Source organism: Delphinapterus leucas, chromosome 8 (assembly GCF_059928025.1).
Source record: "Delphinapterus leucas isolate spDelLeu-1000000601 "Yukka" chromosome 8, BTC_Dleu_Yukka2, whole genome shotgun sequence".
NCBI lineage: Eukaryota > Metazoa > Chordata > Mammalia > Artiodactyla > Monodontidae > Delphinapterus > Delphinapterus leucas.
In genome coordinates this window covers 90,988,140-91,132,318 of record NC_143136.1, presented here as the reverse complement: position 1 = coordinate 91,132,318, position 144,179 = coordinate 90,988,140, and the positions used below count along the sequence as shown (strand labels likewise).

The 144,179-nt window shown below is 38.1% G+C and overlaps 1 protein-coding gene across 5 annotated transcripts; it reads left to right on the top strand.

The window, feature by feature from the left end:
• The first annotated feature begins 66,355 nt into the window (after positions 1 to 66,355).
• Positions 66,356 to 128,724, top strand: SPOPL (speckle type BTB/POZ protein like). 5 transcript variants are annotated; one of them, XM_022569636.3, is made up of 12 exons: positions 66,356 to 66,579; positions 107,099 to 107,238; positions 107,424 to 107,545; positions 107,931 to 108,082; positions 109,992 to 110,119; positions 111,835 to 111,930; positions 115,300 to 115,390; positions 115,558 to 115,613; positions 116,995 to 117,117; positions 120,353 to 120,495; positions 120,585 to 120,638; positions 124,385 to 128,724. In XM_022569636.3, the coding sequence occupies exons 2-12, from the start codon at positions 107,161 to 107,163 to the stop codon at positions 124,527 to 124,529; spliced, it is 1,188 nt and encodes a 395-aa protein (XP_022425344.1). In that variant the 5' UTR covers positions 66,356 to 66,579; positions 107,099 to 107,160; the 3' UTR covers positions 124,530 to 128,724. The 5 variants fall into 5 exon arrangements, with proteins under 5 accessions (XP_022425344.1, XP_022425343.1, XP_022425342.1 ...); XM_022569635.3 differs by having other exon boundaries at positions 66,357 to 66,579; positions 107,141 to 107,238; positions 115,300 to 115,477; XM_022569634.3 differs by having other exon boundaries at positions 66,357 to 66,579; positions 115,300 to 115,477.
• Positions 128,725 to 144,179: the final 15,455 nt, after the last annotated feature.

The window sequence follows — 144,179 nt, the reverse complement described above, 5'->3', positions numbered from 1 at the left end:
AAATTAGAAAAAGCAAAGGAAAGAAAAAAGTCTGCTGAATATGGAATTTTTCTCACAGAGAAAAGGCTAGAAATAATAAATGCAAACAGAAGGTGAAGGAGAAAGAGGAGAAGGAGAAAGAAAGAAAGGTCTAAGAGATTAGAGAGAAGCTAATAGATAATAAAGATAGATAAAAACTATCTACCATAAAAATATTGGGTTGTAAGGAACTAAACAAATAAAGCAGAAATGAAAAAACAAATTTAAAAATATAGAACAAGAAAAGTTTCCCAGAAATGAAGAAAATAAATGCTGCAGACTAAAGGAATATGCTGTGCTTGAAGTAAACTTGATGCAAAGCAGTCAACACCAATTTATATTCTAAGTATACTATTCTTTATATGCTAGTTAGGCTATTATCAAGGATAAAGAAAAACTATTCAAGCATAACACAGAAAAAAACAATCACTATCACAAGGGAAGAAATCATGCTGCCCTCATACTCCTTTACAACAGAGATTGGTTCTACAAAGTTCTCAGGGAAGGAGAATCATTGTTATAGTACATTATGTATTTCTGTATGTTAAAAAAGAATTAAGAAAACCTGGAAGATGGATACCATGAGATGAGAGAAGATATGTGATATGTGCTAATGTCTTCATCATACATACCAGGTAATCACGCTATTTTATTTGTTATGGTGATCTGTGACCAACTGAGGCCATGTGTCTGGGGTCTTGGTTCTGATCCTCCTCTGGGCACCTCCATTCTCCTCCACATGGTCTGTTTGGGTAGTCTCAGGGTTCCAAGAGGAAGCACTGCCAAGAAGACGAGCCCCCAAAGGACAAGCACTTGTTATTAAGCCTCTGCTTATGTCACGCTTGCTAATATCCCATTGGCCAAAGCAAGCACATGGTCAAGCCAGGCTCTGTTTGGAAATGTATACACAGGGAATTTGAATCTCAACTACCATTTTTGGCAAGTAATTTAACTTCTCCATGTCTCAGTTTCCTCCTCTGTAAAATAAAGATAACATCTGGTTCACATTATTTGGGGGATTAAATGAGACAATAAAAATATAGCTAACAAAGAACCTAAGAAATAGTAGGTGGTTGACAGATATTAATTCCCACTTGTTATACACCTGCAAAAGGTGTCTCTTGTTAAAAAGAAAATTGGTTGCTTATACCTCATCAAATTGGCTTTTGAATAAGCCTCACATTTTCATACAGTTGTGATTAGCATTGTTTTAAATCTGCTTTTCAATGGTTTTATTTATCTTGGGTCCATTATGCAAATCATGTAATTCCTTCCATACAGTGATCTCATTATTTTCTATTTCTTTTGTTTGTCATTTTATCTTTTATTTTTACAGGCTTCTAATTTAAAGAATATTTCCCTTGAACTACCTGAAGGGCATCTCATTTTTTTCCAACTTTATTGAGATATAATGATATATAGGCGCACCTCATTTTATTGTGCTTCACTTTGTTTTGATTCACAGATACGGAGTTTTTTACAAATTGAAGGTTTGTGAGAACTCTGTGTTTAGCAAGCCTATTGGCATGATTATTCCAACAGCATTTGCTCACTTTCTGCCTCTGTGTCACATTATGGTGATTCTTGCCACAATATTCCCTTAAGCCAAAGCCTAATTCAGAGCAAAGCCGTAACTCTCTTTAATCTATGAAGGCTGAGAGAGGTGAGGAAGCTGCACAAAGTATGAAGCGAGCAGAGAGGTTGGTTCCTGAAGTTTAAAGAAGCCATCTCCATAACATAAAAGTGCAAGGTGAAGCAGCAAGTAATCCAGAATATCTAGCTAAGAAAATTAATGAAGGTGGCTACACTAAACAAACAACAGATTTTCAGTGTAGATGAAACAGCCTTCTATTGGAAGAAGATGTCATCTAGGACTTCCATAGCTAGAGAGGAGAAGTCAGTTCCTGGCTTCAAAACTTCAAAGGACAGGCTGACTCTCTTGTTAGGGGCTAATGCTCACTTACCATTCTGAAAATCCTAGGGCCCTTAGGAATTATGCTAAATCTACTCTGCCTGTGCTCTACAAATGGAACAGCAAAGCCTGGGGGGCAGCACATCTGTTTACAACATGGTTTATTGTTTTAAGCCCACTATTGAGACCTACTGCTCAGAGAAAAAAGACTCCTTTTAAAATATTACTGCTTATTGACAATGTACCTGGTCACCCAAGAGCTCTGATGGGGATGTATGAGATTCATGTTGTTTTCATACCTGCTAACACAACATCCACTCTACAGCCCAGGGATCAAGGAGTAATTTCAACCTTCAAGTTTTATTACCCATGATATACATTTTGTAAGGCTATAGCTGCCACAGGCAGTGATTCCTCTAATGGATCTGGGCAAAGTAAATTGAAAACCTTCTGGAAAGGACTCACCGTTCTAGGTGCCATGAAGAACATTCATGATTCATGGGAAGAGGTGAAAATACCAACATTAACAGGAATTTGGAAGAAGTTGATTCCAACCCTCATGGATGAATTTGAGGGGTTCAAGATTTCAGTGGAGGAAGGCACTGCAGATGTGGTGGAAATAACAAGAGAACTAGAAGTGGAAACTGAAAATGTAACTGAACTGCTGCCATCTCATGATAATAATTGAGCAGATGGGGAGTTGCTTCTTATGGATGAGCAAAGAAAGTGGTTTCTTAAGATGGAAACTACTCTTGGTGAAGCTGCTGTGAAGACTGTTGAAATGACAACAAAGGATTTAGAACATTACGTAAACTTAGTTGTCTCCAATTTGAAAGAACTTCTACTGTGGGTAAAATGTTATCAAACAGCATTGCATGCTACAGAGAAATTGTTCAGGAAAAAAAGAGTCAATCAAAGCAGCAAACTTCACTGTTGTCTTATTTTAATAAATGGCCCCAGCCACCACAACTTTCAGCAACCACCATACTGATCAGCCAGTAGCCATCAACATCAAGGCAAAACCCTGTATCAGCAGAAAGATTACGACTTGCTGAAGGCTCAGATGATGGTTAACACTTTTAACAATAGAATATTTCTTTTTTTATTTTTTTTCAGTACACGGGCCTCTCACTGTAGTGGCCTCTCCCGTTGCAGAGCACAGGCTCCAGACGCGCAGGCTCAACGGCCATGGCTCACGGGCCCAGCCACTCTGGGACACAAACCCATGTCCCCTGAATCCCCCTCAACCACTGCGCCACCAGGGAAGCCCTAGAATATTTTTTAACTAAGGTATGTACATTGCTTTTTTAGACAATGCTATTGCACACTTAATAAACTACAGTATGGTGTAAACTTAACTTTTATATGCACTGAGAAACCAAAAAATTGGTGTGACTCACCTTATTGCAATGTCCACTTTATTGTGGTGGAATGGAATCAAACATTAAAGCTCTGCTCTTACAGCAACTTTTAATTGTATAATAGAGTGTTGATAACTATAGTTACCATGCTGTATATTAGATCCTCAGAATTTTATTCATCTTGTAAGTGAAAGTTTGTACCCTTTGATCAACATCTCTCAATTTCCCCTACACCTCGACATTGGGCAAACACCATTTTACTACCTGTATGAGTTCACTGCTTTCATTTTTTTTATTTTCATTTTTTAATATATTGGAGTATAATTGCTTTACATTGTTGTGTTAGTTGCTGCCGTATAACAAAGTGAATCAGCTATACGTATACATATATCCCCATATCCCTTCCTTCTTACATCTCCCTCCCACCCTCCCTATACCACCTCTCTAGGTGGTCACAAAGCACTGACCTGATCTCTGTGTGCTATGCAGCTGCTTCACACTAGCTGTCTATTTGACGTTTGGTAGTGTATATAAGTCCATGTCACTCTCTCACTTTGACCCAGCTTACCCTTCCCCCTTCCTGTGTCCTCAATTCCATTTTCCACGTCTATTTTATTCCTGTCGTGTTGCTAGGCTCTTCATAACCTTTTATTTTTTTCGATTCCATGTATATGTGTTAGCATACAGTACTTGTTTTTCTCTTTCTGACGAAACTTCACTCTGTATGACAGACTCTAGGTCCATCCACCTCACTACAAATAACTAAATTTCGTTTCTTTTTATGGCTGAGTAATATTCCATTGTATATATGTTCCACATCTTCATTATCCATTCATCTGTCGATGGACACTTAGTTGCTTCCATGTCCTGGCTATTGTAAATAGTGCTGCAGTGAACATTGTGGTACATGACTCTTTTTGAATTATGGTTTTCTCAGGGTATATCCCAGTACTGGTATTGCTGGGACAGGTCTATTTTTAGTTTCTAAGGAACCTCAATACTGTTCTCCATAGTGGCTGAATCAATTTATATTCCCACCAACAGTGCAAGAGAGTTCCCTTTTCTCCACACCTTTTCCAGCATTTATTGTTTGTAGATTTTTGATGATGGCCATTCTGACTGGTGTGATATGATATCTCATTGTAGTTTTGATTTGCATTTCTCTAATGGTTAGTGATGTTGAGCATCCTTTCATGAGTTTGTTGGCAATCTGTATATCTTCTTTGGAGGAATGTCTATTTAGGTCTTCTGCTCATTTTTGGATTGGGTTGTTTGTTTTTTGATATTGAGCTGCATCAGTTGCTTGTATATTTGTGAGATTAATCCTTTGTCAGTTGCTTTGCTTGCAAATATTTTCTCCCATTCCGAGGGATGTCTACTTGTATTGTTTATGGTTTCCTTTGTTGTGCAAAAGCTTTTAAGTTTCATTAGGTCCCATTTGTTTATTTTTGTTTTTATTTCCATTTCTCTAAGAGGTGGGGCAAAAAGGATCTTTCTGTGATTTATGTCATAGAGTGTTCTGCCTATGTTTTCCTCTAAGAGTTTGATAGTGTCTGGCCTTACTTTAGGTCTTTAATCCATGTTGAGTTTATTTTTGTGTACAGTGTTAGGGAGTACTCTAATTTCATTCTTTTACATGTAGCTGTCCAGTTTTCCCAGCACCACTTATTGAAGAGGCTGTCTTTTCTCCATTGTATATTCTTGGCTCTTTTATCAAAGATAAGGTGGCCGTATGTGTGTGGGTTTACCTCTGGGCTTTCTATCCTGTTGTATTGATCTATATTTCTGTTTTTGTGCCAGTACCATATTGTCTTGATTACTGTAGCTTTGTACTATAGTCTGAAGTCAGGGAGCCTGATTCCTCCAGCTCCATTTTTCATTCTCAAGATTGCTTTGGCCACTCGGGGTCTTTTGTGTTTCCATACAAATTGTGACATTTTTTGTTCTAGTTTTGTGAAAAATGCCAGTGGTAGTTTGACAGGGATTGCATTGAATCTGTAGATTGCTTTGGGTAGTAGAGTCATTTTCACAATGTTGATTCTTCCAATCCAAGAACATGGTATATCTCTCCATCTATTTGTATCATCTTTAATTTCTTTCATCAGTGTCTTATAATTTTCTGCATACAGGTCTTTTGTCTCCTTAGGTAGGTTTATTCCTAGATATTTTCTTTTTGTTGCAATGGTAAATAGGAGTGTTTTCTTAATTTCACTTTCAGATTTTTCATCACTAGTGTATAGGAATGCCAGATATTTTTGTACATTAATTTTTTATCCTGCTACTTTACCAAATTCATTGATAAGCTCCAGTAGTTTTCTGGTAGCATCTTTAGGATTTCCTATGTATAGTATCATGTCATCTGCAAACAGTGATATTTCAACTTCTTTTCTGATTTGGATTCCTTTTATTCCTTTTTCGTCTGTGATTGCTGTGGATAAAACTTCCAAAACTATGTTGAATAAGAGTGGTGTGAGTGGGCAACCTTGTCTTGCTTCCTGATCTTAGTGGAAATCGTTTCAGTTTTGCACCACTAAGAATGATGTTGGCTGTGGGTTTATCATATATGGCCTTTATTATGTTGAAGTAAGTTCCCTCTATGCCTACTTTCTGGAGAGGTTTTATCATAAATGGGTGTGGAATTTTGTCAAAAGCTCTCTGTGCATATATTGAGATTGTCATATGGTTTTTCTCCTTCTATTTGTTAATATAGTGTATCACATTGATTGATTTGCGTATATTGAAGAATCCTTGCATTCCTGGGATAAACCCCACTTGATCATGGTGTATGATCTTTTTAATGTGCTGTTGGATTCTGTTTGCTAGTATTTTGATGTGGATATTTGCATCTACGTTCATCAGTGATATTGGTCTGTAGTTTTCTATTATTGTGACATCTTTGTCTGGTTTGGGTATCAGGGTGATGGTGGCCTCGTAGAATGAGTGTGGGAGTGCTCCTCCCTCTGCTATATTTTGGAAGAGTTTGAGAAGGATAGGTGTTAGTCTTCTCTAAATGTTTGACAATTCGCATATGAAGCCATCTGATCCTGGGCTTTTGTTTTTTGGAAGATTTTTGATCACAGCTTCAATTTCAGTGCTTGTGATTGGTCTGTTTATATTTTCTATTTCTTCCTGGTTCAGTCTCAGAAGGTTGTGCTTTTCTAAGAATTTGTCCATTTCTTCCAGGTTGTCCATTTTATTGGCATATAGTTGCTTGTAGTAATCTCTCAGGATCCTTTGTATTTCTGCAGTGTTAGCTGTTACTTCTCCTTTTTCATTTCTAATTCTGTTGATTTGCAACTTCTCCCTTTTGTTCTTGATGAGTCTGGCTAATGGTTTATCAATTTTGTTTATCTTCTCAAAGAACCAGCTTTTAGTTTTACTGATCTTGGCTATTGTTTCCTTCATTTCTTTTTCATTTATTTCCAATCTGATCTTTATGATTTCTTTCCTTCTGCTAAATTTGGGTTTTTTTGGTTCTTCTTTCTCTAACTGCTTTAGGTGTAAGATTAGGTTGTTTATTTGAGATGTTTCTTGTTTCTTAAGGTAGGATTGTATTGCTATAAACTTTCCTCTTAGAAATGCTTTTGCTGCATCCCATAGGTTTTGGGCTATCGTGTTTTGTCATTTGTTTCTATGTATTTTTTGATTTCCTCTTTGATTTCTTCAGTGATCTCTTACTTATTTAGTAGCGTAGTGTCTAGCCTCCATGTGTTAGCATTTTTTACAGTTTTTTTCCTCTAATTGATATCTAGTCTCATAGCATTGTGGTCAGAAAAGAAACCTGATACGATTTCAATTTTCTTAAACCTACCAAGGCTTGATTTGTGACCCAGGATAAGATCTATCCTGGAGAATGTTCCATGAACACTTGACATGAAAGTGTATTCTGTTGCTTTTGGATGGAATGTCCTATAAATATCAGTTGTTTAATGTATAATTTAAAGTTCGTGTTTCCTTATTTATTTTCTTTTTGGTTGATCTGTCCATTGGTGTAAGTGGGTTGTTAAAGTCCCCTACTATTATTGTGTTACTGTCAATTTCCCCTTTTATGGCTGTTAGCATTTGCCTTATGTATTGAGGTGCTCCTATGTTGGGTGCATAAATATTTACAATTGTTATATCTTCTTCTTCGATTCATCTCTTGATCATTATATAGTGTCCTTCTTTGTCTCTCTTGTAATAGTCTCTATTTAAAGTCTATTTTGTCTGATATGAGAATTGCTACTCCAGCTTTCTTTTGGTTTCCATTTGCATGAAATATCTTTTTCCATCCCCTAACTTTCAGTCTGTATGTGTCCCTAGGTCTGAAGTGGGTCTCTTGTAGACAGCATATATACGGGTCTTGTTTTTGTATCCATTCAGCCAGTCTATGTCTTTTGGTTGGAGCATTTATCCCATTTACATTTAAGTTTTTGTTTCTTTTTTTTTTTTTTTTCAGTACGCGGGCCTCTCACTGTTGTGGCCTCTCCCATTGCGGAGCACAGGCTCTGGATGCGCAGGCTCAGCAGCCATGGGTCACGGGCCCAGCTGCTCCGCAGCATGTGGGATCCTCCTGGACCGGGTCACGAACCCATGTCACCTGCATCGGCAGGCAGACTCTCAACCACTGCGCCACCATGGAAACCAAAGATAATTATTGATATGTATGTTCCTATTACCATATTCTTAATTGTTTTGGATTTGTTTTTGTAGGTCTTTTCCTTCTCTTGTGTTTCCTGCCTAGAAAAGTTCCTTTAGCATTTGTTGTAAAGCTGGTTTGGTAGTGCTGAATTCTCTTAACTTTTGTTTGTCTGTAAAGGTTTTAATTTCTCCGTCAAATCTCAATGAGATCCTTGTTGGGTAGAGTAATCTTGGTTGTAGGTTTTTCCCTTTCATCGCTTTCAATATGTCCTCCCACTCCCTTTTGACAGAGTTTCTGCTGAAAGAGCAGCTGTTGAGAATCTTATGGGGATTCCCTTGCATGTTATTTTTTGCTTTTCCCTTGCTGCTTTTAATATTTCTTTGTATTTAATTTTTGTTAGTTTGATTAATATGTGTCTTGGCATGTTTCTCCTTGGATTTATCCTGTATGGGACTCTCTGTGCTTCCTGGACTTGATTAACTATTTCCTTTCCCATATTAGGGAAGTTTTCAACTATAACCTCTTCAAATATTTTCTCAGTCCCTTTCTTTTTCTCTTCTTCTTCTGGGACCCCTATAATTCGAATGTTGGTGCATTTAATGTTGTCCCAGAGGTCTCTGAGACTGTTGTCAATTCTTTTCATTCTTTTTTCTTTATTCTGCTCGGCAGTAGCTATTTCCACTATTTTATCTTCCAGGTCACTTATCCATTCTTCTGCCTCAGTTATTCTGCTATTGTTCCCTTCTGGAGAATTTTCAATTTCATTTATTGTGTTGTTCATCATTTGTTGTTTGCTCTTTCGTTCTTCTAGGTCCTTGTTAAACATTTCTTGTATTTTCACCATTCTATTTCCGAGATTTTGGATCATCTTTACTATCATTATTCTGAATTCTTTTTCAGGTAGACTGCCTATTTCCTCTTCATTTGTTTGGTCTGGTGGGTTTGTACCTTGATCCTTCACCTGCTGCGTATTTCTCTGTCTTCTCATTTTGCTTAACTTACTGTGTTTGGGGTCTCCTTTTCACAGCCTGCAGGTTCATAGTTCCCGTTGTTTTTGGTGTCTGCCCCCAGTGGGTAAGTTTGGTTCAGTGGATTGAGTAGGCTTCCTGGTGCAGGGGACTGGTGCCTGTTTTCTTGCAGACAAGGCTAGATCTTGTCTTTCTGGTGGGCAGGACCACATCCAGTGTTGTGTTTTGGGGTGTCTGTGAACTTAGTATGATTTTAGGCAGCCTCTCTGCTCATGGGTGTGGTTGTGTTCCTGTCTTGATAGTTGTTTGGCATGGGGTGTCCAGCACTGTAGCTTGCTGGTCATTGAGTGGAGCTAGGTCTTAGTGTTGAGATGGAGATCTCTGGGACAGCTTTCTCCATTTGATATTACATGGGGCCGGGAAGTGTCTGGTGGACCAATGTCCTGAATTCGGCTCTCCCAACTCAGAGGCTCAGGCCTGATAACCGGCCGGAGCACCAAGACCCTGTCAGCCACATGGCAGTGAATGTGGCAGTCTCCATTGTGAAGTCAGATTATGAGGATCTACAATAGCCGTTCAGCTAGAACAGGCTGACTTGGTAGTAATATGTCTACGAGGCTATCTCCAGCAACCCATGGCTGAAATAGGTCTCTGCATGAGCAGCCAGAATCTTAAACGTTTATATAGCAGTCTTCACTGGGTTCAGTCACAGATTCAGTACAGATGGTCTCAAGAACACCTTACTCTCTCAAGGTTGTGTGCTTGAAACACCTCCTGAGCCTGAGGGTCTACAAGCTGCAGGAAGACGAGAACACTCCGGGGCGGCCTGCACGCCGTGATTCTTGCCATGAACCCTGCTGCTGTCATCATGGAATCCGGCTTCCCCCGCTGCTCTGCAGTGAGTTTTCAGTGAAGCTATCTCTCTGTGCTGATGAGATTCATGCTACCTGAGTTGCCCAAAGCCATAGAGTGCTTTAATGTTGGGGGTGAGGTACAAACTCAGCAAATCTGGCTCCACGGTCTGTGTTACCTCACCCTAAATGCCTCCTTCCCGCGAGCCGCCTCCTCAAGCCCACACCACCGCAGGAAGAGTCGCCCATGCCAGCGCTCCTGCACAGCCGCACAAACCCCTCTCAGCCTTAGAGTCTCGTGTTTTCAGTCTAGCACAGGGTTCCAGTCCCACCAGCTCCCGTGAACAAACCAGTTCAGTGTTTTTAGATTCCACATAAAAGTGAGGTCATACAGTATTTGTCTTTCTCTGTCTGACTTATTCCACTTAGAATAATGGGAGGGCATCTTATTTGATCTTCATAAAACCTTCTGAGGCAGATAAAGAAATTTTCATCTTCCCTCCACTGCCGGGAAAATTACAACCACGAAAGGTGAAATAAACATCAAACGTCATCCAGTGAAAGCGGCAAGACAAAGTCCAAAATCTCAGTCCTCCCTGGCCTTAGATCTTTAGACTGTAACATCTTTTTCTACATTCTCTTCAGCCTTTTAAAGAATCTATGTTGACATTCCAGAAATGTTGTCATTGCTAAGCTTGTACAATCTTTTTCACATTCCCTTGAAGGAAATTCATGGTAGTTAATAAAATTTAACTAGTTAAGCTCTTTCTCCAGATATTAAGCACAAACCTGTTATGACATTAGTATGTGTATAGCATCGTGTAACAGCTTTAAAAGAACATTTCTCTTTTCATTTGACTAAAATAAGGCTTACAAATTCACTAATGAACTGGAGAAAGTGTTAAAGGAGACTCCTTAGAATACACCTGTGTTCTGCTTTGAGTCCAGCAATTTCCCTTAATTAGAAAAGATCAAGTTCTCATAAAGATGTTGATGGAATCTTGGTATTTCCATATGTGTCACATACCAAAACACATTCATACAAGCATGCACACAAACACACACATCCATGGAAAGAAATAAATATTCCACATATATATACTGATAAGTGTTAAATTCTGTATAATCGTTCAGAAAGATAACACAGATTGAGGAGGAGTGCAAGTTCTTGTGCATCAATCAGTGATCTTTAGTTGCAACAACAAAGTCCAGCTCTGGAAGACTTGAATAATAAAAAAAGGACTTATTAGAAGGCTACGGGGTGACTCACAGACCAAAGGAGTAAGTGCAAAATTGTCTCGGCAAAGAGCTCCAGGGATACAGGTAGCAAGAACCAGTCTGGGGTTTTGCCAAGTTCCCTTGGGGATGAATGGGCTCTAGTTTTTCTATCTTTCTATCACTCCTTTCCAGAGTCAAACCTTGGGAAGAAACATCTGATTGGGTCATGGACTCACACTTCAGCCAGCTGAGGGTGGGCATTTTGGTTGACAATTAACAAGACTGCAAAGAGTGAGTAAGAAGTAATTCCCCAAAGGAAACCATGGTGCTATAATCAAAAGGAAGGAAAGAATGCTGGAATGTGAACAATAAAATGAAATAAAATACCAAATGTCTTATTTAGATTTACTGTATTCTATAGGGAAAAATTTGCTGCAGGTAAATCCAATAAATTAAGCTGATTTAAGATTATCCCATTTAACCATTACAGAGGCTTATTCTAGGAAGTTCTCAGTACCTCCAGTTAGATGTAGTTGTATATTATTCTCTTAGTTTATTACTTATAGTTACCTGTTTTATTGTTATTAAGCCTGTCATTTAAAAATATAAGCAGCACAATATATTCCATTCTAAACTCCACTTTCTTTCATCACATAATTATGTTAGAAAACACTAAGCCTTCTGCTACAATGAGATAATACAATCCCTAGTTGTTCAAAGACACATGGCAAACAATGCCTAAAAGGGGAATGTTATCTTACAGTAAAATATGCCTACCTCTGAGGGCTTTGTTTTACCTCTGCTAATGTGCTTTTGGAATTCTGACAGAGATGTACCTATAGGAATGCCATTGACTGACAAATCATTACATACAGAAGAGCCAGAGGGGGAAAAAATGACACTAAGAATTCAAAACAAGACAGTGAGTGCATTTTGAAATGAATTTTGGAAGGCATATTACACGTAAATTTAAACCTTCTTTCTTGAAAACTGCCATAACTGTTTTCCTTGATTGTAATAAGGCATTTGGTAGAATTAAGTATTTGATATCTATAAATCATTTAAAAGATGGAACAAAGAGCTAGGGTTATTGGTGTGTGATGTGTTGCCCCTGAATTTACTCAGGGAATGAGGTATAAAGATGTGATTCTGTGAGTGCTCCAGCAAACAGGACACGGTTTTTCACAGGGGTAGATAAGGACTATGTGTGAACTCAGAGTTTTAGAACTCAGAGAACTTAGAATTAGACAGAGAGGTCAGAAATCACCCAGTACAGATCCTTCATGTAACAGCTTCTCCTGTCATTCTTTTGGCTTATACGTCTTGTTCAAAGTTAGTAGCAATCCCAGTCATATCAACTCTGATTCATTCTTGTTTTACCCACAGAAAGAAGGAAACTTTTACTAGAATATCTGGAAAGGGTTTCAAATTGCTCTACCCCACCAGGAAGTCCCTGGGTTGAAGAAAGTAGGGAACAATCATGATGAAAATGTGGGCCAGTCCTCTGTCCTTCGAGTATATTAAAAACACTCAAAGAATCTGTGAGTGGTTAGGGACCTAAGAAGTTACCTCTTTTTCATTTTTTGCTTTGTTTTTAAAAATAATGTATGGTCAGGAATTCTCTGGCAGTCCAGTGGTTAGGACTTTGAGCTTCCACTGCAGGGGCCCAGGTTCGATCCCTGGTCTGGGAACTAAGATCCCACAAGCCGCACTACTACTACTACTACTAATGTATGGTGACTTTAGACAGCAACTAGCAAAATCTTATTTCCCGGAGAAAAAGTCTGCACCATCTCAAACTGTTTTCGTTTTCATTTCAATGACAAGACTCACACTTATTCACATGCCACTTTCCCATGACTTAATAAAGTTAGTTATTAGAAAAACCTCCCTTGTACGGACTCACATTCTCTTTTCTATAATATACACTTTGTTTGACTTAATATAATACAATGCACTTTGAGGATTTCTTTCAAGATCATAATCTGTCCATAAACTTCCCATGAACGATACAAATTTTTCTTTCTGAATCAAAGACGCTGTCTAATAGATTCATTCATCCATATCGAAAGTAAGTGTCTCTTCTGATCCTGAATCAGTGTCAGAATCACTGGCTGTGCAAAGTCATAGGCTCCACTCCAAACTGAATGAATGTGAATCTCTGAAGATAAGACCAGAGAATCTACATTTTAAATAAGCTCCTTCTGATTCTTATATACACTTAAATCTGAGATCCAATGCCTAAGGGATAGGGATCAAAGGCTGATGTGGATTCAGCCACCTTTAAACTTACTCTCAGAATATCTTCTCATTCCACAAGAAAAAAAAAATATCTGAAAGCTCTTTAGTCCCACAGAGCACTAGGTTTACACAGGTGTAGGAATCCAGTACTTAGTACTTACCCAGTCTGTTGGGGGTAATTGTCCAAAGGGGGGTAGTCTGCATGGAGAACGCACTAAAATAATGAGGGGCAGGCTAGCATCAAACCCAAGAAGTTGAGGGTGGAGACAGCCCTGTGAAATATTGCCCTCATCTTCTCTCATGAATATGAACAAGACTCCATATACCTGAAATTTAAGGCAAGCTTGTTTTATATCAAACTTGGATCCCTGAGATGCCTTTATATGAGACAGTGTTATAAAATGTTGGCTTTGGTAGTCCACATTAGAATTAAACCAGTTATACAAGCCTTGAACCAATGTTCCAGTGTGTACGTTGGTAGGGACATCAGGAGACTGAGTTCTAGACTGAAATACTGAATGTATCCGAGACCTTAATCCTTGGAGCTCTCTTCTTTCTCTATCTACATTCACTCTCTTGGCATTCTCGTGGCTTTAAATATCAGCAATACTCTGATGACCACTCAATTATCTAGTCCAATTCTCTTATCTAAATTCTCGATTCATATTCACCTGCCTATTTGACAACACTGCTTGGATATCTAAAGACATCTCAAAGGAAACATTTCTAAAACTGAACTGTTCATCTCCCTCCAAACCTGCTCCTCTTGCAGCCTTGGCCATCCTTAGGTAAGTGCAACACTATCTTTCCAATTGCTCAGGCTAAAAGTCTTGGAGTCGCCTTTAATTTTTCTCTTTTTCACCCCAAATCCAATCCTTCAGTAAATCCTCTTGGCTCCACCTTCAAAATTTAGAATTCAACCTCTTGGACCATTTCTACCACTCCCACCTGGTCTGAGCCACCATCTTCTCTTGCCTGAATTATTACAACAGCCTCCTAATAACTTGTTTCCCGGTTCTACCCTGGCCTCACTCTAATCCATTCTCAACATAAAGTTGTTGAGTAATCCACTTAAAACTAAACACAAATATATCACTTCACTGCTCAGGATTCTTCAATATCTCATTTCACTCATTTGGAGTAAAAACCAAAGTCCTTGCCAAGGCCCACAAGGCTCCACATAGATCTGGTTCTCCAGGACCTCTGAGACTTCATTTCCAGTACTCCCTCCCACTACCTTGCTCATTCAGCCCCAGCCCCTGGCCCGGGCCTCCCAAAGATGTCATCACACCCCTGCCTCAGGGCTTTGCACAGGCTTTCCCCAGGTCCTCTCAATACTTACTCCTTCACCTACTTTATGTTGCTACTCAAAAATGTCACCTTGTCAGTGAATACCTCCTTGACCTCCCTATTTAAAATTTGCCCAGTACCCCCAGAACACCTTACCCTCCTTTCCTGCTGCTATGGTTTGAATGTTTGTGTCCTTTCCTCTCCCCCAAACCCCCTAATTTAAATGTTGAAATCTTAATGCCCAAAGTGATGGTATTAGGAGAAGCCTTCAGGAGGTGCTTAGGTCATGAGGGTGGAGCCCTCATGAATGGAATTAGAGCGCTGTTATAAAAAAGATCCCACAGAGCTCTCCTAGCTCCTTCTAGCAATATGAGGACACAATGAAAAGGTGTTGACTGAATGAGGAAGAGGGCCTTCACCAGAATGTGACCATGCTTTGAACTTGAACTTCCAGCCTCTAGAACTCTAAGAAATAAATTTCTGTTATTTTTAAGCCACCCAGTCTGTGGTATTTTGTTATAGCAACCCAAACAGACTAAGACACCTATTTTTTTTTCATGTGTTGCTGCATTTAATATATCCTATAATTTAATTTTTTGTTTTTATTTATTATTTGCCTTCTTCCACTAGGATAGAAACTCTATTGAAGCAGTGATTTTTGTCTTTTTTTTTTTCCACTGCTGTATTTCCAGTACCCAGAATAATTCCTAGAACAAAATATGTTTTCAAATAAGTGTTTTCTAAGTGAATCAGTTAATGAATAAAGAAGGCTGCCCAGCCCCATGGCCCTGATAGAACAGGTCACTTAAGTTCACGTCCTCTATCCTCATTTGTAAAGTGTGATTCATGATCCTTATTAAGATCCCTTCCATGCTCTAAAATTAAAGTCATGATCATAGATCCATAGATATGGCAGGAAGACCAATGACGCTCTGGGACAGAGTCTCACTATTTGAACACTTGTAAAACCAAGCTGAAGTGGCTGTGAGAAAGGCACCCAGTGGTCCCCATGATAAAGACTGAGTTTCAACATAACTTGGTGTCAAGGTGGATCTGACGTTGCACTATCCTGTCTCAAAGAGTCATAAAGAAAATCTGTCTGATGGCTTTGTCTTTATACCTTTTAGCTACTTTTGGCAACCCAGACAGTGTTCACTGCCTCCACCCAGCATGGTTTTGTAAATGTTAGACACCCTATAGAGTTTTAAGAGATGAAATATCTAATTAAAATGAGATTTCTGGTGGGAATAGCTTTCAGAGAGTAATGATGTGATGAGACAACATTTAACCAGAAATGTCTGAGACCAGAAGTCGGGAGAACTTAATCCTAAACCTAGTACTGTCACCATCTGTGACTTCAGCCCTTTATGTCTCAGTTTCCTCATTTGTCAAAGAGATTTGCCATCGCTCACAGGGTAATTGTGGAAATTGCAGAAGATAATCGATGTAGAAGGGTTTTTTGTCTTTTTTTTTTTTGGCTGCGTTGGGTCCTTCATTGCTGCATACGGGGTTTCTCTAATTGTGGCAAGCGGGGGGCTGTTCTTCCTTGTGGTGCGCAGGCTTCTCATTGCGGTGGGCTCTCTTGTAGAGCACGGGCTTAGTTGCTCCGCAGCATGTGGGATCTTCCCTGACCAGGGTTCAAACCCATGCCCCCTGCATTGGCAGGCAGATTCTTGACCATTGTGCCACCGGGGAAGTCTGATGTAGAAGTATTTTTTAAATTTATAAACACCCTACACCTACATAGTCAAGGAATTGTTTCATCCTTTTAAAGCACTAACAATGTGCTAAGTGCTAAAAATGACAGAGAATTAAGTGGGATCTTTGCTCATAAAGCTATGAGATGCATTCCTATAGGCTCAAAATCTACCTAACAGGATATGACATGCACACTGGGAGATACTCCAGGGAACAGGCTGTTGACAGAGTGGAAAAGTCAGGCATATGCAATTACAATGTTGAATCCAATCATCGTCATGAGATCAGGATAGATATTTATGGATCATCATGGGGATCGGGAGGAACTTGACATTCTGGATGGGTAGTAGGAGACGATTTTCTTGAGGAAGGAGAAGTTATCAAAGACAAAGTCACTTCCAAGTCAAGAATTGGATACTTTACAAGTTGTACAGCTCATCTATTTAACAGGCCCTCACATTTGCTGCATGCAGAAGCTGAGTTTGGTTGCCATGAGACCACAGTAGACATTCTGAGTGCCACACTTGGTAGCAGCACAGCTGTAATCAGGACAGACTGCAATCAGGACCCTTTTCTCTGGCTCCATAGATAGTGACAAAATCCATGTTTTCTTTTTCCAGGGCCCAGTTCAGAAATCAGTGCTGATCAAACAAAGCACACATTCTCTCTGGCACTGAATTTGACTCGGCAGAGTCTGTACAGAGATCCTGGCAAGCAAGAGATTCATTTTTCGAAGCCATGGACAGTCCCTGGAAGCAAATCTAATCCTAGTGCAGTGTTCCAAGAAGAAAAGTGAGAAATTTTTAGAGATGGGCAGAAGGGAAGATACAAGAATAACCACAACAAGATCCTTAGAGGGGAGAGCCGTATTGGATTAAACTTTATATGCCCTATAACAGCTATACAGTGCCTAAGTAAGTGCCTATAAAAAACTACATATGTTAATTAATGGAAGGAAGGAAGCCTAGTCAGGACAGGCTAAGCATCTATGACTGTATTCATTTGGTTGCAGAATCAAAACCTTCAGCCTTTAAAATCACCAGGACCGGCTCATTACTCTACGGACATACAACTCTTATTTCTGAATGCCATCCATGTGGCACAGCCACCGAACTGAGGCAGCAATCAGAAGAAGCAGATGGGTGCTCTGTGCTTTACCCAGTCTGATTTGGCCAAGGCCACACAGATAGGTTCTACAAAAGAAGCATTATTGCCATTGTCACTGAAACACAAATCTACTTCTGGAAGACAAATGCCTTATAAATATACCAGTTGAAAAACAAAGTGAATATAAGCCTATATGAGCAAGAGAAGATTCTTCCTTTTTTAATTTAATTTTTACTTTTTTCAGCTTTATTGAGATATAATTGACAAATAACTTTGTGTAAATTCCAGGTGTGCAATGTGATGATTTGATATACATATATATTGTGAGAAGATTACCACAATAAGTTAGACACATCCTTCACATCACATAGTTACCATCCTGTGTGTGTATGTGGTGAGAACATTTAAGACACACTCTTTTAGCAAATGTTAAGTATACAATACAGTATTGTTAACTACAGTCACCATGCTGTACATTAGATCCCCAGAACTTATTCATCTTGTAATTAATGTCCGCTTCTTCTTTTCTCTGACAAACCTTTCAACCTTTAAGGTCCTCAAAACATTCCTGTTTCATATATTTGTTTCTGGTCCCCTCAATGACTTTAGCTGTTTTCAGCACTTGTACATAGGAACTCCTCTTACATGACATAGTCAACTAACGCAATACCCAGGCCTTACAGATAGGCTGGTTGCTGGAAAGTTAGCTTCTGACATGCCATGTAAGTTTTCCAACAGATATCCAGCAATAATACATAATTACATTATATATTTATTATTATAATACATTATACTATATCATAATCATATAATTCTACCTCTGCTGGATGTAGTGTAATCTTCTCTCAGTGACTCATAAAGCACTTTAGGATCCTGGTGTGTCTCAGTTATACCTGGGCTCTCAGCAAGCAAAACAACTGTGCCAAAGTGCTGGTGAGCAGAACATTATGTTTAGTAGATTCCTGGTAAGCGCAACTACATCTTTACTCCGGAACTATTTGGTATGTAGCTAGCTCTTAGGAACCTAAGCATTTTCTATCTACTTACTTACCAAGATTAGTTCTATTTAGTTTTCTGGATCAAACAAGATCAGGTGGGCTCTATTTAGCATGTTTTAAAATATTTGCTTATGGTTATACTCAGTTGTGTTCCAAGTGTTTTTCCTTCTTATGTTTTTAAGTCAGATTCTCTCCAGGCTCAAATATTTTATTTTCCATGGCAATTTCTTCCCCTGGATGTTTATTTTAAGGCTATGTACAATGAGTCCTTCAAAAAGTTGGCTCACTGACTGGTGCTTACTGGCTACATCTTACACAGCAAAAATAAGCAATATATTATTCAGCAAATAACCAAAATATTCTTGGAAATAATATAGATTTAAGGTTCTCCTAGCACGATCTGCAGAGCTCTGGGTTTTTACAGATGTGCTTTGCTGGTCACTGTGATATGAAGAGAAAGCTAAACTCACTTCTCTCTGTGCATCTCATATTCCTCACCTTGAGCTGTTCTTTCCTTAACTGTTTTATATATTGGAATTCTGAATAAGGTTGTTTGTAAAATGGATTTCATAGCATAAAAATAGTTTGACAATAAGCAATATTGCCTCACCCACTGACTGACTGTGAATATTTCATTTTGATTGATCTAGTTGCCTGTTGACAAAACTACTATTGGGAAGTAGCAGTGATGCTGAGAAGTCCTTTTCTGGTGTAGAAATATTTTTAAATCCTTACCAAGGGTTCACTGCTTAATAAAGCCCATATACTCCCAATGCTTACTGTCCAAAGTATCATTATGCCCACCACTCAACTGGGCTTCCACCCTACAATTCTAAAATCTAAGCAAGCATGTGTGTTATTGCTTTGAATATTTGGATTAGAAATTATTGGAGAAGCACGTTCTCATGCAGTTTGACTCTTCTCCACATAGGAGTAATTACCCCACATTGCAGCTGGACTCAAGGGATTTTGAATGTAGTAACAAATTCCTGTAAACCTTCCAAGAAATACAAAACCATATGTCTCAGGGACTTGGTTGGAGGCTGAAGCTACAGATAAGGATGTGGAAAGGGAATGGTAGTACTTCTAAAGCCAACTGGTTATGAATTAAAATTCATTGCTAATGTAAATGAAGCTAGAATGCATATTTCCCATGCTGTTTAGGGTGGAATTTGTCATAGTAGTAGGAAACTGGATGCTAAACTTTATAATTTTCTTTCTAATGATTAAAGAACAGAATGTCCATATTCTTAGAATTTTCATACTAGAAGTTCAAATTTATATATGGCTTATATTAACTGGATAGCTATAAAGAGAAACTCTCAGAAGCTTAGGCAAGATCAGAAAAAGGCCAAAATATGAGACTGAAAGTAATGAGAATTAAAACACAATAGATGAAAATAGTCTTCTGGAAAAGTTCCATATTCAAGAGATCTTTTCTTCTTACTGAGGAGATCCAAATCCAGGCAAGAAATAAAACATAAATAAGAAAAGCAGTAACAATCAATTATATCCATTTATTATCTCTAGAAAGGGTGGGACGTGTTTATGGAAGCACAGTATTTCAAACTGAGGCTGGGAAAAGAGGAACCAAAAATAAAAATTCATAACATTCTCTAAGAAGAGATAGCATATCTAAGTGACCTGAGGTAAACTCTCATTGAATAAGGATGGTTTAGCAAGCTTTTCTTATAGCCTCTTTTTAAAAATTTATTTACTTATTTATTTTTATTTTTGGCTGCATTGGGTCTTCATTGCTGCGTGCGGGCTTCCTCTAGTTGCGGTGAGCGGGGCCTACTCTTCGTTGCGGTGCAAGGGCTTCTCATGGCAGTGGCTACTCTTGCTGCGGAGCACAGGCTCTAGGGGCACAGGCTTCAGTAATTGCAGCACATGGGCTCAGTAGTTGTGGCTCGCAGGATCCAGAGCATAGGCTCAGTAGTTGTGGCGCACAGGCTTAGTTGCTCCACAGTATACAGTATCTTCCTCCTGGACCAGGGCTCGAAACTGTGGTCCCCTGCAGGTGGATTCTTAACCACTGTGCCACCAGGGAAGTCCTCTTATAGCCTTTAAGCAACTTTTAGGATCTCAAGAAAGAATAGGGAAAATAGATGTCTATAATCAGCCAACCATAAGTAAAAGAGATTAGTCTAGATATACTGGATGGGCCTGATTCAATCAGTTGAAAGGCTTTAATTGCAGATCTGAGGTTTTCTGGAAGAAGAAAAGAATTTCTCCTATGGACTGCAGTTACAGCCTGTGTCTGAGACTTCAGGCCTGCCTTTCCTCACAGCCTGACCTATGGATTTTAGACTTGCCAAACCAGCTCCCACAATCACTTAAGCCAGTTCCTCGAAATAAATCCCTTACTGTATCTTTCCTATTGGTTCTGTTTTTTCTGGTTGAACCCTGACTGACATCCTCCTGCACAACCTTTCTCAGGCAACTAACAGAGAATGTATGTCATCAAAAAGAAAGAATCAATAAAGAAAGAGGAAGACAAGGATCAAGCAAACAGGGAATTCAATTTAAAAGAGAGATAAAGGGAATCCCAGGATGATGGTGACTAAACATTCCCAGGGAAACAGCTGTGGACCATGCTGGATAGGATGTCTAACATCCCTAAAGAAAACAGAAAGGGATACACTAGTTGTCTCTTATCTACAGTTTCACTTCCCTCGTTTCAGTAACCCATGGTCAACTGTGGTCTGAAAATATTAAATGGAAAAATTCCAGAAATAAACAAAGTTTTAAATCACACACCTTTCTGAGTAGTGTGATGAAATCTCACAACTTCCCTTCCAGGACTCGAATCATCCCACTGTCCAGAGCATCCTGCCCATTAGTCACTTAGTAGCCATTTAGTTATCAGAATGACTGTTACAGTATCACAGTGCTTGTGTTCCAGTCACCCTTATTTTACTTAATGATGGCCCCAAAGCACAAGAGTGGTGATTTGGATATACCAAAAGAGTGCTTCCTTTAAGGGAAAAGGTGAAAGTTCTCAATATGGAAAGGGGGAAAAAATGTATGCTGAGGTTGCTAAGATCTATGGTAAGAACGAATCTTCTATCCATGAAATTGTGAAGAAGGAAAAAGAGTTTGTGTTTGTTTTGCAAACTCCAAAAGTTACAGCCAGTGTGTGACATGTGCTTAGTTAAGATGCAAAAGGCATTAAAGAGAGAGACTAAATTCACAAACCTTTTACTACTGTATATTGTTACAATTGTTTTATTTTATTATTAGTTATTGTTGTTAATCTCATTGTGCTTAATTTATAAATTGAGTTTTATCTTAGGTATGTATGTATAGGAAAAAACATAGCATATAGTTGAACTCTTAACAGGAGTTTGAACTGCATGGTCCACTTATACATGAATTTTTTTTCAGTAGTAAATCATACAGTAGTACTACACAATCTGAGGTTGTTTCAATCCACAGGTTCAGAACCTCTGATACAGAGAAACCATGGATACAGAGGAAGTAAAAATATGGAGAAACTTCAGATATGGAGAAACTGTGGATATGGAGGGTAGACTCTAATACTTGGATTTTTTACTGCTTGAGAGTCAGCAGCCCTAACCCCTGCTGTTCAAGGATCAACTGTATATAGGGTTCAGAACTATCCAAAGTTTCAGGCATCCACTGAGGGTCTTGGAATGTATCCCCCTCAGATAAGAGGCGACTACTATACTCATAAAGTGAAAATTAGTAATACATATCAGATTAACAGGTTAGTAGCTGAGAAGACAAAAGCCAGATATATTTTAAAACAATATTGACAGGAGTTCTTAGTGACTAACACAAAAATGTACATGTTGCCTTGCCTGCCTATTTATTGGTGGAACCACAGAAGTTTGCAATTCACTGAGCATAGGAAGCAGGGAGACCAGCGAAACTCTTCCAGTGCAGATGTGCCATAATTATGGGCTTTTTGGTTTGTTTTTTTTTTTTGCGGTACGCGGGCCTCTCACTGTTGTGGCCTCTCCCGTTGAGGAGCACAGGCTCCGGACGCGCAGGCTCAGCGGCCATGGCTCACGGGCCCAGCCGCTCCCCAGCATGTGGGATTTTCCAGGACCGGGGCACGAAAATCGGCAGGCGGACTCTCAACCACTGCGCCACCAGGGAAGCCCCATAATTATGTTTTGACTGAGATTATTATCAATTTTGTGTTCCGAAGAAAAATGTCTCAGCAATGAATGCTTAAAATGAAATTTTCTGGGGACTTCTCGGGCGATCCAGTGGTTAAGACTCTGTACTCCCAATGCAGGGGGCCCAGGTTCGATCCCTGGTCAGGGAACTAGATCCCACATGCCTCAACTAAAAGATCCCTCATGCTGCAACTAAGACCTGGAGCAGCCAAATAAATAAATAAATATTTTTAAAAATAAATAAAATAAAATGAAGTTTTCTGAATAGGGTTGAAGAAATGATCTGGGAAAGATGCCAGGAAGGAAAAGATTTCTAAGAGGAGAAGGAGAACTAAAAAGTTGTGTTGATAGAAAAATGTTTTTAGTAGACGGGAAGAAACTCAGTACTACTAAGGTCGTGGTGTGGGGAATAAAACTCCAGTGTCAGAGTAACAGCTTTGATATCTTTCAGCTGCCAGAGACTATAAAATAAAATCATATTATTTAGATATCAGCATCATGTTTTATGCTAAACTGTGTCAAAAGCTAAATTTAAAGCAAATTTAGGCATAAATTGGATTGTTAGGTGAAGGAATGCCTTCTAAAGTTCTGGAGAGTCCAATAACTAACAAGTAATGGAATTATGAGCAGTGATTTCTATTAGGCTCAGGTAGATAAGTGAAGTGTCATTCAGGTATGTCATAGATCTGAAGTGGATGGACAGGTTATAAATAGTAAGTACAATGCTCTAGGGTCAATTGAGTAGTGGCTTCAAGGGCATCAAAGGGCTTTAAGAGTTCTTTCTTCTACATCAGCATCTGAGGATTCTAGGGAAAGTTGGAGATACAATGCCTTAATCTTTAGTGAGTTTATCTTAAAATACTGAAAACAAATGCATTCATATGTACATATAGGGATAAATACCATAGTATCATAAATTAGAAAGACTGACTTCAGCAAGTGGTGTTGGGAAAGTTGGACTGCCATATGTAAATCAATGAAGCTAGAACACACCCTCACACCATACACAAAAATAAACTCAAGATTGCTTAAAGTCTTAAATATAAGACATGAAACCATAAAACTCCTAGAAGAAACCACAGGCAAAACATACTCTGACATAAATTGTATCAATGTTTTCTTAGGTCAGTCTACCAAGGCAACAGAAATAAAAGCAAAAATAAACAAATGGGGCCTAATCAAACTTATAAGCTTTTGCACAACAAAGGAAACCATAAACAAAACAAAAAGACAACATACAGACTGGGAGAAAATATTTGTAAATAATGTTAACAACAAGGGCTTAATTTCCAAAATATACAAACAGCTCATACCGCTCAATATTAAGAAAATAAAAAACCCAGTCAAAAAAAGGGCAGAAGACCTAAATAGGCATTTCTCCAAAGAAGACATACAGATGGCCAATAGGCATATGAAAAGATGTTCAACATTGCTAATTATTAGAGAAATGCAAATCAAAACACTAATGAGGTACCACCTTACACTGGTCAGAATGGCCAGCATTAAAAATTCTGCAGATAATAAATGCTGGAGAGGGTGTGGAGAAAAGGGAACCCTCCTACACTTTTGGTGAGAATGTAAATTGGTGCAGCCACTATGGAAAACACTATGGAGGTTCCTCAAAAAACTAAAAATAGAATTGCCATATGATCCAGCAATCCCACTCCTGGGCACATATCTGGACAAACTATAATTTGAAAAGATACATGCATCCCTATGTTCATAGCAGCACTATTTACCATAGCCAAGACATGGAAATAACCTAAATGTCCATCAACAGATGAATGGATAAAGGAGATGTAGTATATATATTCAGTGGAATATTACTCAGCCATGAAAAAGAATGAAATAATGCCATTTGCAGCAACATGGATGGATCTAGAGATTATCATGCTAAGTGAAGTAAGTTAGAAAGAGACAAATACCATAAGATATCACCTATATGTGGAATCTGAAGTATGACAGGAATGAACTTATCTATGAAACAGCAACAGACTCACAGACATAGAGGACAGACTTGTGGTTGCCAAGGGGGAGGGGGTTGGAGGAAGGTTGGATTGAGAGTTTGGGATGAGCAGATGCAAACTGTTATATATAGAATGGATAAACAACAAGGTCCTCTTGCATAGCACAGGGAACTATATTTGATATCCTGTAATAAACCATAATGAAAAAAATGTGTATATATATATATATATATATATATATATGTATAACTGAATCATTTTGCTGTATACCAGAACCTACACAACACTGTAAATCAACTACACTTCAATTAAAAAAAAATTAGGCAGACTGAGACATGACGCATGCTAGTGCCTTAGCAACATGTATAACCAGGAAAGGCGGAGAAGGTGAGACTGTTAAAAACTGGGCATGAGGATACCAATGAGTCTTGAGCACCTAGCTTCTGGAGTAGCCAGGAAATCAAAAGCCCATAAGCCAAAGGACATGGCAGCCTCAAGACTGAGTGACTAAGGGCCCCTCTCAGTTGGGCAGAGAACAGCATCAGGAATCCATCTGATGTTGATTATAACTCTCTTCACATTAAGGCTCTTGCCAGGAGCTAGAGTCCACAGGAAAGAGGCTTGGTGCAAGCCAAATAGGCAGTTGGAGTCATAACCAAGTGAGCTCCAGCTCAGGGAGTATATCCAGTCCAGCAAGGAAAGCAGAGCAAATTCATGATCCGAATTAATATGGTGAGTAAAAGGGGGAAAAAAATCCTGCAACAAAATGGGCTCCAATTCAAGAGCTTCCTACAGTCAATTATAAACCAGGAAGAATAGTTCTAGGTTCTATCTACAGGTGGTGCTAACAAAACTGCTTTAACTTCCTGACCTGGTCATGATCTGCTAGGGAACTGGGGTCAGACTGGTACAGCATGAGAAGGACAATATTGTCTCCAGCTGGGCAGAACTGGAGACAACAAAAGTAGAAAAAATGAGATTATTAAGGATAACAGGTACATATCTGTAGCTACATAAGATGAAATGACACTTGAGTCTCATTTCAAAGCTGTTATATCTGCTGAGAGTCCAAGGAAACCTTGTCAGTGACGAATCAGTTTTTAATGAATAGAGTTATAGGAGTTCTATGCTGTATATTTCTAAGAACTCTGCTCTGAGCAGGCCAATGAAAAGAAACTTCTGCACATTTACTCAGACAGACACCCGTTCAGAGTGATAACAGGAATTATTGTTTTGATCTCAGTAACAGTTTATGAAGCCAACTGGAGAGTCATGGAAAGAATGATCAAAGCAAAGACAAAAATAACCTATACTTTCTTTTTCCCATAGAGCCTGAAAAATCCTTTCACCCACCTTTCATTATCTTTTGAAATAACTTGTAGGGAAATAAAAGCGGATGTCTGGAGAAGTCATCAAGAAAAGACACAAAGCAAAGAGATTTCAAACAGGCATGTTTTAAATTATCTGGCTGAAGGTTTGGGGGTTTTTTGGCCCCTGTTCCATCCCAACTGATCCCAGAGTGTTGGTGGCTGGGTGTTCTAGCAATGAACACTTTTTCAAATCCAAATGTGCTGTCATTTTACTTCTCTTTGGTAAAAGAAGACTTAAGAAAGTGGATGAGGGGCTTCCCTGGTGGCACAGTGCTTGAGAATCCATCTGCCGGTGTAGGGGACATGGGTTTGAGCCCTGGTCCGGGAGGATCCCACATGCCGCAGAGCAACAAGGCCCATGTGCCACAACTACTGAGCCTGTGTTCTAGAGCCCGCGAGCCGCAACTACTGAAGCCCACATGACTAGAGCCTGTGCTCCACAACAAGAGAAGCCACCACAGTGAGAAGCCCGTGCACCACAATGAAGAGTAGCCCCTGCTCGCCGCAACTAGAGAAAGCCCATGTGCAGCAACAAAGACCTAACTCAGCCATAAATAAATAAATATATTAAATAAATTACATTAAGGCAAATTAAAAAAAAAAGAAAGTGGATAAAAGTATGCCTTAGAGTATCAAAAGAGCTTTCTTCTGCAATCCAGTCTTTTTAATCCACAGGTAAAGCCAACTGGACCTGGAAAACTTCGAGTAATTCCTTGTCTGTCCTTCTGCTATACTTGCAAGGGAAACATATGATGTCACTTCTTATGAGAGCTGTCTTGATTCACAGAACATTCATTCATTCATTCATTGGCATTTGTTTTTTTCCTTTCTTTCCCAGAGTCATAGTATTTAACAACAAAATTTAAAAATCTTTTGGTAGTTTGGGTACTTCTTTATTTTTTCTTTTTAAAAGGACAGATAGGGGAACCTTTAAGATGGTGGAGGAGTAAGAGGTGGGGATCACCTTCCTTCCCACAAATACATCAAAAATACATCTACATGTGGAACAACTCCTACAGAACACCTACTGAATGCTGGCAGAAGACCTCAGACTTCCCAAAAGGAATGGAAGCCTGAGAGCAACCTACACACAGAGGTGTGGCCATAACCAAAGCTGAACCCCAGGAGCTGTGTGAACAAAGAAAAGGGAAATTTCTCCATGCAGCCTCAGGAGCAGTGGATTAAATTCCCACAATCAACTTGAGGTACCCTGCACCTGAGGAATACCTGAATAGACAACGAATCAACCCAAAATTGAGGCAGAGGATTTTGGGAGCAACTGTAGACTGTGGGTTTGCTGTCTGCGACTGACTAAAATTTATGTTTATCTTAGTATAGTTTTCAGTGCTTGTTATCATTGCTGGATTTGTTTATTGGTTTGGTTGCTCTCTTCTTTTTTTATTTTATTATTTGTTTTTATTTTAATAATTACAAAAAATTTTTTATTTTACTTATTTTATTTTATCTTTTTTGGGTTTTTTTGTTTTTTTAAATTTTATTTTATTTGTTTTTTATACAGCAGATTCTTATTAGTCATCAATTTTATACACATCACTGTATACATGTCAATCCCAATCGCCCAATTCATCACACCACCACCACCACCACCCCACCACGGCTTTCCCCCCTTGGTGTCCATACGTTTGTTCTCTACATCTGTGTCTCAATTTCTGCCCTGCAAACCAGTTCATCTGTACCATTTTTCTAGGTTCCACATATATGAGTTAATATACGGTATTTCTTTTTCTCTTTCTAACTTACTTCAGTCTGTATTACAGTATCTAGATCCATCCACGTCTCAACAATTGACCCAATATCATTCTTTTTATGGCTGAGTAATATTCTAGGTTCCACATATATGCATTAATATACGATATTTCTTTTTCTCTTTCAAACTTACTTCACTCTGTATGACAGTCTCTAGATCGATCCACATCTCAACAATTGACCCAATATCATTCCTTTTTATGGCTGAGTAATATTCCATTGTATATATGTACCACATCTTCTTTATCCATTCCTCGGTCGATGGGCATTTAGGTTGCTTCCATGACCTGGCTATTCTAAAGAGTGCTGTAATGAACATTGGGGTGCATGTGTCTTTTTGAATTATGGGTTTCTCTGGGTATATGCCAAGTAGTGGGATTGCTGGATCATACAGAAATTCTATTTTTTATTTTTTAAGGAAACTCCATACTGTTCTCCATAGTGGCTGTATCAATTTACATTCCCACGAACAATGCAAGAGAGTTCCCTTTTCTCCACACCCTCTCCAGCATTGGTTGTATGTAGATTTTCTAATGATGCCCATTCTAACTGGTGTCAGGTGATAAGTCACTGTAGTTTTGATTTGCATTTCTCTAATAATTAGTGATGTTGAGCAGCTTTTCACATGCTTTTTGGCCATTTGTATGTGTTCTCTGGAGAAATGTCTATTTAGGCCTTCTGCCCATTTTTGGATTGGGTTATTTGTTTTTTTAATATTGAGCTGCATGAGTTGTTTCCATATTTTGGAGATTAATCCTTTGTCCATTGATTCGTTTGCAAATATTTTCTCCCATTCTGAGGGTTTTTTGGTCTTGTTTATGGTTTCCTTTGCTGTGCAAAAGCTTTGAACTTTCATCAGGTCTCATTTGCTTTTTTTTTTTTTTTTTTTTTTTTGCAGTACGTGGGCCTCTCACTGTTGTGGCCTCTCCCGTTTCAGAGCACAGGATCCGGACGCACAGGCTCAGTGGCCATGGTTCACGGGCCTAGCCGCTCCGTGGCATGTGGGATTTTCCTGGACCGGGGCATGAACCCGTGTCCCCTGCATTGGCAGGCGGACTCTGAACCACTGCACCACCAGGGAGGCCCTCATTTATTTTTGTTTTTATTTCCATTACTCTAGGAGGTGGATCAAAAAAGATCTTGCTGTGACTTATGTCAAAGAGTGCTCTTCCTATGGTTTCCTCTAAGAGTTTTATAGCATCCGGTCTTACATTTAGGTCTCTAATCCATTTTGAGTTTATTTTTCTGTATGGTGTTAGGGAGTGTTCTAATTTCATTCTTTTATATGTAGCTGTCCACTATTCCCAGCACCACTTACTGAAGAGGCTGCCTTTTCTCCATTGTATATTCTTGCCTCCTTTGTCATAGATTAGTTGACCATAGGTGTGTGGGTTTATCTCTGGACTTTCTATCTTGTTCCATTGATCTATGTTTCTGTTTTAGTGACAGTACGATATTGTCTTAATTACTGTACCTTTGTAATATAGTCTGAAGTCAGGGAGTCTGATTCCTCCAGCTCCATTTTTTTCCCTCAAGACTGCTTTGGCTATTTGGGGTCTTTTGTATCTTCAAAAAAATTTTAAGATTTTTTGTTCTAGTTCCATAAAAAATGCCATTGGTAATTTGACAGCGATTGCATTGAATCTGTAGATTGTTTTGGGTAGTATAGTCATTGGCACAGTATTCATTCTTCCAATCCAAGAACATGGTATACTTCTCCATTTGCTGGTATCATCTTTAATTTCATTCATCAGTGTCTTATAGTTTTCTGCATACAGGTCTGCGGTGTCTGTTGTAATTTCTTTTCCAGTTCTAATTTTATTGATTTGAGTCCTCTCCCTCTTTTTTTTGATGAGTCTGCTAACGGTTTATTAATTTTGTTTACCTTCTCAAAGAACCAGCTTTTAGTTTTATTGATCTTTGCTATTGTTTTCTTTGTCTCTATTTCATTTATTTCTATTCTGCTCTTTATGATTTCTTTCCTTCTGCTAACACTGAGTTTTCTTTGTTCTTCTTTCTCTAGTCCCTTTATGTGTAAGGTTAGATTGTTTATTTGAGATTTTTCTTGTTTCTTGAGGTAGGCTTGTATAGCTATAAACTTCCCTCTTAGAACTGCTTTTGCTGCATCCCATAGGTTTTGGATCGTCATGTTTTCATTGTCATTTATCTCTAGCTAATTTTTATTTCCTCTTTGATTTCTTCAGTGATCTCTTGGTTATTTAGTAACATAGTGTTTAGCCTCCATGTGTTTGTGTTTTTAACGTTTTTTTCCCCTATAATTCATTTCTAATCTCATAGTGTTGTGGTCATAAAAGATGCTTTATATGATTTCAATTTTCTAAAGTTTACTGACGCTTGATTTGTGACCCAGGATGTGATCTATCCTAGAGAATGTTCCGTGCACACTTGAGAAGAAATTGTAATCTGCTGTTTTTGGATGGAACATCCTAAATATCAGTTAAAATATCTGGTCTATTGTGTCATTTAAAGCTTGTGTTTCCTTATTTATTTTCATTTTGGATGATCTGTCCATTGGTGTAACTGAGGTGTTGAAGTTCCCCACTATTATTGTGTTTCTGTCAATTTCCTGTTTTATAGCTGTTAGCATTTGCCTTATGTATTGAGGTGCTCCTATGCTGGGTGCATATACATTTATAATTGTTATATCTTCTTCTTGGATTGATCCTTTGATCATAATGTAGTGTCCTTCCTTGTCTCTTGTAACATTCTTTATTGTAAAGTCTATTTTATCTGGTATGAGTATTGCTACTCCAGCTTTCTTTTGGTTTCCATTTGCATGGAATATCTTTTTCCATCCCCTTACTTTCAGTCTGTATGTGTCCCTAGGTCTGAAGTGTGTCTCTTGTTGAAAGCCTATATATGGGTCTTGTTTTTCTATCTATTCAGCAAGCCTGGTTCTTTCGGTTGGAGCATTTAATCCATTCACGTTTAAGGTAATTATCGATATGTATGTTCCTATGACCATTTTCTTAATTGTTTTGGGTTTGTTTTTGTAGGTTCTTTTCTTCTCTTGTGTTTCCCACTTAGAGAAGTTCCTTTAGCATTTGTTGTACAGCTGGTTTTGTGGTGCTGAATTCTCTTAGCTTTTGCTTGTCTCTAAGGCTTTTGATTTCTCCATCGAATCTGAATGAGATCCTTGCTGGGTAGAGTAATCTTAGTTTTAGGTTCTTCCCTTTCATCACTTTAAGTATATCATGCCACACTCCCTTCTGGCTTGTAGAGTTTCTCCTGAGAAGTCAGCTGTTAACCTTATGAGAGTTCCCTTGTATGTTATCTGTCATTTTTTCCTTGCTGCTTTCAATAATTTTTCTTTGTCTTTAATTTTTGCCAGTTTCATTACTATGTGCCTCAGCGTGTTTCTCCTTAGGTTTTTCCTGTATGGGACTCTGTGCTTCCTGGACTTGGGTGGCTATTTCCTTTCACATGTTAGGGAAGTTTTCAATATAATCTCTTCAAATATTTTTTCTGGTCCTTTCTCTCTCTCTTCTCCTTCTGGGACTCCTATAATGCAAATGTTGTAGCATTTAATGTTGTCACAGCGGTCTGTTAAGCTGTCTTCATTTCTTTTCATTCTTTTGTCTTTATTTGGTTCTGCAGCAGTGAATTCCACCATTCTGTCTTCCAGGTCACCTCTCCGTTCTTCTGCCTCAGTTATTCTGCTATTGATTCTTTCAAGTGTAGTTTTCATTTCAGTTATTGTATTGTTCATCTCTGTCTGTTTGTTCTTTAATTCTTCTAAGTCTTTTTTAAACATTTCTTGCGTCTTCTCTATCTTTGCCTCCATTCTTTTTCCGAGGTCCTTGATCATCTTCACTATCATTATTCTAATTATTTTTCTGTAAGATTGCCTACCTCCACTTCATTTAGTTGTTTTTCTGGGGTTTTATCTTGTTCCTTCATCTGGTACATAGCCCTCTGCCTTTTCATCTTGTCTCTCTGTGAATGTGGTTTTTGTTCCACAGGCAGCAGGGTTGTAGTTCTTCTTGCTTCTGCTGTCTGCCCTCTGGTGGATGAGGCTATCTAAGAGGCTTGTGCAAATTTCCTGATGTGAGGCACTGGTGCTGGGTAGAGCTGACTGTTGCTGTGGTGGGCAGAGCTCAGTAAAACTTTAATCCCTTTGACTGCTGGTGGGTGGGGCTGAGTACCCTCCCTCACTGTTGGTTGTTTGGACTGAGGCAATCCAACACTGGAGCCTACCTGGGCTCTTTGGTGGGACTAATGGCAGACTCTGGGAGGGCTCACGCCAAGGAGTACTTCCCAGAACTTCTGCTGCCAGTGTCCTTGTCCCCACGGTGAGCTGCAGCCACCCCCGCCTCTGTAGGAGACTCTCCAACACTAGCAGGTAGGTCTGGTTCAGTCTGCCCTGGGGTCACAGCTCCTTCACCTGGGTCCCGATGCACACACTACTTTGTGTGTGCTCTCCAAGACTGGAGTCTCTGTTTTCCCCAGTCCTGTCGAAGTCCTGCAATCAAATCCCACTAGCCTTCAAAGTCTGATTCTCTAGGAATTCCTCCGCCCATTGCCAGACCCCCAGCTTGGAAGCCTGATGTAGGGCTCAGAACCTTCACTCCAGTGGGTGGACTTCTGTGGTATAAGTGTTCTCCAGTCTGTGTCACCCACCCAGCAGTTATGGCATTTGATTTTACTGTGATTGCGCTCCTCCTACTGTCTCACTGTGGCCTCTCCTTTGTCTTTGGATGTGGGGTATCTTTTTTGGTGAGTTCCAGTGTCTTCCTGTCGATGACTGTCCAGCAGCTAGTTGTGATTCTGGTGTTCTCGCAAGAGGGAGAGAGCACACGTCCTTCTACTCTGCCATCTTGGTTCCGATCTAGTTATTTTATTTTATTTAAAAATTTTTTTCTTTCTATTTTGCTGCCTTTTTTTCTAAGCCGTATGGCTGACAGGGTCTTGGTCTCCGGCCTGGTGTCAAGCCTGAGCCTCAGAGGTGGGAGAGCCAAGTTCAGGACATTGGACCACCAGTGACCTCACAGCCCCACGTAATATCAATCAGTGAGAGCTGTCCCAGAGATCTCGGTCTCAATAGTAAAACCCAGCTCCACCCAACAGTCAGCAAGCCCCAGTGCTGGACGTACCATGTCAAACAACTAGCAAGACAGGAACACAACCCCACCCATCAGCAGAGAGGCTACCTAAAATCATACTAAGTTCACAGACACCCCAAAACACACCACTGGACGTAGCGCTGCCCACCAGAAAGACAAGATACAGCCACACCCACCAGAACACAGGCACCAGTTCCCTCCACCAGGAAGCCTACACAACCCACTGAACCAACCTTACCCATTGGGGCAGACACCAAAAACTATGGGAACTACAAACCGGCAGCCTGGGAAAAGGAGAACCCAAACACAGTAATTTAAGCAAAATGGGAAGACAGAGAAATATGCAGCAGATGAAGGAACAAGGAAAAAACCCACCAGACCAAACAAATGAAAAGGAAATAGGCAGTCTACCTGAAAAAGAATTCAAAGTAATGATAGTAAAGATAATCCAAAATCTTGGAAATAGAATGGAGAAAATATAAGAAACATTAAACAAGGACCTAGAAGAACTAAAGAGGAAACAAATAATGATGAACAACACAGTCAATGAAATTAAAAATTCTCTAGAAGGAATCAACAGCAGAACAACTGAGGCAGAAGACCAGCTAAGTGACCTGGAAGATAAATTAGTGGAAATAACTATCACAGAGGAGAGTAAAGTAAAGTAAAAAGAATGAAAAGAATTGAGGACAGTCTTAGAGATTTCTGGGACAACATTAACAACACCAACATTCAAATTATAGGGGTTCCAGAAGAAGAGGAGAAAAAGAAAGGGACTGAGAAAATATTTGAAGAGATTATAGTTGAAAACTTCCCTAACATAGGAAAGGAAATAGTCAAGTCCAAGAATCACAGAGAGGCCCACACAGGATAAATCCAAGGAGACACACGGCAAGACACATATTAATCAAACTATCAAAAATTAAATACAGGGCCTCCCTGATAGCTCAGTGGTTGAGCATCCGCCTGCTGATGCAGGGGACACGGGTTTGTGCCCCGGTCCAGGAAGATCCCACATGCCGCGGAGCGGCTGGGCCCGTGAGCCAAGGCCGCTGAGCCTGCGCTTCCGGAGCCTGTGCTCCGCAACGGGAGAGGCCACAACAGTGAGAGGCCCGCATACCACAAAAAAAATAATTAAATACAAAGAAAAAATATTAAAAGCAGCAAGGGAAAAGCAACAAATATCATACAAGGGAATCCCCATAACGTTATTAACAGCTGCTCTTTCAGCAGAAACTCTGACAGAAGGGAATGGCACGATGAAAGGGAAAACCCTACAACCAAGATTACTCTACCCAGCGAGGACCTCATTCAGATTCGACAGAGAAATTAAAACCTTTACAGACAAGCAAAAGTTAAGAGAATTCAGCAACACCAAACCAGCTTTACAGCAAATGCTACAGGAACTTCTCTAGGCAGGAAACACAAGAGAAGGAAAAGACCTACAATAACAAACCCAAAACAATTATGAAAATGGTAATAGGAACATACATATCAATAATTACCTTAAATGTAAATGGATTAAATGCTCCAAGCAAAAGACATAGACTGGCTGAATGGATACAAAAACAAGAACCGAATATATGCTGTCTACAAGAGACCCATTTCAGACCTCGGGACACATACAGACTGAAAGTGAGGGTATGGAAAAAGATATTCCATGCAAATGGAAATCAAAAGAAAGCTGGAGTAGCAATTCTCATATCACACAAAATAGACTTTAAAAGAAAGACTATTACAAGACACAAAGATGGACACTACATAATGATCAATGGATCAATCCAAGAAGAAGATGTAACAATTGTAAATATTTATGCACCCAACATAGGAGCACCTGAATACATAAGGCAAATGCTAACAGCCATAAAACGGGAAATTGACAGTAACGCAATATTAGTAGGGGACTTGCACCCCACTTTCACCAATGGACAGATTATCCAAAATGAAAATAAATGGGGAAACACAAACTTTAAATGATACATTAAACAGGATGGGCTTAATTGATATTTACAGGACATTCCATCCAAAAGCAACAGGATACACTTTCTTCTCAAGTGCTCATGGAACATTCTCCAGGATAGATCTTATCCTGGGTCACAAATCAAGCCTTGGTAAATTTAAGAAAATTGAAATCATATCAAATATCTTTTCTGACCACAACACTATGAGACTAGATATCAGTTACAGGGAAAAAACTGTAAAAAATGCAAACACCTGGAGGCTAAACACTATGCTACTAAATAACCAAGAGATCACTGAAGAAATCAAAGAGGAATTAAAAAATACTTAGAAACGAATAACAATGAAAACACGATAGCCCCAAATCTATGGGATGCAGCAAAAGCAGTTCTAAGAGGGAAGTTTACAGCAATACAATCATACCTCAAGACACAAGAAAAATCTCTAATAAACAACGTAACTACACCTAAAGCAATTAGAGAAAGAAGAACAAAAAAACCCCTAAGTTAGCACAAGGAAAGAAATCATAAAGATCAGAACAGAAATAAATGAAAAAGAAATGAAGGAAACAATAGCAAAGATCAATAAAACTAAAAGCTGTTTTTTTGAGAAGATGAACAAAATTGATAAACCACTAGACAGCCTCATTAAGAAAAAAGGGGAGAAGACACAAATCCACACAATTAGAAATGAATAAGCACAAGTAACAACTGAACCTGCAGAAATACAAAGGATCCTGAAAGATTACTACAAGCTAGCAAACAAAATGGACTACATATGCTAACAAAATGGACAACATGGAAGAAATGGACAAATTCTTAGAAAAGCACAACATTCTGAGACTGAACCAGGAAGAAATAGAAAATATGAACAGACCAATCACAAGCACTGAAATTGAAACTGTGATTAAAAGTCTTCCAAAAAACAAAAGCCCAGGACCAGATGGCTTCACAGGCGAATTCTATCAAACATTTAGAGAAGAGCTAACACCTATCCTTCTCAAATTCTTCCAAAATATAGCAGAGGGAGGAACACTCCCAAACTCATTCTACGAGGCCAGCATCACCCTGATACCAAAACTAGACAAAGATGTCACAAAGAAAGACAACTACTGGCCAATATCACTGATGAACACAGGTGCAAAAATCCTCAACAGAATACTAGCAAACAGCATCCAACTGCACATTAAAAGGATCATACACCATGATCAAGTGGGGTTTATCCTAGGTATACAAGGATTCTACAATACATGCAAATCAATCAATACACCATATTAACACACCATATTAATACAAATCAATTAATACACCATATTAACAAACTGAAGGATAAAAACCATATGATCATCTCAATAGATGCAGAAAAATTTTTCGACAAAATTCAACACCAATTTATGATAAAAACTCTCCAAAAAGTAGGCATAGAGGGAACTTATTTCAACATAATAAAGGCCATATATGACAAACCCACAGCCAACATTGTTCTTAGTGGTGCAAATCTGAAACCATTTCCACTAAGATCAGGAACAAGACAAGGTTGCCCACTCTCACCACTGTTGTTCAACATAGTTTTGGAAGTTTTATCCACAGCAATCAGAGACGAACAAGAATAAAAGGAATCCAAAACGGAAAAGAAGAAGTTAAATTGTTACTGCTTGCAGATGACATGATACTATACATAGAGAAACCCAAAGATACTACCAGAAAACTGCTGGAGCTCATCAATGATTTGGTAAAGTAGCAGGATACAAAGTTAATGCACAGAAATCTCTTGCCTTCCTATACACTAATGATGAAAAATCTGAAGGAGAATTTAAGGAAACACTCCCATTTACCACTGCAACAAAAAGAATAAAATACCAAGGAATAAACCTAACTAACTAGACAAAAGACCTGCCTGTATGCAGAAAACCATGAGACACTGATAAAAGAAATTAAAGATGACACAAATAGATGGAGAGATATACCATGTACTTGGATTGGAAGAACCAACATTGTGCAAATGACTATACTACCCAAAGCAATCTACAGATTCAATGCAATCCCTATGAAACATCCAATGGCATTTTTCACGGAACTAGAACAAAAAATGTCACAATTTGTATGGTAACACAGGAGACCCTGAATAGCCAAAGCAATCTTGAGAAAGAAAAACGGAGCTGGAGCACTCAGGCTCCCAGACTTCAGACTATACTACAAAGCTACAGTAATCAAGATAGTATGGTACTGGCACAAAAACAGAAATATAGATCAATGGAACAGGATAGAAAGCCCAGAGATAAACCCACACACCTATGGTCACCTTATCTTTGATAAAGGAGGCAAGAATATACAGTGGAGAAAAGACAGCCTCTTCAATAAGTGGTGCTAGGAAAACTGGACAGCTACATGTAAAAGAATGAAATTAGAACACTCCCTAACACCATATACAAAAATAAACTCAAAATGGATTCAAGACCTAAATGTAAGGCCAGACACTATCAAACTCTTAGAGGAAAACATAGGCAGAACACTCTATGACATAAATCACAGCAAGATCCGTTTTGACCCACCTCCTAGAGAAATGGAAATAAAAACAAAAATAAACCAATGGGACCTAATGAAACTTCAAAGCTTTTGCACAGCAAAGCAAACCATAAACAAGACAACCCTCAGAATGGGAGAAAATATTTGCAAATGAAGCAACTGACAAAGGATTAATCTCCAAAATTTACAAGCAGCTCATGCAGCTCAATATCAAAAGAACAAACAATCCAAAAATGCGCAGAAGATCTAAATAGAAATTTCTCCAAACAAGATATACAGATTGCCAACAAACACATGAAAGGATGCTCAACATCACTAATTGTCAGAGAAATGCAAATCAAAACTACAATGAGGTATCACCTCACACCAGTCAGAATGGCCATTATCAAAATATCTACAAACAACAAATGCTGGAGAGAGTGTGTAGAAAAGGGAACCCTCTTGCAGTGTTGGTGGGAATGGAAACTGATTCAGCCACTATGGAGAAGAGTATGGAGGTTCCTTAAAAAACTACAAATAGAACTACCATACGACCCAGCAATCCCACTACTGGGCATATACCCTGAGAAAACCATAATTCAAAGAGTCATGTACTACAATGTTCATTGCAGCACTATTTACAATAGCCAGGACATGGAAGCAATCTAAGTGTCCATCGACAGATGAATGGATAAAGAAGATGTGGCACATATATACAATGGAATATTACTCAGCAATAAAAAGAAATGAAACTGAGTTACTTGTAGTGAGGTGGATGGACCTAGAGAGTGTCATACAGAGTGAAGTAAGTCAGAAAGAGAAAAACAAATACCGTATGCTAACACATATATATGGAACTTAAAAAAAAAAGTTTCTGAAGAACCTAGGGGCAGGACAGGAATAAGGACATAGATGTAGAGAATGCACTTGAGGACACTGGGAGGGGGAAGGGTAAGCTGGGACGAAGTGAGAGAGTAGCATTGACATATATACAGTACCAAATGTAAAATAGATAGCTAGTGGGAAGCAGCTACATAGCACACGTAGATCAGCTCGGTACTTTGTGATCACCTAGAGAGGTGTTATAGGGAGGGAGGGAGGGAGATACAAGAGGGAGGGGATATGGGGATATATGTATACATATAGCTGATTCTCTTTGTTATACAGCAGAATCTTACACAACACTGTAAAATAATTATACTCCAATAAAGATGTTAAAAAATTTTTAAAAAGACACATAATCGTTTTCAACATAGCTAGGGGTTTTAGATAGACAGACACTATTTCAGGATAAATGGAATTCCACCCAAAAGAGTTACGTAATTTCTACAAGTTTCGATTCTTAATATGGCGCTAATTCTAAGTTAGCCGATCGTTTTAGGTTCAGAAGAGGCCTGAAGAGATCACCTTGCCTCACCCCCTGTGTTCTAACCACCAAGATTTAATTATGTCCCTGTCCTCATTTTATGGAGTGAAGTTCAATGTTATGCTGGGGTTTCACTGCAACTCAGAGAGCATGAGAATCCAGGACAACTGCCTCTTGTGGAGGGCCTTGATCTACCACTACACCATGCTGTTTCTCTTCTAGACCACTGGCTGATTTAAGCTATATTATTATAAACCAGGCCATAGACATTAACTTAGTAACTGAGTCCAGAGAAATTTCCAAGCTAGATTACAATGACTCAAGGGTATCTTCACAATAAAAATTTCATTATTAAAAGAAATGGTTTTGTAGAATATTGTGGGCAATAAAATATATTTATTTTTAATAAAGTAAATAATAGGAGGCATTATTGTTAATTGATTCCCATATGAATGCATATAATTATAGAATTCCTACATATCATAGTGAATGTATTCCTGTCTGAGATATGATTCTAGAGTCAAGAATTGCAATCAGAGAAAGAAACCAAAAAATCGCTATACAGAAAGATATGGTAGCACATGCCGGTAAAATATGGTAAGAAATTTGCTGTGATCCCATGTGTCCTTTAGTAGATGGATCTAGAAGGGGTTAATAAAAAACGATACGGGGGGCTTCCCTGGTGGCGCAGTGGTTGAGAGTCCGCCTGCCGATGCCGGGGACGCAGGTTCGTGCCCCGGTCCGGGAAGATCCCACATGCTGCGGAGCGGCTGGGCCCGTGAGCCATGGCCGCGGAGCCTGCGCGGCCAGAGCCTGTGCTCCGCAACGGGAGAGGCCACAACAGTGAGAGGCCCGCGTACCACAAAAAAAATAAATAAATAAAAATAAGGATACAGGAAACCTAGGATTAGACATTTCCAAATGGGAATGATGAGCTTTACACTCTTCCACCCTTGCTCCAGAGAATGCCCTCACTCCCCACCAAGCATAGCTCACTCAAAACCCTGGTTTTCCAAGGAAGCAGATTACCATGCAACATACACCAAAAAGAGGGAAGTGGTATTTCCACAGATAGTCTCAAGAAGCTTGGGTGGTGTCTCAAGCCAGTCTTTGGGAAATCCTCATGTCCAATGAAAAACAGGGATATGGAAAATACAGTTTACTATTTAAAATACATCTTGTTATAAAATGTTATTAAAGTAATTAAAACAGGTATTTCTATGACATGGTTTCAACATATTTTATGAAACTGGACATTTGATTCTTGACATTAACAGTGAGAACGAAGACTTCTATCTGGTAAATTAACACTCCTAACCCCAAGTGCATGTGACCACGTGTATTCTTTTTTTTGCTTTAGATAAAATTTTTCGGTTTTTATTTTTACCATAAAAATACAGACATTTTAAAAACAAGATCCACAGGGACTTCCCTGGTGGCACAGTGATTAAGAATCTGCCTGCCAATGCAGTGGACATGGGTTCAATCCCTGGTCTGGGAGGTTCCCATATGCCACAGAGCAAGTAGGCCCAAGCGCCACAACTACTGAGCCCATGTGCTGCAACTACTGAAGCCCGCATGCCTAGAGCCCGTGCTCCACAACAAGAGAAGCCACAGCAATGAGAAGCCCTTGCACCACAACGAAGAGTAGCCCTCACTCGCGGCAACTGGAGAAAGCCCGCGTGCAGCAGCGAAGACCCAACGCAGCAAAAAAGAAAAAAACCAAGATCCACAAATTTCTTTTTCAAGCATTGTGGTTATATTTTTTAACAATCTCGTGTAAATTCTATATGATTGATGAAATTATTTTTAAAAGCAATATTCTTATATATTTTTTTATTTATGGGTGAGAGTATTTCTAGGCAGGATGTCTAGATTTACTTGTTTATATATCACTTTATATATTGCTATGTCCCTGAAAGAATGTAGGGGAGAATAAAAACATATAAGCCATATGAATCTAACTTTAGATGATTAGATTAATTCAAGGTTATATTGTAGAGTAAACAGTTGATTTGTTAGTATAGGCTAGACTGTGCTTTGGTTAAAAAAAAAAAACACCACCCCAAATCTTAGCAGCTTAATAAAATAAAAAATTTGTTTTCTTGTTTACTATATGTCTGTTGTGAGTCAAGGTAGCTCTTCAGGCAAATATCCTTCATTAGGAGACTCAAGAGATTGAGGCTGCTTTTACCATCTTCTAATGGTGATATCATTTTTACTTTTATCAAAATTATTTGAGTGAGGGCATTCTTTAAATGCTGTATGATGCTATCAACTGTAATTTTTATTCTAAGCTATAGTATCTTCTATAAATATTAATGCTAGCATAGGTTTTTTTTAATCTATCTTCACAATATTTATACTTGCTACATTGCTGGAAAGGCGTGCTTACGTGATTATCTTTGTAAGGTCACACATACCGTCATCACCTCCCACCCCCGCCAGAAAAACTAAAGCAGTTTACATTATTGTGTCTCCTTTTTTTCTCCCCCTTTAAAACAGTTCAGTCAAGTGACTTATATAAGCATTTAAAACTAGCATTGATTTTGGCCATATCAGTTTAATTGTTTTCCCCAAACAGTATTTGTTTAAAATAAATTTAGAAAATGCCCTAAAATATGAAAGACTTACAAGACTCCGAATGTAAGACAGTATCCTTTTATTCTGAGGCATACTTTTGGGTAAAATATTAAACGTCTATTAAATTCTTAGCATTATGCTAAGTCCTAAAACAAAGATAATGCACAGAGGCAGGGACGGACCTGAGAACTGGGGGTGTGGGCACGGGTGCATGTGCCATTTTGACTCTGATATGGAGGGTAGGCTCCTCTCAGGGGTGATAAGCATGCTGAAGGCCAAGTGAGGTAGACAGTGAACCATGTGAAGTCTGGGGGAAGATCATTCCTGCCAGAAGGAGTATTAAGCACAAAACACAATAGCCGTAAGGTATGAACAAGCTCCGTTTGTTCAAGAGTCTGAAAGTGAAAGAAGGTCATTCTCTGGACAGAGAGCTGTAGAAGATTAGTTGAGAGAAGTAGGTAAGGTGTGACTCATGCAGAGTCATACTGGCCCTGGAGTGGAGTTTTGATTTAAGTGTGCTAAGAAGTAGCCCTTGGGGTATTTTTAGGATGTAGTATGATCTCGTTCCTATTTGACAAAGGCCACTCTGTCTTGCACAGAGAATTGGATCCAGGACAGAGAAGTGGAAGCAGAGACTTGGTAGGAGGCCGAGTCTCTATTCCAGGTGAGAGCTGATGGAGGTTTGGACCAGCAGTGGAGAAGGAGAGAAACAGAATTCCATAGGAAATTCCAAAGACACACAATGAACTGGAGAAATATTTGCACTTCATAGCACAAAAGGTTGTTTTTCTACAGCTCAACAAGAAGACAGATAACCTGAAAGAAAAATGAACAAAGAATATTAACATGCAGTTTGCATGTTAAAAAAAGGAAATTAAAAAAGGCTTCTAAATATGTTAAGCTGCTCAACCTCACTCCTAATAAGATAAATGAAAATTAAAATTACACTGAAATGTTTGTTTAACTAGAAGACTGGCAAAAAGCAGAGTTTAAAAGAACACAGGAGAAGCTGGCGGAAGAGTAGGACACGGAGATCACCTTCCTCCCCACAGATACATCAGAAATACATCTACACGTGGAACTGCTCCTATAGAACACCCACTGAATGCTGGCATTAAGACCTCAGACCTCCCAAAGGCAAGAAACTCCCCACGTACCCGGGTAGGGCAAAAGAAAAAGAAAAAACAGAGACAAAAGAATAGGGACGGGACCTGCACCAGTGGGAGGGAGCTGTGAAGGAGGAAAGGTGTCCACACACTAGAAGCCCTTTCGCGGGCGGAGACTGCGGGTGGCGGAGGGGGGGGGAGCTTCGGTGCCACAGAGGAGAGCGCAGCAACAGGGGTGCGGAGGGCAAAACGGAAAGACTCCTGCACAGAGGACCGGTGCCGACCAGCACTCACCAGCCCGAGCGGCTTGTCTGCTCACCTGCCGGGGCGGGTGGGGCTGGGAGCTGAGGCTCGGGCTTCGGAGCTTAGATCCCACGGAGAGGACTAGGGTTGGCGGAGTGAACACAGCCTGAAGGGGTTAGTGCGCCACAGCTAGCCAGGAGGGAGTCCGGGAAAAGTCTGCAGCTGCCAAAGGGGCAAGAGACGTTTTCTTGCCACTTTGTTTCCTGATTCCGAGGAGAGGGGATTCAGAGCGCTGCTTAAAGGAGCTCCAGAGCCGGGCGCGAGCCGCGGCTATCAGTGCGGATCCCAGAGACGGGCATGAGATGCTAAGGCTGCTGCTGCCGCCACCAAGAAGCCTGTGTGCGAGCACAGGTCACTCTCCACACCCACCTCCCGGGAGCCTGTGCAGCCCGCCACGGCCAGGGTCCCGGGAACCAGGGACAACTTCCCTGGGAGAACGCACGGCGCGCCTCAGGCTGGTTCAAAGTAACGCTGGCCTCTGCCGCCACAGGCTCGCCCCGCATCCGTACCCCTCCCTCCCCCGGGCCTGAGTGAGCCAGAGTCCCCAAAGCAGCTGCTCCTTTAACCCCGTCCTGTCTGAGCGGAAAAACATATGCCCTCCGGCGACCTACACGCAGAGGCGGGGCCAAATCCAAAGCTGAGCCCCTGGGAGCTGTGAGAACAAAGAAGAGAAAGGGAAATCTCTCCCAGCAGCCTCAGAAGCAGCGGATTAAATCTCCACAATCAACTTGATGTACCCTGCATCTGTGGAATACCTGAATAGACAACGAATCATCCCAAATTGAGGAGGTGGACTTTGAGAGCAAGATTTATGATTTTTTCTCCCTTTCCGCTTTTTCTGAGTGTGTATGTGTATGCTTCTGTGTGAGATTTTGTCTGTATAGCTTTGCTTTCACCATTTGTCCTGGGTTCTGTCTGTCCGTTTTTTTGTGTTTTTTTCTTACTTTTTAAAATTTTTTTCTTAATTATTTTTTATTTTAATAACAGTTTTATCTTATCTTACTTTTTTATTTTATCCTCTTTCTTTCTTTCTTCCTTCCTATTTTTTCTCCCTTTTATTCTGAGCCGTGTGGAGGACAGTCTCTTGGTGCTCCAGCCAGGAGTCAGGGCTGTGCCACTGAGGTGGGAGAGCCAACTTCAGGACACTGGTCAACAAGAGACCTCCCAGCTCCACGTAATATCACACAGTGAAAATCTTCCAGAGATCTCCATCTCAACACCAACACCCAGCTTCACTCAACGACCAGCAAGCTACAGTGCTGGACACCCTATGCCAAACAACTAGCAAACCAGGAACACAACCCCACCCATTAGCAGAGAGGCTGCCTAAAATCATAATAAGGCCACAGACACCCCAAAACACACCAAAAGACGTGGACCTGCCCACCAGAAAGACAAGATCCAGCCTCATCCACCAGAACACAGGCACTAGTCCCCTCCACTAGGAAAGCTACACAACCCACTGAACAAAACATAGCCACTGGGGACACACACCAAAAACAACGGGAACTACAAACCTGCAGCCTACAATAAGGAGACCCCAAACACAGTAAGATAAGCAAAATGAGAAGACAGAAAAACACACAGCAGATGGAGGAGCAAGATAAAAACCCCCCAGACCTAACAAATGAAGAGGAAATCGGCAGACTATCTGAAAAAGAATTCAGAGTAATGATAGTAAAGGTGATCCAAAATCTCAGAAATAGAATAGAGACAATGCAAGAAACATTTAACAAGGACCTAGAAGAACTAAGATGAAACAAGCAACGATGAACAACACAATAAATGAAATTAAAAATCCTCTAGATGGGATCAATAGCAGAATAACTGAGGCAGAAGAACGGATAATTGACCTGGAAGATAAAATAGTGGAAATAACTACTGCAGAGCAGAATAAAGAAAAAAGAATGAAAAGAACTGAGGACAGTCTCAGAGACCTCTGGGATAACATTAAATGCACCAACATTCGAATTATAGGGGTTCCAGAAGAAGAAGAGAAAAAGAAAGGGACTGAGAAAATATTTGAAGAGATTATAGTTGAAAACTTCCCTAATATGGGAAAAGAAATAGTTAATCAAGTCCAGGAAGCACAGAGAGTCCCAAACAGGATAAATCCAAGGAGAAACACGCCAAGACACATATTATTCAAAGTGTCAAAAATTAAATACAAAGAAAACATATTAAGAGCAGCAAGGAAAAAAACAACAAATAACACACAAGGGAATCCCCATAAGCTTAAAAGCTGATCTTTCAGCAGAAACTCTGCAAGCCAGAAGGGACTAGCAGGACATACTTAAAGTGATGAAGGAGAAAAACCTACAACCAAGATTACTCTACCCAGCAAGGATCTGATTCAGATGTGATGGAGAAATTAAAACCTTTACAGAAAAGCAAAAGCTGAGAGAATTCAGCACCACCAAACCAGCTTTACAACAAATGCTAAAGGAAATTCTCTAGGCAAGAAACACAAGAGAAGGAAAATACCTACAATAACAAACCCAAAACAATTAAGAATATGGGAATAGGAACATACATATCGATAATTACCTTAAATGTAAATGGATTAAATGCCCCCACCAAAAGGCACAGACTGGCTGAATGGATAAAAAAACAAGACCCGTTTTTCTGCTGTCTACGAGAGACCCACTTCAGACCTAGGGACATATACAGACTGAAAGTGAGGGGATGGAAAAAGATATTTCATGCAAATGGAAATCCAAAGAAAGCTGGAGTAGCAATTCTCATATCAGACAAAATAGACTTTAAAATAAAGACTATTAGAAGAGACAAAGAAGGAAACTACATAATGATCAAAGGATCAATCCAAGAAGATATAACAATTATAAGTGTTTATGCACCCATAATAGGAGAACCTCACTACATAAGGCAAATACTAACAGCCATAAAAGGGGAAATCAACAGTAACACACTCATAGTAGGGGACTTTAACACCCCACTTTCACCAATGGACAGATTATCCAAAATGAAAATAAATAAGGAAACACAAGCTTTAAATGATACATTAAACAAGATGGACTTAATTGATATTTATCGGACATTCCATCCAAAAACAACAGAATACACATTTTTCTCAAGTGCTCATGGAACATTCTCCAGGATGCATCATATCTTGGGTCACAAATCTAGCCTTGGTACATTTAAGAAAAATGAAATCATATCAAATATCTTTTCCAACCACAATGCTATGAGACTAGATATCAATTACAGGAAAAGGTCTGTGAAAAATACAAACACACGGAGGCTAAACAATACACTACTTAATGACGAAGTGATCAATTAAGAAATCAAAGAGGAAATAAAAAAATACCTAGAAAGAAATGACAATGGAGACACGACAACCCAAAACCTATGGGATGCAGCAAAAGCAGTTCTAAGACGGAAGTTTACAGCAATACAGTCCTACCTTAAGAAACAGGAAACATCTCAAATAAACAACCTAACCTTCCACCTAAAGCAATTAGAGAAAGAAGAACAAAAAAAAAACCCCAAAGTTAGCAAAAGGAAAGAAATCATAAAGATCAGAACAGAAATAAATGAAAAAGAAATGAAGGAAACGACAGCAAAGATCAGTAAAACTAAAAGCTGGTTCTCTGAGAAGATAAACAAGATTGATAAACCATTAGCCGGACTCATCAAGAAAAAAAGGGAGAAGACTCAAATCAATAGAATTAGGAACGAAAAAAGAGAAGTAACAACTGACACTGCAGAAATACAAAGGATCATGAGAGATTACTACAAGCAACTCTATGCCAATAAAATGGACAACCTGGAAGAAATTGACAAATTCTTAGAAATGCACAGCCTGCCGAGACTGAACCAGGAAGAAATAGAAAATATGAACAGACCAATCACAAGCACTGAAATTGAAACTGTGATTAAAAATCTTCCAACAAACAAAAGCCCAGGACCAGATGGCTTCACAGGCGAATTCTATCAAACGTTTAGAGAAGAGCTAACACCTATCCTTCTCAAACTCTTCCAAAATACAGCAGAGGGAGGAACACTCCCAAACTCATTCTACGAGGCCAGCATCACCCTGATACCAAAACTAGACAAAGATGTCACAAAGAAAGACAACTACAGGCCAATATCACTGATGAACATAGATGCAAAAATCCTCAACAAAATACTAGCAAACAGAATCCAACAGCACATTAAAAGGATCATACACCATGATCAAGTGGGGTTTATTCCAGGAATGCAAAGATTCTTCAATATACGCAAATCAATCAACGTGATACACCATATTAACAAATTGAAGGAGAAAAACCATATGATCATCTCAATAGATGCAGAAAAATTTTTCGACAAAATTCAACACCCATTTATGATAAAAATCCTACAGAAAGTAGGCATAGAGGGAACGTTTATCAACATAATAAAGGCCATATATGACAAACCCACGGCCGACATCGTCCTCAATGGTGAAAAAGTGAAAGCATTTCCACTAAGATCAGGAACAAGACAAGGTTGCCCACTCTCACCACTCTTAATCAACATAGTTTTGGAAGTTTTAGCCACAGCAATCAGAGAAGAAAAAGAAATAAAAGGAATCCAAATCAGAAAAGAAGAAGTAAAGCTGTCACTGTTTGCAGATGACATGATACTATACGTAGAGAATCCTAAAGATGCTACCAGAAAACTGCTAGAGCTAATCAATGAATTTGGTAAAGTAGCAGGACACAAAATTAATGCACAGAAATCTCTGGCATTCCGATACACTAGTGATGAAAAATCTGAAAGTGAAATTAAGAAAACACTCCCATTTACCATTGCAACAAAAAGAATAAAAATATCTAGGAATAAACCTACCTAAGAAGACAAAAGACCTGTATGTAGAAAATTATGAGACACTGATGAAAGAAATTAAAGATGATACAAATAGATGGAGAGATATACCATGTTCTTGGATTGGAAGAACCAACATTGTGAAAATGACTCTACTACCCAAAGCAATCTACAGATTCAATGCAATCCCTGTCAAACTACCACTGGCATTTTTCACAAAACTAGAGCAAAAAATGTCACAATTTGTACGGAAACACAAAAGACCCTGAGTGGCCAAAGCAATCTTGAGAACGAAAAATGGAGCTGGAGGAATCAGGCTCCCTGACTTCAGACTATAGTACAAAGCTACAGTAATCAAGATAGTATGGTACTGGCACAAAAACAGAAATATAGATCAATGGAACAGGATAGAAAGCCCAGAGATAAACCCATGCACATATGGTCACCTTATCTTTGATAAAGGAGGCAAGAATATACAGTGGAGAAAAGACAGCCTCTTCAATAAGTGGTGCTGGGAAAACTGGACAGCTACATGTAAAAGTATGAAATTAGAACACTCCCTAATACCATACAGAAAAATAAACTCAAAATGGATTAAAGACCTAAATGTAAGGCCAGACACTATCAAACTCTGAGAGGAAAACATAGGCACAATACTCTATGACATAAATCGCAGCAAGATCCTTTTTGACCCACCTCCTACAGAAATGGAAATAAAAACAAAAATATACCAATGGGACCTAATGAAACTTCAAAGCTTTTGCACAGCAAAGGAAACCATAAACAAGACCAAAAGACAACCCTCAGAATGGGAGAAAATATTTGCAAATGAAGCAACTGACAAAGGATTAATCTCCAAAATTTACAAGCAGCTCATGCAGCTCAATAACAAGAAAACAATCAACCCAATCCAAAAATGGGCAGAAGACCTAAACAGATATTTCTCCAAAGAAGATATACAGATTGCCAACAAACACATGAAAGAATGCTCAACATCATTAATCATTAGAGAAATGCAAATCAAAACTACAATGAGGGTTTCCCTGGTGGCGCAGTGGTTGAGAGTCTGCCTGCCGATGCAGGGGGCACGGGTTCATGCCCTGGTCCGGGAAGATCCCACATGCCGCGGAGCGGCTAGGCCCGTGAGCCACGGCCACTGAGCCTGCGCTTCCGGAGCCTGTGCTCTGCAACGGGAGAGGCCACAACAATGAGAGGCCCGCGTACCGCAAAAAAAAAAAAAAAGAAACTACAATGAGATATCATCTCACACAGGTCAGAATGGCCATCATCAAAAAATCTAGAAACAATAAATGCTGGAGAGGGTGTGGAGAAAAGGGAACACTCTTGCACTGTTGGTGGGAATGTAAATTGATACAGCCACTATGGAGAACAGTACGGAGGTTCCTTAGAAAACTACAAATAGAACTACCATACGACCCAGCAATCCCACTACTGGTCATATACCCTGAGAAAACCATAATTCAAAAAGTCATGTACCACAATGTTCATTGCAGCTCTATTTACAATAGCCAGGACGTGGAAGCAACCTAAGTGTCCATCAACTGATGAATGGATAAAGAAGATGTGGCACATATATACAATGGAATATTACTCAGCCATAAAAAGAAATGAAATTGAGTTATGTGTAGTGAGGTGGATGGACCTAGAGTCTGTCATACAGAGTGAAGTACGTCAGAAAGAGAAAGACAAATACCGTATGCTAACACATATATATGGAATCTAAGAAAAAAAAATTGTCATGAAGAACCTACCTAGGGGTAAGATGGGAATAAAGACACAGGCCTACTAGAGCATGGACTTGAGGATATGGGGAGGGGGAAGGGTAAGCTGTGACAAAGTGAGAGAGTGGCATGGACATATATACACTACGAAACGTAAAATAGACAGCTAGTGGGAAGTAGCCGCATAGGACAGGGAGATCAGCTAGGTGGTTTGTGACCACCTAGAGTGGTGGGATAGGGAGGGTGGGAGGGAGGGATACTCAAGAGGGAAGAGATATGGGAACATATGTATATGTATAACTGATTCACTTTGTTATAAAGCAGAAACTAAGACACCATTGTAAAGCAATTATACTCCAATAAAGATGTTAAAAAAAAGAACACAGATTTAGGGATGGTATGAAGAAACAGACACTCTCATACATTTCTGGTACGAATGTAAATTAGCATACTCTGTGTAATAGACAATTTGGAGATGTGTATTAAAATTACAAACATACTTGTCCTTTGACCCTACAATTCTGCTTATTGTAATTTATCCTCAGATGAACCTTTATTCTACATCCGTGTAACGGATGTTGTCAGTGCTTTGCCCATATCCCTCAGATTTGCGACCTCAGTCAGTGACTCTCAGATGTTGGTGTGTATTTACCTCCTTTCTCTCACTCTCGAGACTGAGTAATTGGAAGGGATGTGTTTTGCTCCTTTCTCGGATTTCCCCATTTTTAACTTCCTGTGAGGTTAAGCTCCAGTTACCCACTGAGGTACCTGGCTTAACTGTGCACCACTGGTTGCCTCCTTTTCCCTGGATCACTTTCCCTTCCTTTACTAGTCTTCCTAGCGCCTCTAAACAAACTACTTATCATCAATGTTGCTTTCTGGAGGAACCCAAATAAGAGAATTCTCAACCTCTTCTCTGGTTAGATTCCCAATGCGGGTGCTCTTGGCATTTGGGCAGGGTAAGTCTATGTTGTACAGGCCTGCCCCTACCTTTGAGGACTTTTAGTATCCCTCTTCCCCAGACACTAAACTTCGATAGCACTCCAGCTACTTAATGAAAAACTTAATCCATGAATTTCTACGTTTCCATATGTCCCTGCCTCTTCCCTGGGAACAAAGCTTCACCACAGCCCTCACAAGCAGTACCAATGTCTTCCCTCATGTTCCTTTTACCACTGGGCCTGGTGGTGGGCTAGGCATCCTCCTTACTGTTTTTACTGCTTCCAGATCATTTTCTCTTACTCTTCCCCTCCAACTCCAGCTTTGAATCCCATTCCTTCCCACCATAATATGTACTGTTATCCCTCATCACAGGGGTACCCCCTGAAGACTCCTCCTTACTCCTTGAAGATTTTAGCCCCTAGCTCATTGTCATTTTATCCAACACTACTCCTACAATAATTCTTGGTGACTGTAATATCTACCATGGCCTCTCAGTTCCCTGACCTTCTCTCTTCTCTTTTCCAGTGGCCGTATCTGTCCTTCAAAGGAGAACCTCCAGAAGTTCCCACTACGACATCTATCTACTTCTCTGCATCTATGCCATATACAGCCTTCCTTTCTGTTACTACAGATGACCTGTCCCTTCCCCTATCTGGACCAACACGTTCTCTAGTATCCGAACCGCATACTTTGTTGCCTACTCAAGGACATGACTCCAGGAAATCACATCTCTCCATCTGCATCACCAATTTTTCCCTTTCCACTGGGTTACTACTTTCAGCATTCAAGTACACTGTAATTCTGCCCATCTTAAAATATTAATACACTCACCTGGGTTTTGTCCTACTTTACTGGCTGCTTCGTCATAGTCTTCCTTGCTGGTTCTGCCTTACTCTCCTGACTTCTAACGATGGAAGGGCCCCAAGGTTCAGTTCATGGTCTCTTCTCTATCCATGCTGCCTACATTAGAGATTTCATCCAGTTTCATGGCTTTAAATTCCATATACACATGAACAACTCCAGGATTTACTTCTCCAGCCCTCTCCTCTGAATTCCAAACTCATATATCCAACTCTACTTGATATCTCTATCTAGATACCTGATAAATGGTTTTAAATGGAAATTTTCAAGTCAAACGTCTTATCTCTTCCTACCCAAACATGCTCCTTCCATGGTCTTCTCCAGCTTGGGGAATGGCATACCCATCCTTCCAGTTGCTCAGACCATACTGCTGGTATCATTTGATTTTTCTTTTTCTCTCATGATCTACGTCTACTTTATTAGAATAGAATTCAACCACCACTTACACCTCCACTACCAATGCACTAGTCCAAACTATCACTTTTTAAAAATTGTAATAGTTTTCTGAGTTTCCTATGTTCAGTTTTGCCACCTTCCCCAGGCCGATTTCAACACAAAAATCAGTGTGACCTTTAAAGACTTGTTAGATCAGGTGAGTCCTTTGCTCAAACTCCTGCATTTCATTTGGAGTAAAGGTGAAAGTCCTTACAATGGCCCACAACTGCAGAGTGGGGCAGATTCAGCATATATTTGGGGGTTAGAACTATTAAGACCTGCCAATGGGTTAAATGTGGTAAGATTAGGGAAAGAGAGCAATCAAACGTGGCAAATGACTCCTTAGTTTTGGGCCTGAGCATCTGGGTAAATGATTGTGTGTTAACTCTCCTGAGAAAGACAAGGGAAGAGTAGTAGAATGGGTCTGATATGTGCATATGGGATGGGGTTACAATGAATAGATAAGAATTGTCATGTACATTTTGGGTTTTAGAGACCTATTAGACATCTAAGTGAAGATTATGCATATGCAGCTGGTTATATAAATTTGATAAAAGAAAACTAGGTGTGATTTCATGGAACAATACAAAGCAAAATGCTATCTTGAAAAGGATGCAGTGGTAAACTATTTTTGATGTTGCTAAGAGTGAATACAATTAGGACAGAGGTTGACAATGAATTAGACAAATGCAGGTAATTGATGACCTTGGGAAGATTGTGTCAGTGGAGTTGTGGGATGGATTAAGGAGAGAATGAGAGGAGTTAAATGGAGGAGAGTTTATATAACTGATTTGAGAGTGGGAAGGTAAGTTGGTTCCCTTCTGATTATAATCATTCTTGAAACATATTTATTGTGATATAATTAACCATAAACTTTAAATTGAATTATTCATCTTATTTTTGAGTTGTAAAACTTCTTTATATATTCTCTATAGAAGTTCCTTATATATCCTTATATAACTTGCAAATATTTTCCCCCATTAATTTGGTTGTCTTTTCACTTTCTTGATAGTGTCCTTTAATACATGAGTTTTTAATTTTTTTTTTTTTTGCGGTACGCAGGCCTCTCACTGTTGTGGCCTCTCCCGTCGCAGAGCACAGGCTCCGGATGTGCAGGCTCAGCGGCCATGGCTCACGGGCCCAGCCGCTCCGCGGCATGTGGGATCTTCCGGCACTGGGGCACGAACCCATGTCCCCTGCATCGGCAGGCAGACTCTCAACCACTGTGCCACCAGGGAAGCCCATGAGTTTTTAATTTTGAAGTCAAATGTATCTAGATTTTCTTTGGTTGTTTGTGCTTTTGTTGTCATATCTTAAAAATTGTTGCCTAATCCGAGGTCATGAAGATTTACAATCATGTTTTCTTTCAACTGTTTTATAGTTATAGCTCTTACATTTTGTCTTTGATCTATTTTGAGCTAATTTTTGTATATGTTATGTGACTATTAGTTTGATACTGTTACGCACATAATTCTTTTATTAATTTCATTCTTAATTTCCTTCTGCCTGAGGAATGGCTTGTAATTTGTCTTATAGGATCTGCTGCTAATGAATTCTTTCAGGTTTTGTATGTCTGAAAATATCTTTACCTCACCATTGTTTTTGAAAGATGTTTTAGCGGGACATACAAATCTAGGCTGACAAGTTTTTTCCTTTCATTACTTTAAAGTTGTTGCTCCACTGTGTTTTCACTTGGATTGTTTCCAATAAAAAAAAATCTCATGTCACTCTTACTTTTATTGCTCTGTATGTAACATGTTTTTTATCCTAGATACTTTTAGGTTCTTCTTCCTTCTCGCCATTTTTTTGACAATTTTGTAATAGACCTAGGTGTAATTTTCTTCATGTTTCTTGTGATGGAGTTTCATTGAGCCTCTTGGATTTATGGGCTTATAGTTTTTATCATTTCGAAAATTTGGGGACATATTTTCCCAAATATTTTTTTTTTCCCTACCTTCTTTTCTCCTGTGGAGACTCTAACTACTCACACCTTAGGCTGCTTAAAGTTGCCCCACAACTCACTGATGGTCTTTAATTTTTTTGGATTCTTTTTTTCTCTCTGTTTCATTTTGGATGGTTTCCATTGCTATGCCTTCGATTTCACTAATCTTTATCTCCTGCTATATGTAATTTGCTGTTAATCCCATCCAGTGTATTTCTCATCTTGGACATTGTACTTTTCATCTCTAGATATGATTGGGATCTGCTTGTAAAATCTCTGCTTAACTTTCTGAGTATGTATAGTATAGTTACACTAATTGTTTTAATGTTCTTTTCTGCTAATGATATCAACTGTGTCAATTTGGGTCAACTTTGACTTATTGGTTATTCTCCTCATTGTGGTTGCATTTTCCTATCTCTTCGCATGCCTTTGGTTGAATGCATACATTGTGGATTTTATTTTGTTGGGTGCTGGATACTTTTGAATTCTCATACATTTTCTTGTGCTTCGCTCAGGAATGATGGTAAGTTACTTGGAAATAGTTTGATCCTTTCAGTTTTTGCTTTTATGGTTTGACAGCTTGGGAGCAGTTCTCAGTCTAAGGCTAATTATTCCCCACTAATGAAGCAGGACCTTCTTGAATAATCTACCCAGTACCTTATGAATTATGAGTTTTTCCAGCCTGGCTGGTGAGAACTGGCAAGGGCATGGGTTCTCTCTATTGCTTCCAGATGATTCTTTCCTGGGCTTCATGTAGTTTCCTCACTGGTACATGTTGATCAGGACTCTGCTGAATATTGGACAGGGGTCCCTCTGCAGACTGCCGATGTTCTCTCTGTGCAGCTCTGTCCTCTTTGTCACTCATCCTATCAACTCTGTCTTGATTTCCCTGGACTCTCACCTCTGTCTCTTCAATTCATGGTCCTAACTGGGCTTCACCTCGGTTCCTGTTCCATATGTCATGGCCTGAAAACTCTCTTAAGTGAATACACCTGGGCAATAGTTGGTCTCATCTCTCATGTTTCCTTTCTTTCAAGAATAACTGTCATTCACTGCCTAATAGCCAGTATCTTGAAAACCACTGTTTCATGTATTGTTTTTGTTTTGTTTTCTTTTTGTTTTGTGTTTTGTTTTGGTTGTTACAAGTGGGAAGGTAAATCTAATCCCTGTAATTTAATTCCATCTTGGTCATATACCTTTTCTTAATCAGAAATAGCAGGGAGGAATCTGAAATGGCCCATCATTAACATCTTTCATTCCTTGTTTATGATGAGAATGGGAAATTTGGCTCAGATCATTTCTATACACATTTACAGTTTTTCGTTTCTCAGATCTCAAAAAACAGATGAGGCAAACACTGATACTTCAAATGGATTCCTTCTCCAGAAACAAGAGACTTCCACTGGGGAATACTGATTTATAGTGTGGGATGCTAGCCAAAGCTTTGTTCTGGCAGAGTTTGCAGATCCAAACATGTCCACAGGGGTCTGATAGATGCGAAGTTGCAGGCCAGAAGTAATATGTGATAAACTGGGGAAATGGCAGTGAATGTAGAGGTAGGCCTGGTCCAAAGTCATCTAAATTCAATAGTAGGATAGCAAATAAGAGGACTCTAACTTTCTGAACCAACTTAATGTCACTGTCTACATCCTAAACTGCTACCACCTACCTCAGTCATAAGGTTGTTTTTTTAAAAGTACTTTATGAAAAAAACCTTTAAGAGCAATATATAATACTGATAGCAAACGCAAGTCTGTGTGCCCGAGGCACAGTGAGGCCAAACAATACCAAAACGTAGTAGTATGGAGCAGAGAAAGGTTTATTGCAGGGTCATACAAGGAGACAGGTGGCTCATGCCTTAAAAACCTCAAACTCCTCAAAAGCTTTTAGCAAAGCTCTTTTATAGGAAAGGTGAGGGAGGGACGTAGTTAGTTGCCACAAACTTCTTGGTGTCAGATCCTTTGTTCTTGAGGTTAGGTCATGGTCAGGTCACAATGTTCCTGTAAACCTCCACCAAAACAAATGTTATTCTTTGTTCTGACAAGAAAGGGCAAGGTCCCAAGGCCCAACTTTCGCCCAGGCCCGGCTGAAGTTAGATCTCAGCTGGCGGCGCCCTGAGGGCCAGGTCTGCAGACCCTGCTCTGCCGTCATGGCTGAGCAAGCAAGGCGCCCAGGACCCAACCAGCCCTTAGGCTTTTCATTTAAACTGGAGAGAATCATTTATATAGGATCAACTACATGTTGTAGCAAACACCAATCAGGTGAATCCCCAGCTCACAACAGCTGCCCTTCTCTGAGAACAGCCCCAATCACACAGGTAGACCTGAAGTAATGCTGCGCCATGTCCTTGCAACTTAACCCTGACCTCTGGCCACCACCTAGCGGTAGACAACAGATCTAAGGGGGACCAATTTTTAAAACTTGGAGAGACTGAAGGCTGGTTGAAACTGTTACCTTAATGGCAGCGTCCATATACTCCAGTTGCTGAGGTCTCCATGGACCGCGACCCACAGAGACTGCCGCCGCCATTAGGTCGAGGAAGTGGGGACTGGGGAGAGGCTCACTGCTGCCTCAAGGCGTGGGCGCCGCCAGTGGGCCGCCATGGCGAGGGCTCTTTAGCTCTGCGGAGCACAGCTCTCAGCTTGTCCCCAGGCCCCCCGGCTCACCCGCCAGCCCAAGGCCACAGGACCTGGAGGGCCTCCAGGGAGAAAGCCACGAACCGCCCCTCACTGCACTCGCTGCCACGAGCACTAACGCGAGGCTCACTGTTGCCTGAGCGGGACCACTAACCACCGAGCTCCGTGTCTCGCGATAACAGTCTGGGGCTGACGGCCGCGTGCTAACAGCTGCGTGCCCGCTCCACCCCTATTACAGTATTAACCATTTTACTGATATTATTGTTGATGCTGATAAGTCCTTCAAAGAGGGTCCATATGAGCCTGCGCGTCTGGAGCCTGTGCTCCGCAACAGGAGAGGCCACAAGAGTGAGGCCCGTGTACCGTAAAAAAAAAAAAAAGAGGGTCCATAGTCCCCCAAAGAAGATTAACCAGGAGAATGCAAAAAAAATCATAGATAAGGAAATGAATTTAATTCTCCTGATGCAGTATCCTTTTTTACCAATCTTGGAAACATGGTGTGTCCACAAAGCTTAGCAGTATATTCGTGTTAAGGATAATACAGCTTTTCTGTCTTCCCAGCAAAAGTAGCCCTATTGCTACAACCCGTTTCTCCTGTTTTACAATCTGCTTTCGTCAATATTTTCTTAAGCTAGTAAGAAAGCTAGCTGACACAGTTGAGATGGGAAACTGGTTTTAGAAATCTGTTGACAATATAAGCTAGAAGAGACAGTTTTAGAGACCTGGCATCAATATTTTTAAAATAATTTCTGGATTTTTTTTTTTTTGGCCACACTGTACAGCTTGTGGGAGGCTCATGGGATCTTAGTTCCCCAACCAGGGATTGAACCCGGGGCCACAGCACTGAAAGTACCAGGTACTAACCGCTGGACCACCAGGAAACTCCCAATAATTTCTTGATTTTAAATAGCTACAGTTGAGTTTCCAGTGTCCTAGAAATCCAATGACAAAAACGGTATCTCATTAGGAATCAAGAATATGAAAAGTTCTACTGATTATGACCTAGCAGTGATTCTCATAAAATTCTAACTCCTGCTGCTACTCAAGGTAGCCTGTATAAGTATAGATCCAGAATATGAGTCATATGATGACTGAAATATACGTTCCTACTAATATTCGAGTTCCCTTGCCTTAAAGGACATCAAAAGATATCAACATTAGTGTGGTTTTTTAATACCTAGTAAAGATAACAAAAGGTATTAATTGTATGAAGAAACCCACTTAATTAGGCAGTCCAATCACATATTCAGCAGGAAGATGAGTCTCTCCAACATAAATACTTTGGTAAGACACATGACTGCTATGATAGTGATCACTGACTTTCACTGCAGGGTTTATGCATCTCTAAAACAGGGTATGTTTCATGACCGAACTGCATTTTAATTTTTATTTTATTTATTTATTTTTGGCTGTGTTGGGTCTTCGTTGCTGTGCATGGGTTTTTCTCTAGTTGCGGGGAGCGGGCTTCTCATTGTGGTGGCTTCTCTTGTTGCGGAGCACGGGCTCCAGGCGCGTGGGCTTCAGTAGTTGTGGCACACGGGCTCTAGAGGGCAGGCTCAGTAGTTGTGGTGCACGGGCTTAGTTGCTCCTCGGCATGTGGCATCTTTCCAGGGCTCGAACCCATGTCCCCTGCACTGGCAGATGGATTCCTAACCACTGCGCCTCCAAGGAAGTCCCTGAACTGTATTTTTAAAAGTCCTTTTCCAAAATCTTCTTTGAAAGTCAAACTCTTTTTTTAACAGCTTAAATTAAAAGGAGGTGACACGTTTCCCAAGTAGGTTTGGTTAGATCAGTGGTTCTCAACCTGGGGTTTTTTTTGTTTGTTTGTTTTTTGTTTTTTGTTTTTTTGCTCCACCCTTCCTCCTAGGGAAGTTTGGCAATGTTTGGAAATGTTTTGATTGTCAAAAATGAGGAGGAAGGTGTTACTGGCATCTAGCAGCTAGAGGCAGGGATTCCACTAAACATTTTACAATGTACAGAGCAGGCTCCTACAACAAAGAATTATCCAGTCCCAAACATCAGTAGAACCATGACTAAGAAATCCCATGTTAGATGAAGGCTGTGTGATGCTATTAAACTTCACTATAAATTCGAATTGAGAAACACCTTTGTGCTAACTTTTAAAATTACGTTTGTTTCACGGACTTCCTTCGTGGTCCAGTGGCTAAGACTCGGCGCTCCCAAAGCAAGGGGCATGTGTTTGATCCCTGGCCAGGGGACTAGATTCCACACGCCGCAACTAAGAGTCCACATGATGCAACTAAAGATTCCGCATGGATCAACTAAAGGTCCCACATGCCACAGTGAAGATCTCACACACGGCAACGAAGATCCCTCGTGCCTCAAAGACCCAACACAGCCAAATAAATAAATATTAAAAAATAAAATAAAATTACACCTGTTTCAAGAAAAGATAGTCTTATTCACTGTTTTTAAATAATAACTTCTTACATTTTATCATTTACAAAATCCTTTCATTAATCTCATTTGCTCTTCATAGCTCTGATGAAGAAGTCATCTTTTCCCCTGTTTTACTACCAAGGGCACTGTTGTGCAGGAAGAGGCTGAGGGATTCAAGCAAGATCACAAAGACTCAAATTCTGGGTGGATAATCTAGTGCCCTTTTTGCTATCCTATAGCTGTGACACTCTTGTTAAGAACACTATATAAAACAGGATTTAAAAAATTTAAAAGCCGGTCTTCCCTGGTGGCGCAGTGGTTGAGAGTCTGCCTGCCGATGCGGGGGACACGGCTTCGTGCCCCGGTCCGGGAAGATCCCACATGCCGCGGAGCGGCTGGGCCCATGAGCCATGGCCGCTGAGCCTGAGCATCCGGAGCCTGTGCTCCGCAACGTGAGAGGCCACAACAGTGAGAGGCCCGCGTACCGCAAAAAAAAAAAAAATTTTAAAGCAAATTGTTGTGTATCTATGTGCACAGAAGACAGAAGACATATGTCATATGCTTTAATGATGGAGAATGGGAGAAGGACTGGGCCTGGGTTGGGTATTATCAGAGGTGGGAAGCAAGTATGGAAGGTAAGGAGCTAAAAGAAAGATGACATTAGCCAAGCCACATGGAGGAGAACAGATAGATCCCTAAGTTTAAAAAGGCGACTTCTTGGGACTTCCCTGGAGGTGAGACTCTGTGCTTCCACTTCAGGGTTTGATCCCTGGCCAGGGAACAAAGATCTCACAAGGCACACAGCATTGCAGAAAAGAAAAGAAAATGACTACTTCTCTGTGAAAATCATTCCTTCCCCTATAAATAGGATAAGACCCTTATGAAAACATAAAATGGACAAATGTGCTGAGTCCAACCAGAAAAAAAGAAACCACACTCATTACTTCCAACAGAGGATTTGATACATCCATTGTACAGCTGACGGAAAAACTGAGAAGAATTCAGGGATTAACAACCACAGGAAGCCATTACACTTTTAAACAGGCCTGAGGGAGGGGGCGGTATTGCCAGGGCTGATTTGGTGGTAGGCTTGTGCAGCAGGAGCTGGAGCCTGGGAGAAAATACAGTTGCTGCCGGGGAGGGTGCCTAAGGCATAAAAAGAGGGGGAATACACTGGCTTCTCCGTTCCTCCCTCCCTCCAGGATCCCGACAGTGCCTCCTATGGGCCGAAGCCGGCAGGAAGCCAGCTGACACAGGAGCCTGGGAAACAGCCTGCAGGAGCTGGCTGAGATGTGGAGCAGAGAAGGGAAAGGGCAAGGGATGGCTGGGATGGCAAACGGGTTCAGAACCATAGCATGTCCTGCAGGCTTTGTGCCAAAATAAGGACACCACGACTAATTAGCGTAAGGCATCAGGTGAATATTCCAGGAGCTAAATCATGTTTTCCTTCAAATCAAGGAAAACGTATCTTGAATCTATCCTGGACCAAACAAATAAACAAGTAAAATAAAAATCAAACTCAGAAAAGGAACGTGACAAATGAAGCACAACAGTCTGTATAAATATCCAGACTTTTTATGGTTAAGTGATTACAACTGAGAAAAATAAAAAACAAAAGAAAGAAAACAGCTCTAACAGGTGTTCAGAAAGGAAGCTGGGCTTTTGTCACACCTGTTTTGCACACAGTAGGCTCCACATTCAAAATAGAAGCAAATTCTTGCTGAGCTCTTGACATGAAAATAAAAACATTCATCACTTTTCCTCTCAAAATTGTAGACTATAGCAGAACACAATTTTTAAAAGGCTAGCCTAATTTTCTTTCTGGGGAAAAAAATATTAAGAAAAGACGACTAAAGAGGCAATAATATATTGCTGCAGGCTCTCTCTCTTAACTGGTTCACTCTATGCACTGAATATGCATAATTCAATTTTAAGAAGTATATTGAAATTATAGAATCACTAGTATAAAATCCAGAAATCCTAGAAAGTAAAAGCCAAACTACTAATGGCTATTTCAGCTTATTAACAGTTAATACTTAGAAGAGATGTAATCTGGGGTAATTGCTGGGGACATTTTGGTTTATTTTTTTTTCTTCTTTTTTTAATATTTATTTATTTTTTTGGTTTCACCGGGTCTTAGCTGCGGCAGGTGGGCTCCTTAGTTGTGGCACACGGGCTCCTTAGTTGGGGCACATGGGCTCCTTAGTTGGGGCATGCATGTGGGATCTAGTTCCCTGACCAGGGATCGAACCTGTGCCCCCTGCATTGGGAGCACAGAGTCCTATCCACTGCGCCAGTAGGGAAGTCCCTTGGTTTCTTATATATAAGCTCAATCTGCAAGAATGAGTAACCAGGAAAACTTCCAGAGAAGTGTAGCAGTGATGCCATATGTAACAGAGGCGTACATAGTGCTTCCTTCAGGGAAGGAGACACTCAGAGAGAAATGTGAGCAGGCACTTAAGGAGAAAAATGTAACATGTGGTTTCTGATAGCTATTCTGCTTCAGACACAAGTGGGCTTTGCTGGTCAGTCCTAGCAGACAGGGTAAGACTGAAGCATCCAAAATGCAGTACGGGTGGGCGGTAACTGTCTCATACAGCAGGGGGTGGCGGGTGGAGCGCCAGAGAGCTGGATCGAGCTGTAGATTTACAGAGGTCCAGTCTGAGAACATCGTCATATCTACAGGGTCAAGCGAACAAACGCCATATTTGAAAGCTGCAGCCTCAGAGGGCGAAGGGGCTTCAAGACAATACCCTCAGTGGTGGAAGGAGCGCTGTGAAAGGGAATCTAGGGGCTGGTGATGCTGTGAAATCCAGACTGGCCAGCCGGCATTGGGAATAAGGGGAATGTCACATGTGAGCAGCATGGGTAAAAGGTGAGTGACCAAGGCAGGGATCAAACAGAGAAGCCGAGTTATTAAAAACTGGAGAAGAGAAAGATTTCAGTGATGATGAGGTTGGGGAGAGAAGCCTTGAGAAGGAGTCAGGTGTGGAAGGGCTTACCTCCCTCCCTCCCAGAGCCATTTTTTTAATCCTTTTAAGGCTCAGGTTCTCACTATAGGCAAGTGCCCAGGGCCCATAAGCTTTTCCAGGTTTTATCAAATGGTTTGAGAGCTGGAAAAGAAACAGTTTGGGGCTCTAAAATACAAAGAAAACTGCAAAATGAAATTATTAAATATTTCAAAAGGAAAATTAGATGAATCTCTTCATTTTGCATAACAAAACATTGTATATTTCATGTGAGACACGGCTGCATTTTTTTCCATGTTTGACAGAATGTGGGATGAGGCCTCTAAGAGGCCTATATAATCCAGGGGTTATATAGCCCTTGAGTTGGCCCGTCTCCAGCCTGGCATAGTTCAGGCAGAGAAGGTCAAGGGTGCTAAAACTTCGGGAAGGTTGGACAGGCAGGTAGGGGAAGGCAAAAAAACCAAACCACCTAGGCTAGAAATGTGGGGGTGGGGAGGGGGGGAGGAAGGCTTGGGGGGGGGTGTTTGGCACCATTGCAGAGGTTGGGCTTGACAGGCTGCTAGGAGGTGAAGGCGCAGTGTCCCCGGAGATGGCGTGGTCTGGTTTCTAATTTTGGAAATGGCCATACCAGGATTTCCAATTTGGCAGCCAGGCTGGCAGCGAAGGGCTCTGAATAGCAGAGAGAACCATCTGGAGGCAGGTGGCCATTCAGTGTTGTGTAGGGGTATGGATGCAGATTTGGCAACAGCTAGACAGCAGGGCTTAGTTTCTAAAGCAGGGAGATGGCAGAAGGGGAGGGAAGAGAGTGGGAGAACTCAGTCCTTCTGAGGCTGCAGAGCAGGGGAAAAGCAGCAAGTCAGGGAACACTGAGGCACGGAGGTTCCAAGGCTCCCGGGTTCACCTAGCGTCTGATTGGCCACAGGACAGTCCCAGGAACACCGCTGTAGCTCACCCAATGGGCCCTATAGGGCTTCTAGATTGCTGGTCTGGGAGCAGGGCCCAATTCTACATGCTTCCCCTTGGAGGAGGAGTGCCTAGTCTGAGGGAAACAGAAGCCCTTCCAAGATTCCGCTGGAGGCAGGGCCCCTTAATATGTCCAGAGAAAACGCCATGCAGCTGCCATTTCTTGAGTCAGGGTCAGAAGGAAGTGGAGTGAAGTGACCCCAATTTTCGGGGAGAAGAAGGCCAGAGAGGCAGGGACGCATGGGCGTTGCAGGGATAGATGTTTAAACAAACTCCTCTAGCCAGAAATTGCCCTGATAGGCATTAGGGTGTGTCTCTCTGGGAGGGGACTGAAGACCCTGACCCGGAGGCATTGTGATGACTGAGCAGAGGTAAAAGAGGAGGAGACAGAGCTGCTACGCCTCTAGAGCCATTTGGGGCTGCTGCAGAGGCTGCTGACCCTGGCTGGAGAGCACAGTGGAGAGCTCCAGCCTTTCCCTGAGACTGTCTCCAGGGTCCAGAATCAACCACAACTTCTTGGGTTACCTGAGAAGCAGAGAAGGGGCAAGGCCAGTGCACCAGCAGAGGAGAGAGAACTTAGCTGGCCAAGCTGAAGAAGGGAGAGGTCATCAGGGACTGCCATATCATGGCAGCAGTGACCGCCTGGATCCTGGCACAGTAAAAATATTTCCAGCAACCGTAAGTGACCTTGGATGAGAGTTCTCAGGGCACATCTGGACCGATGCTGTAGGGGCTTTGGGTAATCTTGTAGAAGAGAACATTTTGGATGTTTTTCTCCTATTACACTGTGAATAGAGGACTTACAAGTTGGGTGACCAAGCTTTTTCCAAGACGATATATTGTGTAGGTAGAGGTATCACTATTTCTCAGTAACTGGGCATTACTGATCCAGAATCTAGGATTGCTGATGGTTTAAGGGCCTCAAAGTGTTTCAGACTTGGTTAAATTTAGTATGTAATTAAATGTCTAGAAAATGTAACAGTATGCCAACTAGTGAACTGCTGCAACTCAACCCTTACTCTTCACATGGTGATAGAAGAAAAACAAAAGTCCTCCCTCCTATAGCAGACCGGACAGATTATGCAAAGGACCAAAGCATTAAATATATAAATGTGTTTGAAACAAGGGAGCAACTCGAAATATTTGACATAATGTGGCTGAGGACATGAAAATAAGGGTTAAGACTTAAAAGACTTAAAAGACATAAGATCCTGTTCTCAGAGTTCTGGGCAGGTCCTGTTCTCAGTTTTCTGAGAATGGTTTTTGAGTGATAAGTACATGAAGTTTACTGGCCCCTTTTTTTTTGCTACAGGCATCACTACACAAGAGTTGTAGGTATAATGCTAGTGTTCTGAAGTTTTTAGATTCTTAAAAAGTGAATAATAATATAATGCAAAAGTCCTAAAAAAGTAGGAATTCATATGCAAGATGAAAAGCCAGAGATAGAAGAAATGGAGACAAGGGAACAGAAAATGAAATTACATGTAATTTACAGGTAATTTACAGGTTATTCAACAAGGGTTTTAGTGTTTTCCTCCAAATAAAAGGCCTAATATTTATAACAATGAAAAATTAACAAATGAGTTGTTCTTTTCTTTCCACCTAAATTCCAAAAACTAAATGTTAAGTGTCTGATCACAAGTGTTAGCTTGTGGGAAGTAAGACCTGAGTTTGGTTCCCTGGAAGAAAATTTAAGACAGGAAGGGATAATGGTTAGAAAAACATGGGGAAGCCAGCTCACTGAGAGAAGAGCTTGGTGGACCACATTAACAAGGGTAGGGGTATGAGCAAAATGTTCAGGGAAGCTCAGAGAGCACACCACTTAGGATTCATGAAGAATACTGTTTGCTAACAAGCACATTATTACCTTTTTTTGCTCTCTAAATAGAAGATAATAATGGATTTGTTCATTGTTTGCCACTGTATGTTTTAGGTTTTGACAGAATTGGAAAATGATAATACAAAACAGGGTAGTGGCATGCAAGGCAGTGGCAAGTCCGTTGTGCCATGAAATGGAAGGAGCTGTGATGTTTAATTTAGAAAAGAGGGATAAGATGCTGCAGTCACTAAAATATCAAAGTGGAGTGCTTGGATAGCTCCTCAGACAGAGCCTCATAGGGCTGAGTCAAGAAGATTCAAAATCTGGTCCTCATCTGCATGCATTAAGGTCAGAGAATAAATGGCTCTTCTGATCTTTACTAGCTGCTGACCTATTATCTACAATAAGTAGAACTTCCAAGTCAGCCACATTCATTGAGAAATCTGAATGGTTTCCTACAGAAAACTGAAAATGAGCACCAAAATGAGTATCATAAAGTTTCTTGGCATCTAAGGAGTTGGATGGTCATAATGGCTAATGCCTTAGCAATGCAAATATGAGTGGAAGCACACTATGTGATAAAGCTGTTACTTATTTCTCTATCTATAAAAGTCACTTATGGCTGCAATAAACTAAAACCTATTTTTTCTTTTTCTTTTTTTTTTTTTTTTGGCCACATGGCACGCGAGATCTTAGTTCCCCGACCAGGGATCAAACACGCGCCCCCTGCAGTGTCCTAATCACTGGACTGCCAGGGAATTCCCAACTAAAACCTATTTTAATAATCTAGTTTTCCAACAGGTATCCAGCTAGTAGGAAATCAGATCAAGAAAAGGAGTTCTTTAGGGGATTGATAATATAGCACCAAGCTTTAATCCAGGTTTATTGACCATAGAGCCTTCTTTTACTTTGCCAAACGATCACATTTTTGTTAGCATTATTTACAAGCCATATTTACTCTTACTATTTACTATTATCAGTGGATAAAGTCACCAAATACTTCAAAAAAAGAATGATATATCCTAATACTGCAAAGAGATCAAGCCTAGGGGAAAGACTCTGATAATACCTTGACGAGCAGTCTGACATCCTTGTGGTGGAAGTTTATTGAACCACTCCCCAACTAGAACTCAGTCAAGTATCAAGAGTCCCCAAGTACCATTCATTTCTTAACTCCCAATTGGAAATCTACTTGAAGGATTTATTGCAGTTTGATTCCTTGAGCCTATTACATTCATTAGTGCCTAATAATGGTTGATCAGCAAAAGAAAGGGCATGAGTGCTAAGGGGTTGACATAGCTAAAAGGCCTGGGCAAAAATTACATGTAATTTTCACCCTTTCTGTCATATATCATAAAGTTAACACAGACCCACAATGAGTACAGCAACTAATATTAACTGGTTTTTGTTCATGTTTGGAGAACGAGAAATTCTGCACTAATAATTTCCTCTCCCCCAGGCCCCAACACATCAATGCTCACTTCCACTTCTGTTTTTTTAATTCTTGGCCTAAGGCAACTTTGATTATGCGGATCCTATCTCCTTCCTGAAAATCTGGGTGGAGCTGCTTGTATTCCACGCACGTTTTTCTGTGTTAAAACACGTGAATAAGATTGCCAATGTAGTATCGTGGTCACCTTTCTGTGAACTCCGTGAGGCAGTCCCCTCATCTCTTAAGACATCTGCTTAGACATAGCCCTATTTACCACCAACGTCCAGTCTCGGGAGCCTGCTCTTCTGTGCTTCACAAGCACCCTCAGCAGCCCCTCGGCAGACCCCTCCCCTCCTAAGCCTGAGATTTCAGGTTCATCTCCAACCGAAAACCGCTCCACCGTGGCACTTCATTTGGTCTACCACACTTTTGTCTTTATCTTTATCCCTCTTTGGAGACTGTATACTGCTGTTTTGTTTGGGCAGTTCATATGGCTCTTGGCTCGCAACAGGAGCTCGGTACAAGTTGTACCTTGGCTTTCTAGCCTGGTACAGCTCTAAAGAAACCGTGCACAGAAACGGCAGTCGCCTCTCACCCGACGTGATCAATCAGACCAGTTAGGAGGAGCTATTCAGTGGGCTTTTTAGTTAAGGAAAGTTTGACGCTGGGCCGAGGAGGCGAGGGGCGGGGGGGAGGGGGCGTCCTCACCAGGCGAGACTCGGCCGGGGATGCGGAGCCCGCCGGGATGGTAGCCCAGGGCCCCGCGCAAACGGCGGAGGCTACATTCAACCCCCAGCCGCTGATCCGGCCCGGCCCGGAAGTGCCCGGCGCCGGAGGGAGGAAGGGAGGGAGGAAGGGCCTTGCGAGCAGACGCCGCCGCGCGCACGCGCCCTCGCGGGCTGGGGGCCGGAGTCGCAACTCGGAAGCCGGAGCCCAGACGGGCCCGGGGCGGGGGGGGGGGGAAACCTGCGCGGGGGCGGGAGCGCCGGAGACGGCCGCCCCTGGCGGCGGGTTTGTTTATCCCGGGGAAGAAGTTTAAGAGCGGGAGATAGGGAAGGAGGGCGGGCCGGGGAGGAGGGATGCGGTTCGGCGGAGGCGGCCGCCACAGGGACTCGCCGCCATCACCTCAGCCGCCTCAGCCAGAGAGGAGCCGCCGCCGGGGCTGCCCGCCGCAGCCCCGCACGTCCGGGTAGGTGCCCCTCCCCCTCCGGGGTCCCGGCCGCAGCCTTGGCCGCTGGCTGACCCCTCTTTCCTAGGACTCACCTGCACTGAAACCCAGCGACCTCCTTCTCTCCCATTTCGGCGCCCCCATCGCTCTCGGTCCGGGACCCCCGCTCCTGAGGCGTGCCTTCCGCCCCCGCCCTTCAGCCCCACCTCCGCCCCCCGGACCTCCCTAACCTCGCGCGTCTCTACTTCCCCTGGGAATTACCCCTCCCCCATTGATCTCCCAGCTTCCGTCTACCAGGATTCCCCCCGACTTTCCTCTACAAGCCTTGCGCCTTTTTTTCTTTTCCATTCTCCCCCCTTTGTACCTGTAGACCTCCTCGACCGCACCTTGATACCTTGTCCCTTGGCAGTACTGCCCAAAGCGAGAAACTGCACGCCACCCCCGCGTTCACGTCCATCCCTCCTTATCCCAAACGTATACGCCTGAAACAGTCCCCACTAGCCCATTTTAGGGTGAATTCTCAGCTCTCCAGACAGGCCACTCGGTGCCTCCACCCCAGTGGTCATGCCCTCAACCTGCCTACCTCCAGGCACACATTGCCTTCTCATCCGTTCTCTCTCCCCAGGTACATCAAGCTCACTCTGCAGTTCAGGGTCCAAGTCCTGACTTACCCCTTTCTGCTCCCTTCTGCTGCCCTTTCCCCTTAACAGTTCTTCTTGAATTGATGCATTTGTGTACTGAATCACAGAAATGGGAGGAGATGGGTGGGATTTCCTCTCTCAAAGCAGTAGATCCAGTAGAAATAGGATTCACCTTCTGCTTAGCCCAACTTTTGGCATCTTTCTCTGTGAATAGTGCCATTCAGCCATACTTTTGAGGCCTCTGATGATTTGTCTGTATTTGAATACTCCTGGGCCTAGATTGTTTTACTGTAGTACTCATCTTCCCAGTTTTTCCATATAGCTGAACCTCCTGTTTCTTAGACTGGAAACTTAAGTAATAAAAGGTTCATACCTTGGAAAATTACATTTCTCCTGCCATAATGGGAAAGGTGGAATATTTCAAATTATCATTCTATTATTCTTGAGAGAAATGGTGCCTAGTGGTTAAGAGCTCAGACTCTGTAGCTGAACTGCCAGGATCTAAATCCCTGCCTTTCTGTCTACCAGGTCTGGCCTTGGGCAAGTTATTTAATCTCCCTGTGCCTCAGTATTCTTACAGCTGTAGAATAGGGTTAGTGATGTACTTCATAAGATGGTGGTGATAATTGCATAACTTAATGCAGGTAAAATACAACAGTGCCTGGTAAGAGTTCAATAAATGTTCTTTATCATCATCTCTTAGCTTGACTTGGTTTGGCTATTGGTAGGATAATTTTGAGAGAGGAAGGGGGGAATGGAAAACTGTCTTTTTGCTCTTTTTTATTTAACACCTTTTTTGAGGTAGCTATGATTCATATTTTGTTACTCTATAAATTAGTTCCTTCTGGTGTGAAAAGTACAGTTTTAGCTCCCTATTTTCAGGTGAGTTACCAGGCTACATGCAGTCCCATTTTCAGGTACCTGTTTGGAAATTTTAAATTTTTATCTTTGTTTTGGGAATAACTGAAATTGAATTATGTAGCAGATTTATCATAGGGAAAAATGAGGATTTTTGCCAATGAGAATTTTAGTACTACAATTAAATACTCAAACCTGGTTGGATACTTCACACCTACCTGTCCTTTATGTTGAATTGCTACTCAGGATAGAGCTTTGGCTTCATTCCAAAGACTGGTGGCTTTTCTCTTACTAACATGTTATGTTTTATTCACATGACCATGCCTTGATGTGTCCAAAAGTTTACTCTTTAAAACCCTGACAATTTCTGTCATATTTGCTTACCTCCTGTGCATTATTATTTTCTTGATACATTTTTTAAACACCTCACAAAAAAAAATCCAAATAGGTACTGTTAACTCAATGTTGTTATAAGTAGTAAAAGTTTGAAATCACAATTTGCTGTCCCAATTACACATAAAAATGTGTGCATCTGGAACTATCAAAGTAAAGTTGTTTGCCTGTGTATAGCTTAAAATCTTTTTTGTGTGTCACCAAAGGAATGTTCATTAAACTTTCGGTAACACTGCCTTTGCTTATGCTATTCCCTGGCCTAGAATAACCTTTGCTCTTACCCCTGCATATCCAAGTTCTACTTATCTTTCACCTCTTACTATTTTCATAGTTCTTGCCAACATTGGTTTCTATTCCTTGGCTTTCCTACTGTCTGTATTCTGCATTTGGCTTTGAATAATGCAGACTGCACCAGTTCAAGAAAAATGACTCCCATAGAATCATACTTTTAAAGTTTGTAGAAACTTTGAAGGGGTGGAATAGAATTGATAATTAGTATCTGCTCTGTGCTGAGCACTATTCCTTTGGTTTTGTAAATATTCATTCTTTCCAAAAATATTTAATGAGCACCTACTTCATGCCAGGCATTGGGCATACACAAGAGCAGCCCTTCCCAACTGGGGTTCCAGTAAATATCAAGCCCTAATGTTCTAAAGTATCCAAGGTATGTAATAACTACTCTTCTGTGCACCTAAAATGGTCGTATGTCCCATCCTTGAGAGAGAGAACTGAGGAAATAGTTACTTAACTCAGTTTCTGTAGGGTTTAAGTCTTTGAGAAAAGCTCCACCAGAGAATAATAGCACAGACTCTGCTTTTTTTGTAATTTATATCAGTGTGGCACTGGCAGACAATAAGCAAGTAAGAAGATAAAATTATCTTATAAGAGCACTGATAATGTTAAAAACAATTATAATCGCTAATACTTATAAAGCAGTATGCCAGCCACTTTTTCAAATGATTTATATATATTACCTTGTTTAACCTCTCAACAATCCACTGAAGAAGGCTTTATTATATCTCCATTTCACAAATGAGGAACCTGAGAATCAGATTACTTCCACAAAATCACACAGCTAAGTAAGCAGTGGAGCCAGACAATATGGTTGTAGAGACTGCTACCCTTCGTTGCCTCTCAGACCTTCCAACCTTCCAATTTTTTGTTGGTTACTTTAGACAAGATTCTTCACCTTTCTGAAAAATCTTTTTTTTTTTTAAATCTCAACAATGAGATTTCCCTGTCTTTTAGGTTGTTTAGGGGAGTAAAGAAGATTTAACTTTGTAAAGCACCTGGTATACAGATGTATCCCAAGTCTTATATATGACTAGATATCGCAGGCATTTGCATTTTGGTGGTCCTGGCCACCATTTTGTTTCCTGACTTAGGTTTATTCACTTAGCAAAAGTTTATTGAACATCTGATCTGTGCCAGGCACTTGCTAAGCTGTGGTGACACACGTTATGGAAAGAGTGTACCTGTATTCATGATGGCAAAACTCTGTTGGGGAACAGAGAAACTAAGCAAATTATTACAAAAATAATAATTACAGTTACGATAAGTTCCACAAAAGAAAATTATTGTAAACAACAGAAGCTCACTAATGTATCAGAGAACGTTTGTCTGAAGAAATGGCTTTCAGGCTGAAGTCTGAAGGATGAACTGGAGTTACCCAAGCGATGCTGGCGATTTCAGCTTTCTAGGACTGAAAAGTCCTGTGGAGACTGGACCTTAGCACATGAGGCTGGGTGATATGAAATGAGACAGGAGCAGATCACAGTGGTCAATTATTGCTAAGCTCTTTGTACTTAATCCTAAGAGCAGTGGGAAGCCACTGGACAATGTTAAACAGCTGAGTAAGTTACTTAAATTTTTGCTTTAAAAACATCACTTGGCTGCTCTGTGGAGGACAGATTGGAGAGGCAAGTGTAAAAGCAGGGAGACGAGTTAGGCCAGGGCTCCTCAAACTTATCTGTGGCTAAGGACATGTTTTGTTTTGTTTTACTTTCTAGTTTGTGCTGGTACTTTAGTAATACACAGTAAAATGGATGTTGTGGCAGTGTCTGTCAAATTGCTATAAAAATTTCTAAATGCTGCCTGTCAGTTTCTGTATTTACTTTGTCTCACGCCAATAACAGTAGTTCATGGGTCAGTATTGGTCCACAGCTCACACTTTGAGTAGAATTGAATTCACCTATTATAGTCATTTAGGCAAGAGATGATAGAATCTCGGACCAGATTGGTGGTAATAGAGATAAAGCAGCTGGATTTGACAAATATTTGGGAAGTAAAGTTTTGGATTTGGTGATGGATTTGATTTGAGGGTCTAGGGAGAGGAGAAGGCCGATTTCCAGGGTTAGTGGTTCTTGTGCTTAACCTAGGGGAATATTGGGGGAGGAGCAGTTTTTTGTTTGTTTATGGAAACGGGGGAGTATTGATCATAATTCAGTTGGGAATAATCAGTACATAGCTGATAATGGATGTTTTAGTATGGAGGGTGGGGGATGAGATTGCCTAAGGAGAGAGTATAGAGAGAGAAGATAAAGGGACGTGGTCCCCTATGATTCTTCAACATTTAACATTGAGGAAAAGAAATGGAGCAAGGGAGACTGAGAAGATACAGCCAGAGGTTGGAGGAAAATTTCCTTAGCATCACTGAAGTCAAGGCAATAGACCGAAAAAGGAGGGCGTGGCTAATCTGCTATGTGGATTGAAGCTGAGAAATCAATTAAGTTGGGAACTAAAGAGTACACATTGCATTTAGTGAAACAGAGAAAATTTTATGTCTCAGTCATCAGTCCATCCATAAACTATTTGATGATTTTTGTTTTAATCTGCCAAAGCCACAATTCTAAATTTAGGGTAGAATTTTATCTGTAACATGAACCATGTCTTCCTTCCTGAGCTCAGACCCATGTTTCTATTTATCACCATCTGGGTGTTCTATAAGCATCTCAGACTCTACAACTTGTTCATTCAGAACCTACTCAAATAGAATATGTTTTTTAAGTACTGTTTATCAGGCAGTAACTATTAGACTTTTAGGAATGCAATTAGACCTCAGAGTCTAGGGGCAATGGATAATTAAATATTGTTCAGTGTGATTAGCGCTGTCATAGCAGTTTATTCAGGTTGCCTTGTAAGCACAGAAAAGGAGCCTTAAAGAAGGCTTTCTAAGGAAAGTAGAGTGTTGGGCAGAGTGTTTCCGAAGTACAAGTGGAGAGATGGAAAGGGCAATGCAATGGTAGAGGAGTTTAATTTGAAAGCATGCGAGTTTCCTGTTTTGATTAATGTCATCACTACCCATTTAGTCACCAAACATGGAGTTATCTTCTGAGTGTCTTCAAGATTTAAAGATTTTCCAATAGAATTAGAAATGAAAAAGGAGAAGTAACAACTGACACTGCAGAAATACAAAAGATCATGAGAGATTACTACAAGCAACTATATGTCAATAAAATGGACAACCTGGAAGAAATGGACATATTCTTAGAAATGCACAACTTGCCAAGACTGAATCAGGAAGAAATAGAAAATATGAACAGACCAATCACAAGCACTGAAATTGAAACTGTGATTAAAAATCTTCCAACAAACAAAAGCCCAGGACCAGATGGCTTCACAGGCGAATTCTATCAAACATTTAGAGGAGAGCTAACACCTTCTTAAAATCTTCCAAAATATAGCAGAGGGAGGAACACTCCCAAACTCATTCTACGAGGCCAGCATCACCCTGATACCAAAACCAGACAAGGATGTCACAAAGAAAGAAAACTACAGACCAATATCACTGATGAACATAGATGCAAAAATCCTCAACAAAATACTAGCAAACAGAATCCAACAGCACATTAAAAGGATCATACACCATGATCAAGTGGGGTTTATTCCAGGAATGCAAAGATTCTTCAATATACGCAAATCAATCAACGTGATACACCATATTAACAAATTGAAGGAGAAAAACCATATGATCATCTCAATAGATGCAGAAAAATTTTTCGACAAAATTCAACACCCATTTATGATAAAAACCCTACAGAAAGTAGGCATAGAGGGAACGTTTATCAACATAATAAAGGCCATATATGACAAACCCACGGCCGACATCGTCCTCAATGGTGAAAAAGTGAAAGCATTTCCACTAAGATCAGGAACAAGACAAGGTTGCCCACTCTCACCACTCTTAATCAACATAGTTTTGGAAGTTTTAGCCACAGCAATCAGAGAAAAAAAGGAAATAAAAGGGATCCAAATCGGAAAAGAAGAAGTAAACCTGACACTGTTTGCAGATGACATGATACTATACATAGAGAATCCTAAAGATGCTACCAGAAAACTACTAGAGCTAATCAATGAATTTGGTAAAGTAGCAGGATACAAAATTAATGCACAGAAATCTCTGGCATTCCGATACACTAGTGATGAAAAATCTGAAAGTGAAATCAAGAAAACACTCCCATTTACCATTGCAACAAAAAGAATAAAAATATCTAGGAATAAACCTACCTAAGGAGACAAAAGACCTGTATGCAGAAAATTATAAGACACTGATGAAAGAAATTAAAGATGATACAAATAGATGGAGAGATATACCATGTTCTTGGATTGGAAGAATCAACATTGTGAAAATGACTCTACTACCCAAAGCAATCTACAGATTCAATGCAATCCCTATAAAACTACCATTGGCATTTTTCACAGAACTAGAACAAAAAATTTTACAATTTGTATGGAAACACAAAAGACCCCAAATAGCCAAAGCAATCTTGAGAGTGAAAAATGGAGCTGGAAGAATCAGGCTCCCTGACTTCAGACTATACTACAAAGCTACACTAATCAAGACAGTATGGTACTGGCACAAAAACAGAAATATAGATCAATGGAACAGGATAGAAAGCCCAGAGATAAACCCATGCACATATGGTCACCTTATCTTTGATAAAGGAGGCAGGAATATACAGTGGAGAAAGGACAGCCTCTTCAATAAGTGGTGCTAGGAAAACTGGACAGGTACATGTAAAAGTATGAGATTAGATCACTCCCTAGCACCATACACAAAAATAAGCTCAAAATGGATTAAAGACCTAAATGTAAGGCCAGAAACTATCAAACTCTTAGAGGAAAACATAGGCAGAACCCTCTATGACATAAATCACAGCAAGATTCTTTTTGACCCACCTCCTAGAGAAATGGAAATAAAAACAAAAATAAACAAATGGGACCTAATGAAACTTCAAAGCTTTTGCACAGCAAAGGAAACCATAAACAAGACGAAAAGTCAACCCTCAGAATGGGAGAAAATATTTGCAAATGAAGGAACTGACAAAGGATTAATCTCCAAAATTTATAAGCAGCTCATGCAGCTCAATAACAAAAAAACAAACAACCCAATCCAAAAATGGGCAGAAGACCTAAATAGACATTTCTCCAAAGAAGATATACAGATTGCCAACAAACACATGAACGAATGCTCAACATCATTAATCATTAGAGAAATGCAAATCAAAACTACAATGAGATATCATCTCACACCAGTCAGAATGGCCATCATCAAGAAATCTAGGAACAATAAATGCTGGAGAGTGTGTGGAGAAAAGGGAACACTCTTGCACTGCTAGTGGGAATGTGAATTGGTACAGCCACTATGGAGAACAGTATGGAGGTTCCTTAAAAAACTACAAATATAACTACCATAAGACCCAGCAATGCCACTACTGGGCATATACCCTGAGAAAACCATAATTCAAAAAGAGTCATGTACGAAAATGTTCATTGCAGCTCTATTTACAATAGCACGGAGATGGAAACAACCTAAGTGTCCATCATCGGATGAATGGATAAAGAAGATGTGGCACATATATACAATGGAATATTACTCAGCCATAAAAAGAAACGAAATTGAGTTATTTGTAATGAGGTGGATGGACCTAGAGTCTGTCATACAGAGTGAAGTAAGTCAGAAAGAGAAAGACAAATACCGTATGCTAACACATATATATGGAATTTAAGGGAAAAAAAATGTCATGAAGAACCTAAGGGTAAGACAGGAATAAAGACACAGACCTACTAGAGAATGGACTTGAGTATATGGGGAAGGGGAAGGGGAAGCTGTGACAAAGCGAGAGAGTGGCATGGACATATATACACTACCAAACATAAAATAGATAGCTAGTGGGAAGCAGCCGCATAGCACAGGGAGATCAGCTCAGTGCTTTGCGATCACCTAGAGGGGTGGGATATGGAGGGTGGGAGGGAGGGAGATGCAAGAGGGAAGAGATATGGGAACATATGTATATGTATAACTGATTCACTTTGTTATAAAGCAGAAACTAACACACCATTGTAAAGCAATTATACTCCAATAAAGATGTAAAAAAAAAAAAATTTAAAGATTTTCTTTGTTATTTTCCAAGGTGGTGTTTTGTTTTTGTTGGTTAGCTTTATAATTTATTTATTATATCTATACTTACGGAATAATTAAGTAATAGTAGAATGTAAATATTTTGGTTATGCTTTAATGATTTTTTTTTCTGAATGGGAGAAATTTTATACTTACAACTTTTTCTCAGATTTAGAGAATTAAAATGAAAGCCTTGGTAAGGATTGCTAAGAATTTACTGCTAAACATCAGTTATATGGTCAATGATGGTGCTTTTGGGCTCAGTAGTATAACAACACTCCCCTGATACCTTAAATGCTATTTTAGGTAGTTGTCTAAATGTCCCTAGACTTAAGTCTTACATCATAGTAGAACACAGTTCATCTTCAGGAATTACTTTATGAAGAATACTGTAGTTGGCAAAACCTTAATTGACAAGAAAATAGTGTATTAGAAGGGTAAATGATGTTAAAATGGATTTTAAAAACACAGTAAATAAAGGTTCTAGAAGACATCTGCTTTAAAATAACAGGAAGATAGTGTCAATCAAAATTTTTGCTTTGAAATACCTTCTTGAGTTTTTATAGAAACATCGTTGTGTTATTCTGATCTGCTAAGGTAGTCTTCCTTATATTTTATATTAAGAAAGTTGTAACTTAAAAATTTTGTTTTTATTAGCTCCTACTGGCTTTTACTCTTGTCTTCTCCCTGGTTTTTTTTAAAATCTTAATAAATTCTTGTACGACAACTATATATTTTTCATATATTATGGTTCTTATAGGTATACTTTCTCAGGCCTTTTGTTTATATGCATAAGTAGAATTCTTCTGATATTCTTCAGACTTGCCTACATGTTCTAAAGGACAGAATAATTATTAGCATTAAATTCTGAATTATATAACTGTGAAACAGCACTTTACATACATAAAAAATAGCAGTTTTTAAAAAATTTGACCTACAAATATAAAATTGCATTACCTCAGACTTTGGTTGGGGTATGTTGTTTATACACTTGAAGGGAAAGTAATATAGTAATAAAAATACTTAGGAGTAACAAATACAAAAGAAAGAGGTTTCACTCTGATATTAGGTAATGCAAGGTCTCAAAGGTTGTAGTGTAACTGAAATGTAGTATGAGGCTTTTAAAATATTATCTGATATGTTAAAAGAAGATACTGTTGTTTCCTGTTTGGGTATGTTTTCTAAGCAAATTTCAGTTTTTCCTTGTGAAAATGCATTATAATCCCCTCCCTTCTGCCCCATCAAAATTAAGTGATTTTTAAGGTAAAGCGTGCTCAAGGTCGTTTTTTTGTTGTTGTAATTTGGATGCAATTTTTGGTGTTTTAGTGGGAAATTACCCTGAAAGGTAGTTTTCATCCAATAAGACAAAGGCAAACCCCCCCCAAAAAATTGAATATTAATTAAGTCATCCTGAAATTACCAAGGCAAGTATTGACACAGGAATATTTAAATGAATTGAATTTTATTTAATTAAAATTTTTTGGTGGCCACTCAGGATCAGTTTAAACCTTTGTTAACCAGTTATTTAACCTTGTGGTTAAGTTCAATATGTCCAGTTTTGTTAGAAAAGCTCAAGTAGGGCATGGGCACACACCAAGCATATTTAGTTATTTGCATTCAAAGTGTATTTTTTAAAAAGTGAAGAAAGTTTTTCATGTCAGCATTTTATCAGTGGCATTTGAGAACTGGCTTGAATCAAGTGGTACTTGGGAGGTATCTTGAGTTATGCTTTACTGTTGATAATTTTTATTTTCTCAGGTGTCTCATTTTCACTGTTGTTTTGTCTGCCTGCCTTCTCCCCAGCCAAAGTCCTTTATTTGTTCATCAAATTGTATAATGAAACCAGTTATTTTTCCCTAGTAGAATATAACCAGGTTTAGTTGAACATGGGCCTGAGAAACTGACAACTTACTACAGTGTAAATGGAATATCCTCATAGATCATTTTGGTTTAAAGGGGAAAAATGCCCTTTTTTAAAGCATTTGTACCAGAGTTGTCAAGTACTTTAGATATTTTATCTCATTTACTTCTTATCACTAACCCATGAGGGTCATACCATAAGTTTTTGAATCGTACTTGCCTGCAATTACCAGATGCACCATTGCTTTATGTACTCCACAGAGAGACAGCACTGTCAGTTAAAATTGTAAAATGCCATCAATTTTAGATATGTTAAAATATGAAAAAAAATGGGTATCTTAGAATTTATTAACTGTGCCATTAGTGCTGCTTCATTTTATGGTTATCACCCAAGGTCTTCAAAATAGCTAACCTCCCAGCGTCAAGTGAAGTCAGGATAAATTTAGTTTTGCTTAACTTCAGAGATCTCTGGGCAGTATAGCACAGAGGTTAATAGAGTGCATCCAGTCTGCTTTTTAGTAACTTGGTGACTTTAGGTAAGTTACTTAGCATCTCTGCCTCAGTGTTCTCATCTGTAAAATGGAAAGGGTAACTACCTCCCTTGTAAGAGTTGTTACAAGAACCAAATGAGTTATATTTACATTTAGAATAGTGCTTTCCACATAAGTTGCTTTGTGTAAATGTCAGTTAATTAAAACAGTGATGCTATTTCTGATCTAAGATAAATAAGTAGACAGTGTTCTTAAAAGGAAGGGAAAAAGGGAACCATTAGAACCTTATCTAATGGTTCATTGGTGTTTTGTGCACACGATGGAGATTAAAGTATCTTATGAATTTGTCTTTCAAGTCTAATGTAAGATTGCAGTCTTGATGATTTTGATATCTAAATTCATAAAAATAATACCACTGTATAAAGGTTCAACTGAAATCCGCTTTCTTTTCATTTCTGTTACAACATATTTAGTCAGAATATTGATGTGCTATGATAGATGTCTTAAAAATAACCTGTTATATACTTATGATTCCTGTCAAACTCATAGGAAATTCATTCAGAAATATTTTTAAAGGATTTCAATATTAAAGAACCATGTTTAAATTTTAGTTAAGACATCTGACTTCTTCATTTTGAAGTATATGGAGGAAAAGTAATACTGAGGCAGTTTTTATTTATTTTAATGGTTTTTAATATGTACCTGATTCTGTTGCTTCATTTGAGATTTAAAATCTTGTCATTTACCCTGATATAAAAATAAGGCCTTCCTTTGAACTTCTTGATATTTCCCTTTTTCCCACTTTTGCCTTGTTTTTATTTTATTCTTTTTGTTATGAGCTCATATCATTTATTTACTCCATTAATTGACCAACTGTTTAATGCTGGGTTCTGTGTTTACAGTGATGAATTGGAAATAGCCCTTGACCTGTTAAGAGTCACTATTTGGGATTTTTTAATACTGTTTAGTCATTGAGTGCTTAGGCAAAGTGCTGAAGACTTCATATATCTGCTCTTTTTGTTTCAATCCTCATAACTACCTTTCTAGGGTAGTTCATTACTTTAAAAATATTTCCACTAAATAAATGGCAGAGAAGAGTGAACTCTTGGTAGATGGAAGGGTGGTGAAGATCTGAGTGTGGTCAAGGTAATGTGGAGAGGGAAAGCTTTGGTATTAAAATTCTTTTCAGATTAGTGTTTTCTCTCCTAAAAAGGATATGACTCTTGCATTCTGTTACCCTAATATAGCCTTCTTTGTTTTAATATAAAAATGTATTAGATTAGCATGAGGGAAGATTTTAAAAAGTGTTCTGTCCCAATTTTAGGGTGGAGGGAACATGGCACTGGGAATACGATTGTATTATAAACATTTAGGCATCAAGGTTGCTCATTTATTGAATATTTATTTGCTTTTTTATTTTACATAAACTTTTATGGAGTATAACATACATTGAGAGACAAGCATGTAACATCGTACAGCATCAACACCCTTGTGTATGGCTTCTTACATCAGTTTTTATGTGATCCATCCATGTAGTGTGTAGTGGTAGCTTCTTCATTCTCATTCTATTGTATTCCATCCCATTGTATGACTATGTATATGTACCGTAATTTATCCATTTTATTGTTGATGAACATATAGGTTGTTTCCAGTTTTGAGTCACAATGAATAGTGCCCTTTATAGAATATTCTTTTATCAATACATATCTTTTGCTGCACATCTGCACATCTTGCTGTAGTAGAATTTTTTGGACCGTGTGTGCTTTTGTTCAGTTTTAGTATACATTACCCAGTGTTTTCCAAAGTGTCTTTTCAGTAGTGAATGAGAGTTTTATTTGTCCCACATACTCTGCAACGTTTGCTTGATATTGTTTCATTTATTTAGCTATTCTGGTGGGTGTAAAGTGGTATGGCTAGTTTTTCAAAATATACACGATTCCTTTCTTCACTCATACCCACGTACCCCTCCCATGTGCACACCAAGGGAAAGTGGAATAAAGACATGTATATTTTCATAAAACCCATCAAATGATTCTGGTTGCCTTGTCAGTTGGTAAGATGCAGAATATAAAACAAATGTAAGTATAATTTAAGGAAAATGAGACTGTCATGAAAATTACAACTTCACTGTATAGTTTACTGACTTTCTTACAAATGGTGCATTTCTGCCTAACTATTGCTAAACATGGGACAGGTTTTAAGATTTTGCAAGCTGGTGAAAAGTTTTGTAGGCCTTTTTATTGAGTGAGTCTGCAACATTTCCCCAAAGCTCTAATTACGCAATACTGGAATGCACTTGCTCTTATTTGATTATCTACCCAGATTGTAGGTTATGTTCATTCATTATTTTGTGAGGTTTTGCTACCCCTTAAATAAGGGAAGTGCTGTCTACCCAGCAGAGTTGACTCAGTTTTCAGAACTTGAAAGTTGAGCAAATTTTACCAAATGCCCACAGCATGCTACGTATTGTTTTAGACTTAATTTCTTGTTATATATGGAGTTTTTCTTGTGTCACAGAAGGCAGTGTTGCTACTATTTTTTTTTTAATTATCAAATTGTGTAGTGAATACCAAGGATGTGAAAAATACTTTTGCCTTTGTATCTTTTTCAGGGTTAGGATTGTGGTTAGTCTCTTCTCATTCCCCAGTCAAGTAGATCATGTTAGAATCATATGTAGGGATGCACCATTCCTGTACCTTTTGTGAATCATAATTAGTTGTTAATTTCTTTTGTTAAGTCACACATACAGACTCATAACTGCAGATAAGCTCATAGTTTTCCCTTTTTAACGTTGTCTTATGCCTTTTTAGAGCTAATATTTTAATATCTGACTTTCTTACTGCTGCAAAGTACTGTTCGTGGGTAGCCCAGCTGTTTGATAAATACTTGTGCTCTACATATTCATAAGTAGTTACTGATTATTGCTAGTCATAAGAGTCTTGGAATTATTAGCTCATCATCAGAAGAGCTGAGATGGCATTCATGTTCTTAAAGTGTTCTCTTGAGGTATAAGAACAACTCAGTTTATTTTTTTGCAAAGCATTTCCTTGAGAGGCAGGGCTGGTAGGTGGATGGCAATAGCCTCCTTTGATTTAGTCTAGCTTGACCATGTGTTACATTACTTCAGAAAAGACTGGATTAAAATCCAGGGTGTCCTAACACCATGCTCTTCATGGATCATTTTGCTTCATTTCTTTCTCTTTCAACTTCTCTCTTTCTTTCCTTTTTTTCCCCTCTTTTCTTCCCCTGTAAACTAAGCAACTATATGAAATGTTTTTCTTTAAGAAAGTGTGATTCCTTAAGGAGGATTAAGCCATTTTAATGGTTATAGACATGCAGGGTGTAATGATAGAGACATATAGATCCCTACAACCCTGTATCCTAAGGCATGCTGTTTTGCCCATTTCTTTCCCCTAGATTTTATAATTTAGAGTTCCTCAAAGCGGTAGTTCCTCTTATCTTTTTCAAGGATGGTGGGTTTTCCTGCTTTTATCTAGGATAGTACTAGTTTATGTCTTTTGTCCCAGCATCTTGTCCAAGTTAACATTTGTAATGATTGTTTAATTTTTACTGAAATACTATTATTAATAGTTGCATTAAAATAAGCCTTAGTGGGTTTGGTAGAATTTTTATTTCCAGCTGCTGCCATGGTCTAGTCTAGTGATAGGTGAGAGACATGTGTAATAATGAGTTCTGCCTTTAACAGGTGGTAAAATCTGAAAGGAATGTTAAGTACACCTCTCTTTCCCTAACCCGTCTCAGATACAGTGTAACCAGTGACAGTATCAAGGTGAGGATCTCCATGATTAGAAGTGGGCTGGGACATAAATGATTTGGGGTAACTAACTCCTCTTGGTCTCAGTAAGAGATTTGATGCCTCCGCCTTCATTGACTGCTTTGGGTAGCAGCCTGTTCCACGTTCATGCAGCTTGCAAGATTCATGAAGTCACAAGGATAGCAATAAGTGGTGTCAGTGAGAAATTGTAGGTTATGTAAGCTTAAATAGTGGTTGAGCAGTTCTGCCATAGAATGAGTAAGCAGCACTGTTTAGTAAAGCTTTGTGTAATGATAGAAATGTTCTATGATTCCCACTTTCCATTATGGTAGCCATTCGCCACTGTGTATGTTGAGCACTGAAAATAAGTCTGGTACACCTAAGGAGCTGAATTTCTAGTTTAATTATTTCATCATTTGGTAAGACTTTTATTTTGCAACAAATCCTCTTGAAATCAATTAGTTAAAAACAGAAGTACATATTTAATGAAAGTGTACACTTCAGAAGCTGTTATTCTGCTTTTTTAAAAGATTTTCTACACCATTGCTCAGCAACCCAAATAACAGCGTACAGTGGGTGGTTAGACCGATACAGAATGGAGGGTTTACAGAATTGTGATAAAAGAACAAAGGAGTGAAATATTAAGCGTGCTTACTAGAGAGTTTTTGAAGTGATGCACTGTGGGTTTTGAGTTTGATAAGGAAGGAAGGGAAGCCATAAGGGGGTAATGACTTAAGAAGAATGGTATGGACTCAGTGAAGTGTTGGTAATAAGAGCTGTTGGGGGATTAAAATGATGACAGAATAGGAATAAGTTCTGTTATTAAAATGATATATTCAAGTTTATTTCCATGGTTGGTCAAGCTATCCTAGGTAGTAAGTTCCAAGTCAGAATCTCTGAAAAAGATTGCTAAAATTTTAAGTGGGTGAGATCATTCAGAAAGGTAAAAGAACTTTGATGCTGGTAGGGAAGAAGTCCACTGGAGTGTAGTCATCCAGGGTGGTGGCAGGAATAGTGAAGAAGACAATGGAGACAGTGGTTGAAGTCCTCCATAAAGGAGTCTAACTCAGAGAGGTGAGTAGGTGATTGCAAGAGAGAAGAATGTAAGAGAATTTTGTAAGAATGGACCCATGCAGTTGCCATACAGTTTTGTTAGGTTGCAAAAGTAGTCTGGAAGCAACAGTGGTGAGTCAGCAGAACTCTTTAACTACTTCCAACTCCTTTTACTATGGGGTTCGCCAAAAAGTTCATTTGTTTTTTTCCATAAGATGACTCTAGTGGTGCTTAGGTGTCTTTAACTTCATTCGAAACAATTTTTTTAGATTGTATTGTGACAGCTGTCATATCAGTGTGCATTAAAAAAACCATCAAATTGGTGAATTTTTGTGTAGCCATTTTAATATTGAAGGTGGAAGAAAAACAACATTTTCAGCATAGTATGCTTTATTATTTCAAGAAAGGTAAAAACACAACTGAAATGGAAAAAAAGATTTGTGCAGTGTATGGAAAAGGTGCCATGACTGATCAAACGTGTCAGAAGTGGTTTGCGAAGTTTCATGCTGGAGATTTCTTGCAGACGATGCTCCGTGGTTGGGTAGACCAGTTGAAGTTGATAACGATCAAATTGAGACATTAATTGAGAACAATCAACATTATACCATGGGAGGTAGCTGACATACTCAAAATATCCAAATCAAGCATTGAAAATTATTGGCACCAACTTGGATATGTGAATTGCTTTAATGTTTGGGCTCCACATAAGTGAAAAAAAACCTTCCTGGCCATATTTCCGCATTCAGTTCTTTATTTAAATGTAACAAAAATGTTCCGTTTTTAAAACAAATTGTGACAGGCAATGAAAAGTGGATACTGTACAATAATGTGGAACGGTGGTGGGGCAAGTGAAATGAACCACCACCAACCACACCAAAGGCCGGTCTTTATCCAAAGAAGATGATGTTGTGTATATGGGGGGATTGGAAGGGAGTCCTCTATTATGAGCTCCTTCCAGAAAACTAAATGATTAATTCCAATAAGTTCTGTTATTAAAATAATATATTCAAGTTTATTTTCGTAGTTGGTCAAGCTATCCTAGGTAGTAAGTTCCACTGAACCCCAATTAGACCAACTGAAAGCATCACTCAACGAAAAGTGTCCGGAATCAGTCAACAGAAAACACATAATCTTCCATCAGGGTAACACAAGACCGCACGTTTCTTTGATGACCAGGCAAAAACTGGTTCAACTTCACTGGGAAGTTCTGATCATCCACCGTATTCACCAGACATTGCACCTTCGGATTTCCATTTATTTCAGTCTTTACAAAATTCTCTTAATGGAAAAAATCTCAATTCCCTGGAAGACTGCAAAAGGCACCTGGAACAGTTCTTTGCTCAAAAAGATAAAAAGTTTTGCGAATATGGAATTATGAAGTTGCCTGAAAAATGGCAGAAAGTAGTGGAACAAAATGGTGATACATTAAGTTCAGTAAAGTTCTTAGTGAAAATGAAAAATGTGTCTTTTATTTTTACTTAAAAACCAAAGGAATTTTTTGGCCAACCCAATAGATCCTTCACAGGTGTAAGAAAAGGATATGATTTTAGCAGTTCTATTTGATCTGCTTTAGTTAGGTATTTGCCTCTCTGACCTTATCTTTGTTTCTCCAGTGCCTGACCGATTTAGGTTCTTAATAAATGTTTGCTCAGTAAATGCTAGATGAATGTGAACTTGTTCCAGTGTCCTGGAATTCTAGAACAAAGAACATTGCTTAGACACTTTTAAAAAGTGATTTGAAAACTAGTAACAGGAATTGTTACTTTGTTTTGTTTTTGGCAGCACCGGGTGGTTTGCGGGATCTTAGTTCCCTGACCAGGGATCCAAACCCAGGCCCTCGGCAGTGAAAGCGCGGAGTCTTAATCACTAGACCCCCAGGGAATTCTCACTTTTTTGACTATAATTAAATGAGAAGGAAGAGAAATATGAAGGCAAAAGACTGTATTATGATTTGTTAAAAAAAAACAAAAAACTAAGGAGGCAAAAGCTTTAATCAAATGTTTACTCATATTTTTCTAAAATAAAAGAGATGAGGGGAAGAGTAGGAGAAGGGAGAGGGAGAGAATGTAGGTTTTATTTTGGAGGAATGTTTTAGGACTCAAATAAATCTGAAAAATGCCTAGGGTTAATGTTAAGTGGATCCAGAATTGGCAACTAACTGTGCAGAAACTAAGTACTTTATAGACCTTATCTCCTGTAACACTCACTATATTCTTTCTGTATGAGAAATTATTCCCTTTCTGAAGTTGAGAAATCTAAGGGCCAAAAAGGGAAAGTAACTTGTTCAAGGGTTATAAAACCTAAAAAACTTTTTTTTAAAACTTGCATTGTTTCATATACACATCTTTTCTTACATGTACATTTCAGTGAGTTTTGACAGATACGTTCACCTGTGTAACAACAGCCCAGTCAAGAGACAGATCAATTCCATTACTCCAGGAAGTTCTCTAGAAGGTTACACAATTCCTGAGAGACACTTTGGATGTCAGTCTATCTTTTTACAACTACACCTCCACATGACTTGCATTAAAAGAGAGATGGAAGTTGTTAGAGATAAGCAGTATGAGAGCAGCAGTGTGAGAGCAGTGTTCATAGCTCATGTAAATAGCTCATGGAGAGCCAAGTGATAAAGGTTGAAAAAGTAAAAACAAAACCTCAACAACATACTTAGGCAAATTTAACTCTTTCTTCTTCATAGTTCATGAGATTATTACTGTTTTGTAAACTAGTTCTACTTTTTAGTTTCATATTAATACTTACACACATTAAACTAATTTATTGAGTGCTTTCTGTGTACCAGACACTATACTAGGTGTCTTCTATACATTCCCATTCAGTACACCAGTCATTTGAGATAATTACCATTTATTATTCCCATTTTACAAACAAAATTGAGGCCCAGAGAGCTTACACAGCTTCAGGATCTGCACCTAACTCTAAATTCAGAAACCAAATTCTCAACGCTGATGGTGTTCCATGGATAATTCTGTAATACTAAATTATATCTGGTACTTTGTTTTTTAGGAGGCAATAAATTATGTACTGTCTAGTAAATATGTAATACCTTTCTAGTAGTTGACTTCAAATCTAGTCAATATGTCTTTGCTTAGTATCTGCCATCGTATACACTAGGCAGTGGTTACGTAAAGGTGAAAATATAATCTCAAGGAGTTCAGCATATTTGATGGATTGAAAAAAACGATAGTATTTTCAGTTAAAAATCCTGGATTCAGGGACTTCCCTGGTGGTCCCATGGTTAAGACTCCGTGCTTCCAATGTAGGGGGCGCAGGTTCAATCCCTGGTCAGGGCACTTAAGATGCCACACGCTGTGGGGCATGGCCAAAAAGTGGAAAAAAAAAAAATCCTGGATTCAATTTCTGAATTTTTTTTGTCTTTTTTTTTTTTTTTAAACGCTATGACCTTAGATCATATTGCTTCTGTTTCAGTTTCCCTGTCTGTAAAATAGAAGTAACTACTTCACAGGGTTGTTTAGAGGATCAAATGAGATAATATGTATAGGAGTAAAATTCTAAAGTGTGAAGTAAGATCTTACAGATTATTGTACTAATAATTACAATAAATTTGATTAATTCTATATAAGAGGCATTGGTTATGAAAGTGCTTGGGTAGCTAAGGAGTAATTCATTTTACTGAAGAAAATGGTATGGGAGTAAACAAACGGTTGGTTAGTAAACATTTTACAGAAGAAGTGGCAATCAAGATCAACAGATTAAAACACTGTTGGTGCTTAAAGAAGGAATAAGGTTAAGTTATCTATTGTTTGTTGATTGAGATAACTTACTCCTCTTGTGTTTGATAAAGAGTGTGTTGTTATAATTTATAAATTAGATCTTGAATAAAGATTCTACCTGAAGGGACCCCTGAGATCAGTTCAAATAATGCCATCCTTCCTTGTCTCCACAGGGCTTAGCTCAGCGTAGAACCTCCCAAGATACTCAAACAGGTCAGTGAATAAGAGAGAGAGAGAGAGACTATAAAGGAAGAAATGAATGAGTAAAAAAACCCCAAAGGAATGGGGAGTGGGGTGGGGTCTTGCAGCTTGGCCATAGTGAGTAGTCTCCTAGTCAGTGCCCTGTGCCCTGCTAGTCTTGCCCTGTTTTGGTTCACCACAGTTTATATATCACTATAATTTAAAATCTTACCTCATGAAGTTTAATGACCATAGTCATAAACTGCCATGCTGAGTATTTAAATAAGGCTGATTTTTTTAACTCCCAATACTGTCTTTATAAGATTTCTGGAAATAGCCTCCTTTTACTTATACTTTTTCCTTCACCTTCCTCTGGAAATAGCCTCCTTTTAAAAAGTGATATATTTGCTTCATACATTTTAAGGGGATATGACTATTAATATAGATGCAGATAGGCTTATAATTTTCTTATTGTGCCTTGTATATGTTATTACACAAGTCATATGAAAACAATTGAACTTGTAGCAACTAGCATGACATATAAATCTAGTTTTGTTTTTTGTTTTTTTTTTTTTTTGCGGTACGCAGGCCTCTCACTGATGTGGCCTCTCTCGTTGCGGAGCACAGGCTCCGGACGTGCAGGCTCAGCGGCCATGGCTCACAGGCCCAGCCGCTCCGCGGCATGTGGGATCTTCCCGGACCGCGGCACAAACCCATGTCCCCTGCATCGGCAGGTGGACTCTCAACCACTGCGCCACCAGGGAAGCCCCTAATCTAGTTGTTTTTAAATGATGATTTTTTTTTTTTTAAATGGTTGCCAAAGAGCCAGACTGTCCTTAATATGTAATGCTACAGGAAACGCAGTCAGGTTCTGAAGTGATCTGTAGTCGATTTTTTTTTTTTCCCAAGAAGTTCATGGCACTGTGAGGAAATCATGTAGTGATATCGAGTACATTTTAGTCTACAGTGTATGAGTCTTACTGTATAAGCTTATGTTAGAACTGGGTAGGATTTAGTGATTCTCGCCCTGAATGCTTTGTTTAGCCAACAGCTCAGTGATGTGCAAAAGGGCATGTGTTCTGAAACCAAAAACGGCGGGGATAGAATCCAGGTCTCTCAACACATGGACCCCAGGGCTTTTTTCCATTTTTACCTTTGTTAAGGAAAATGACATTGCATCTATGTCAAGAAATGTTAAATAACTTTTAGTTTTAATCTTTTTTTTAAAAAAATACATTAAAGCGACAGAAATGGAGTGATTTTTTGGGGTTACAGTGTGTGTACACGGGAGTTGACTTTTAGTTTTTTGTTCTTTTTTTTAAGGGAGAACCTTGGCATTGAATGACAAGGCAGCAGTAAGCAGAGGCTTTAAAATCCCTGCTTGTGTACAAACCTTTACCAACATGTATTAATGGCTTTTAGGATTTATCAAATAGAGAAAGAGTTCATCTTAAAATGTCTGTATTTTCCTTTACTAATAAAGTTTCCATATATATGTTATTAGAACTGCCTCCTTACTATCGGTGTTAGAGGGTGTTGTAGATTTCAAAGCAGATTCCATAACACTGGAATAAGACCCTGAAACAAAGAAGTTGAAAACTAGCCCAAGAGATCTACCTCTCAGGATAATACTCAGGTAAAATGGAAGACTTAGTCATAAGTAGAGGACAGATGGATAGCTGCAGCAGGGATGGTGAGATTTTTGTATTATTGGTAATAATAGCTTTCTGGTCTAATCCTCACACTAGAAATGTGATTCTCAGTGTGAGATCCCTAGATGAGCAGCATCAGCACCATCTGAGACTTGTTAGAAATGCAAATTCTGGGGCCTAACCCAGACCCCCTGAATCATTAATCCTAGGGTTGGGGCTCAGTATTCTGGTTTCACAAGGCTTCCAGGTGATTCTACTGCACAGTTAAATTTGAGAATCACTGCCCTAGAAAAATATAAACCTGTGAGTCTACCATTTGTAATCACTTAGAGGCTAGCAGTACTTGGTTGGACCATATCAAATTACCCATAGTCTCCTGCTTTTGATTTACCAAAATTTCAAATTACCAAGTTTTAAAGAAAAGTCACCTTTTATTTTGGGCAGAGAGTTCAAACTGTAAAACTGCTATTTCACTTAGGCCTCTCAATAACCAAAGTAGGAAAAAATTAAGGGCCCCAGTAAGAGACTATAAGGTAAATGGAAGTATTTGCGCAACGTGTGTGTGTGTGTGTGCCCGCGCTCACGCGCACGCCCTGGGTGATTTCATCATAAGCCGTGACTCCTGTTCTCCCGTCCACTCCCCCCCCAGCTCTTTTAGCTTTCCTCTTCTATAGGAGTATATATAGTCAGGAAGCAGGAATGGTCTTCCCACCCCCAGCCATTTTTTTCTTGAGGGTTCAGAATATTTCCATTGCTATATCCTTCATCAGCCCCTGTTCCTGCCCCCTAAGATTTTTACTAGGACCTGTGTCTAGATGTGCTGCCACTGAGTTGAATCACTCTCCTGAGAGTCACAGCTGTTTCTGTTTCAAAGAGGAGCCTTTCTCTCCGTGTTATATGCATTTTAGTAAACTTGAGATAAACTGGTTTTAAGTGATTGGAACTACAAGATGGCTTTTCTCCATTATTTTCCTCAGACCATTTAATTAGTCCCTTTCCTCTTTTTAAAAAATAAACACTGAGCATTGTGCTAGGCTTTGCATTGCAGAAATGAATAAAACAGAAAAACCTTCAAGAAGATCATAGTTTAGGTAAAAACACAGCTGTTCTGTGCACGTAAAACTGAGTAGTAAAAGGCAGTAAATGAACGGAGGGTGATGGAGGTGGTAGGTGTATTTAATGGGAGCTGACTATGGCAATCAGTAACCAATTTCAGTTTTCTAAATGGGCATACTGTGTTATGTACTGCTTTCCCTCCTGCTTATAATGCTTCTTAAAAATAGAATTCGTAATTATATTGCGATTCATATTACATAAGAGTAAAAAGAATAGGAAGTCACCTTCCCACCCCCAGTTCCACTTCCCACTGTATATTGTGCCTGCTTTTAGTTCTAGACAGTATTGCCTACCTCTGTGAATGATAGTCTTGTTTCTCTCCTCACTCCGTCAATCTCCCAATTATTATTCGTTGTTAAGGCTACATCATCAATGTGTTTGCATTTTAATTTCTTTTTTGCTTTATTTGCAGACCAATTCTAAAAATTTTAAACCTGGAAATATTTATAATGTGATTATATAAATACTTACTATAGAACAAAATAAGGTGGCCTCACAGAAAATGAAATGTAATCCTATGTACATAAAAACTTTACCAGTGGAGGGCTTCCCTGGTGGCGCAGTGGTTGAGAATCTGCCTGCCGATGCAGGGGACACGGGTTTGTGCCCCGGTCTGGGAGGATCCCACATGCCGCGGAGCGGCTGGGCCCGTGAGCCATGGCCGCTGAGCCTGCGCGTCCGGAGCCTATGCTCCGCAACGGGAGAGGCCACAACAGTGAGAGGCCCGCGTACCGCAAAAAAAAAAAAAAAAAAAAAAAAAAACTTTACCAGTGGAAAATTTTCTAAGTATCAAACTGTAGTGAATTCTCCTAGTTCTTTTTTAGTTTCCTTCTCTACTGAGACCTGTTCAATTCTGTTGTTTTTTCAAGCCCATGGTTTCTTTCTTTAGGGTTCGTTTTCATTTGGTTAGAGCTGTGGTCTTCAAAACGAAGCATCCACATAAACGGGTTACACAAGATAATTTGGGGGGGGGGTGTCAGAATATATTAAAAATTAAATTATTCAATTTTTATCTGATTATTTTAAATTTGATATGCTTTATAATATACGTAAATATATTACTATAATAATACATTAATTTATAAATAGACATGCATGCTGAGAGCAAATGATTTTTAATCATAAAGGCATGTCATACAAAAAAGTTTGGAGTTCATTGGGTTCACTGAGTAATTTTCAATATAGAATGACAGACTTTTCAAGTATTTGCTGTCTGAAAATGTCCTTTCTTCAGCTTGCATTCCTGAAGAATTTTGAGTATGAAATTCTAAATTCAAAATTTTTTTTAAAAACCTTAAAAGCATTTCTCCTTGTATCTTAACAGCATTTAGATTTCAGCGTGACTGGTTCCTTTGTAGATAACATGAGAAGTTTTAGGATTTTCTCTTTTTTGGTGGAACTTTGAAATTTTGCCAGGATGTGTCTAGGTATAGATCTTTTTTCAGTAAGCATTCTTGGTACTTGGTGAGGCCTGACTGGGAACTTATATCTTCCTTCAGATCGTGGAAATAGTCTTCTGGTTTTTTCTCTTGATGTATCTGTTATTTTTGTCTTAATCCCCTTCAGGAACATTTAATGGCTCTCCTGTTGGAATACTGGATCTCTTCTGTCTGACCTCCATGTCCCTAACTTCTCTTATTTCCTATATTCTTTGTGTATTTAGTTTGTGTCTTCAAAAGTAGTCTTTATCTTTTATTCTCCATTAATTATAAACATTTTATTGTTTATCTTACCCATTGGAATTATCATTTAAATATATATATTTTTTTAATATTTATTATTTTTGGCTGCGTCAGGTCTTAGTTGCGGCACACGGGCTCTTCACTGCAGTGTGCAGGCTTTTCTCTAGTTGTGGAGTGCAGGCTTCTCTCTAGTTGTGGCACACGGCTCCACAGTGTGTGGGCTCAGTAGTTGTGATGCTTGGGCTCTCTAGTTGTGACATGTGGGCTTAGTTGCCCCCCAGCATGTGGGATCTTAGTTCCCTGACCAGTGATTGAACCAGCGTCCCCTGCGTTGGAAGGCGGATTCTTAACCACTGGACCAACAGGGAAGTCCCCCATTTATATTTTTAATTAACAAGAATTTTTGTTTTCTAACCACTTGTTCAAAGCAGCTTATTCCTGTTTTATTTAAGTGTACCATTCTGTCCCCTAAATTGTCTCCATTTCTACCAGGGTTATTTTGTTTTATTTTACAGTTTTGGACCTTTTCCCAATTGTCTGTTGTGATTTTCTCCTTTAAGTTTCTCTGCTGACTTGTTCCTATCTAATTGATTTCTCTGCTAATTTGTTCCCATTTATCTGCCTTAAATTTCTCAAAATTTCTGATCCACCAATATCATCCTTTTGTATTTTCCAGCCCAGTTATGACTACATTCTTTTGCAAAAATTTGTTTTCATCTCATTGGTATGTTGAGAAATAAAAAAGACAGATAAGTGTGCTCATTTGACTGCCTTGAACTGTGTACTGATTTCAGAGTTCCATCTTGGGTACAATATCTGATCCAGACATCTAGAAATTAGAAAGTTGATGGAAGGCCATATAATCTGTCACATGAGTTTGGAAGAGAGTATGAAACCCCTTTGTTTGTTTGTTTTGGTTTTTGTTGTTTTTTTCTGTTACTAACATGCTAGAAAGGTCATCTTTAAGAATTATAAGCTTAGGCTGAATCCAGGCAGGCAGGCAGACATTGCCAAATTTTAGCATTATAATCCTGGGTAGATTATGTAGCCTTTTTGCACTCTAGTTTACTCCCCTGTAACATTGGCAGAAGCAGTGATTACTCTCCTCGTAGAGTTATTTTCGGAATCAAATTAGACAAATACTTAGGCCTGGCATATAGAAAGCCTTTACAAAATATTTATTCTTCATATTGTTAGATTGCTTCTATTCAGGAAAAAGTTACACATTTTAGATAACTCTTTCCTTATAGAACAGATAAGTTTCTCTAAAGTTGGCTATGAAGTTGATTATTATAAATTTTCACAATGATTCTTTGTATAGTACTGAACATGCATTTGCAGAGAAAACTTCCTCAATTCCATGAGTTGAAAACCTTGGATGAAGTCTGTTGGTGACTTGCTGGAATCAGTAGCTAACATACTTGCAGTAACTGCTAGAGATTTTTGTTCCCTCTTAGTAAGCACCTACTGGAATAGTAATAGGGTTCTTTGCATGATTGGACTCATAGGAAGCTAATAAATAACACTCATCTCATTGTATCATTTTTCTGTGTGTGTACTTCTGTAAAGTTATAGTAAATATGTATATTTTTATGGTCTTCTTGAATGTGATGATAATTCCACTTCCTCTCCTACCCCCAAACTGTTAAATTGTCCAGAAACGCAGCTTCTTATTGTCTCTTACATGAATCACCTTTATCATTGACTTAAATCTGTTTTCTAAACTACAAACCTTGATATCCATAATTCCTCAAAACCTTGTCACTTATACCTCTGCTCTTCTGACTTCATTCTCATTGCTGTATAATATTTCACTATATGAATATACCATAGTTTACCCATTCTATTACTTAGGAATAATTGGGTAGTTTTCAGTTTTTGACAATCACAAGAGCTTTACTGCTTTGTTTTTATATTTATATGTAGAGCCCATCAATGAGCAATCTTGTACACATATTTTGAAGAACATATGAATGTATGCTTCTGGCTGTATACCCAGGAGTGGAATTGATGGGTTTCAAGGTATTCAATTGTTTGGCTTTAATAGATATTGCAAACAGTTTTCCAAAGTGGCTAGACTAATTTATACTTTCACCATCAGTGTAATTTTAGAGATTCATTTCTCCCTCTCTGGCAACATGTATTATCTTTTTTAATTTTAATTTTAGCCATCCTGTTGTGTGAGTAGTGGTTATCACACTGTTGTCTTAATATATTTGTCTGATGACTAATGAAGTTGAACACCTTTTCATACGTTGACTGACCTTTTGGATACCTTTTTTTTTTTTTTCCACTTTCTATGAAGTATTTAAGTCTTTGGCCAATTTTTCTGTTCAATTCCCTGCACTTTTTATAATAATTTGTGGGAATTCTCTGTATACTCTGGATATAAGCCCTGTATCAGATCCCTGTATTGCAAATATCTTTTTCTACCCTGTGTCCTGCTTAAGAAATATTTGCCTACCCCAGAGTTGTAAAGATATTCTCCCATTCCCCGCCCCCTCCAAGTTTTATTGCTTTACTTTCATATTTATATCTGAACTAAATCTGGAATTGATCATTGTATATGACATGAGGTAGGAGTCAAGATTTTATTTTTCTATATGACCGTCCATTTGACCCAGGACCATAAAGACCATCATTTCTGTACTGCATTTCGTTATTTGTCATAAATATGCTAAATATGTGTACATCTGTTTCCGGATTCTGTTTTCTTCCATTGGTCAGTTTCTCTAATTTTTTCACCAGTACCACTCTGTCTTAATTTCAATAGCTATATTTTAAGTCTTGAAATTTTATACTTATTTTTTATACTTAAGTCTTGATGTCATACACTTGACGTACTTATAGTCCTTTAGCTTTGTTGTTCTTCAAGAATGCTTTTGCATATCCATATAAATTTTAGAATTCATCTGACAATTTCCATAAAAAGCAAAATTGGGATTTTGATAGTGATTGTACTGAATTTATGTCAATCTGGGGAGAATTTTTTATAAGATTTATTTTACATTTCATGAACCATGGCATATTTCTTTTTACTTTACTTTTCTCTCAGTACCATTTTGTAGTTTTCAGTATAGAGTTTGTGAGCATCTTTCATTAGATTTACTTCTAGGAAAAGTGGATTTTTTAATTATATTATAAATGGTATCTTTTAAATTTACTATTTTCTAATTGTTGCTAACATATAGAAATACAATAGATTTTTATATGTTATACAGCAACTTGTATAAACTTCCTTGTTAATTCTGTTAGTTTGTACACAATCATGTGTGTTATCTGGGAATGATGATGATTTTCTTTTTTCTTTTCCAATTCTTATGCCTTTTTTTTTTTCCTGCTTTAAGGTACTGCCTGGGACTTCAAGTGCAGTGTTGAGTGAAACTGCTGATAGTGGTCTTTCTTGTCTCATCTCACCTAGAACTCTTACTGTAGGGGTGTGGGTATGTGTTTTAAGACACTTTTTGTAAAATTAAAGAAGTTCTTTTTTTTTTTTGGAAGTTCTCTTTTATTTGCAGTTTTTTAAAGAGTTTTTATCCCAAATGGGTATTAAATTTTATCAAATGCTTATTCTGCATCTGTCAGGGTGATCTGTTTTCCCCCTTTTTTGGTTAATAGAAAAAACTAATAGATTCTGATGTTAATCACCCTTGCATTACTCAAATAAAACTTCATTGGTCATGAAATATACTTTTCATGCAATCCTAGGTTTTACTTGCTATTAGTTTGCTTAGGATTTTTATATGTATGTTCACGAGACAGACTTTCCTATATTTTTCCTTCTTGTAATGTGCTTGACAGGTTTTGGTATAAAAGTTACACTGGTTTCATCAGACCAGCTGCAAAGTTTGTTTTCCATTTTGTGGAAGAGCTTGTGCAGTGAAGCCATTCCTATAAGTTTTCCTTGTGAGAGGGTTTTTAATAATTAAAGTTTAATAAAAATAGGACTTTATAATTTTCTCTTTCATATTGTATGTGAGTTTTGGAAAGTGATTTTTTCAGGTAATTTTCTCATTTTACTTAAATTATCAATTAAGTTGGTGTAACGTTTTCGTGATAGCCTCATTATCCTTCAGAGCATCATTTTAGGTGATGTAAATTTGTGTCCTCTCTCATTTCCCTTGATTAGTCTAAAGCTATTGATTTTATTATTTTTTTCAAAAATAATACAAAGCATTTGGCTTTGCATTTTTTTCTGTTGCCTGTTGTACATTTTTTTTCCTAGTCATTGCTTTCTGCTCATACTTTTATTACTCTACTTTCTTTGGGTTTGACATACTCTTTTCTAGCTTCCTTAGATAGAAGCTTGTCATTGATTTTCAGCCTTCCTTATCTGATATATGCATGAAAGGTATAAATGTCCTAAGCATTGATATGACTACATCTTACAAGTTTGGAAATTTCTTATCTTTAATATTCAGTTCAAAATGTTTTCTAATTCTCATTGTGATTTCTTTTTTCACCCATAGATTTAGAAAGCTATTATTTAATTTTTGGAGATTAGGTATTTTCTAGTTATCTTTTTGCTTATTGATTTTTAACTTAATCCCACTGTGATTAAGGTTTATACTTTGAATGATTTCATTGACCAGTATTTGTTTGTAAGGCTTTCTTTATCTTGCAGTAATATGGTCAGTTTTGGCCAATGATTCCTGTGCCATTGAAAATAATTTGCATTCTTTTGCTGTTGGGTGCCATATCTCTCCCCTCAACTCCTGCCTCTCTCCCTCCCTCTGGCCCCTCATATATATATATGAATATGTGTATGTATATTTACCTATATATGTCATTAAGATTGTTCTTTCACTTACTGAGAGAAGTGAATTAAAGTCTCCCAGTGTGATTTTTGGAATCATCCTGTTGCATACAGACACGTTTAGTATTATGTTTTTATGATTGACCTTTTTTCTCAGTTTATTATTTTCCTTTTTATGCCTCTGAATACTTCTTGCTTTAAAATTTCTTTTAAATTTTAAATTTAGCTAATGTAGCTATACCTGCTTTGTTTTGGATAGGATTTGTCAGTTATATATTTATTCTCATTATTTTTAACCTAAACCTTTCTTTACCCTTATACAGGCACAACTTTTATTGCATTTTGCTTTATTGTGCTTCACAGATAATGTGTCTTTACAAATTGAAGGTTGTGGCAACCCTGTGTTGTCAGATGATGGTCAGCATTTTTAGCAAGAAAATATTTTTTAATTAATGTATGTACATTTTTTTTAGACATAATGCTACTGCACACTTAGTAAACTATAGTATAGTGTAAACATAACTTGTATATGCACTGGCTTAGTAGTTGTAGCTCATGGGCTTAGTTGCTCCGCGGCATGTGGGATCTTCCCGGACCAGGGCTCGAACCCATGTCCCCTGCATTGACAGGTGGATTCTTTACCACTATGCAACCAGGGAAGTCCCCATATGCTTAATTTAAAGAGATTTAAGAAGCTTATGATACATGTATTGTTATTATTTTATTCTTCCTGATAAGTCTTAACAAAACTGTTGAACATTATATATTATTATATATTAAGTTACCTACTAACTTATTTCATTATGTAATTATAGTTGATATATATAAAATTGCCTTGACCTCAGACAGTATTTTCAGTTATAACTTCATGAAGCAGTTATATAACTTTTAGGATAAATATGGTAGTATTTCACAGTTGCAGCGTGATTTACATTTTGTTAGTTGAAGAATTAATACACAAAAATGTTATGATCAACATCACATTTGGTTTAAGAAAGCTCCTAGAAGACTTGCGCTGATTACAGATGACAGTACAAAAGAGGTACCTCGTAAATACACTAGTCACATTTTATAACTGGATAGAATTTCGATAATATTCTTCAGACAGTATGGCTTTAAAAAAAAAAAAACCTGAACTTTGCTGGATAATTCATATATTCCATTGGTCTGGAAGCTTGATAGCTAACACACTAGGAATACTACACAGCTGTTGAAAATGTCTCTCTTGGGAGTTATTAAAAATAATCTCTTTAGTACTTTATTCTCTAATAGTAGCTAATTTAGTCTCAACAGTTATAGAAGAGACTTTATAATTCCATTATTTTTAATGACAAAAGAAATATGTGTATATGTAGATATGGACATGTATGTGCATATATTTTTTAAATGAGGTAAAATTCATATAACACAAAACTCACCATTTTAACAGTTGTTTTTTTTTTTAATATTTATTTGGTTGCACCAGGTCTTAGTTGTGGCTCGCGGGGTCCTTAGTTGCAGCAAGTGGGCTCCTTAGGTGTGGCTCGCCAGCTCCTTAGTTGCAGCACACAGGCTGTTTAGTTGCAGCATGTGAACTCTTAGTTGTAGCCTGCATGTGGGATCTAGTTCCCCGACTAGGGATTGAACTCGGGTCCCCTGCTTTGGGAATGCAGATTCTTACCCACTGGGCCACCAGGGAAGTCCCTTAACAGTTTTAAAGTATACAGTTCTTGGTGTTTATAGTACATTCACAGTATTGTGTAACCAGCACCACTATCTAGTTCCAGAACATTTTTATTACTCCAAAAGGAAACCCCATACCCACTGAGCAGTCACTCCCCATGTCTCACCCTCCCTCTAGCCCCTGGCAACCACTAATCTGCTTTCTGTCCATATGTCATATCATATTCTGGATATTTCATGTAAATGAAATCATACAGTGTGTGGCCTTTTGTGTTTGGCTTTTTTCATTTAGCATGATATTTTGAGGTTCATCCATGTTATAGCACATACTTCATTACTTTTTCTGGCTATATGATATTCCATTGCATGGATATACATTTTTTTTTTGCGTTACGTGGGCCTCTCACTGTTGTGGCCTCTCCTGCTGCGGAGCACAGGCTCTGGATGCGCAGGCTCAGCGGCCATGGCCCACGGGCCCAGCTGCTCCGCGGCATGTGGGATCCTCCCAGACCGGGGCATGAACCCATATCCCCTGCATCGGCAGGCAGACTCCCAACCACTGCGCCACCAGGGAAGCCCCACGTGGTTATACATTTTGTTTATCAGTTCATCAGTTTATGATTTGGATTATTAGCCAATAAACTTTCGGCTATTGTGAATAGTGCTGCTGTGAACATCGATGTACAAGTTTTTGTTCGAACACCTGTCTTCAGTTATTTTGGATGTATAATTAGGAATGGAATTACTTTTTGAGGAACTGCCAAATATACCACAGCAGCTGAAATGAACCATTTTGTTTCCACCAGCAATATGCAAGGTTTCTAATTCCTCCACATTCTCACCGATGCTGGTAATTTTCCATTTTTTAATTGTAGCATAACGGTCCTAGTGACTATTTTTTCCTTGTCTTTGGCTTTCATCATTTTTACTGTGATGTGTCTATGGATCTCTTTGCGTGTATCCTACATGGAGTTAGTTGAGCTCCCTAAATGTGTATATATTGTTGTTTTTCAATAAATTTGGGAAGTTTTCAACGTTTCTTAGAATATTTTTTTCTTCTGCTCCATTTTGTCTTTTTTTTCCCATTATATGTATGTCAGTGTACTTAATAGGGTCCCACACTTTTCTTAGGCTCTGTTTATTTTTCTTCATTCTTCCATCTATGGATTGCATAATCTCTTGATCTCTCAGCAGCTTCAGTAATTCTTCTACCTTAATATCTGCTGTATATGAACATGGCCCCTTATGTCATTCTTCCATTTCAGTTATTGTACTTTTCAAGTCCGGAGTTTCCTTTAAAAAAATAATAATAATTTTTACCTCTACATTGATATGCTCTATTTTTTGTGACATTGTCAACATACTTTACTTATTTAATCACGGTTTCCTTTAGTTCGTCACATGTGTATACAACATTTCCTACATAGACAGTTTCTATTACTTACTTTTTCCCCATTATATGGGTCATGCTTTCTTGTTTCTTTGCATGTTTTTTGCAAAGAAAATCTGCATAATTTTATGTTTGAAACTGGACATTTTATATAATGTTAGAAATTCTTGGAGTTGGTTTCTCCTTTCCAGTACATATTATTGTTACTTGCTTGTTTATTTGTTCAGTGACTTGTGGGATTATTTTAGTGGAGTTTGTTTTCCTCTCCTTCCATCCACCCCACTGCCCCACCACACCCGCAACACGTACACACACACACGCACACATGTGCGCGAACACACACAGCCTCTGATGTTACTTCTCTAGGGTTATAGCCCTACGTTTTCCAATGGTTAACGCTGGGATGACAATGATATTGGCAGAGTTCTTGACTGTCTCTTTCCCTGACAACTTAAAACTGTTATGGTCCACTAATCTAAGGCTAATTGCACTATAATTTTAGCAATGGCCTGAGGCATTAATTGCTTCACGTACTAATCAAATTTGAGTTCCTTTGGAGGAAAGGTTTCCTAAATCAGTGCTTGAGATATGTTCTGACCCCAGGAAGGCTCCTCCTAGTTGTTTCCATTGCTCTCTAGCAAACAAACCGGCCTACAGTTTAGCTTTTACGTCCCAAGATTCCTCTAATCTCCTCTCAGTTGCCTTTCACCAGCACCTCTCCTGTTTTTCAGAGCACCCTCGCTCATTCCCTTGCAAATGAATTGCTGTTTCTCTAGGAGAAGATTTGAAGCTATCAGTTTTATGGCCTCCTTGCCCCACAGGCAGTATCTCCAGGTCAGGTCTCTGGAGTCTGGAGTGAGTACAGTGATGTATTTCTCTCCCAGTGATATCTCTGCTCTAGGAGCTAAGCACTTGGTGGAATGGGGGTAGAGGAGGGGAATGGCACCCTCAGGTCTTCCTGGCTTGGTCCTCCCGGTATGGGACTCCCACCTTACAGGCTGCAACAGTAGCAGTCAGTGCTACAGCAGCACCACACCCAAGGTAGATCCTACATTCACCCCCCCACCCGCCCCCCAACCCCCGCCATCTCTTGGCCACATTCACTTGGGAGCTTAGCTTCAGCAATAGAATGGGAAGTGTTGACATCCTGCTCTTCCCAGTAAGATGGATACCTGAGCCCCAAGGGGGAAGAGGGAGCACAATCAGAGAAGATACTTTTTCAGTATTTTAAAATTTGTCAGAGACTTGTTTTGTGGCATACAGTCTAAGTGGAGAATATTCCATGTGCACTTGAAAAGAATGTGTATTTGTATTCTGTTGTCGACATGTGAATGTCTGTTAGGTTTAGTTGTTTTATGATGTTGTTCAAGTCCTCAGTTTCTTTATTGATCATCTTCCTGGGTGTTCTATATATTATTGAAAGTCGCGTATTGATATTTCCAACTATTATTGAGCAATTGTCTGTTTCCAGTTTCATTAGTTCTTGCTTGATATAGTTTGGAGCTCTGTTTGCATATATGTTTATAGTTGTTATGTCTTCCTCATGGTTCACCTTTTTATCAATATGTACTGTACTACTTTGTCTCCTGTGATAACTGTTGACTAAAGTCCATTTGTCTTATTATTACGATAGCTACCCAGCTGTCTTTTGGTTCTTCACATGGAATATCTTTTTTCATCTTTTTACTTTCAACTTATTTTTGATTTCCATAAATACACGGAGCCAAAAACATACTTTTCTAGTTTTGTAGAAATTGGCTTTTTCTTTTGAGCACTCCTTCAAAGCTTCACCATTTACAGCTCTGCCTTAGTCTTCACTTTCTGCTTGTGTGACACCTAAAGGTCAGCCAGAGTTGATAGCTTAGGGTTGTCTCACATTTTTTCCAAGGATGTGTTTGGACTCAGTTATGCACATGACCTTCTAACTTCCCCTGTATGTGTGAGAGCTTTTAAAAGCCCTTTTCTCCCAAGTATCTTTCTCAGTTTCTTTCTCCTCAGGCTTTCCTATCTGGCTGATGATTGCCCCAACACTTACCCCTGTTCCAGACAGGTACAGTAATACATTTGCTTTTAAATGGTTTTGACAAATGCTGCCATCCAGAATGCTGCTCCTACCCTGCAGAAGCTCCAAGACAGGTGAGACAAAGGCAAGCCCTTAAGCTGATCCTTCAGGAAGGTTACCAGCCTGCACAAAGCACGCCCCACTTTGCCATTTTCAGTGAGTTCTGTATGCATATACTTTACTACATCTGTAAATTTCTATCTATATAGTTTAGGGATTCACAGATACATAAGAATGTGAAGAAATTCTTTGCTATGCTAGAACTTTAAGATACAGATAACTTCTGGTAGGAAGAAGAGGTTTGGTGGTAGGAAGATGGTTGTTTGACATACGGTTCTTTATATATATTCTGGATATTTGACATTCTTTATGGTGAATTTATGTAGCTGAGTGTGTGTCTGTTACATATGCCTAATAGAACAGGGGTCCTCAACCCCCGGGCCGTGGACCAGTACCGGTCCATGGCCTGTTAGGAACTGGGCCACACAGCAGGAGGTGAGCAGCAGGCAAGCGAGTGAAGCTTCATCTGCCGCTCCCCATCGCTCACATGAATGCCTGAGCCATGTCACCACCCCCCACCCCCGTCCGTGGGAAAATTGTCTTCCATGAAAGCAGTCCCTGGTGCCAAAAATCTTGGGGACCGCTGTAATAGAACGTTAAGTCTGGCACTCAAACATTTTTTTTTAAGTAGAAAATTACATATGTGTTTATTCTAATAAGTCTTGCTTTTTAAAATAAAGCTATAAAACATCACACTTAAAATTTTTAAAAGAAACTTTTCATCCATATTTAGAATATAGATGAAACCTTTATTTGTTAATTTGTGTAGATTGTCTACAGTTATTCTCTAGATTTTATATTAGTTGTGCTCTTTCTGCAAGAACAGGAATAGGAAGTCCTGAAGGTCTTGAATGTAGCTGATGGTCTATCTTTTTTTTTTTTTTTTTTTAACGTTTGAAGAGAAGAAAAAGAAAATAGAATACTGGCAATAACACTGAAATGGACATTAGGAGATCTTTGTCTTTGTCCTTCTTCTGATATTTATCCAGCAATGTAAACATGGGCAGTTTATTTTTCTAGTCTAGTCCATTTCTCTCATCTTGGTCCTCAACTGTAAAGTAAGAGTTGGACCAGACAGGTTAAGGGCTGTTTCAGCTCTATTATATCAGGAGCAGCAGCATTATTCTATGGAAAGAGTGTAGACTTTGGAGCCAGGCAAATTTGTGTTCAGCCACTTTCTGGTTAATAAAGTCTAAAGTAAGCTTTCTAACTTGTCTAGTCATTTTCTCATGGTTAAGGTGGGGTTATTAACATCCATCTCATAGAGTTGTGGAGGAATAAACAAGGTACATAATGTCTTGTAAGTATGCACAAATGCAGTCTGCTCACCAGCATTCTTCATACCCGCATTACATAACTACATCATTTGAAGTAGTTGGAAAAAAGACAAAAATCTTTGTAACCTTTTACTTGGTTCTTATATATATATATATATATGGATTATGTTGTGAGTTACACTTGAGCAAGGTAAAAACTCTTGTAGAGGCATTAAAGAACTTTTGTTTTTTACTCTAGATTCTTTAAACTTAAATTTTATTTATTTTATTAGTATTAAATTAGCATCTTCTTATAGAAAGTTAAGTATTAAAGATTATGATTAAAGTTTTCTTTGACTTACCATCTTTGACCCAATGTCTCTCAATGTCTACTACTTGAAAAGTCTCTCTCTCTCTCTCTCTCTCTCTCTCTCTCTCTGTCTCTCTGTCTCACACACACACACACACAAACACATTTTCTGTGGGCTAATGTAAGCATGTAAATAACTGATTTTCTACTTCTTTTAAAAATAATGACTTGTATCTCTGTTAATTAAAACATAATAACATACTTAGAAAATATAAACAAATAAAAATAAGCAAAAATCTCACCACCCAGAGGTAGCCTCTGTTAATACTTAGATATATATCTTAGCAGCATTATCAGTGCCAAAGTTCAACTCAGTGTGTCTGTGTGCCAGTCTGTTTTTCTTTATGCACCCATACTTGTTATAACTCTACAAGCATACTTCGTTTTATTGTGCTTCACTTTTTTGCGCTTCACAGATGCTGCACTCTTTACAAATTGAGGGTTTATGGCAACCCTGCATCAAACAAGTCTATTAGTGCCATTTTTTTCAACAGCATTTACTAATGTCATGTCTCTGTGTCACATTTTGGTAATTCTTAAAATAGTTCCAACTTTTTCATTTGTTATGGTGATCTGATCAGTGATATTTGATGTTACTATTGCAAAAAGATTATGATTCTCTGTAAGCTCAGGTGATGGTTACATTTTTAAGCAATAAAGTATCTTTTAATTAAGGTCTGTACCTTTTTTAGGCGTAATGCTATTGAACATTTAGTAGACTACAGCATGGTGTCAACATAACTTTTATATGCATTGGGAAACCAAAAATTTCATGTGACTCACTTTGTGATAGTCGCTTTACTGTGGTGGTCTGGAACCAAACCCTCAGTATCTTGAGCTATGCCTGTATGTGCTATTTAAAGTGAGGTCCTTTAAGGCATACTCTGTTTAATGTTTTACTTTAAACATATTTTGAATACTTTACCTGTCATTAAGAAAATTAAGTACATTCTTAATGGTTGCATAGTTCTGTGTATATAAATATATCACAAAAACATACTATGCTTATACTTAGTTATCTTTTCCCACAGTTGTGATATTTGTCCCAAGATGAATTTCTAGGATGAATCTGAGAAAAAAATTGCTTTTGATAGTAATTGTAAGATTGTCCTACAGAAAAGATTTGCCAGTAAAGTAATATCTGCTTCTATGCAGTTTTCCTGGCTATAGGAATTGACAGTTTAAAATAATCTTTGAAAAGAAATACTATAGGTGAAAAATGGTATGGATTCTTTTTTTTTTTTTTTCTCTTCAGTACGCGCGCCTCTCCCGTTGCAGAGCACAGGCTCCAGACGCGCAGGCTCAGCGGCCATGGCTCACGGGCCCAGCCGCTCCGTAACATGTGGGATCTTCCCGGACCGGGGCACGAACCCATGTCCCCTGCATCGGCAGACGGACTCTCAACCACTGCGCTACCACGGAAGCCCCATGGATTCTTTAATAACTGATTATAAAGGAGGTTAAACTCCACTCTCCCCCTTTTTAGCTATTCTCCTGCAAATTGCTTCTTCATCTCACTAACTTTTTCTGAATCTTTTTGAAATCATTCTTAGTTGACAGAAACCATATAATTAGTGTTATTTGATGTCCATGAGAAGCATCAGCATTTTTATACTTGTAAAATAGTAGTTTATTTATTAGCATCATTTCCTTTCCCTTTTGCCAGAAATTTCACCATAAAAAAAATGAGGAAGGGGCTTCCCTGGTGGCGCAGTGGTTGAGAGTCCGCCTGCCGATGCAGGGGACGCGGGTTCATGCCCTGGTCCAGGAAGATCCCACATGCCGCGGAGCGGCTGGGCCCGTGAGCCATGGCCGCTGAGCCTGCGCGTCCGGAGCCTGTGCTCCGCAATGGGAGAGGCCACAACAGTGAGAGGCCCGCGTACAGCAAAAAAAAAATGAGGGAGGTTATTAAAACAACTTTACAATTTATATACATTCCCATAAGAATGTATGAGAGTGCCTATCCTTAAACTCTCACCACTTTTTTTGGATTATCACTAGTGTCCTGGGTTAAAAAACGGCTCCTTAACTTAGTTTCAATTTATACTACTCTAATTATGAGTAAAATTCTTTTTCTATGAATTATTTGTATCCTTTACTTTTTCTTTCTGATTTTTAGGAATTCTTTATATATTAGGGAAATTACCCTTTTGTGTGCTATATGCATTGCAAATACTTTTCTTGGTTTGTTGTTTTCAAGGTTGGTTATTGTAGCTTATTTTATTAGCTTGCTTCAGAATCAGTGGCAAAAGTATTGACTAGGACAGGCTCTTTCACATATTTCTAATGGGTAAGTTGATAATCGTTGCCCTTTCGGTACATTTATTAATTGTGAATTTGCTTAAGAGAAATATCCAACTCGTGTTTCTGCTCCTATTTCCACCTTCAACCCAGTAGAAAACAGTGGTAGTTTTACTAGCCTGGGGCTAGCCAGGAAGACCATCAGCTTTGCTGCCAGATCAGGTGGACTTGATTCCGGGCTTGATTTGGGGCCAAGGAGGGAGTGGGAGGAACTTGGCTTTGTCAACTAAAAGTAGCAAACTTGGTTTGAAAGAAAGGGGACAGCCTGCAGCTTTGCTAACCAGGTAAAAAAAGTTAAGAATAAAAAGCCAAACAGATATCAGCAGCTATACAATATGGTGGAGATGGATATTGCAGTTAAGTCCTAGCAAGTTACTAAAAAGAAAACAACCACCCATAGAAAAACAAATGAGAATCCAGAGTTGCTACAGTGTATTGACTAACATGTCCAGCTTTCAGCCAAATATTATGAGATATGCAAAGAAACAGGAAACCGTAATACATATTCAGGGGAAAGAGCAGAAGCCACACATAAAACTATGTGTTGTACAATTCTGTTTACATGGAATTTCTAGATAAGGTGTAACTATGGAAAGCAGATGAGTGGTTCCCTAAATTTGGGAGTGGGAAGGACCTTTTGGGATGCTGGAAGTACTCTAAAACTGTACTGATGAGTGGACAACTGTATAAATTCACTAAAAATCATTGATCTGTACATTTAAAATGAGTGAATTTCATGATATGTAAATTATACCTCAGTAAAGCTGTTAAATATGGAGGGGGAACCAACATCTTTGATGGTGCTCTGGATCTCCCTGTTGTGAGTACCTGTTTGCTGTTCTGTTTTCAGACGTAAATAACCATTTGTGGTTTATAAAAGTAACTGAAGATAACAGCTGGAGGTACTTACAAGCAGTACCTCATTTTTATGTAGAAGTGAATAATTCTTGTTAAAGTGACAGTGTACAATGCTCTTAAATTGTGTATTCACTTTTCTTTGAGGCACTCTTCCTTCCTTCAACCATTTATCTCCTCTAGCTTACTTAAATAAGGGACATCCACTTTTCTTCACCTCTCCTTTAATGCTGATTGTGACTTTTAAGTGCTCCTCATAGAGTGTTCCCAATGTTATCATCCTGACTTTCTTGTCTGGCTACTTTGCTGATTGCCTAGTTGTGTCATGCTGCAAGTACATGATGTGACAGGAACTCTTGTATGTGAGGAACCTACATAAATACATTTGGGTGAGTATATTAGTATAGATGCCATTATTGAAAGGGGGAATTACTCAAACAATCCAATCATAAAGGAGTAGAAACATAATATAGTGCAGAATCTTTGTGCTACAGCCCTTTTCCCCTTAGACCTCTGTAGTAATTAATCCTGTTTTCTATATGTATTTAACAATGAGGAGAAAAATGGAGCCATCCTGATTTTTGTTCCTTTAATCAAACATGATACTTGTGATTTTTTTAAATCTTGGTGGTGGTTTCTTATTTTTATTGTTTATTTCTAGTACAGATTTTGAATGTGAGTCTTCATTTGTAGTTTGGCATTTTTTTATACCTTTTATATCTTTTTTGGGGTTTTTTTGCGGTACGTGGGCCTCTCACTGTTGTGGCCTCTCCTGCTGCAGAGCACAGGCTCCGGACACACAGGCTCAGCAGCCATGGCTCACAGGCCTAGCCGCTCCGCGGCATGTGGGATCTTCCCGGACCGGGGCACGAACCCGTGTCCCCTGCATCAGCAGGCAGACTCTCAACCACTGCACCACCAGGGAAGCCCTCTTTTTGTTTTTATGTATCTTTCAGGAAGCTTTCTTCAGTCTTTGTTTTCTTATTTCATACTATTGTTTCATTGGTTGTAGACACAGAGCAGATATTTTCTTCTGCATTTTGAATGAAGTCCTTCCTTTTTTTTCCCTTAGTAGTTTCTTTTTATAGGACTCATGTGCTTTTCTTCACTCATTAATTATTCTTAAATGAAAACAGTGTTCTCCAGACTTGATTCCTTGTACTGGAATGTAATCTCAACACCGCCACCCATACCCCTGCAAAGTGCAATACTTACGTAGCTCTTCTGGATTTTGCCTCTTTTCTTTTATAGACTTTTCCAAGTTGCAAAGCACCATCTAGTCACTAATGTCCTGGCCAGGTTATGATGATTAATTATGTGTCCAAGTAGATGTAGTTCAAGAACAGCCAATTGGGAGGAAATTTTATGAGATGGTACATATTATCTGGTAGGGAACACTCTGATAGGGACAAAGTCTCATCTGAGAACCTGTGTGTCTGAGATAGAGGTAGATTTCTGTGGAATATAATTCTTCAGCATTGCCTGTTATGTCTCATTCTGTGTTTTTAGTTGGTCAGAACTTGGGGGTCTGAGAGACGAGTAATATTTGTAGTTTCCAGGGCTGTTCTAACTTCGTAGCCCTTTTGATTTTCATAAATATGTCAACGGAAAGGTGAAGGAAGGTGAATCAAATATTAATTGTTACAAGTTTCCACGTTATTTTGTGATTTTATGTTTTTGATCTTACTATTAAGCTATATGTTATTTTTTGATTTGTGACAGTTTTGGAAAGCATGCCTTTGTATAATAAAATCTGTAAGTATTAACTTCATTCAGATTTCAAGTGTTATATGGCATAAAGTTTTATGGTTTTATTTCTTAAAAATTAATTTTCATTAATTTAAATGAAATCCTCATGTTTCCTCATAATGTAATTTGAGAAAGTAATTGTTTTATGACTGTTTAAATACTTCTTCCCTCTTGATTCAGTTAGTTAAACTTTTTGATTAGTAAATTAAACTTCTTTTCTTTGTAGTAGTAAAGCACTCAACTGTGTGGGATATTGCTTAAATCTTAGAAGACTACAATAAAGTGGCAATGTCTCGGGAACCCACCCCACCTCTCTCTGGAGATATGTCTACTGGTCCTATAGCAGAAAGCTGGTGTTACACACAGGTACATGCTGTTAAAAATGCCTTCCTTTATGTCACTTACAAGTTGTGTAGTATTTTGAGAATATTGTGAAGCACTTTGGCATTGTTTCTAGAAGTGTTAGAAGAGTGGGTCAAAGAATGTTTAACATGTGACAGGTCAAGAGTGTAAAAGTCATCATTGTAAAAGTGCTTTTCTGAATGTTTTAGGTTAAAGTTGTAAAATTTTCCTACATGTGGACCATTAATAACTTCAGTTTTTGTCGAGAGGAAATGGGTGAAGTGTTAAAAAGTTCAACATTCTCATCTAGCCCCAGTGACAAAATGAAATGGTAAGATGTCTGTTTGTTTTGGGTATTTGTTTTTGATATGATCATCGGCTACTTTAAAATTTTGTTGTTACTGTTTCTGAATGGATATTTGTCTAATTTTATATTAGATTTATAATAAGTTCCTAATAGTATAGAGAATTGTAAAGAACTGTGAGGATATTGACAAGAGTGCTGTTCTATTATTAAGATTTAACATAAAAAAAAGAAATAAGATAAACTTACTTTGTAAAATATATATATATATATAAGTGGATAATTGAAGACACTTCTAAATTAAAACCAGTTCTCTTAAAAAAAAAAAGATTTAACAAATGATTTCAGTATCTTCTCTCTTGAATGTTTAAAGTATTATTTTCCTCCTTGTGAGCCTATTGTTTTATTTTAGGTGCCTGAGGGTAAATCCAAAGGGATTAGATGATGAAAGTAAAGACTACTTGTCCTTATATTTGCTTTTAGTCAGCTGTCCAAAAAGTGAAGTTCGAGCAAAATTCAAATTTTCCCTTCTGAACGCTAAAAGGGAAGAAACAAAAGCAATGGGTAAGTGATTTCCAAACTGACTTGAAGAAGTCTCTGTGTAACTATGTACTGTGACTTCCGCACTTTTACTTAGAAAAACTTAAGATTTTTTTCCCTAAAACTAAAATCTGCTTAACCCAAAACATTTCATTTTGACTGTTAATTTTAAATGCCAGTGTACAGTTACAGTTGTTTTACTAAGTCTTAGACTTCCTAAGACATGTAAAATTAGTTTTAAATCATATTAAAATTAAAATTTTTTATGCCCTAAAATGACATTCACTTTTCACTTGTAAAAACAGCTACTGTTAGGGCAAGATGCCTGGTTCAATGCCTGTCATATATAATAGGTGTTCAGGAAACATTTCTTTTTCTTCCTTGCCATTTTTGCCAGATAATAAAATCTGAAGAACAATGTGAAAGGAGTTCGAATGTCCTGATATTTTGTCACTAGAATTTTTTTGAGCAGTGGGCTGAACACTGACTGAAAGGAAATCAGTTTTTCTTAGTCTCAGGACCTGTTAAATTCAGTTCAAGCTTCTGAATTATAGCCAGCTGAAACCATGTAGCCTGGCACTTCATAACAGAAGATCATTGTAGGAAATGTACAGTGTGCACAGTAGGAAAATATATCATGAACTGCTGCATTAAATTTGAAGTGATTTCTGGAAGTGAATAACAAAAATCAAGTACTAACCTCACTACAAAAAACCCTCCAAATACACACATTAATAATATATTTTGTTGCTAAGGTAATACATAGTTTCACATGTGTTTTCACATTGTCTGACATTTAAGACAGGCGAGTGTCTTAGTTCAGGCTGCTATAACAAAGTAACATAGACTGGGTGGCCTACAAACAACAGACATTTATTTCTCACAAATCTGGAGACTGGGAATCCAAGATCAGGGTGCCAGCATAGTCAGATTCTAGTCCAACTGTTCTACTTATAGACTGCCAGTGTTTCACTGTGTCTTCACATGATGGAAAGGGCTAGGAAGCACTAATCCTTACATTCATGAGGGTATCTACCCTCATGACCTCATCTAATCCCACTCACTGGGCTCTTAATACCATCACTTTGGGGATAGGGTTTCAACATGAAACTTTTGAGGGGATACAAACGTTCAGTCCTTAACATGGAGTATCTCAGTTAAATTTATTACTGGTTTTCTACCTTCAGCTTGTATAACAGATAATGAATACTTTCTGTAAAGGACCTTGTTTATTTCATAGTATACAGTTGTTAATAAGTATGTTAGGCATTTGAAACATTTACTTCAGACATTTATTAAATCTTTTACTAATCATACTAAGACCATCTTCTGGACTTTTATGAAAATTGTTTTTAGAGGTGATGGGACTATGTCTGAAGACCTAGAAATGATAGGGGACTTTATTTAGCTTTTTTACCAGTTAATGGATTTTTCTCTAGTTAATGCAACTTAAATCAGTGGGATGGTTATCCCAGGAAAGCTTACAGGATGCCCTGGTGATATAGAGCATCCATTTTTAAAGGGAGAAACAAGAAATGAGAGGTATGTTTCTAAGTTGATTCTGATATTAGATGATGAATAGTATGCCTATGCCAATGTATTTTAATCCTACTTCATTGTTAAAGGGCTTAGATTGTTTGAAAGATCTCTTCCTTCTCCTTGACATTTGATCAGGCTTTTCATCTACTTAGATATCTAGGAATCTGAAAGTGAGCTCATTGATAATGGCCAGAATTTTTGGTAGGCTGTGAAATGATCTGGTTCTACCTAATGTAACTCTTTTGACATTTTACCTATGAACACACATATCTGTAATTTTTATGATGGATGTATTGGCCCAGTCCTATTTTTCACATTCATTTAACTGTGTTATCATTAACAGAATGTTTCTTGGATACTTGTTTATTTAAACTTTTATTCTGTTTTCCACCAGAAAGCCAAAGAGCATATCGATTTGTACAAGGGAAAGACTGGGGTTTTAAAAAATTCATTCGAAGGGATTTTTTGCTTGATGAAGCTAATGGTCTTTTACCAGATGACAAGCTTACATTATTTTGTGAGGTGGGTACATTTTTTATTCAAGGAACTCACTGTTTGGCTATATTTAGTGATGAAGCAAAAATATACACTAAGTAACTGGTGTAATTGGTAATATTTTATACGTAAATATTTAACCATGTAAAGGCTGACTGGATTTTCTTAGAAATCAATGTAGTAGCCCAGTCTGAAAAAATTCTGTCATGTCTTTAAGCTATAAATTGTATATACAGTTATACTACCACATACTAAATACTTCTTCCTCATAGGAAGACTATGGATGTGTATAGCTTCATATCAAGATTTCTGAATATCTTCTTCATTCTGAATAATTCTAAATAGATGGTCAGTATTTTCTGTCATATTCAGATTGATGATATTAAACATTATTACTAGTTTATCAGTTTGAATCCATACTTGAATGGAAGTGAAAGTGCCTGAAAAAAGGCTGGGAAGCTTTTTGTTCATTCAAGCAGTTAGATTCATTTATTCAAATAGATGTTAGCATTATAAGCAAAAGCATCTCAAAATTTTTAAGATATACCTATGTCTGTTGACAGACTTATAAGATATAATCATATGCATGAAATGTCATCTTTTGAAACTTACCAGCATTGCCCCTTCTAATAATTTACACTTATGATTTGTCTTAATTTGAGGCTTGAACTTGGTTCTGTCATTGTTATTACGTAGCTTTATCTATATGAATTGTTGAGATGATCAGGTAACCTCAGCATTAAATATATTTCAGTAGGTTATTGTAGACAGATGAGTGTCTTGGAAGCACAATAACTTCCTTAACTGCTACTAAGGTAGCTTTACTCTTTTTATAGAAAATGTGTAAAATTTCTTGGCAAGATTTACAAACTAATTATATATTATACTGTGTCAGAAGAATAATTGAAATATGGCCCCAGAGACTACATAGTGCAAATATAGTGCATCTTATTTTCACTTAGACAAGTTAAATGAACTGTATGATGAATTTGTTATGAATACAATTAGTTGGTTGATAAAGCACATACCGCAAGTGTCTTGAGCAAAGCTTATCATTAAATAATTTGATAAAAATATATACTAAAGCATTTGTTGCCAATAGATAAGATGCTCTAAGTAGTATTTTAAATAATTGTAGGTTATGTTATTTAAGCATTCTTTTATTTATTTATTTATTTAAGCATTCTTAACGTAGAATCTTTTCATAATTTTAGCAGTTATCTTAAATTTCAGCATGTTAATTTTTTTTAATCACATAATCTTAGAATTTAAAGGATCTTAAAGGTTGTGTAATCCAGTTAAGAAAAAAAACTACTGCAGCTAAGTCTTTTTGTGAATAAACATTTTAAGAAAATATTTCTTTTTTTAGAATTGAAATATTGTTTACTAAGTATATTTCCCTAAGTATATTTTATTGGAACCTAGACAACCAAAAAGTTCAGAATGAAGGCTGAAATTAAGATCTTTTTCTGATACAAGTTTTTGAAGTATACTTTTTATTCACATGCTAAATTATACAAGCTAGTGACCTCCTAAAAATCAAACCCACCATGACATATATTTTAAGTTGACATTGATCAAATTCAGTTTTGGATACTGTAATACATACCTTTACTGATGTAGACCTTTATACCCTGGGCACTGTATTTAACATAGGTGGGCAAAAAGTGCTTTGAACAAACATTCCTTGTGCCCTTTCCCTCTTTCTTCTGTACCTCTCACTGATGCCCTTCCTTCTACAGCATCTCCAGCACTGCTTGCAGAAGAGGAGGAAGCATTGCACTGGCCTACCTAAAGAACTGCCTCCTCCCCTCCCCTGCAAGTGGTGCTGTAGACAGGTAAGGCAGTCTGGTGCTACCCTTTGGTGCAAGACATAAATAATCTTGCAAGTTCCATACTATGAGTCAAATAGCCAGAGGTAGAAATTTCTGGCAGTGTAAACAGTTCTGCCCCTTCTCTCCCAAAGTGATGCAGAAAACAGGAATTGAGGAATAAGTAGGAAAAATAGAAAATTGGTTAAATTGCTTTATCTTTTGGAATCCAGCAGATTTTAAATAATCTTATGGTCCAAAGACCCATGCTATTCTATGGTATACAGAAGACTATATATACAGGTAGAATATATGTAATGAATTGTTCATAAAATTAAATTAATTCATTTAGAAGGACTTTTTTTCCACTCCTATTTTTCTGTTGCTAAGTTAACCTTTCTATTTTAAAATACTTTTGATAGTGGATGGAAGTTGGGTTTTATTCTCTAAAAATGACAAAATGGAAAACTGACAACCCGATTTCTGTCATCTGCATTCTACAAAAGGATACCTGTCTATGAAAGCCAGAAAGTCTAATACCCAGTATTCTAGAAGATGATATGAAATTGGACTACTAAAAGTTTCTCACTTTGGAGCCAGTGTAAGGGATGGTTAGGTAGTTGATTAGAGTGGCAAAATTTGTAGTACTATGCACCTTTGGATATTCCTAGCTAGCCTTCAGAATTAGTTTAGAGAATTGAGAGTTTTAAAAATAGGAACCAGTAGTCCCAGATTTCCAGGGAAGTCACAGCTGATTAGAACCTGCACATGTTCATCTTTAGTCTAAATTATATTCTCAGAGTTGATCCAAAAGCAAATTTGAAAAAGAGCTGTCAAATGAGTTTGAGGTTTTACGTTGTCAGTTTTGAGTATTGTGCATTTGCTGTTTTATTTTGAAAGAACAACAGTTTAAACTCAGGAAAGAATCTCAGCCTTTCTTCTGAATTTTTTACTCTAGCTTCCATTCAGTAAGAATGTTCATTACCTATATTTGAATATGTACTAGAAAAAATGAAAATTTTACCAATTTCTTAATTATAGGTATCAAAGAAAATAATCATCAGAATTCATTGCATATCAGTTTTAATTAGATCATTAATTTCTGCTCTATAAATAGTCCCTTGAATACTCTTCAGAATATGAAATGTTAATTATGTCTTACTTAAAATCTGTGGTTGCTGTGATAATAGTATGTGGATGTGTATGCCAATAATATAAATTCTTCTGAATTGTGATTTTATATATACAAAGTACAAATATATCATCATCAGTATCTATGCCCGATAATAATGGCTTTATTTTTTGATCCTTTTTTCCTTCTGTCACCTGATTTTTGTAAAATTTTTACATTAAATATATTGTTTTGAATTAAGATAATTAGACAATAAGTAGAATTTAAGAAATCCTTTCCTAAATTTAAATAATATGGTCACACTTTCATGACTCCACTGCATACTTTATGCAAGTAATTGAACTGTTCAGTTTAATCCAGTTTCTGCTCTCTAGAAATTTCAAGAGCAGTGCTGATATGAACAAGTAAACACTGTCTTTGTGATCCTAACTAAACCCTGAATATTAATACCAACATTTTTCATTTATGTATCGTTAAGTTATAATGTATGGTGTACCAGAGCAATAAGGTAAGGATTAGTGAAGCTTTTTTTTTCTGTTTTGTAGTTTGTAGAATTTTAGAAACAATTTGAATAATTAAAACCTTAGTAGAAGAATCTTTATTCATGAACTTATTTATGTGCACAATGTCTTGGCTCCTATATTTAGAAGAACATCTCAGAAGATTGTTGTGATAAATCCTTTCAGAACCATAATTGCATTAACGTACTACTAATTTCTTTAAAAATTCAAAGAAATACTGTCTAGTACAAAGAATGCTATAAAAAGGGATGTAGGTCTAGTCTTCCTCTGATACTGACTAGCAGTGGATTTAGGACACATTAGTTACCTTCTCTGGATCTCACTTTTTCAAATTTTTTTTAAAAAATGAGGCGGTTGGATTAGATGATTTCTATGATGTGTGATTCCAAAAGGTTAATAAAAGCGGACAAACAAAATGGTTAATAAAAATATCCTCAGAAAATAAAGTTTTCTTTAGAAGGCATCTATTCATTCATATGAGATAGATGTTATTACATCTGGGTGAGTGAGGACTAATGAGATTTAATATTCTTCTAACATTTTATATTGGACCATTATACTTTCTTAGCATGTTAGTAGTTTGGTCCAATTTATCCATTTTCAATTTACAATTCCTACATAGTTTACTGTATTTGTCCTTACATATGCTTACTTTTAATTAACAAAAGCCTTATGAAATATGTTTTTAAATGAACACAGTCATCTATTGCTGCATAACAAACAACCATAAAACTTAGTAACTTGAAATAGTAGGTAACTTATATAGCACTTTTTGTGAAAGATGGTTCATTTACTCTTGACACATTTGATTTACTAGTTGAGGTAGTATTTTCTTCAATTTATTAAATGTAATACGAAATTCCTAGTAATAGTATATTCCTTTTCCTAAAAAATTAGTGTGCCAAACTTTGTAGTGTTTTAAGACTTTATTCAGTATGTAGTCATCTGAGAAATAATTTAATCCATATATATTGGACTCCATATAAAAGCAATGTTGCAGTCATACCAAGTTTTATTTATTGATTATTTCACAGGTAAATAAAAGGTCTGCAAATCGAATTAAATTATATTTATATTGTTCTTACTGTTGATTTTTTTAAATAAAAGATTTCCATAAACATTAATAACTACATTGGTTTTGTGAGAATTCTTATACTTTAAAATTTAAATCAATATTACTAGATATTTAAATCAATTTGTTTAGAGTTGAAACATATAGGGACAGCACTTAAAATACTTCCCAAATTGCATATTGTAGTCTGTAGTTTTAAAAAACATTTTAAAATACTCTAAAAAGTCATAAGTGTGATGCTGTGTTTATTGAATGTATAATAAACTTTAAATGTTGATAGGTCTGTAGTGTGAGGAAGTAAAAATTAAAGAAATTTCTTTCTCCTCACAAAAATACCTTCTCCTTGTTTGAATTTGGAATCATATTATGACCTTTTTCTTGTTGAGAAATACTTTTTGTGATTAATAGCCGAGCATTCCAAGGAATCATTAAGCCATTTATTTACATAAAATGTCGCTTTAAAATGATCTAGTTCTTTTCAGTTTTTTTCTATATTATTTCTCTCCTTTAAGTTGTGTCCTTAAATTCATTTCCCAAGTATTACCATTTTTGATCAGGAGTACATTGAATTTTCTACATGATTTTAATGATAAGTTTAAGTTTAGACTTAGTAGCTTATTATTGATATTAATTTATAAAAGTGTTTTTTCTTGCTGTCCCTTTTTTATTAGGTGAGTGTGGTCCAAGATTCAGTAAATATATCAGGACATACTAATACAAATACTTTAAAGGTGCCTGAATGTCGACTAGCAGATGATTTAGGTAATCTCTGGGAAAACACAAGATTTACAGATTGCAGTTTTTTCGTGAGAGGACAAGAATTTAAAGCTCATAAATCTGTACTTGCAGGTACTTTCTACTTTTGGGTAATATAGTACCTTTCTTTCATAAATTTGTACATTAAATAATGATGCTTAATCTTGTTACAGCTCGATCCCCAGTTTTTAATGCAATGTTTGAACATGAAATGGAAGAAAGCAAAAAGGTAAACATGGTTTAAAGGGCTAATATTTGTACAAATGCAGAATAGTGGAATGTATATTTTAAAAGTAAAGGTGCATTTTCTTATTATGATTTTAGAAAGAAATAGAAGGATGGGGGGAAATATGTTCTATCATACAAAAATAAATGTAGCTTACTGTGGGTGAATATTCCACATAACAGCTATTTCAGCACCCTTCTGGTAGCAAAATAAGTGGGTAGTTGTTATCCAAAAGGCTAGCTGTCCAAAAGGACTGTACTGGTCCATAACTATTTGAGAGTTCTCCAGTTAAGAGGTATATTCCTTCTTTCTAGACTTTGAGTTGATTTTGGAACTTGTTTTCTAGAACAAAGACAATTCCTACATTCTTTTTACCACTATAATAAGAGGATATTTATTGGATTTAATAAAGGACATAAAGGACATAAATAATGTCATTATTAGTATGCATGAATTGTAATCAAGATATTACCTATTTGGTTTTCTCAGATATTTCTCTTTCACCTGTCATCTTGAAATGTAGTCAGATTAAAGACCAGAGGTTGATTTTTGCGGGTTGCATTACATGTAAGCCTTATTGCTCCAACTAGGCAACTCCTGAGTTTATTTATATGTCTCAGCTTTATTCTCCCTGCAGAACTAGAAGCTGCAACGAAGTAGCTTCTTTCTTTCCTTTGATTATTGGTCTGGGCAGGTAGTATGATCAGTCTTCTGATCAATGATGTCAAATGTTATTGTCATCAAAGTGTCAGAAAAGTTTGGTATTGTTTAGTGTTAACTATTTAGCTTCATTGATCTCAGGAGAGAAACCGAATACAGAGATACAGGAGTAAAAAAGCAACTGGTCCTCTTAGGACTTGAGTATGTCTCAAGTAAAGAGGTGAGGTGCCCGTAGATAATATTACATGCCGTTTTTGTAGGAGAGTTCTGAGGTAGTGGGCTCTGGTATGTTCTCAAATACCTGACCTTACCTTTGCTTAAAGCTGGGACTAGAACCAGTGGTTATTGGGTCTTAGGCATTGTATTACCACCTAATTCTTTTCAACAACAAAAAAAGTTAATAACCATCTTCTTCTAAGATAGAGGTCAGAAACTGAATTCAGGTGTATTTAGTTTGACCTTACAGGTTTTTTTGTTTCTGTTTGAACTCTTTTTAACTGAGAAGTTGGGGTTTATGTTCCTCCATGGGAGTGCTTGACTTGGTGTACTTCTCTTAGACCTGCCTGCTTCACTTTGCCCGCTTACTTAGCCTACTGAAGATTTACTCACCTCAATTTTAAAATACACTTTGGGGCTTTTAAGTTGCTGTCAGTTTTGCTTTGGTTCATTTGTGTATGTGTGTGTTCTTGAAATATAACTTTTTTGTTGTTGTTTTCAATACCAGAATCGAGTGGAAATAAATGATGTAGACCCTGAGGTTTTTAAAGAAATGATGAGATTCATTTACACAGGGAAAGCGCCAAATCTTGACAAAATGGCTGACAACTTGTTGGCAGCTGCAGACAAAGTAAGTAATTCGGTCTTAAAGAGCTGAAAAATGTCCTCAAGCTTGATGTATCTAGAAAACTATCATCAAATGAGAACCCCCAATAACTTGAAATATTGAACTAATTTATACTGTTTGTGGATGGCTCTTGAGAGTATTATGAAATAACACACAGTGGGATAATATAGAAATGAAATTTTTTTAAATCAATAAGACATAAAAATATCTTGAGCCAATTTACAGAAATGGCAGATTAACTGTAGACTCAACAGTTTTGAGTGTATCATTACCCTGTTTTATGAGAACACACACACAATAGCATATATAATCTATTGCAATTTTGAGATATTCTTAGTGTTAAGATACAGTGCATGACCTTTGTCTAAAAAAAGGAAAAAAATATTGGGTATTTTTTTCTAACTTAATCTTGTATTCATAGATTTCTTTTTTAATATAAGAGTATAGAGAAAAAACAATGTTAATTTTATAATGTTCTTTTATAATGGTGATTTCCTGAAGGTAGGGAAACTACAAAAATTTCAGGAAATCTCAAAGCCAGTAGTTCTCAATCCTCAAAGCACTAAAGCACTTTGGGAGCTTTCTCCAAAAGTATTAATGTCCATGCCACTTCTGTCTGTGTGTGTATGTAAGTTTGTGTGTGTATGTATATATGTATATGTATATATAGTGATAATTATACTCATTTTGAAAAATGTTACCATTGGGAGAAACTGGGCCAAGTGTATATTACTATCTCAATAAAAATTTAAATGTAAAAATGCCATTATAATAGAGTCAAAAATTTGAAATACATAGACATAAATCTGACAAAATATGTTCAAGACCTGTATGCTGAAAATTATAATATACTGCTAATAGAAATTAAGGTAGACCTCAATAAATGGAGAGAAAAAAACTTGTTCATGTACTAGAAATCTTAACATTGTTAAAATGTCAATTCTCCTTTGATTAGTAGAACCAACATGTCACTATCAAAATCCTAGCATGCTTTTGCAGGGGAAAAATTGACATGCTGATTTAAAAATTTTATATGCAAGTGCAAGGACCTGGAATAGTCAGATAACTTTGAAAAAGAAGATCAAAGTGGAGGAGTCATAAAGGTTCAGTATTTAGGACAGCATTGTATTGGTGACAAGATAGACAAATAACTCATTGAAGCAAAATATAGAGTACAGAAATAGACTCACATGTATGACTACTTAATTTTTGATAAAAGTGCAAAGATAGTTCAGTGGAGAAAGGATAGTCTTTTCAATAAATGGTGCTATAGGAGTTGGATAGCCTATGTCCAAACAGATAAACTGTGGTTGAACTCATTTGAAAAAACTTTGTATGCGAACTTCACATCATATACAAAAAGTAATGCAAAATAGATTATAAACCTAAATAGATTATAAACCTAAAATTATAAACTCCAAAAACATAATACATAAAATGAAAAATGATAAATTGGACTTCAATGAAATTTAAAACTTCTTTTCTTCAAAAGACATAGGAAAATAAAGACTAGCCGCAGACTGGGAGAACATATTTGCAAAGCATATATCTGATGAACAACTTTGGAGTTTGTTTCTGTTTTTTGTTTTGTTTTGTTTTTTAGCAAATTTTATTTTTATTTATTTATTTATTTATTTTTGGCTGTGTTGGGTCTTCGTTTCTATGCAAGGGCTTTCTCTAGTTGCGGTGAGTGGGGGCCACTCTTCGTCGCAGTACTCGGGCCTCTCACTGTCGCGTTCTCTCTTGTTGCGGAGCACAAGCTCCAGACACGCAGGTTCAGTAGTGTGGCTCACAGGCCTAGTTGCTCCACGGCATGTGGGACCTTCCCAGACCAGGGCTCGAACCTGTGTCCCCTGCATTGGCAGGCAGATTCTCAACCACTGCGCCACCAGGGAAGCCTCTGTTTTTTGTTTTGATGATGAACAACTTTTGTCCAGAATATAAATGATTAAGGACTTTTGTATTCAGACCGTATAAAGACCTCTCAAAACTCAATTATAAGTAAACAAAGTTATTTCTAAAAATAAAAATATTTGAACAGACACTTCCTAAAATAGTGTCAGTCAAGTATATCAAAAGATGCTCAAACACATTAGGGTAGTGTAAATTAAAACCACTGTGAGATACTTCTGTAACTGTATTATAATAACTAAAATTACAAAGACCATACCAAGTATGGTCAAGGATATGGAAAAATTAGGACTCTCATATACTGCTAATGGGAATGTAAAATGATACAACCACTTTGAAAGACCATGTGGCAATTTTTTTAAAGTTTTACACTTACCATATTATTCAGCGAGTTTACTTATAGGTTTCTGCTCAAGAGAAAAGAAAGCATATGCCCATACAGTGACTTGTATATGAATGTTTATAGCAGCTCTATTTGTAATGACTAAAAACTGGAAACACCCAAATGTTTGTCAATAGATCAGTGGAATACTACTGAGCAATAAAAAGCATAGAACTATTGATACATAGACAATAGCATGTATGAATCTCAAAATAATTATAATGCGTGGAAGCCAGACAAAAACAAATGCAAATTGTATGATTCCATTTATAGAAGACTTCAGAAAATGCAGACTGTAGCAGTAGAAAACACATCAGAGGTATTGCCTGGGGTGGGGTGAGGAAGAAGGGTTACAGAGAGATAGAAGGAAACTTTGGGGAGTAATGAATATGTCCACTCTCTTGATTTAATGATGGTTATATGGCTGTATAAACTTATCAAAGTGTATACTTTAAATACGTGCTATTTATTGTATGTCAATTTTACCTCAATAAATTGCCAAGGATGTTCTGATAACATATACTAAGTTTTTAATGGTTATGAATATGATTTGTTTAGCTTTATAATTTATTTTTCAGAATTAAGTAGTGACAACATGCAGTGTACTGACTGGTGTTTAAAATAGTAGAAAAGAGAAATATACTCATTAAGAGTATTGAGTAATAAGGGGTTTTTAAAGAATAAAACCCTACTTTAAAAATATCCTGTATCTTGCACTTATGCAAATAGAAATTTCTTAAGAAAAATTAGTCTTTCTCTTGAATGCATTAATTCATACTTTCTTTATATTTAAAGTAATTTAAAGACTTTTAAAGTACCCTCAGTTCAATGTGTAATGAACTTAATGTAATGGCTTAAACTTCATTTTCTAAGTTACAAATATCGTGTATTTAAAAACTTGCTAGTTTGAGTAAATGTTTAATGTTATGTTTTCCTTTTGGATAGTATGCACTGGAACGGCTGAAGGTCATGTGTGAAGAAGCTTTGTGTAGTAACCTCTCAGTAGAAAATGTTGCTGATACCCTTGTCCTTGCAGATTTGCACAGTGCGGAACAGTTGAAAGCACAAGCCATAGACTTTATTAATAGGTAAGCTATGCTTGTATTTCAGTGGACATGACACCTTCAACAATTCTTCACAGGCCTTTTTCTTAAGTGTTTTTAAATCTTCAATGCAGGTGCAGTGTACTTCGACAGCTTGGGTGTAAAGATGGGAAAAACTGGAACAGCAAGTAAGATGACATCAGTTTCTGACTTAAAGTTGATCTGCATACGTGAAATTAAGTGTTTGCATAGCCTTTTGTTCATCTACAATAAGTATGAATCCAGATATTAGTTATATGAAGCAAACTGCCAGTTTAAAAAATAGTAATTTGACTACTTAGTGGATTCTTGAGGCTATGCTCTGTTGTAGATCAGCTTCTAATGTGAATTGGGATGGACACTCTAATGTCTTAAGCACGTATGTTCATGTAGTATATAGCTGAGTCCAGGTATTTCAGTGGCTGGAGATCCTGCCTTTGCCCCTTCAGAAAGCATTTCTAAAAATGTGGGAAATATTTATTTTATCCTATGAGGAAGTGTACCCTCCATATTTGCCTAGAAACTCTTGACATTTGAATGCTAACCCACTGCTTCTTAAGGTAGCCAGATAACTTGCATCACATGCTATATTAGGCTAACTGCCTACCATTCCAGAAATAGTAGCAATTTGATCTTTCCTTGCCCTGGTTAGATTATAATGAGCAGGGTAGTTGTGACATCTTTCTAAGCCTGGATCTTCAGAATATGATGTAACTAGTAGAATTTATTATTCCCTTCTTTTTTCTTCTTCACTCATTTTATTTATTTATTTATGGCTGAGTTGGGTCTTTGTTGGTATTGCTGTGCGCGGGCTTTCTCAAGTTGCAGCAAGCGGGGGCTACTCTTCATTGCGGTGCGCGGGCTTCTCATTGCGGTGGCCTCTCTTGTTGAGGAGCACGGGCTCTAGGTGCGCAGGCTTCAGTAGTTGTGGCTCGTGGTCTGTAGAGCGCAGGCTCAGTAGTTGTGGCGCACGGGCTTAGTTGCTCCGCAGCATGTGGGATCTTCCTGGACAAGGGCTCGAACCCGTGTCTACTGCATTGGCAGGCGGATTCTTAACCACTGTGCCACCAGGGAAGCCCTTCACTCATTTTTAGAGTGACATTTTTACTCTTTGCAATTATTCAGTATCAGGAGTCAGGAGGTTGAAGAATTTGCGTATGCTTTTGATTATTTTTGCCTGTAAACCCTTAAACTCCATTTTTGCAATTTATCAAAAGTTGATACAAGAAAGTAAAAAAAGACAGCGTTAGAGACAAGAAAATGAATGTTTGATTTATGGCCCCTTGCTTTCATCTGTTTTGATAGATTTGAAGTTGGTTAACTGAATTCTTAACAGTTTGTGAATTCTGTTTTATGAAAGTAAAAATTAGTGGCTACTTTTAAGATATTGATTATTCTATATATTGGTCAGTGTGTGATAATACATTATCATGGTATGTATCCTAGAAAAAATCAAATGGCTGTTTTGTGATTCTTTGTACTTTGCCACTTTCAAGCTCTAGTTTTATTCTGTTAAGAAAATATTTTGCCTTGTATAGCTTTTTCAATGTCAAAAAATATAAGCTTATTTTATATCCCGTGTAGAAGCTGTATTGTATGTAGAGACCTTCAATAGCTATTTGTTGAATTAAATAAATGAAAATGTCAGGTAAATTAAGAAGTATCTGTGTGATTCTAAACGAGTTGAAATTATAAACATGACGACACACTGGTAATTGGATGTTAGGCAAATTTTTTTTTTAATTGTTATTAGCTGCTATTTAGTGAAGCAAACATTTGTGTAGCATCTATCGTGTCTCAAGCACCATGCTGGGGTCCTGCATGTAAAAACAATTATGGGGAAAAATCCTGTCCTTGAGAAATTGATCTAATGGCAGGAACACACCCATGAATATATCATTTTATTATAATATGGTAAGTAATGTGTTAAAGAAGGTTATGTGCAGGGCACTTGACTAAGGCTGGAGGTTTAGGGATGAAGATGACTGAGGCTTGTCTTAAAACAGGAATAGGAATTAGCAAACTAGGAAGGAAATAGCAAGCATTGCAGACAGCATAGCTTGAATCAAAGTATAGACGCATGAAGCAATAGTTGATCAATCATTTGATAGATATTTATGTTTATTATCCAGTAAATTCCCAAGGCACTGTGCTTACTTAGTACAAAGAATATAATGGCGAACATGACAGATGTTTTCCCTGCCTTCATGGAGTTCATGTTTTAGCAGGAGATGTATAAGAATTAAACAAGTAGTTGAAGTTAAGTGTAATAATAGGTAATGTAGAGCATACCCATCTGAGCATATAGCAAAGGGACCGAACCTAATCTAGGGGTCAGAGAAAGCCCTTTTGAAGAATTGTTGTATAAATAAAGACCTGAAGAAGAAGAGTGAAGAGGTGGGAAAGTATATCCCGAAAAAGACATTCAGGTGTGCAAAGTTTTGGTGATAAGAAAGAACAGTATGGAGGGTGGGGCATGAGAAGCTGGAGGAAGAAAGCAAAGATCAGATCATGGAAGGCCTTTTAGACATTATTCGAACAGGAATGGGCATACAGTAAAAGGTTTTAACCTGAGTAGGATGTGATCAGGTGTGTGTTTTTAGCAATGTCTCCACATGCATGGTTGTGGGGAGGTTGAGTTGGTGGTGGTAGTTGAGGAGCAAGGTTATATATAGGTAGGCCAGTTGGAAAGTTATTGGAGTGTTTCAGGCAAAAGATGAGGGCAAAATTAGACTTGACTGGCGACAGTGTGGCCAGAGGGACATAAAAGGATAGAATATTTTGAATGGACAATCTATAATACTTGGATATTATTTGGATGGAGGGTAGTTACAAAGGAGAGAAGACAGGAGACAAGGAAGGATAACTAGATTTTTTGCTTGGGTAATTGTATTTACTCAGAGCATGTTGTACATCAGGTACAGTAAACAGTTCAGTATTATTATACAAAGTGCCAGAGCATGAAAGTGGGAGGTAGAAAGCTAGGGGGAAGAACTAGGGAACTTTCTCTTTCTAAAGAACTTGGGTACTGGCAATGGAGAAGAGTAGAAGAGGATGTGTTCATGTTAGTGTTTATGTTACTAAGGCAGCATGGAAGCTGGTTTGAGAGGAGCAAGATAGGAGAGTAGAAGACAAATTAGGAGACTCCCATAATAATTCAAATGTGAGATGATGTGGGCCTTAACTAGGGATTCAGGATACCTTTGGGAATTAAAATAGGGCTTTGATGACTGATTGGAAAGGATGGCATCTAGGGTGACTTCCAAATTTCTGACTTGAATCACTGGGTGATGGTGGAAGCATTAGCTGATGGGAAATGAGAGAGGAAGAATTTGGGCCTTGGGAGAAACGTGTTGAGTTCCCTTCCGACAGTGCCAAATTTATGGGTCTCCAGGCACATCCAAGGAAAGAGAACAAGTGGTTGGGAACAACCTTTGTGGGGAGGCCTAGGACTTAGCAAATCATTATTTATCATCACTGAATATGATAGTTAAAATTGTGAATAGTGGATGAGATAAGTAAAGAACGTTAAGGGAGAAGAGTCGAGGGCAAAACTTAGAACTCTAAAGAAAACCTGCACGTAAGAGCCAGGGAAAAGAGCTCTTGAAAGAGCGGGTATAGAAATGGTAACAGTGGGAGTAGAACTATGCAGACAAGTGTCACACACTTCCAAGAGTAGAATTTCCAGAAAAATTGAGTAGTTTCATTTACAAAAGAAAATACCAGTAAGGTAAAGATGATATTTTAATGAATTCAAATGGTTTGAATACATAGAGAGGCAAACAGAATGTTCCAGAACATTTTGAAATCTGTAAATTAAAAAAAAAAATTGACAGTGCAACAGTGCATTTTGAAAAGTACTCTTTAGTAAACATCTCTTAATTTTATTTTTCAGCCAAGCAACAGACATAATGGAAACATCTGGGTGGAAGTCCATGATTCAGTCTCACCCACATTTGGTAGCAGAAGCCTTCCGAGCACTAGCATCTGCACAGTGTCCACAGTTTGGTATTCCACGAAAACGGCTAAAACAGTCTTGAAATCTTCCATGAACTGTAGAAAAATGGAACTGACTTTTACTCCTCCAGGTCCAGAAGGATTCTAATACACAAACCATAAGCAAGAGCTGTTTCTGTTGTCTTGTCCACAGAACAGAAGCTGAGAAAGCATATTGCTTGAATTTCAGGTGGATAATTTATGGTTTATTCTTCAGCTTTAAATTAGACTGATTATACTCTAATTCACTTCAAGGCCTTAAATTATCTTCAGTGACTTCTCTTGTTCATATATATACTTTAATTTTTTTATTGTGCCTTGTCATTGTGACCAAGGCTATGCAGGATTGCACTAGCTCCATAATGCAGTAATATTGATAACTGAAGATAATAAGTTTCAAAAGGATCTTCCATTAGTTTGAGAAAGGCAAATGAAATTATAGGGTTTGTCCTATGCTATCTCAAAGTTTAAAACTAGGCTTTCCTTAAAAAAGCACTTCTATTGGAGATTACTGGTAACGTCTCCAGTCTAAGTTCTATAAATACAGGAGAACCTGCTTACCTTCAAGGTAAGTTATGGCAATACACTGCTTCAATTCTAATTTATTTTTCATTTCAGGGGGCAAATATGCAATGAGTTGGCCCAAATTTTTAGTGAAATTTGTAGTGTTTGTATGTTATCTGTCCAACAAACTAAGAGAAGCATAACAAACCTTTGCTTGTGTTTCTTTGTGAGTTTATCCAAGTTTACAATGATTGAGAACTGATTGAGGTTAAGATTTCAATAAGAAGAAAGCATGTTTTGTGCTGAATTAATTTTTTTTTAATTTATAGTGACCTACATTTATATGAAGAATTCTGTACATGTTAAAAGTAAGGATGACCAAATGTAAATTTAATGAGTGGGCCAATTAAGAAGATATATATGCACTTTTAATGTGTAACTTTTTTATACTGAATGGTACTTTTTTTTTTTTTTTTTGCTTTTGAGAGAATTGATAAGGTATAATTAATTGTCTTAACTTTTGAAAGAAATTTTAAGACAGATGGAGGCAACTGGGATGTTTGTGATAATAGATAAGGAAGATATTCTCGATTATAGTTAAATAGGTTTGACTTCCAGATATTCATTATTGAATTCACGCCTGTTGATCACGCTTTGGAGAAGGCACCTGACAGTAAATGAATCCTGAACAGCCTACTCTCCTTCTAAAAGCAATGAACTGCTATTATTTGCAGACTAAAGGAGAGAACCCTTAGAAATATGTCAGGCTACACTCTGAAACCTTTTTTCCTCCCTAGCTTTCTCCTTTCTGTCTCAGTTACTGTACCAACATTGTGGATGATAGTGAAATTCTGCATAATGTGAACAGGATAAACTATTTATAAACTGCTTTTCACGGGCCAGTTCTTTATTATAAATGAATTTTAGCTTTAAACACATACACATCTTCAGTTTTTGATAGCTCTGTTTACAACAGAAGTCTGTTCTGGTGCATTGTCCTGGTGAAGCAGGAGCAATCAGTGTCAAGTCACTGCATCTGATTTCCTGTGACAGTGGCAGTATGCTTCTTAGGCAAGATTTACATTTGACCACAAGGGAAAAATTTTTTTCACTGGAAAAAAAAATGCATATACCTATATATTTACATATATAACTTTATTCTCCAGATTAAAATTTGTATAATTCGTTTATTTAGTTTTTGAATTTAGGATAAAAAGAAAAAGATTGAAGCATGAAGTTTTAAAATAGATTTTATTTTTGTTATCTGTCTGTTAGGTATTTACCGAAGCAATCCTAATATACCAAGAGTGATTCATATTTACATTGAACAAACACTGTCAAATAACCATTTGTTATCCACATCAAACTGGAGTTCAAAAAGATCATATTTTCAGATATCTTCATTTCTTCCTGTGTAGCTTGAGTCTTTGTTGTGTTAACCTAAATTTGAAATTGGAAGACTCCCTTCGGATAGAAGAAAGATTCTTACATATGAATGGATTCCATCCTATGTAAGAGTATTATAGGGAGAAAAATTCGCTTCCTTAATTTCACCATAAGATTGAGCCCTTTAAATTTAAAATGTGCAACTTAAAAAAGAAACCACACACACATACATATACACTTTAAGAATCTGAGATTTTGCCAGGGTCTTAGAAGAAAACAAAAATTCATCCCTCAGGCCCTAGAATTTTGTTGTCATATATTAAAAAAATACTGGTGTATTCATTTATGTCAGATGCACACAGGCGCATTCTGAATTAATTCACTGCTTGGATCTACATTTCTAACCATAGTGACTCCAGTGATAACACCTATTATAATGAACATTTCAGCTTACCCTTACTTACATACTTACTTTAGTGTTTGTTGCAAATCTGAAGGGTTTTATTATAAAGATTTTTTTTTTTTTAGTTTGGTAGCACATTTTGTACCAAAAACGTCCAACACTGTGCTGTAAGAATATCCACATTTGTAGAAATGTCCACTTTTCAGATAATATAATTCCTACCATTATACTAACAGAATCATATGGTAGTTGATTTATTTTTTTTATTTATTATGTATATTTTTGGTATTGTGGGTTCTTGAGACAATGATACAAAACTGTTAATGTATTCTGACGTGAGTGCTCTAATAGCTTTTTTTTTTTTTCATTTTGAAACTACAGACATTGTTTTCGGTAGGCACAGATTTTGTCCTGAGCAGTGTTGCCTTTTGAACTAAAGCCTGCTCCTGTTGCCCTTTTGTCACCTAAACAGAGCTTTTTCTTAGAAAAGTAGTAACTGGTCTTAAATGTTCCATATTATAAAAGTAACTATTGGAGAACTGTTCTTTAGATTGAGATACAGAAACACTGTATTTGTGCCTTTTTCATTTTTTAATATTAATGTGTATCGGTATTTGGAGCACAAATATGAAGGTGCCATAACATTATGGCCTGCCATTGTTACCTCCTTGAATACTCATGTGTCATTGTCTTGAAATAGTAATTGGAGATTCTTGCATGTATTCCGTGGTCATTTGGGCATGTGTGTGTGCGTGTGTGCACGCGTGTGTGTGTGTACATGTACTTGTATTTGCTTGGACTTGTGTGTGCTATGTTCAAAAGAGTGAATTTCTGAAAATAGAACTCAGTTAAATGTTGAAAGTTTAGGTTAGTTGAAATGTATTCCATTTAAATGTGCTTTGAGGGGACAATTGAGAGGAAATTATAATTCTCAAAAATGTGACCAATTTACTGCATGATGAAATGTGAAAACAGTGCCTTTTAAGGACATCAATTTTAAAATTAAGTTTTAAAATATTAACAAAGATCTCTTAAAAAGTTGTCATGAACATTATTGGTTTATTTTTAAACGAGACCTAAGTTAGAGCTTAAATTGCCAAAAGTATAGTTATTAATTTATTTACCCATTTGTTTTGTGCATAAATTTAAAACCTAAGCAGAATTGTTTATAAAATTGTGGATCATAGATGCTACCCAGTGTTACTAAAATAGAACACTAGGGACTTTAGTAAGTTGTTTTGTTAAAATCCAACTCAAGCTTTTCTCAAAGCCAAGTCTACTTGAAGAGGTGAATTGCTCTGAGTTGGATGTTCATGCTCTTTGATGGATAAAATGAAAATATTCAATGTCTTCTTGCAAAACAACGTGGGTGGTTGGGTTTTAGTTTTTCAGATTATAAAGACAGCACTTTCAACACACAGAAGAGTATTTTGCAAACCTCTTTTATACAGATTATGAGCTCTAGTTTATTTAAGTGTTAAATGGAATGATGTAAATTTTAGGTCCAGTTGAACAAATATTGAGTGCCTACCATGCGAGACTTCTTCACTAGGAATGAAATCACCACACTGTGTCTTCTGTTTGCAGTATGTGGACTTCACGTTTGAAAAAGAATTCTTATATTTAAATCTTTCTCTGTTGTTAAGGGTTTATCCTTGTATACTGTAACCCAGTTAATTTTTGCATTCAGTTTTTTAGGATGAAGATATAACTTAAGTGAGTCCCATTTTTGGAAATAAAATTCTGCTGAAATTATTTAAAAATCAGTTCTGGGGCAAATTGATGTTCAAGATTCAAATATATAAAGACATTTTGAACTTTCCAGCCTCATTTTTAATCAGCTGATGTCAATGATGAGATACATACTTTTTGTATCTTGTTGCTGAAAATATTTTTTGCATTTCAGCACATTGAGTTAAAATAAAGTTGTTACTACTTATTCAGAATTAATTGGTTTATTTTGTGTTTATTTGAAAACCATGAATAATTCTTTTTCAGATTACTGTGATGCTTTACAAAAAGAGCCATGTATTTGATATGGTAACTTTTAGAATTATGCTTAGTAATTGTCTTTTCTACATAAGAAAGCTAGTGTTTTTTTGGAACCTACTAAAGACTTATTCCTTGACTCTGAGATGTTACATATATATGTACTTTAACATATGCATACCATCAATATTGCGTGACTTATGCTAATGTTATGTAATTTAGATCACCTTTCCCTGGTCCTCCTACCCCTTCTTAATTTCAGCTAATTATTTGCTGCTCTCAAAAAGAGCAAATTTGGGGCAGTGTATTCCTACACCAGCTTAGTAACAGCAACATAATTAGTGCTTAAAAATTACGGCCAAAGTCACAGAAATGCACAGTGAAAAACCTTCCATATTCTCAACACACACATACACATGTCCACACACACTGAATTACCCTTAAAAGAATAAAAGAAGGGTTGAAACACTTAAAAAATATTACCTATACAACTATAGTAAGATAGGACAAGTGGTCATATTCTAAACTTTAAATGAACTGTATATAACCTTTTCCCTTACTCTGCAGCAGCCAGCGTCCTTCATACTTTGTTTTAGAAAATTGGAATGTTGTGTTTCCTCTGTTCTATCACCTCAGAATCATTTGTTTCTAAGAGAAGGCCAAGACTGGCATTTGCTTTTTGATCACTGTTTTTAAGTAGAAGACATTGATAGAGATGTTTACATTATTGCTACCTTCTTATTTTTTGTACCAGGGAGGTTTGCATGCATATGTCTGCAGTGATTAGTGGCAAAAAAGTTTGTCATTCCTGTTAGGAGTGCTTCCTTTCCACCTCTCCCTCATCTCTTGCCCTCCACCCTTAATTCCTTTGTAAAGGATTCAAGTGTAGTCCTGCTTCAGTCTGTGACATCAGAGCCAAACAATTCCTATGGTATCTAATCTTACCCTTTTGTCCAAATTCAAACCAGGCCTTTCGTCCAAATTCAAACCAGGATAAGTGCAAAGAAAGAAAAATTGTGAGATTTAGGAATAACATTTGCAGCACGCACACACACAAAGGCAACCAGTGTCCTGAGGACTCTGATATAACTGCCACAGCAGGTTTTTAGAATGTATACTTTATAAATGCCCCCAAAATGTGCAGGTCATTATGAAAATTGGGCAAAAATGAGGAAAAGTGAAAGTGGCATGCAGTTGAAAAAGAGTAGTGAAATTAGATGCATTAAACTTGATAAACCTTCCTGAGGAAGTGATGCTCATCTTAAATTGAGTGGGAGTTAGGCAGTTTAGTGGTGGTATCCAACCGATTGTGTGTTGGCAAGGTTCATATGGAACATTTATGGGAGTAAAAACAGGTGTGGCTATATCCCATTGTATAAAGGGATGAGAAATCTTATGTTGTAAACCAGTTAGCAAAGATCACGATCGTTTAAAGATCTTATTAGAAGAGTCGAACTTAACCTATGAGTGTTGAGTATGTCATCAACAATCCGTCAATCTTCAGGTGGGTTGGAGGGGGCTAGAGGAGAGAGGGTAAGGAGACCCTCTTAAGAGGTGAGCAATACTAGTGCTTTGTGCTAGGCTAGGAGACCTGGGATGGAGAGATTGGAGAGGAAATTCTGAGAGGACTTGGACATTCATATGGTAGAAGGAAGATGGAGGAGTCAAGAGTGACTCCCAGGTTTGATATTTGAGCAACTGGGTGGAGGATGGTACTGATACCTTCACTGAGACAGTAATCACAAGAGTAGCAGCAGTTTGTGGAGAAAAAAAAAAAAGTTATTTTGATTTGGAGCCTGTTGATCTTAAGGTTCTTATAGGGCATTCTGGTTGGATATGTGAATCATAAACATGAGGGTGATCTCAGTTATAAAGTCAGGAATCCTTAGTATTCTCAGATGGTAACCAGCGTATGCAGGCTGAGGTGAGAAGGCAGCACAGGGCAGAGACAGGGACGAGCAGAGAGAGAGCAGCTTGTAAAAGAAGATGAGTGATCGAAAAGTGAGAACCAGAAGACTGTCCATCCTAGCAGTTGGAGAAGAGAATGCTTCAAGAAAAGGGATGGTTAACAGTGTCAAGTGCTACTGAGCAGTCAAATAGGCAACTAAAATATAAATTCAATTTGTGAGGGAGCAAATGAAAGGAGTCTTTGGAGTGGGGAAAGCAGTAGGATTAGAGTAAGGAAATGTATGCTCTGAGTATAGACTGTGGGGTGTCCAGCGAAGATGGCAAGGCAGAAACCGTAGCTGTAAGATGGGGTTTAGGATCAGTTTCTTACTTTCATTTGTTTTCCTTTATGGTGGGAGAAATGTCAGTATATTAGGATGTCATAATAAGGAGTCAGAAAAATAGAATACAAAAGGGATTACTGATGTCCTAGTCTGAAGAGAAGAGGAGTGGAATGAGATGCCAGACAGAGAGACTGCCCCTAACGCATGTGAAGGGGAAATGCAAAGGATGTAGAGTCAGATTTAATACTTTTTTTTTTTTTGGCCTGAAAGTTGGTATACTCATTTTATGTCTTTTATTCCTTGTGAAGTCATCTATTCAGAGTAAAGGGGGTGGATGATGGGTTTAGATCAGGGGTCAGCAAACTTACTTTGTGAAGGACTAGGTAGTAACCGTTTTACCCGCTTGGCTATGCCATTGTAATGTGAAAGCAGCCATAGACAATACGTAAGCTCACGAGGTGGCTGTTTCCATTAGAACTGTTCACAAAAGCTGGCAGTGGGCTGGATTTAACTTTGGTGCCATAGTTTGCTGATTTCAGAGATTTGAGAAGAGCAGAGGAGTTTTGGAATAGCAGACGTGAAGAAAAAACATGATGGCCCAGTTGCAATTGGAGGCCATGACTTTACAGAGGATGAGTTAAGGAGACTCAGTGTTTGCATAATTGGTGCAAATAATAATAATTGGAATAGAAGCAGTGATTAAAGATACTCATCATTTTTCTTAAAAAAATTAAGAGTTTTAGAAATAAGAAAATTCATAGTGCTCCAGGTGAAATTCATGAACAGATGTCCAAACCTAGACATACTGGGTGACTTGTAAATTGGAAAGATAAGTAGTGTGAGTATCCAAGCAATAAAAAAAAATTTTAAAGTCATATTTCTCTGGCAGTACTTTTAAGTGAAAAAAAATTTGACCCAAAAACTTTTAGCTGTTTAGCGATTCATTTCTAAAGTTAACACAAATTATATAGAGGTAGTATATTAACATAGTACCCAAAGCATGGGGAACATTGATCAAAAGTAATCCAAGCATAGGAAGCTGAGGCTTAAAAGGATTGGCAATAAGTATTAAACTGTTAGAGGGAAGACTGACTAATTGTAACGTTGTAAACTTCAATGCAACCCCTCTCCCCAACCTTCCACACTCCCACCTGCTTGCCCCTCCTCCCACCTCAGGATCACACTCAGAGATAGCTGTCTTCCTCCCCGGAAGAAGCTTCCCTCACTGATGAACCCTGGCTGGTTCACAACTGTAAAATGTAAAATGTGAAAGTGATCATCTATTGTAAGTAAAAAGGAAATTAGACAAGAGGAAGGGGGGAACTGGCATTGGAAAACAAAAGTGCAAAATTCTTCCTCTTCCATAAAATGAGAATTTAAAATGTTTTCTCACTGATTTTACACTTTGAATTATAAACATTTAAGCATTTTTAAAAAAAATAATTAAGAGGCTCTAACTATCCACTGGTAGAGTTTAAAATAGACTATATATCCTCCAAAGCACAAAATACTGTGTGTGTGGCAAAGTCAGGGGAAAGAATCAACTAGGATACCAAAAAGGGAGAAGGCAAAGATAATATTACAGAGATGTAGCAGTACTAGTATGACAAACAGAATAGGTAAAACATGTGTACTATCAGAAAAACCTTTTCAGTAATGATCTCTTTTGTGGGTATGTAATAGACATGCCCTGTTTTGATGGAATTTAATAAAATCAGTAACAAAATATAAGCCTGTGAAAGGGGAATAGAGGGTATTGTGTAGCACATCTCAAGAGTAAATTACTGCTAGCCAGGCATAGAGGAGAGTGTTTATATAAGGGAATAAGTATGCAGGCTCAGGGGTCAGAGGAGTTGGTGATTTTACTGAAATTCAATAGAGCTGAAAAGTAGTGCTTTTTGTTGATGTAGTGCCTCTGTGTGTGCAGGTCTTTTTTTTTTTTTTTTTTTTTTTGAGGGGCGTAAGAATGAATCCAAGTGAGAGAACTCTGAATATGTGAGTACATAGGACTAAATCAGGAAAGGCATTTTAAGTTCTTAATTGCCCAAATTCACAATCAAGGAAAAAATGGAAACAATTATAATTACCTCCAGAAAAGGCTTGGAACTAGGTTGACTTTCTTCAAACTTTCTAGGAACTGATAATTCCCATGATATGTGCATTGAAGAAAATACCGAAAAATAAATTTAAGCAATACTTTTAATCAAACTAGTATGAAACCAGATAACCTTAGAAAATTGCCAAAAAAAAAATGAAATATATGTAAGACACTAATACATTGTCCTAGAGGTAGCAGTAGCCTAGTAAATGCTGGTTCCTAATCCCTTTCCCCATTTTCCTAAGAGAATACCCAAACAGGAAGGCTTACAGACCCATCTTTTATAAATATGAGTGATAGAATCCTAAATAAAACCCTAATAGCTAGAATTTAGTAATAAAAAGAAAAACCAAGTCACCTAAGGTTGACCTAGGACTCTGAGGATGGTTCAGTATTACGGTAACAGTTTTGTACCACATCAAAAGGTAAAGTAAAAGCCATGATCATCTAGTGGAATTCAGCAAAATTGCACATTTATTTTTTTCACAAGATATCCTTACAAACCTAGTATGGGAGATAATTCTTCAACACCATTGAGACTACCACCCTCACACCATTAGCCAAAAACATCATAATGACGACCCATTAGAGTCAGCCAAAACACAGGTACTTTGATAATATGTTTATTTAAAATTATTCTAGAAATTTTAGTGAAATATATATGAAATAAATAAGCAATATAAGTATGGGAAAGGAAGCCTATATTTGAAAGTTATATACAGTTGTTTTCCTAGAAGACCCAAATTCATAGTAAACTGGCTAGGAAACTGTAGAGATAATCTGCAAGATAATATATCCTGGCAGAAACCATTTATGAGAAATAAGATCCCAATTACAGTAGCAGCAAATAAAATGGAAAAGGCCTAGGAATGACCTTAGGTTGAGATGTAAAAGCACTACAATGGGCAAAATGAACCTATCCTATTATACTGAGAAAGGGAAAGAAATGAATTGTGAAGTTAGTAAAAAAAAAACCTGTTGGTTTTTTTATCTTGTTTAGATAAACCATACTATTATATACCAATATTTAATAAAAACACACTTGAGGGAAATATAAGAATATAATAAGAGCATTTGTCTTTGGATTATGTACTGGGAATCATTTGTTCCAATGGACTGCATTTTCCAAAATTTCCATAAAACAAGTATATGTTTATATTACTAATGAGAAAAAAGATTAAACATTAAAAAATGTACATTCTGGGAAAGTCAATAAATTGATTTTTTTTTTTTTAAGCTATCCAGAATGGTAAATTTGGTAACACTGAGAACAGAAGTTAGTGATACAGCTTCTGCTTGGGGAAGATAATTATGGTCATGTAAGCTGTTTCCCTAGTTTGTACTTAACTCTTAGGCAGACCATCATTAGATAATCATATGGAAATAAAGTGACATGTAATTGCTAGAATAATGTAAATTCTTATTTTCAAAACATAACATTTTCCACGAAATGAGGATTGTTTTTTTTTTTTCCATAAAATGAATGATAATTAAATGCTGTTTGGTTTTTGTTTGTTTTAATGAGAACTGGTAACACTCAAACTTAGGAGAATCTAGCACATTGGAGTCTTGATCTGATGCATTCATCTTGGACCTTTCAGGTTTGAGGCTGAATGAAGGAGTATTTCCTCAATTATACAGTTGAGCCCTTATTCTATACAAGTTGCAGTGATGGTAAAGCAAAACAAAACAAATTCAAAGACAGACCCCTTACTCTCATGCACCTTCTCGCAGATTAGTAGAGGAGCAGTCATGGATCAATAATGATCCGTCCTTATAAACAGTTGTTTCAATGGAAAATTTAGTGGTAAATATTCAGAGTGTGTTCTAAAATTGTATAGTTTTAGGGCTTAATTTAAATACTGTGAATATGGCATGGTCCCTCCACCAACTAAGCTGACTGGCATATTTTGAAGCATACAAAAAAAGAGTGTACACTGTGTATCAGTAAATGGTGGCAATTTTCTAAATTAAAATATGTAAAGCCTATATAAATATATGTGGGCAAGTTGTTTTACAAGATAAGCAAGAAGCAAACAGGGAGCTCAGTCCTCGTGTTTCTACCACACGTTTATATTATGACTTCACCATGCTCAGCATCATAGAAGGACCATTTAAGAGCAGGCCTTTAAAAACAATCTATAAATCTGTAAGTTTAAAATTAGTTTAAAACAAAAGTTGTTTAAATATCCATAAAAAAATTGATGATCGGTCTTGCTACATGAATATAAAAAACAAACTTTTGACTTAATTTTCTCTGTTGTTAGTCCATTTCCTACTTCATCGATGTCCCCACTTTATTACTTCATCGTTTCTTGGTTTCTTAAGATGGAAGCTCAGATTGTTAATTTTTACATATTTCTTCTTTTCTAATCATGTAAACTATTGATTTTTCTCTACGCACTACCTTAATTATGTCCTACAATTTTTTGTATGTTGTATGTTCATTATCACCAGTTCAGAATATTTTCTAATATCCCTTGTGATTTATTCTTTGGTCAATGGGCTTACTTCCTGTATTTGGGGGAATTTTTCTAGGTATTATATTTTTACTGATTTCTAATTTAAATCTATGGTGGTCAGAGAATAGACCCCATATATTTTCAATAAGTTGATATTTATTGATACTTGTTTCATGGCACAGAATATGATCTATCTTGAAACTTCTGTATGCACTTGAAAAGAATGTATTTTCTGCAATTGTTGAGTACTGTATGCTATATATGACAGTAAGGTCAAGCTGATTGACAGTGCTGTTCACATCTATATGTTCACTAGTTTTTGTCTACTTTTTTCTAGTAATTACTGAACAATGAGTATTAAAATATTCAACTTTATCAGTGAATTGGTCTGCTTCTCCCTTATCTGTTAATTTTTTGTATATTTTGTTGTTGGTGTTTTTTTTTTTGCGGTACACGGGCCTCTCACTGTTGTGGCCTCTCCCATTGCGGAGCACAGGCTCCGGACGCACAGACTCAGCGGCCATGGCTCACAGGCCCAGCCGCTCCACGGCATGTGGGATCTTCCCGGACCGGGGCACAGACCCATGTCCCCTGCATCGTCAGGCAGACTCTCAACCACTGTGCCACCAGGGAAGCCCAATAGTCTTTATTTTAAAGTCTATTTTGTCTGATATGAGAATTGCTACTCCAGCTTTCTTTTGGTTTCCATTTGCATGAAATATCTTTTTCCATCCCCTCACTTTCAGTGTGTATGTGTCTCTAGGTCTGAAGTGGGTCTCTTGTAGACAGCAAATATATGGGTCTTGTTTTTGTATCCATTCAGCCAATCTGTGTCTTTTGGTGGGAGCGTTTAGTCCATTTACATTTAAGGTAATTATCGATATGTATGTTTCTATTCCCATTTTCTTAATTGTTTGGGGTTCGTTGTAGGTCTTTTCCTTCTCTTGTGTTTCTTGCCTAGAGAAGTTCCTTTAACAGTTGTTGTAGAGCTGGTTTGGTGGTGCTGAACTCTCTCAGCTTTTGCTTGTCTGTAAAGGTTTTAATTTCTCCATCAAATCTGAATGAGATCCTTGCTGGGTAGAGTAATCTTGGTTGCAGGTTTTCCTCCTTCATCACTTTAAATATGTCCTGCCAGTCCCTTCTGGCTTGCAGAGTTTCTGCTGAAAGATCAGCTGTTAACCTTATGGGGATTCCCTTGTGTGTTATTTGTTGTTTTTCCCTTGCTGCTTTTAATATGTTTTCTTTGTATTTAATTTTTGACAGTTTGATTAATGTGTCTTGGCGTATTTCTCCTTGGATTTATCCTGTATGGGACTCTCTGTGCTTCCTGGACTTGATTAACTATTTCCTTTCCCATATTAGGGAAGTTTTCAACTATAATCTCTTCAAATATTTTCTCAGTCCCTTTCTTTTTCTCTTCTTCTCCTGGAACCCCTATAATTCGAATGTTGGTGCGTTTGATGTTGCCCAGAGGTCTCTGAGACTGTCCTCAGTTCTCTCCTTTCTTTTTTCTTTATTCCGCTCTGCAGTAGTTATTTCCACTATTTTATCTTCCAGGTCACTTATCCATTCTTCTGTCTCAGTTATTCTGCTATTGATCCCATCTAGAGTATTTTTAATTTCATTTATTGTGTTGTTCATCGTTGTTTGTTTCATCTTTAGTTCTTCTAGGTCCTTGTTAAATGTTTCTTGCATTTTGTCTATTCTATTTCCAAGATTTTGGATCATCTTTACTATCATTATTCTGAATTATTTTTCAGGTAGACTGCCTATTTCCTCTTCATTTGTTAGGTCTGGTGGGTTTTTATCTTGCTCCTTTATCTGCTGTGTGTTTTTCTGTCTTCTCATTTTGCTTATCTTACTGTGTTTGGGGTCTCATTTTTGCAGGCTGCAGGTTCATAGTTCCCGTTGTTTTTGGTGTCTGCCCCCAGTTGGTAAGGTTGGTTCAGTGGGTTGTGTAGGCTTCCTGGTGGAGGGGACTAGTGTTTGTGTTCTGGTGGATGAGGCTGGATCTTGTCTTTCTGGTGGGTAGGTCCACGTCTGGTGGTGTGTTTTGGGGTGTCTGTGGACTTGTTATGATTTTAGGCAGCCTCTCTGCTAATGGGTGGGGTTGTGTTCCTGTCTTGCTAGTTGTTTGGCATAGGATGTCCAGCACTGTGGCTTGCTGGTCGTTGAGTGAAGCTGGGTGCTGGTGTTGAGATGGAGATCTCTGGGAGATTTTCACCGTTTGATATTATGTGGAGCTGGGAGGCCTCTTGTGGACCAGTGTCCTGAAGTTGGCTCTCCCTCCTCAGAGACACAGCACTGACTCCTGGCTGCTGCACCAAGAGCCTTTCATCCACATGGCTCAGAATAAAAGGGAGAAAAAGTAGAAAGAAAGAATTAGTAGAAGTAGAAAGAGAGAAAGAAAGAAAGAAAGAAAAGAAGGGAGGAAGGAAGGAAGGAGGGAAGGAAGGAAAAAAAGAAAGGAGATAAAGTAAAATAAAATAAAGTAAGATAAAATATAATAAAGTTATTAAAATAAAAAATTATTATTAAGAGAAAAAAAAATTTAAAAACAACAACAAAAAAAACGGACGGATAGAACCCTAGGACAAACGGTGGAAGCAAAGCTATACAGACAAAATCTCACACAGAAGAATACACATACACACTCACAAAAAGAGGAAAAGGGGAAAAAATCATAAATCTTGCTCTCAAAGTCCACCTCCTCAATTTGGGATGATTCGTTGTCTAAAGGAGGGAAGGAAGGAAAGAAAGAAAGAAGATAAAGTAAAATAAAGTTGTTAAAATAATTATTAAGAAAAAAAAAATTTTTTTTAAATGGACGGATAGAACCCTAGGACAAATGGTGGAAGCAAAGCTATACAGACAAAATCTCACACAGAAGCATACACATACACACTCAGAAAAACAGGAAAAGGGGAAAAAATCATAAATCTTGCTCTCAAGTCCACCTCCTTAATTTGGGATGATTTGTTGTCTATTCATGTATTCCATAGATGAAGGGTCCATCAAGTTGATTGTGGAGCTTTAATCTGCTGCTTCTGAGGCTGCTAGGAGAGATTTCCCTTTCTCTTCTTCGCTCGCACAGCTCCTGGGGCTCAGCTTTGGATTTGGCCCCGCCTCTGCGTGTAGGTCGCCGTAGGGCGTCTGTTTTTTGCTCAGACAGGACAGGGTTAAAGGAGCCGCTGATTCGGGGGCTCTGGCTCACCCAGGCTGGGGGGAGGGAAGGGCACGGAGTGCGGGGCGAGCCTGTGGCGGCAGAGGCCGGCGTGACGTTGCACCAGCCTGAGGCGCGCCGTGCGTTCTCCCGGAGGTGTTGACCCTGGATCCCGGGACCCTGGCAGTGGCGGGCTGCACAGGCTCCCCGGAAGGGGGGTGTGGATAGTGACCTGTGCTCGCACACAGGCTTCTTGGTGGCTGCAGCAGCAGCCTTAGCGTCTCATACCCGTCTCTGGGGTCCGTGCTTTTAGCCGCGGCTCGCGCCCGTCTCTGGAGCTCCTTTAAGCAGCGCTCTTAATCTCCTCTCCTTGCACACCAGGAAACAAAGAGGTAAGAAAAAGTCTCTTGCCTCTTCGGCAGGTCCAGTCTTTTCCTCGGACTCCCTCCCGGCTAGCCGTGGCGCATTAACCCCTTCAGGCTGTGGTCACGCCGCCAACCCCAGTCCTCTCCCGGCGCTCCGACCGAAGCCCGAGCCTCAGCTCCCACCCCCGCCCGCCCCGACAGGTGAGCAGACAAGCCTCTCGGGCTGGTGAGTGCCGGTCGGCCCTGATCCTCTGTGCGGGAATCTCCGCTTTTCCCTCTGCACCCCTGTTGCTGTACTCGCCTCCGCGGCTCCAAAGCTTTCCCCCTCCGCCACCCGCAGTCTCCGCCCGCAAAGGGGCTTCCTAGTGTATGGAAACCTTTCCTCATTCACGGCTCCCTCCCACTGGTGCAGGTACCGTCCCTATCCTTTTGTCTCTGCTTATTCTTTTTTCTTTTGCCCTACCCAGGTACGTGGGGAGTTTCTTGCCTTTTGGGAGGTCTGAGGTCTTCTGCCAGCGTTCAGTAGGTGTTCTGTAGGAGTTGTTCTACATGTAGATGTATTTCTGGTGTATCTGTGGGGAGGAAGGTGTTCTCCGCGTCTTACTCTTTCGCCATCTTCCCGGAAGCCTCTCCCTTTGGTTGCTTTTAAAATTCATTCTTTGTCTTCGGTTTCCAGCAGTTTGCTGTAAAGTGTCTACGTATGTTTTTCTCTGAATTGTTCCTCTTTGGGGTTTCTTGAGCTTTTTGATATATAGGTTGGTGTTGTTCATCAATTTTGAAAAATTCTCAGTCATTATTTCTTTAGCTATTTCTCCTTTCCCATTCTCTCTCTCCTCTTTCTGTGACTCCAATTGTGTATGTTAGATCATTTAATATTGCCTCACATATTTCAGATGCTCTGTTTTGGTTTTCTTTTTTTTTCATTCTGTATCGTACTTGTTTTTGAGTTTGGGTACTATCTGTTGACCCATTTTCAAGTGCACAGATTCTTAAGTGGAATCCACTCTGATACTAATCTCACCTAATGATGTAATTTTCACTTAGAGACTTTCCATTTGATTCAATGTTTTAGTGTCTCTTCTGAAGTTTCTTATTCTTTTCATGTATATTGTTTAGCTTTCCATTTCCTTTAGCATTTTTAGTATAGTTTCAAGTCCCTCTCTGTTAATTCCAACTTCTGGGCTATAGCTGGATCTGCTTTTATTGACTATTTCTTTTCTTGATGATGAATCACATTTTCTTCTTAATTTTGCTGGTAATGTTTGATTTTATGCCACACGTGGAAAAAAAGCAATAAAAACTAAAGTAAATAATATGTACTTCCCAAAAAGTGCACGCTATTTTTTGTCACACCACTAAAGTGAGGCTGAGTCAATATCTGTAGTGATTCTGTTCTGGGTTTTGTCACAACTTTGTATTAATGCATTTTACCACTGGCTTCATATACTTTGAAACAAAATGAAGATTTTTCCTTCTGAGCACTGGCAATATTCCAGATGTATTTTGTGTTTTATAGCCAAGCTGCCAGCTGAGAAGTGTCATTTGCTCTTCAGTCTTGTTCCAGGCTTTCAGTTCCCTGGGAGATCTCTTTCTGCCTTGGAGAGGTATCTCCAACTTCACCCCCATACCTTGGAAGATGAGAGCCTGCAATACCTAGCATGGGGAAAGGGGAGAAGGGCTCTCTACATTTTAGCTTGGCTCTCAATATTTCCCTGGTAAAAGTCCTGAGTACCTTGAATTGATTTCCCTCATTCCCTTTGCCCATCCAATTCAGTGGATGGTTGCCTTATATTTGGGAGAGGCTCCTCTAGCATAGGAGTGTCTTTCCTGCCCTACTCTGCCCTCAGTTGTGCTGTACTGTGCCTAGTACTCTGTAAAGCACTCTGTAAAGTCCCATAGGAAAGATTTGGCAGGTTGGTGCCTGACTTCCTCTGTGACTGTGGCTTTTCAGAATTTCAGAATTATACTTTGTCATATGCCAGTCCACAGACAGCCATTAAGTGGTTTAAATTTTTTTGGGGTTAGTTTCACCTTACATCTGTGGTAGGTTCTGCTTTACCCTGCTGTTTCACCAGAGATGAGAATAGCCATGGATTTCTTCCACCTTATAAAGAACTAGTCACTTTCTGGAGTTCTCTTAAGGTTTTTGTTTTTTTGTTTTGTTTTGTTTTGTTTCTTTGTTTTTTGCATCCTCAGTTCTCTGATGGGTTTAGAAAAATTAAGCCTTGTCTGGTTTATTTTTGTTGTTAGGGTGAAAGTGATAACCTCTTGCAACCATTTAATACTAACTGGAAGTAGAAATCCTGGTATTTTTTAAAAGTTATCTTCCATTATTTGTTTCTAAGGTATAAATATGCAATTTTTATATTTTCTTGTATGGCCTTCTACATTTACTTATTAACTCTACTAGGGGTTTTTGTATATTATTGTTTTGTTTTTTACATATTCCTTCTGATTTTCTACATAAATTTTTATCCTCTGGAACAAAAGAAAGTTTTACTTCTTCCTTCTTATTCTTTATACTTTCTGTTTTGTTTTGTTTTGAGGAGGGGGCTTATTTCATTATCTAGTACCTCCAGTGCAATGTTGAATAGAAGTGATGAGAATGAACATCATTCCCAGGTTGCTGAAGTAAGCATGAAAAGTTTACTACTTTTCCATTAAGTATGGTGTTACCTGCAGTTTATCACAGATGCCTTTAACAGACTGAGAAAGCTTCCTTCTAACACAGCTTTGCAAGTTTTCTCATGAATAGGTGTTAAATTTAGTCAAATACACTTTTTTTAATCTATGGAGATGATTACATATTTTTCTCTTTTATTGTTTTAATGTGGTGAATTACATTGAGTAATTAAAAAATTTTAAAACAATCTTGAATTTCTGGAATAAGCCCAAATTGGCTGTGAGGTACTCTTTTTCTATATTACTGATTAAATTTGCTAATATATGTTTAAGGAACTTTTGTATATATGTTTGTGAAGGATTTTGGTCTCTGTGTGTGTGTGTGTGCTTTCGTTTTTTCTTGTAGTAGCTGTATTAGGTCTTGGTATTACAATTATTCTTGATAAATTATTCTAAAATCGGTTGGGTAATGTTTCTTTGTCCTCTATTTTCTGAAAGAGATTGTATAATACGGCATTATTGCCTTCTTAAATGTTCGAAATAATTCACCACTGAAGTTATCTAGACCAGAAATTTTCTCTATAGGGATTTGTTTTTTTTTTGCAATTTATTTAATAATGTAAAGCTGTTCAGATTTTGTACTTCTTCTCATGTACATTTTGGTAAGTCATGTTTTTCACTTATGAGCATCTTATATATGTTGTCAAACTTAATTGGCCTGAATTAAGTTGCTCATACTATTTCCCTTTTTTATCCTTTTGATGTTTGTGGATCTGTAGTGATACCTATTTTTCATTCCTAATATTTTTGGTATTTTTTTTCCTTTATTTTCTTGATTGGGCTTCATAGGAGTTTATCAGCTTTAATTAATCTTTTTTAAAGGTCAGATTTTTTTTAATCTTTTGAATTTTCTTTTTTTATTGTTGGTTATTTCTATTTTATTGATTTCCAACTTGTCTAATTATTTCCTTCTTTTTATTTTATTTATTTATTTTTCTTTGCGGTACGTGGGCCTCTTGCTGTTGTGGCCTCTCACATTGTGGAGTACAGGCTCCGGACGTGCAGGCTCAGCAGCCATGGCTCACGGGCCCAGCCGCTCTGCGGCATGTGGGATCTTCCCGGACCGGGTCACGAACCCGCGTCCCCTGCATCGGCAGGCGGACTCTCCACCACTGCGGCACGAGGGAAGCCCCTCCTTCTTTTTAGTTGCTCTAAGTTACATTTCCTCATCTTTTTCTAGTTTTTTATTTTTTTATTTTATGTATTTTTTATTAAAGTATAGTTGATTTACAATATTATATTAGTTTCAGGTGTACAACATAGTGATTCAATGTCTTTATAGATTATACTCCATTTAAAGTTATTACAAAGTCATGGCTATATTTGCCTGTGCTGTAAAATATATCCTTGTTGCCTATTTATTTTATACATAGTAGTTTGTGTCTCTCAATCCCATGCCCCTATTTTGACCCTCCCTTTTTCTAGTTTTTTAAGATAGAATCTTAGATCATGGATTTTACACCTTTCTTCTTTCCTATCATAAGCATTTAAAGCCATAACTTTTCCTCTAAAAAAATCTTGAAAGTGATCTTAAAAATTGCTTTTTTTTTTTTTTGCGTACGCGGGCCTCTCACTGTTGTGGCCTTTCCCGTTGCGGAGCACAGGCTCCGGACGCGCAGGCTTATCGGCCATGGCTCACGGGCCCAGCCGCTCCACGGCATGTGGGATCCTCCTGGACCGGGGCACAAACCCGTGTCCTCTGCATCGGCAGGCAGACTCTCAACCACTGAGCCACCAGGGAAGCCCAAAAATTGCTTTTTGTTATGTTTCTTTATTGTTCCATTTGACCATTTTCTAATTTCCCCGTGATTTTTTTCTTTGACCAATGAGTTATTTAGAAGTGTTTTATCTTGATTTCCAAATAGTTAGGAATTTTTATAGATATCTTATTTTTTTAATTTAATTTAATTCTATTGTGGCCAGATGATATGCTCTGGCCTTTGATATTTATTGATACTTGTGTTATCACTCAGCATGTAACCTGTCTTGGTAAATGTTTCACCTGCATGGGAAAGAATATGTATTCTTCAGTTGTGTAGCAGTCTATATAAATGTCTTTAGATCAAACTGGTTGAAAATGCTATTCAAATGTTCTATACCTTTACTAGTTTTTTGCATTCTTTTTTTATCAATAGGTAAAGATCCTGAGAGAGGGGTGTTCATCTCAATCTCGCCAACTATAATTGTATATTTGTTTATTTCTCCTTTCAGTCCTGTTGATGTTTACTTAACTGTATTTGAAGTTTCTTTTTATTAGATACACACACACTTAGGATTTTTATGTTTTTCTAATGATAATCTTTTTATCATAATAAAAGTCCTCTTTATCTCTGATAATACTTTGTCTTGAACTCTACTTTAGTAATCTTAATATAGCTACACCAGTTTTTTAAAGCTTATATTAACATGGT

Bases quoted from the DNA above. Each gene is read 5' to 3' on its own strand.
- SPOPL (XM_022569635.3), top strand. From the start codon at position 107,161: ATGTCTCGGGAACCCACCCCACCTCTCTCTGGAGATATGTCTACTGGT. The intron at 108,083-109,991 runs GTAAGTGATTTC...GTTTTCCACCAG, and splicing joins GGAAGAAACAAAAGCAATGG to AAAGCCAAAGAGCATATCGA. The intron at 120,496-120,584 runs GTAAGCTATGCT...TCTTCAATGCAG, and splicing joins GCCATAGACTTTATTAATAG to GTGCAGTGTACTTCGACAGC.